We start from the raw sequence: 118845 nt of genomic DNA on the forward strand, positions 1-118845 counted from the left end.
AACTGCTACAGATGGCGTAAAATTATCTTTTCCCATCTAGTGTATGATCTCAGTTTAATGGCTACATTTGATAGGCACTTCATCTTAGTCAAGAAGCCCAGAAGCCTTTTGATAAATAGGCAGATCTATCATTCCATTTTGGAATAAACAACATCACACAAATTACAGAAGGGAAATAACGAAGAATAAGGGGAAAAAATTAATCAAAGGACACATTAAAACATAGTCAATCTATTTTGCACCAATTTCATTATCTTTCTCCATGCTTTTCTGTCCTTGGAAACCCTCTTTGTTTCCACCATGTCTGTACATCACCACTTCATTTTGGGTTTTCTCAGTTTTCTTCTTTCTCTCAGTTCAGCCACTCTTTCATCATGTATTAGTTTTCCAATTCAATATTCAGCCAAACCTCTACAATGTCTTTCTCTACAGTGCTTTTATTTTCATATTCAATTCCTATTCATCCAGGGTCTTCTCATTCCTAACCCCATCTCTTCTTAATAGCCACACCTCAAGGCCTCATTTTCATTGTGCTGAACCTATTTTTATCTTTCTTTTGATAATTTCAGCTCAACTTCCATAACAAGAAGTATAGATGGTCAATTTAATTACCACAGTTGAACCCAACATTTCCATTGCTAAGTGAGATGGTTGTTAAGTGGGTTTTGCCCCATTTTGTGACTTTTTTTACCATGGTTGTTAAGTGAATCACTGCAATTGTTAAGTTAGTAAATTGTTAAGTTAGTAAAGTAAATCTGGCTTCCACATTGATTTGGGGAAGTCAGGAGGGGGCAAAAGGTGACCCCAGGACACTGCAAATGTCATATGTATCTAAATTTTTGATCCCATGACCATGGGGATGCTGCAATGGTTGTAAGTGTGGAAAATGGTCATAAGTCACTTTTTTCAGTGTTCTTGTAACTTCCAAATGTTCATTAAACAAATGGTTGTTAGTTGAGGACTACCTGTATGCAGAAACATGTTCTTGCATGCAGATATTTTTTGCTTAAATTTTTTGTTTGTTAATTACATAGAACAATTCCTTCCATTTTCCCTGTCAATCACCATGACATTCGTCTTTGATATATTAATTTTCAAATCCATGCTCCTTCTTGCAACATACACTCTAATATTCACTTCAACTATTTGGATTCTCAGCCAACCACATGGCATCATCTGCATACAAAAGTACGTAACACTAATGTCCCTGAACAATAGCACCTTTAACATTACCATAGGCATTTCTTATACATTCATCCATATGCACATAAAATAATCAAAGGAACATCACCTATACTTGCCTGACTCCTTGCACAATGATAAACCAGTTGCTAAACATTTAATATACTCTCACACATGCTTTATGTCTATCATATATAATTCTTAATCACTCTCAGAAATGCAATGTCAACTCCATATTTGCTGTAACCATTACACAATTCAGGTTTTTTTACTTTAGCAGATGCTTCGTCAGTTAAACTAATGTGTGATACATTTACTTTCTCAGATTCATTTCTGCATAACCTCCTGAAAAGCCAAAATCTAGTCTGTATACCCTTTTGTCCATCAAAAAGGTACACTGCACTTTCTGTAGACCAGAGAGGGAAAATGGCCAAATAAGTTAACTCTATATTATTGTAAATCTGCATTAACCGAATCTTGCAACTCTAAAAGTACAACTCTCCCGCTGTGACTTTTACATTCTGAGCTTATTGCTCTTCCCACTAAGCGGCTCTAGCCTATGGTCCCTCTTATCTGACTCTTTTTCAATGGGTTAATTTAATTTTAATTAAAAATGAAAAAATAACAATTAATAAAAGATAAAAATAACAATTAAAAATAATGAATAAATTAAAAAAGAAAGCAAAAAACAAACTCAAAGGACAGACTTGATGAAGTATTAGATCTTTTTTGGCTGTCAGTTTTCTATGTTTCTATGGGTATCCCAAGGTTATTGCCATATATAATTTCCCAGTTTTGTTATTTGCTACTTCTTACCACATTCTTATTCTTAATAAAAGAAATACTAAACCATCCATATAGTCTTTCATTTGTGCAACTGGGGATGTTCAGTTTATCAACTGGGAATCTTCCGAGGTATTCTAGAAAACAGAACACAATCAAAAACTAAAAATTCTTTCTCACCTTTTATTTTACTGTAGAGAAGTAGTGATATCATGTCAAAATGTTAGTGGCCAAAATTGAAAGCAACTACTGGTTATAAATCAAGGATTACCTGTAATCATAATTTCCTGATAAGAAAGAGAAAATGTGGTGTGCAACCTTGTTTTGTGGTAGCTTCACATTCTGTAAAAAAAAAAAAAAAATCCTTGCCTGTTGATGAGATATTGTTGTTCAATAGTTCAATTGCTTCCAACTCTTTGTGACTCAACAAACATTGCTTTTGCAGGTTATGTGTCACAAACTGCTTCTCTGAGTTTGTGTAATCTCGTGTTTACGTCATCAGTAATATCAAATTATCTTCTGTCAGCTTCTTTTTATTACATTCAATTTTCCCGAAATTTTCCAAGAATTAGAATGAACTCTTTTTTTCTTTATCTGTCCAATGTATTTAGACATTAGTTAATTAGCAATGCTGCCTGATTTTACTTCATCTAGTTTTGAATCATGTGTTCTTTTTGCAGCCCACAATATTATTTTTAATTCCCCTAAGCCATCTGCATTTCAGTTTTTAAAATAGTTGTAATTTTATTAAAGATTACAAATACAATAAAAACTGATACAAACTAAAAAGTAGAAAAAGAAAAATAGAGGGTGCAGAAAAGAAAAAACAGAAAAGAAAAACATATTAGTAAAGAAAAATGAAATATGTAAAAATTGACTTTCCCCCTTCAGCACAAAAATAAACAATTTTAGTAATTTATCACCTTCTCTTAAAATACAACAAATGATTTCTTCTTCCCATATATCCTATCTCTTCTCTATAAACAAATCCATAAAGCCTCATCATTTTAGTCCTCATGTAAGCAAAAGTCCATTATGGGTTATCAGATATAAAATATCTATCTTTTATCTAACCTTGATAAAGTAATTTTATATACCTTCTTTTTTATTTCTAACAATCTAGATTAGGGGTGTCAAACTCGCATCATCACATTGTCATCACGTGACGTCTCATGACTTTTCCCCCTTTCACTAAAATGGGGATGGGCATGGCCAGCATGTGACGCATCTGGCCCGCAGGCCCGGAAGTTTGACACCCCTGATCTAGATCTTTAGTGCCTGATTTATTTTCATTTTTTCTGTACAAGTCTTTTTTGTAAGTCCAATATGAGAAAATTATCCAGGTTATCCAGGTTTGCTTTTTCTAAATCACTTTTTAATTAGGAAGGTACCAGCCAGTTTCTTTTTTATGTCCAATGTAGCATCTTTTTCCATATCATTCTTGTAGCTTGACATCTGTTTAAATCTACTTTCAAATCAGTCTTGATCTTGTCAGGCACAACTTGTTCCTCTTCCATAACATCTTTTTAACATCTTTTAAGCACAGTCTATTAAATAAAATAGATACTATTAAAATTAACTTTGGTGTCCCCTGTTCAAATATAGTCTGCAAAATGTCTAATGTTAGAATACTTTGTTTCATTCTATTATTGTAATTATGAGCCTGAGTGGCGTAGGAGGCTAATGCCTCCTAAGGCAGCATTTAACATCCAGCTGCCTGCAATTACTGTGAGTTCAATTCTCACCAGGCTCAAGGTCGACTCAGCCTTCCATCCTTTCTAAGGTGGGTAAATTGAGGACCCAGTTTGTGGGGGCAATAAGCTGACTTTGTATAAATATACAAAAGTATGAAGGCTATTGCTTAATGCATTGTAAGCCACCCTGAGTCTCTGGAGAAGGGCAGCATATAAATCAAATAAAATAAAAAAAAAATTCAAGATTATGAGTTCTTCTTATTTGTAATCGTTCTAGTTCCCCCTAGTGTCCAATTTTTAAAGTCTTTCTTTTTTTTTTATTCAAAACAAAAGCATTTTCTCATGGCAAGGATTCTTTATAATTAATTCTAAAACCTAATTCCAAATTTATTTGTACCTTTAGTCCATTTGTAATATTTCAAAACCAAAGTTTTTATCACACTTTTGTTGTTTATTCTCCAAACGTTTTTTAAAGTTGTTGTTAAAATTTCTTTCACCAAGGAAACTTGCCTGGTTTTGGGAAACTTGTTGATCCAAAGATTTGTAATAGCTGAAAAGCAATTAACAATGTATGGAAAGTTTTAAATCAAAATAAATTTTATTCCTTATACTGTTTCCAACTTCCCCTTAACCATTAACAGAATCTACAATTGACAGAGACTAGAAATAATGTTGCAAACAAAGGTAATATATTGTTGCAGAAGATTACTAAATTGCATCTCCATTAGATAATTGACAACTGAGCTGAAATGGATTAAATCAAGTAGAACAGCAAACAGGGAAGAATCTTTTACATAAACTTCCTTGAATGTCCAAATAGGTAAACCAGACTTAATCCACACATTAAGGAAGAATGGCTGTAATATACATAAAGTTAATTAAAATTTGTCTCTCTGCAAACTATAAGTCCACCAGAATACACATCACACAACTCTACACAGACTCAAACACCACACCCCTACCACTTTTTCTATAAATATGTCTGATTTCTGTACCTCATTTGTAGCTACCTTTCAGAGGGTGGATTCTGAGTCCTTTGTCCAGCACCAGGGAAATAAGAAGATTTGAGCAATTCAAATGTATCTCCAAAAGATTTACTGCAAGCTTAAGCTCTCTACAAGAATCTGAACTACTAATGGTCAAGGGAAATTAGTGGGAGTTAAGAATAGAAGGAATTTAGTGGGTTGGACTTAGACCACTTGTGAGCACAAAAGGACTGATGACCGATGACACATCTGACCCAGAGATGGGCATCATATAATGTAGCAACCGGTTCGCCTAGAACCGAAAATGTGAGCGCGCATAGTTCACAGTGGCATAGTTCAAAGGCACGGATTATTTTGGTTCAACTTTTTTTAATGGTTAAGCTTTCACAGCCAGATGTCACAACTGGGAGACACATAGCTTTGACAATGCATATCTTTGTCAATGTGATGTCTCTGTCTAGAACTGCCACCCAAGTAGCAGACATCTGTTTATTATATATATTAGCAACTCAATACAGACTTACAGACTATAGTCATCATTCTTTTTTTAAAAAAATTTTTTAAAAAAAGGAAACAGCCAAGTGAAAAGAAAAAAACCGGAAAGATACAATATCAGTCAAGTGAACAAAGAAATTGCAGAGTTAGTGCTCTGTTATGATCAATTAATAAGGGATTAACCATAAAAACAGAATATGTTGAATTTTTTTTTTAACCAAAAAAAGGGGGGATTTTAAATATCTTTTTAAATAGAATGTCAGTGCCTCCACATGTTATTGGATGGGCATCATATACATTTCATGTATAAATAATAAATACAATTTAAAGATGCATTTATCTTTAAATTATCGATATAGTCACCATTCTTGTAATGTCTTCCTAGCTGAAAGATTAAATCTGTACAATTTAATGCAAAATGTGAAAAACTGATGGTTGATCTAAAATATTTAAAAACTTCCCAATGTATATCACAAAGAAACAATTACATATAATACTTTTAAGTCTAAAAACTAGTAATCCTTTCCCTTGTGCAATTCAATAAAAATCAAATGTTTTAGGAATCAATAACTTGTTAGGTATTTAACAGAGACTAAAAAAATGTAAGAAATAGACTATATATTTGATATTCTCTTATAACAATTTTACTTTAACTGGTAGGTGATTCCTTATATGAGAAATTTATTACATAACATCTACATGATATTCCATTCCAAGACAGTTATGAAACTGAGTTCTCGCTGATATGAAAAAATATGAATCCCAGTCTGATCTATTTAATAAAATATTATAATTCAAGCAGTGGTGGAATTCAAATTTTTTTACTACCGGTTCTGTGGGTGTGGCTTGGTGGGCGTGGTGTGGCTTGATGGGGTGGCTTGGTGGGCGTGACAGGGGAAGGATACTGCAAAATCTCCATTCCCTCCCCACTCCTGGGAGAAGGATACTGCAAAATCTCCATTCCCACCCCACTCTGGGGCCAGCCAGAGGTGGTATTTGCCAGTTTGCCAAACTACTCAAAATTTTGGCTACCGGTTCTCTAGAACCTGTCAGAACCTGCTGACTTGCACCCCCAATTCAAAGCTTATTTGAAAAGAGTGAATTGTTTTCCAATAAGGCCAAATTAAATAGTTATGAGATCTGTGCCACATATCCTATCTTTAGAAACTAAGGAATAAGGTACCAGGAAATAATGCAAAAGAAAACAATTTCTAGGTGCAGAAGAAGATATATTAATATTGGAAAGGAGCACAATAATACAACTTTGGAATTTGAGAAAAAAAATTAAGAGAGTAGGAATTACAATATGAAGAGGGATCTAGAGTTATTCCACATTCATGATTGTTCTCTAATCTGTGCCTAATAAGTGTAAGAAACTTGATCTTGATACCTATTGGTGGGTGGAGTCTTTGTTCAAGAGCATCCAATATACTTCTATGGGAAGAGCATTAGAGAGAATGAGAAAAAAAAACAACATTCACCTTTAATAACCGGATACTATTAGCATGAAAAGCTCTCCAGGGGTTTACTTTTCTTACAAAGTCCTTAGCTTAATCTTTTCAATGGCTTCAGCAGCTGCTATTGTTTTGATTGTTTTTCAGCTTGGCAGGCTACTCTTAGAGCTATGCCTTATGGCTCATAATAACTTATAAAACCACAACATTATCATGCTTTATGCAAAAGATTAAACTAAAACACAGTTATATTGCAAAGCACAAACATATCCAAAGAGATTGCATCAGGTATTAAAAACAGTAACGGCCGATTAAATATATACAGACACCTATGAAGACACACACAAGCTGCACAATAGAAAAAGGGAAAATTAGTTCAGCATCAAGTGTTTAAATATTAATAATTAGCAACCCCAAATAAAAATGTTCAAAATCTCTTAAAAGACATTAATATAAGATCCTGCTTTCCAAGGAGTTCCATAAATGAAGGCTTGTCACTTAAAAGTCTCCCTGTTTATTTATTTTTATTTATTTATTTATTTTATTTACTTGTCAAATACATATAACAGATATAAGTATAAACATGATTATGAATACAGGATAAGGATACAAATAAGAGGGAACATTAGGACAGGGACAGTAGACCCATTGGTGCGCTTATGTACGCCCCTTACAGACCTCTTAGGAATGGGGTGAGGTCGACAGTAGACAGTCTAAGGTTAAAGTTATGGGGGTTTGGGGAAGTAACCATAGAGTCAGATAGCGCATTCCAGGCATTGTCCACTCTGTTGCTGAAGTTGTATTTTCTGCAATCACGTTTGGAGCGGTTTACCTTAAGTTTACCTTAAGGTACCTTAAGTACCTTAAGTTTAATCCTCCTCAAGGATAGGTCTGTAAGAAAATATCTTCTCTTTCTGCTGGAGAAGAACTAGGCAAATCGTTAAGGTTTAGGCTAAGAGGTCCTTTTCTCTAATCACTAGAAGCCAGAGGACTGAGCAGGAATGTGTTTTGCAACAGGCTAAAAATCAAAACAATTATGAAAGCTATTACTGAAAGACCCAAGGCAAAAATTAGACTAGCATGCTAACCATGTCCAGCAATGTAAGGTTAGAATTCAGGCAGCTGGTCATGGGATATGTTGCCTCGAATCCTGGGTCAGTGCCAAATTGCAAACTTTATCCTAGAGCTTAGAAACCTCTTTACAGCTGGTCTGCTTCTACCAGAATTTCTGAGAAGTTCCTTCAAAAAGCCTTGCTGGCACACACCATTCTACTTCTTAGCCTTCTGAATGATCGTCTGTCAATGCCCTGGAATCCAGGCAAATTTAAATGCAATAGATAATTCTTCAGATAATTTGGCCATACATGATTTTGAGCTTATAAGTTTTTTCAACCCAGAAAAAAACTGACAAGCCAACACAGCTTTTATAAAATAGGTATAATATATTCTGACAGCCTGGAGTAACAAACAATATGGATATTTTATTCTGTCTAAACAAGCATGCAAAGTGCACAATATTCAAAGTAGACTTATAAAATGGAATACAATAGTCTAGTTTCTAATATAACTAGAGGATAGGTGGTTTGGGCACTATCCCTAGATAATGGCTTTCTCTAAATATTCCGCCTTTCCTCACTAATGATTTAATGAACCACCAGTTCTAGCTTGTGGTTAAAAGAGTGACTGCTATTCCTTACATGGTCTGGAGCACAGGCACAGGTGTCAAATCACGTGGTGTCATGTTGCCATGTCACATTGTGACATTTCACAATGTTTTTCCCATTCACAGAGCTGAGATGGGCATGGCCTGCACGTAACCCATCTGGCTCGTGGGCCGTGAGTTTGACACCCCTGGTCTAGAGTCTTGATTGGGTCCATACCATCTTTCTAATCAAATACCTTGTCCTTATGTGCTGGGAACAATATTTTCAGGTAAACGTTTCTCCAATGGCAAGATTGGCATGCACCATCAGCCAGTGATCTAAAGAAGGGGGCATGATAATATCTTCCCACAGTTCACATCCTGCAGTAAGTTACCTGTCCTTTCTGAAAAAGGATGCTGACGCACTATGCATTTTTCACTCTTAGATGTTATGGACAAACGCATCACCTTAAGCAGGAAAACTTGTTCTTTTTCAGGACTTCTCCAGACTGCTTAAATCAAGGGCTGCGAACAATAACATGAAGTCAGCATCATGTAATCAGAAAGTTACCAAGTTGTTTTGAGATAGCAAACAAAGAAAGGACTGAGGTAAAATGGAAAATCAATCTAAGCAGAAGAAGGCTGCTTCATCCCACTATTGAAGCCATCTGAGCTTCTGCAGAAACCAACAAGAGACTTTTTTTTACTGAATTTGTTGTACATCTCCATTCCAGTTTATTTATTTATTTATTTTATTAAAATTTATGTGCCGCCCTTCTCCCAAAGGACTCAGGGTGGCTCACAACAGTAAAATCACAGTAAAACAGCAATAATAAATAAGATTAAAAGATTCAATTAAAATCCCACAATTAATTAAAACTCCCAAAACAGAATCAGACAATTTGCTTAAAAAGCCATGTCTTCAGGTCTTCGCAGAAGGAAGAGAGATCAGGGGCCGTCCGGAGCCCGGTGGGTAACTCGTTCCAGAGGGTCGGTGCAGCCACAGAGAATATCCTCAACCTGGGTACCGTCAGCCGACATTGTCTGGCCGACAGCACCCAGAGGAGGGCAGCCCTATGTGAGCGCACTGGGCGGTGGGAGGCCGGTAGGAGGTGATCCTGCAAGTACCCCGGGCCCATGCCAGTTAGCAGATTATCGCAGCCAGTGTGTCTTCTTATCTAGATTATTTTAGTTTCTTTGGTAAACAATAGAAATAAACACCTGTTTAAATTCCCATATTTTCCCTGTACTAGTAGGAACACAGAGGTAGAAGTACATGTCATTCATAAGCTGAAGAGAATTCAGCTAAAAGTTTTATATGGCTTTGATAGTAGTAGCAATGTGAGTGGTAGAATGTACCTATGGCAGCTAAAAGTCATCAGGTCATGGAACAAAGTAGTTATCACCTTCTTGGTTGCAGCCATGATTAGCCTTAGAAAGTCTTGCCAAGTACCATGGGCCTGAAGCTAATACATTACCCCTTGCATGGCAGCTACATTATGTATCTTATTTCAAATCATTTTTGGCTTCCATCAGCTCTTACAATTTTTCCAAAGATCATCACCTCCTACAGAGATTTCCTGACTCTCCTCTGTTATGACCCTATGGAGAGGCTCTCCTGAGAGGCGACAAGATATTTGCAGGAGATCACAACTGCTGAAATCATGACACTGGTCTGTTTTTGAAATATCAAGTACAACAGGGGACATTTCCTCTCCATAGCTTTCTCATTTTTAAAAAAGTAATAGGAGTCCTATTGTAGTAGGCCAGTCATAGCATAATTTTCTGTTTCGGGAGAAACTGAAACGTCTTTCACTGCCCTTCCCATTTATGTCCATAGAGAAGGAAAAATTATGAGTGAGTGAGCAACCTACCAATTTACACAATACCTTCTCCTCCTGGAGAAGGTTACCTTCTCCTCACTCTACCCAAGAAATCATCCCACATATATTTTATGTTTATTTTTTGAGAACTGAAAAGAGCTCTAGAGGACTTTGGATCTAAACTGCAAAAGATGGTTTGGAGTGAGGATGTAACACCAATCGGGAATTTGGAGGCACTTTATGGAGGCTGAATGCAAAATGCTACATAGGTCTAGGACAAAATAGTTCTGATCTTCATATGTCAACATTCACACATTAGAGGATAGAAGGAGAAGTATATTTTCATGAATGAATGTAAGCATCTTAAAATAAGTTCATTTTTAATGTAGGTTTGCCTCTAAGGACAGAGCACATTGAAAAGATGGGCCCAAGTTAATTTAGAGCCTTTTCCTGTCTAGAGTACTTTACAGGAAACTGGTCTTTGCTGTTACAAAATTGGTTACAGTATTTGGGCATTGTAGTAAAACATCCTGATCCTCCTTACTCTCCAATCCAGCTATCCAAATGTGTTGTCCATGTGGGTAGAGGACAAATAATTTGAGGTTGCTGACTAGCGCATGAATGCAGTTATGCAATGCATTATATATTTTACTAGATTGCAATATAGGCACTTTGAAATTGCACCACCACACACTTATCTGGAGTTCACATGACAGAATGAAACATAAGGTAACCACAAAAGTTACATTCATCACAAAGGAATGGTTCCCAAACAGTGTGTGGTGAACTTTTGGAGGGCCAGAGTCTTTGCAAGAGTTCTATGCACCAAATGAGCAGAAGAAAAAATAAAAATAAAAAACCCACTTACACAGCTTTTCCAGGGGCACAGTGGGATACTTCAGTTCCTCAGATGCAGTGGGAGAGAGAGAGAAATGCTGGGCTATCCTAAGAGGAAGCTTAGAAGGGACAGGATCAGTTATTTTGACTGATTCCTCCTTCCTTCCTCCTGCACCAACTGGGATTTCTCTCCTTCTCAATGTATACATGACTTTACCCAGGAGGGCCATGCTTCGTGGATTGTACTTGAATATGATTCCTGCAAAATGGATGCAGCTTCATCTCTAATCACGCACAAAGGGCTTCTCCCCCCCAAAAAAATGAAAATAGAAGGGTCTTGTGGGAGGAGTCATAACAAGAATATATTTGGCTGTTTCTTCTGAACAAGTGTGGTGTGAGGGGGGATAGGGAAAAGAATGGGAAAGGGAAAGTCATTGTCGCTGCCCTTTCAGATCTTTTAGCAGATTGCTAGTGGGATTTCTTTGTGTGAAAAAGACTAAACTTCTATGGCCTGAGTACATATTTGTGCATAAATTTAATATATTTCTACGATGGATGGATGCTGTTGTTGTGAATATTTAAAATACCAGTAGTCCTCAACTTAGGACCACAATGGAGCCCAAAATTTCTGTAGTTCAGTGAATTTTGCCCCATTTTATAATCTTTCTTGCCACAGTTGTTAAGTGAACCACTGCAGTTGTTAAGGTAGTAACACGGTTGTTAAGTGAATCTGGCTTTCCAGTTGACTTTGCATGTCAGAAGATCGCAAAAGATGATCACATGACCCACTGTCATAAATATGAGTCAGTTGCCAAGCATCTGGATTTTGATCACATGATCAAGGGGATACTGCAACAGTCATAAGTGTTAAAAACAGTCATGTCACTTTTTTCAGTGCCATTGTAACTTCAGTCACTAAATGAACTGTTCTAAGTCGAGGACTACCTGTTAGAAATAATTATTTCTGAAATCATAGCCTTTTTTGTCATGATGTTTTAATTCAGTCAGCAAAGGACAAGGTGAGAGTCCACAATCTTTTTGATGTTTTTAAGAAAACTTTTTTTAAAAAAATATTTGACAACTACTTGCCTGGTTAAAAGGTGACTGATTAGTGTTTTGCCTGAGTGCATCTTGCAAAGGTAGCCGTACCTTGTCTGTTTGAATGGCTGCCTTTTCTTTTTCCTTTGAAATGGGGCTTGGAAATAATTAATCAAAGAAGTCTATTGGAATGTTTGCAAGAATTGGACTGACTGTGTAACAAAATTGTGTGATTAGCTTATCTGGCTGTGAAAGGCACCAGATATTGTGGTGAATAATAACCTGACACAGCACAGGGAGCACTTTCTTAGCTGAGTTATGGAAATCTGCAGAAAGGTCAGGATATAAAGCTATGATTCATTCTCCACAAAGTGCAACTGAATTAAAAAAAAATATTCAAAATATTTCAAAATCTATTGTTGCACCCAAGAGAGACCAATGATGCTGAGAAGTACCAGGGGTGAAATGTAAAATTTGTTACTACCGGTTCTGTGGGTATGGCTTGGTGGGGGTGGTGGTAATGTGACTGGATGGGCGTGGCCAACTTTTTTAAAAAAAAAAACACTTTTCAAAGCATTTTTTCTAATACTTTGAAAACCCTCTGCCGATCAGGCAATTCAGCTGGGATCATCAGAGACTTTTCAAAGCATTTTTAAAACCACCTCTTCAGCCAAGAGGTTGCAGAAAAAAATGCTTTGAAAAGCCTCTGATGATCCCAGCTGAGCCGCACGATCATCAGAGGCTTTTTTTTTTACTTTTAAAAGCATTTTTTCGTCGGAAGAGGTTATAGAAAAAAAGCTTTGAAAAGTAAAAAAAAAAAGCCTCTGATGATTGTGCGGCTCAGCTGGGCATGGTGGGGGGGGGGCGCGCAGGGATTTTTGCTACCGGTTCTCCGAACCACCCGCCGCCATCGCTACCGGATCGGGGGATCCAGTCCGAACCGGGAGCATTTCACCCCTGAGAAGTACCTCATTCAAAATGTCAAGAGTAGGAGGGGGTAGTGAACGTGTGAAATCAGAAAACAGGAACATGCACCTTAACTGCACTATCCCTACCCATTGAGTACCATTCCCCCTACTAATGGTTGGACTTATGCTAAACTGTGACTTGTTTTTTTAACTACCCTTGGCTGGTTTAATTGCACTAAGCAATACACTATGAATGATATACTACGTGGCTAGGTTTATTTCACATGCTAAGCCAAACATAGACACTCCTCCTTGTGATTATCATGTGAACCAGTCCAATGGCTAATTTTTAGCCTATTACCGAGTATTAGGGCTAAGAGCTCTCCATCCTTTCCTGGAGTTTCTCTTCATATGCTAAGCTGCTAAAATGTAAATGAACATATTTATATAATTCTCTGTCTCTACATCTAGACCACAAGGAAAGCATCATTGCAGTGATGGTTTCTCACTGTCTATAAATACTTCAGACAAAGATTTTTCACTCACACTCATCGCCCCCACTTTAATCAATTGCAATAAGCACATCTGTTTGTTATCCCAGGATTCTGTCATTTCAGCAGACAGACATTTCCTTGTATTTCTTATATTGCTATACAGACTATAGAAATGCCAGTAAAAGGTGGAGTAAAAACTTTTTTGCAAGCAGTATAATACAGATCAGGTTGTAAGATGGCTTTATTGAAGAGAAAGTTCTGGAAATGCAAAGAAATCTGAAATAGAAAACGATTGACTTGAAAATTGTAGAAACTAAAACTGCCTTCCAGGTTTTGTGGAAATCTCTACCCTATCACTGCTTGATGATTGCTGTTTCAAGCACATATAGGTATATTTATTCTGTTAAATTTTGCTTATGTGTTTGCTAATGTCAATAACTTCAGCCAGCAAACCATGTTTTTTCCCAAAAGGTAGCTGAAATTGGTTATGCGATTACACAAGCCATATGTTGCCACCACTTTCAATAAAAAGAGACGGGTGAACACGATTTACTTTTTCTCTATGCATCAGAAGTGTTTCCTCATCCCTTGAGGAACATGATCTAAGTTGTCCGTGGAACAGAAAATAAACTCTAAACTGTAAAGCTTGGTGGATTTGTCAGAAATATTTGTGGTTTTTTAGATGATAGTGTCAGTTCTGTAAATGGCCAACACTTAGGTTCCAGATCAGTTTGTTCAATCTATTAAAACTAAAGGCAAGATGATGAAGAAAAAAAACTGTTCATAAAAACTAATCTGGAAAAAAGGGTAGGAATGAACAGTTCTGTGGAAGAACCTGGCTTACAAAGCACTTGAAACTACAAATGAGAACATTATTTGTGTAATTCATAACATCTTTCAATAATACTGGAGTGTGCCATCACGTGATTTACTACAGACAAATCACCATTACCCCACTCATGCTACAGATTTTACTGGGTTCTGTTCCTATTATCTTCTATTATGTTCAACTCTATTTTCAGGGTATAATACATTCATAGTTAACTATATTTTATAGAATTAGCCCAAATCCCTGGATTGATAAAATACTAAACTATGAATATCATTTAAGTGGCTAGTTTGGAGTTCAGTGTGCTGGGTGAGATTAGTTAAAGGGCTTATTCACATGTCCTTCCTCCTGACGTGAGGATTCTCAAAAATAGTGCCCAACCTGCCCCAACCTACTGTGAAAGCAGCCTCTGCACGTATTTTCTTCAACCATATGAAAATTAGTCTTTTCCCCTTGTGCCTGCAAGAGAGATGTTATGTAGACTGCCTGCAGCTCTTCATTTTCTTTTTCAGGAAAATCCCTTGTTACTTACTGTGCATTCCTTCTGATCACTGATTGCTATCCCCCACAGAGGTTTCACTCAGGGATGCTTGAATAACCACTGAAACTGTGGTAGTTTTTTTTTTCTTTTAACCCTAGTGACAAGAAGAATAATTTAACTCTTTGTCTTCTTTTTATTTCCCATCTGGTAGACATACCAAGGAGGTATTTGTCAAGTATTACAGAGTGTAAGATGACTTTAATGAAGATGTGCAGGAACTGTTACATAGACAAAATGGGATGAAGCATTTTGAAAGTCCAGAATGATGAGATAACATTCAGAAGTGGCTAAGGAAGACACCTCTCTAATTGACTGAACTATTAGAAAGAGGAAAAGTATAGGACAATCATATTTGAGATATTGTATTATTGTAGCTAGTCTTAATAACAATGTAGTTTTAGCCCACTTAAGGGGGTTGATTTTTTGGTCTGTTCTGCCTAATAGGTCTAACAAGTATGAGGAGGAGTGAATGGATGGAGACTCATACAAATGGTCCATCAAATGGAAACCACATGACCTCAAAGACATGGGTGAGTGGGCTAAAGGGAAATTCACCAACCAAAGGCCATTTTAACATTTGGCCAGCATCATTGCCAAAACCGAAGTATGGACTGAAATCTGTACAGCATTTTTTTAAAGCTGTTTTCATTTCCAGTCAATTTCTGAATAGAATAGAATACAATAGAATTCTTTATTGGCCAAGTGTGATTGGACACACAAGGAATTTGTCTTTGGTGCATACTCTCTCAGTGTACATAAAAGAAAAGATACATTCATCAAGAATCATAAGGTACAACTCTTAATGATAGACATAGGGAAACAGTCAATATAAATTGTAAGGATATCAGCAACGTTACAGTCATAAGTGGAAGGAAATGGGTGATAGGAATGATGAGAAGTTTAATAGTAATGCAGACTTAGTAACTAGTTAGACAGTGTTGAGGGAATTATTTCTTTAGCAGAGTGATGGCGTTCGGGAAAAAACTATTCTTGCGTCTAGTTGTTCTGATGTGCAGTGCTCTATAGCATCATTTTGAGGGTAGGAGTTGAAACAGTTTATGAAAGCCCTATATTGAAGAGTCCTAAGCATTAGTTTGTTTGTAGTATGAGTTAGCCACTCAAACTACTTCAAGTAGCAGAACAAGCCATTAATCAAAAGTCCCATAACAGTTAAATCATAGAGCAATCACCTGCATGATGTAAAGTGCTTTTGCGAGTTGCCCAAGTAGGCAGGCAGCACAGACTTTCAGTCTGGCTGAGAAAAATGTTGCCACAATGAAAATGCTAAATGTGTGGTTTCCATCTCCTTACAGGCAATGCTACAATTCAAAATGCCCTTTCAGGTTATCAGTTTATAAGTCCAGAAATATGTAGCTGTTTATTACACAGGCTGCAGCTTTGTCTAAATTAGGAACTTCTACTGCAACAGGAGGGTACAGTATATAATATTTCCCTAGCACACACATTATCATTCTTCCATTCTACACCACATTATGATCAAACATCAGTCTGGAAAAAATACCTGTGAGGGAACTGAAACTGTCCATTTCCAAATCTTACTTTAGAAACAAATCTCTTAAGTAATCATGGTAATCCACTTTTCTTTTTAACTCTTCATTGACAGAGAAGAATTTACTGGGTTTGGAAGGATTAATATGTTCATGCACTGTGAATCCTTGCAGTGCATTGACATGGTGTCCAAATCAAACTTAACTATTCTGGTTTGGTTACAATGTGGGCCTATCTAACTGCAGTATTTCTCTTGCATAGCAAAGAAGAAAGTAGTAAAAGACATGGGAGATGGTCACAGAAGTGATACTTTGTGGCTTGTATGTTCCTTTCTTTCTTTTAACCTGCATACAGTCTGTGACACTCTGAATATTTAGAGCAGAATAAATCTGCTCTACTTTCCAAAGGTGAAACGCCCCCTGTTGGATTCTCACACAGAGAAAGCTCATGGTCCTATGTGCAGTTTGGAGGCAAGCCCAGGGGTGAAATGCTCCCGGAGCGTATGCAAGGGGCATACAGGCTTTGTTCACAACTTCTGTATAATATGGGAATGGGAGAAAAACTGTTAATTAAAAACTAATTAATTATTTCTAACTTTATTTGACATTGCAATAAACATGCAAGAAGTCATCAGAACTAGAAATTTCCTTCTCTCTCAAAAGTTAGCTATTAGATTTTTATGATTTAGCATGAGGTGCAAAATCTTTCAATGGCTGAAAATTGCTTTCTATTTCCCACCTCATGTTGACCCTGAGAGAACTACAATTATTCCAGATAGAGATGATTTCCAATCATCTCTAGGACGGAAATGTCTAAGTAAACAACTATGATAAGGAAGAAGATACCAGTTAGTTGCAGGATTTGAAATAGTGGTTATCACATTTTAGTGACTTTGGAGATAGTCCTGTTTGCATGGGAGCTGACATTTACACTGATTAGGCACTAATAGCAAACCAAGGATGATATCCTAAAAAGCCTTATTGTACTTCCTACAAACCATTTTTAGTGTCATAATTTATTCCAGGCATTTCAAGCTCTCATAGTTATATGTCATGTCCAAGTCAGTAAAGATGTAGTGGATTCGTAGGATGTCTGTCAAGTATTTCTTACTCTGAGTGACTTCCTTTCCTTCTCCTTGCTAAGGCCCCTTCTTTCTTTCTGAAATGAGAGTGAAATTAACAAGATAGAGCCGCAATGTCTAAATAGTTAAATAGAGGTTTTCAATGAGCACAAAGGAACAGGAGAAAGGCTAAACGGGAACTGTGCAGATACAACTACTAATTTAAAAAATCCTGCTTCTCAGCCAAAAACAAAACAAAACAAACGTATCACCACCCATTTAAATTTACTTTTCAACAAGCATATTTTCTAGTAGTGTAATTTATAGGTAAAGATGTGGTATATTTTAATTAGGGAAGAAATCTTATAACTGGAGATGTGCCAGCTTGGGAAGGATGGAGAGGGAGATCAAACAGCTGGCTATGACAGCTGTTTGGGCTATTCCAGACAAATGCCTCTAATACCCTGCAGAAACAGCTAAAATTGATCAGAGTTGGGAGAAGACGGGAAGGAATAATTCACATGTAATCTTTCAGTGCCACAACCATGCTTTTGTGGACTATGGGACTTGTACATCAATATCAGAGGTGCAATGAGGAAACTTATTCATTAAAATGCTTACGTGGTGATCCATGTTATACAGTATGGCTCACTGCAAGATCAGTAAGAAGAGAAAAGAAAAAACAGCCATACTACGCATCATTGAGAAAACATACCTCCAAGGTTCTACCAGATTACAACATTTAAGAGAAGAGTCCCACACTATCACACTTTCACTATGTGGTGGGCAGAAAACCTCAGAGGGAGGCAGTCCTCATATTTATTTATTTATTTATTTATTTATTATTTATTTATTGGTTCGATTTATATGCCGCCCTTCTCCGGAGACTCAGGGCAGTTTACAGTGCGTTAAGCAATAGTCTTCATACCTTTGTATATATCTGCTTAGTAGGGTTTTCGGACCCCCCTAAGCGGTGTTCTTTTTTTATACAAAGTCAGCTTTCCATTCCTTATTTCCATTCCTTTCCATTCCCTCACTCGCAACTCGCAACATGGTAAATGCTATTGAAAGCCACTGACAGATAAAAGAGTGGCAGGATGGATGCACAATGCACATTCCCATCCCAAACCATCCACAGTTCTAATGTTGCTTCAGTACTGTAATCCAGTCTGAAATCTGACTGGGAAGAGATCAGATAATCTGCCTCTTGGTGGTGGTGGGTAGACCTCCAGGCCTGTTAATTATGTGCCTTTGTTTCCTGAAACCTGACTGAGAGTTGGGTTGGGGGTTGGGTGGAGAGAGGGTTTGGTGGATGAGTATTGATTTATTACACTGTGTATCCACTCATATTAAGCACACATGTGTGATCTGCTATATTCTTTCCAACAGCCCTGGAGAGACTGATACACTTCCTATTATTCTTGACTAAGCTCTATATTATTGTATGATTCCATCTAACAGCCTTTAAGAACCACCTATGTCCCCATAATTATTTAACAATATGCAGGATTTCTATCCTGCCCATTTAAGTAATTTTCTGATCTGCTGCTGAGGAAAAGTCAATGCTTGCTAAAGACAAAGTACGGTAAGTGTGCCTCCTCCTATCTTGCAGTGGGATTTAACGAATTCATGATAAAGATACTGCAATAAATCCTACTAAATGTCTACTGTGCCCCACGTTTATATCAACAATTTCACATAAAAAGCTAGAGGCTCCTTCACACAGTCTTCCTCCAATATCTGTCAGCAATGTTTTTCTGGATTCTACATAGGAGAAACAGGCCAGACTTTGTACAAAATCATCTTTAGTGGAAGACTTGATTATATAGATTGGGGGATTAGTGTGACTCTTGGATTTCAAACAGTTGAAGTTGCTTACCAGTTCTTAGTTCAGGAAACAAGAACTAACATGAGAATCTTTTACATATAACTTTCAATTGATAAAACTTGCTTCTGATTAAATAAAATGCGTGCTATGCATCTCATGACATTGCACTGAAATTCTTTTTCCTGATATTGTTTTCCAGTCAGGATGAATCCGAGGCAGAAATTATTACAACTGGATCATCAGCTCAACTCATCACAGAAATAATAACCGCTGGGGTCATGTGGATTAGACAATGGCAGGATCATTTCAGTGATGATAATAAAACTATTTACATGGAGATAACCTGATAGAGCAAACATACCTTGTCCCTGGAAGAAAGGATGGCTGGGATTGTACTAGTAATTAGAGAGAGAAAACATTTGCCCCACTTCCTTATCATTCCTGATCTTGAAGGTGTGACTACATGACTGTTTAATTAGGACAAATCAAACAACATCATAATTCAAGAGAAATACATTGGCATGTGCTACTTGCCTCTGCAAATAGCTGGCAGGTTTCATAGCTCATCTCAAGATAAACAAAGTCACGTTTGAACTCGTATAAAACAAAATCTACAAGGGGGCTCAGCTACAGGTGGTAGTGTTTTCAATATTCTTTCCTTAGACTGCAGTTGTTCATAATGATCTTAAGTGAATGAAGAAAGCAATACTTTTTTTTTTTTGCCTGCACAAATAAGCTGTGATCCTAAAGAAGATTGGGGTGATTCTTTTCTCTGGGCAGTTGACCGATAATCTGTCCCACATTGTTCTCAAAGCCTTCTAATCTTCCAGAGAATTTTTGTGGGTAGATGCAACTGATTGGAGCAGAGAGAGAGAGAGAGAGATTATATAAAATTTTATTTGTGTTGAATTGCCTTAGAAATGTTCATTTAATAAAGTTTATTTAATAATTAATATATAGGTGGTAAAGTTTTGCAATCAACAGTCTGATTCAATGACAATTTTTCTTATTTGTGTATAAAGACACAAATAGATTATTAAATTTCTAAACCAGTGGTTCTCAATCTGTGGGTCGCGACCCCTTTGGGGGTCGAATGACCCTTTCACAGGGGTCGCCTAAGACCATCGGAAAACACATATTTTCAATGGTCTTAGGAATAATTTTATGGTTGGGGGTCACCACAACATGAGAAACTGTATTAAAGGGTCACAGCATTAGGAAGGTTGAGAACCACTGTTCTAAGCAGCCACCCCTCAGATTAATAACAATCTGTTGGCAGCATGCATCTGGGTACTATTTCAGAATAGATTTAGAATTAAAATTGTGAAAATTTGTGTTGGGAAATAAAATTACAACCTGTATCAGATTAGTGGAGAGCATGAAAAACTGTGCGTCTTGGATTAAGTTTGTTTCTGTGAGGTTCAAGGGTGTTAACTAATACAACATATTCTATATTCTGAGCTATACTCTCCATATCTTTTTAAATCTGTATCTGTACCAATAGAAATGTGGTGTTATCTGTACCAATAGAAATGTGGTGTGAAAAAAAGGAAGTTGCATCAAAACCTGCTTGGGAACTTAATGGTTTATTTGTAACCTTATACAGAAATAAGAAATCTCACCTTTCTAGTATCCCCCTAAGCATGTTTACTTAAAATAATCTTTCCTAAACCAATGCCCTCCAGATGTCCTGGGGGCACGTCTATAGAACACAGCATAGGGCGGAGTAGATGGGATTGTAACTATGAAGCAAATTTGTGGAGATTTGGGAGGAGAGGTAAATGGGAGACCCAGGTTGATCACAGAGCCAGTCACTCTCTCTCAACTCAACTTATCTCACAGCTGCTGTTTGGAGGAGTAAGATTAGGGAAAACCCTCCCCTGCCTGTTTGAGCTCTCTGAGACAAAGCAGGATACAAATGCAATAAATGAATCTGGAAAAGTGCCATGATCTAAGACAATTGGAGTGAGGTTGGCACAGAATGACAGGAGGGACAATTGCAGGGGAAAGCTGGTTACATTTGGGAAAAATAAGGCAGAGTAGGAACTGGCATTCTCTGTTTTAAGAACAGTATTACCATTTGTTGTCTATCCACCTGTATTCTATTATCTTTACTGTTCCTTCCCTTGCTATATTTTCTATCTTTTTAAATCTGTATCTGTACCAGTAGAAATGTGGTGTTATGTACCCTCTTTCCCTCCACTGCAAGGGAAAAAAAACGAAAATTGCATAAAAAACTCAGTCTGCTCTCATTTCCGTATTGAGGAGGAATTTGTGAAGCTTACAATAGAGGATTCAAGGGGGAAACTGGAATAATCTTTATGCACATTTGAAAAATTCCACATTGAAATAAGCTCCTTATTAAACCTGGCTGTCCTGATTGATCTTAAAGGATAATAAGATCTTAGGAAGAAAGGCAATAGAAAAACATAGCAAGAGCTCTGGGGGATCCGTTTTGAGATTCGTTTTGTCAATTATTGTATTCAGGGCCGGATTTTCCTATAGGCTAACTAGGCTTCAGCCTAGGGCCTCAAGATCAAGAGGGGCCTACATTCAAATTGTTAGCAAAATTAAAATTACACTTTCACTATAGGTGAAAGGGCCTCATAAGTGGAATAGCCTAGGGCCTCTTTTCATCTAAATCCGGCCCTGATTGTATTCACATACTGGCTTCTGGCAAATTTAAAAGCAGAACATCTTTGCAATATTCTCTATTTGATCTTCAGGATTTGGTACTGACAGGCAAACCACCTCAGACATAACTATTATATTTTTTATCATGATTAGTGGTGGTTACTATTTTATCCTTCATGAACCCCCCTTTAAAACACAACAAATTGGTGTTCACCATTGCATCTTACAAATTATATGATTCACCGATGTACTAGACCAGTAATGGTGAATCTATGGCACGCGTGCTACCGGTGGCACGCAGAGCTCACTCTGCGGACACGCCAGCCATCACCCCAGCCCAGCTCCACCGTGCATGTGCGCGTGCTGGCCCGCTGGCCTTCAGGTCTCTGCTGCGCATGTGTGTGGGGCGGGGTGCATGTGGGGTACACGTGCACAAGAGGTGGGGTACATGCATCAGGGGGTACAGTTTGGTGCAGGAGGCTTTCCATGCCCAAAACAGGGTGTGGGGGGCCTCGTGTGTACCCCCGCGCTCCGTTTCAGCTTCCAGGTTGGTGTAGGAGGCTTTCCAGGCCCAAAATGGGGCACATGCACGGGGAGCGCTAACATTGCATTTTGGGGGTTCTGGCACATGTATGTGCATTCGTGCGCGCATGTGCACGCTTTGGGCACTCGGCACCAAAAAGGTTAACTATCACTGCACTAGACCAATGATGAACCTCTGACTGCATATAAAAAATGACATGCATATTTTGGGTGACACACCAGAACTGGTCAACTACTATTTAAAGCACACCCTATTCCCCCCCCAGTTTTTGAAGGCTATGTAGACTGTGTGAGAATTGGTATATTCTTGCATGCCCTCTGGAAATCACACAAGAGAGTTATGCTCTTGTGTAGCCTCTGGAGATTCCAAGCATTATGCTAAAATGGGGTGTGCTTTTGTGAGATTTTTGAAGGCTGTAGGCAATAGGATGTGTCTGGAGCCTCTAAAAATAATGTGAAAAGAGGATATGCCACAGAAGAGCGTTCTCCAAAGTTGCTTCAAGCATGAAGGCCTTGTATGATCTGGAGCTGCTTCAATTTATATATTTTTTAAAAATAAATGGATGTGTAAAGAATTGTTTCTCTCATCTGTAGTGGGGGGGGGGGGGAGAGACATGCCAGCAGAGGCAAGTTAGGCATTTTCTGAATTTTTGATACACTGAGCCCAAAAGATCTGGCATCACTGCACTAGACAGTAGAGAAGTCTTTATTTTTGTTTTGAAAAGGTCACTATTCAGCTTTATTGTGTATGACCCTAGCCTCTAATATTTTAGGCGTGTGTGTGTGTGTATGTGAATATTTCTCTTTTTGCATGGTGCATGATTTCATATATCATGTTCCACTCATATATTATTGGCATTGTTTTCTACAATAAAAAGTTCAAATCTTTTCTTTTTAGAGGAGTACAAACTTTCCCTTGATTTGTTTTTAGCTCTTCATGCAGCATCTTCCCCCAGGATCTTAGCTGGATCCTTAGCAGGATCTGTCATCAATATTTGAATTTGCACCTGCATAGGTGACACTGAAGCTCTGGGTCACTTACTGTGGCAAAATTAAAGACTTTAGAGCAGTGTTTGTTTTTTAAACCTGGGTAAATTATGCAAAATTGGGTAAATGTGTTTTTTTCCCCCTTTGGACACACAAACCGGTTACCCAATCACAACAGGGACATTTAAATAAGGACTTTCTGATAAGCGGGAAAACAGATTTTCTGATAAGCGGTCTGGAGTAATGAAAGAAAAGGTTTGGGAAACACTGACCTACAGAATGTTTTGGCTGACCTCTCAGTAAATCTGTTAATCATTTACACACAGAAACTTGCACTGCATTCCCCAAGAGAAGTCAATGTCAGTCTTTGCTCTGCTGCACTAGGAATTCTGTTTTCCTGATTTAATCAATAAGAGAAGTGGAGAATAATGCCAAGAGAAAAGGACTATCTTGGGGTGTGTGTGTGTGTGTGTGTGTATATGTATGTATATATGTATAGGTGTATATGTGTGTGTGTATCCACTGATAGATCAAGACCACCAAACAAGAAAAGTTTCATTATCTTAGACCATTGACTAAGCTGACACTGATGGGTAGCCTTTAAAAAGTGACATCATCATTCTTATGGTACAGTAGCCCTCAACCTACAATCATTCGTTTAACAACTATTTGAAACTATGGTGGTGCTGAAAAAAGTGCCTTAAGACTGCTCCTCACACTTATGACTATTGCAGGGCCCCTGTGATCAGAATTCAGGTGCTGGGCTATTTACAACAATGGAGGCATCCTGGGGTCACGTGATCACCCTTTATGACTTTCCCAAGTGGCTTTCGACGATCAAAGTCAAAGCAGGAAGCCATATTTGCTTAAGGGTCATGTGATTTTTTAAAAAACAACTGTGGCAAAAAAGGTAGTAAAATTGGGTGCAACTCACTGAATGACCATATCACTTAGCGATGAAAGTTCTGGCCTGTCGTGGTTGTAAAGTGAGGACTACCTGTAGAACATCTACAATAGTTGCCTTAAACATGTTTCCCTTTGAAGAAGGGATCATGCTTTGAATATTTCAGGAGATGTTTAGATATTTCTAAGGCATTAGAGTGGAGAAGATTCTTATTGGAATTAGGTAAAAGCAGACACTATACAATTCTAACTGATTTCTCGTGTCTAGACTAGAATCTAATAATTTAAGACAAGTGAAAAAGTCCTTCATTTGACTGATCCCCAGCAATGCTTTTGAGATTTTTCAAAATTATAGTGTTTTTCCTTTCTCTTACCACACTAATTTGAGACAAACTGGCAATGTAGAAAAAAGGACAGAAAAAAAAAATCCTTAAAATTCTTGTATGTTATGGTGTGAAGTTAAAAAGAAGCCCTACATGGACCCACATTCCAGAAAATGGCTTTCAAAGAAAATGAACTAAGAGTCTTCTGTTTTTCTAGGAAAATGAGAAATGTTTTGTGTTTCGGGGAAGAAGAACAAGGTACCTATCTCACTTATTCATCTTCTTTCACAAGAGCACTTGGATTAAGAGGAACATTAGTTATTGGCAAAGTTCTTTTTTAAATTCAAATGTAATTAAATAAAATTAATTTGTATTTTTTATTTGGATTCATCATTTTTTTAAAAAGATCCATTATTCGGATCTTGCTAGGTTGTATTACTTGGGATAATCTCAGCCACTTTCTGGAACCAGTAAGAGTTTCGATATGACTTAATCCAGGGAAGACAGGATTCCATTGGTTAGATAAATGGCTATCCAAAATGAGCGTGTCAGCCTATTCTGGAGGGAGTTTCCATTCTGTTTAAGGAGATCTGCAATTTAGAAATACTCCTAAAATTGGCATTGCTCCTGAACTGAAATAGGTAGCAGTTTTTGCTTAAGCTCAACAGAGTGCAACAGAGGTTTTGAGACAATGGCCTTGCCAAAGTTATACATCTTAATTATATCAAAGTATGACTATTATATTACGCACTGCTTCTGAAAAATGCCTGAGAACTTGATCCAGAATACAGTAAGCAATTTACAGTATTGATTAGAATGGCAATTAAGCTTTAGTAAATACTTTACATAAATGTGAATGTTGAGTCTGCTTCTATGATCATGGATTTCCATTTTGTGATTATAAGTATCTTACCTCTTTAATTAGCTCTCAAAATGTGTCTAGATTCAGTTCAAAGCTACCTTTAAACTTTCAGATATTGGGATGTGAATTCTTGAAAGACTGCACAGATACCATCCTTTCCCATGTATGTCTTAGGAAAGGACCCCTGCACCTGAATCTACTTTGATCTAAGATGTGTGGATAGGCATAAAGATCTGGGACTTCTTGTATCTATCAAAAATGGTCTTTTATGGTCCATCTTTCCTTAAACTCTCAGAGCAGAGAGAGATACAGATATTTTATTATATTAGGCCTCCATGTATGAAGTTTTACACAACTTCTAATATAGCTTGTTTATTTAACTGAAAATGGCACATAGGATATTAACTGTGTAGCATTTTTTGCAACCAAATTAGCAAATTATTTACATGAAATTAGTTGGTTGTATCTCTATTGTCAGGAGGCAGTTCAATTTTTTGTTAGATGTGCTATCCACTAACATACTTTATCAAAGACATTAAAGTTCCTTGCTAAATAAAACACGTGTTGTCTCATGTACTTATCATAATTACAGGCCACTCAGGTTCTTTTATTGCTGTTCCTTTTGTTAAGAATTTGTTTCTACCCAGGAACAAAAAAGCAAAAAACAAACAAACAAACAGATACATGTGGCCCAAAATAGCCTTCTTTAAATCGGGGCCCACCAGTTATCTTGGAACTTCACTCTTAAAATTTCTAATTAGCATGGCTAGTGAAGAGTAACTCTGGGAATTGTAGTCATAATATATCTGGAGGGCATGAGATTCAAAAGATTTCTCTATTCAGCTTACATTGGTATGGATTCTTTCACTGTCTGCAATTGTTTTGTCAATTTAAATATTCTAGGGCAATTGGAGATTGCCAAGTATATAAGCACTCTAAATTAGTTGATAAGATCCAAATGCCCTTCATTATGTATTTTTTTCTTCTGTTCAATTGTCTGATTCTCAGACACAGACTGCCTGGACATGTCACTGCAGTTTTCTTGGCTAGGTTTTTCTCAGGTGGTTTGCCCTCGCTTCCTTTCAAAAGATCCATCCATCCCCAAGGCAGGATTAGAACTGTCTTCCAATTTCTAGTCTGATGCCTTAATCACTAATCTAAACTGGCTCTTGTTTATTATGCCGAATGTACATTTTGCTCCTCTAAGTTTTAAATAAAAGCTGATACAGTAGTTGCTTCATACAAAACAACTACCGTAATTCTAAGGGGCAAAATTCAAGCTTGGTATCAAGGAAAGCTTATATAAACTCAAATGTGGAAAAACAAGAAACTGGAAAGGCTGGTTTTATACATTTTTTTTGCCTCGACAGCGCTGGAAAAACAGACTATCAATTCCATGTTAATATACAGAACTGCCTGCTTCCTGGATTGCCCTTTAGAGTTTCAAGTCTATGACATCTGGAATAAAATTAAAGCATCTGGAAAAACGTGTCCTTGGCTACATACAAACCTCAAATTCTCATTGAAAATGTAAAATGCCTGGAAATAAATTCCTCATAACAGTGTAGCTGTTGAGGATGCTTGTCTTGTGAACAGGGTGGGTCAATAGAACCTAGCTAGGAAAGTGGGGAGAGGAAGGAGTGGCACGGGCATGTTAGTCTGTCTTTGCTTATACATGCAACACGGGGCAATATGATTCAGTTAAAACTATGTTTCATCTGCATGTATGCACAAGCAAGCAAATGAGACCCTGACAATTTCATTACCTCCCTGCTTAAATAGTTAAAACTGGCATTGGGAATTATTCTGCCTCTGAATATGGAGGCTTCAGATGGTCTCAGTGCCAAGATGTCTTGCTAAGCTTACCTCCATTCATCCATTTTTCTAAATCCCCTTTAAAAGCTTCCAAATCAAATGCTGACCCTTCTGTGATACTGTATTGGGTATAATAAACTCGGGCAGTGGACTGAACTATTTCATGCAACAGGGGTGAGCAGGAAGAACCACAGTACGTGGTGGTTGATTTTTTTGGTTAAATCCCGACAATCTGTTTTCGGTCAACCGAAAGCAGGAAAATAAATACAATTTCAGGTTGAAAAACTGAAGGATTCAAGGCGTTGGTCCCCACGCCATTCAATCTTTAGGTACCACCCCCGTTCCCCGGATCAATAGGATTTAGATTGGCTCCAGCCTAACAAAATGGTAATTAGTTGCTGCAGCCAAACCGAACGGTCTTTACCGCATCTTTCAGCCGCAAATTCCGCTTATACCCTTAATCGCCCCTTAAATCTTCGATGGGTTGCCCCGAGTTATAAAAGTCACAGGAGAAATGAAAACCTTCCCCATGACGGGCGCTGGATTCATTGCTAGGATTGCTTTTAAATTCTCCCTCAGCATTTCTTTCAGAAAGCGCCCCAAAGCGCTTTGACCATCTCGGTGGCCTTTCCCATCCCCACAGCATCTTTGTTGGCAAAAACGGGAGCGCGTCGGAGCCAGAGGAAGAAGGGTAATTCTACTCCCGTTTTCCAAAGCCACGCTTCCCCACAAACGCCGGGCGCGAAGCCAAACTCGAGCTACCCGCGTCGGCCACGGAAATGAGCAAAGGTCCGGGTTGGGTTGGGGGTACACTCCGAGGGATAACTCGTCTTTCTTCTGGGGGGGGGTGTCATTCACGCCCGCCTGCCCGCCCGCTTGCTAACATGGTGGAGGTGTGCATACGAAAAGAGCGAGCACGCGCGCGCTTGCTCCAGCCCGGGCTGCGGTTCCTTTGTGTGTGTGTCTCTCTGTCTCCAGCAGGAGGATTGCCGTAGCCGTCTCCAGCCTATATAAACCAGGAAGGGGGAGGGAAGAAGAGAGGGAAATCCCGGTCTCGTTTCTCGTCCTCTCCCTCCCTCCCTCCCCACCGCCGGGAGAGCGCTGGCACAAACGCTCAATGGACTTCCAAGCGCTCCCCCCTCCCTCCCTGTTGTTCCCCCCTCCAGCCTGCTTGGTGCAAGGCGCGCACGCGCCCCACCCACCCCGGGCTGCGGCTTCAAATCCACCCAACCCACATAGACCCAGCGCCTTCGTTTGCCTCGGGCAATTACCTGTCTGGAAACTCCTCCCCACGCCTTGATTGACGGTCTCGATCACGTGGCAGCGGAGGGGAGGGGGCGGGAAAAACTGGGACGACTGGGCGGGCGTTCGCACCTGGAGCTGGAGGGGAGGGAAAGAAAAAAGAAGAAGAAGAAAAAAAACCGGACGGGGATGCGCTCGGCTGGGGCCACCGCCGCCAGCTTAGTCTCCGTTGCTGTCGCCCTAGCCGCCTCCTCCTCCGCCGCCTCCTCCGCCACACCAGGCCGTGTCCACTTCTGTTTCCCGGTGGTGGGGCCATGGTTGCCGCTGCCCCTGCAGCTGCCGCGGCCATGAGGAAGAGCTTCCTGGTGCCCGAGATCAAGCCTTTGGATCAGTATGATTTCCCTCGGGCGCGGAGCGCTGCCAGCTTGGCCTGGGTGCTCGCCAAAGCCTACGGCGGTGCAGGTACGGCCGGTGGCATGCGGGGGGGGGTGCTGGTGTGGTATTGGCCGATGCCCTCTGTTTTCTTTTTCCTAGAGAAGGCGGTGAGGGAGAGGGGATTATAGACTCTATTGTGACCAGATCTTTTTTTTTTCTTTCTTTCTCTGTCTTTCTCTCTGGCAGCTTATTGACTTCGGGTTTTTCGTTTTTTCCCCCCTTCATTTGAGCCGCAGTTTCTTTCTCCCTCTGCTTGGCGGTGGCTGGGAGAATGGATATGTCAGCCTCGCCCTCCTCTTTCCCGGCTTCAGGGATGCCCCACCTGGCCGCATCTGTTCAGGGGTGCGATGGCAATTGGCTTTGGCAATGTTCCTTCCACCCTCACCCACCCACCCATCCCACCTCCCTTTCGGCGCTAACAATGAGCTCAGCTGGCTTGCGCCTTCTCAACCAGATAGTGGTCCGGGTGGGGCTGGCGGAGCCTGCAGTTGGGGTCGCCTTGCACCTAGGAGGATTACTTCCTATCTTCTCACCAAACAGGTGTTTGCTTTTCCCAGACTGATGGGGGAGAGGTCTGGGAGACGGGGATAGTAAGAGGCACGTGAGGGGGCCGTGGTGGCACTGGGTGGGGGTATTTTGCCATGTCTACCGCAGCTCCTGTCCTACACTGCCCTATGTAAATATTAAATCCTCCCTCTTTCTCTTCTCAGTCGCTCCAGTGCCTTATACTGTAGCTTTGTGTTGGCTTTTGTTACAGCCTAATCTTCTGCAGGACTAGCAGGCTGCTAGGTGAAGATCAAAGGCTTAGCAACACTCGCTTGGCTGAGCACCCCAAGGACCACGTTCTCCGAGCCTGATGGTATCATGGCTGCCCCACCCTAGTTGGTGGCACTGACAGATCCTTGAACAGGAAGGCAATGTTGGTGTTTACCTTTGTTCGGCAATGGAAAATTCTTTGAGGAAAATGATGCTACCAGCTTCGGCTATATTGCTTCAGCCCCCCCCCCGTTCATTAGCTTTTATGAGCGAAAAGGACGTAATGAGTGCTTGATCCTTTGCCTAGTGCCTTGGCGGGGTGTCTAAACAAGTGCAATGGAAAGGCCACTGCCTCTTAGCATGGTCCTCTTCGGTCCTCTGGCAGTGCCAGGCGGCAGACTTTGCACCCAGGCAACCCCTTGGGCTCTAGCTGCGGTTCCCTTTGTCTCTGCTGGGCCTGGAATTAATGTTCTGTGAGGATTTGCAAATTGGCTGTGCACAATGAAGGGGAAAGGAGGGGTAGCGGAAAATCCCTAGTGGGATTAACATCCTTGCTGTTCCTCCAGGAAAGTGGGCGTCATGGGCACTTCTTTCCAGTTCTTGATAACCTAGATTTTGCTTCCCTCTCATGTTGTCATCCTTTCATCCTCTTGATTGCCCAAAACAAAAACCCACCACCCCAAAGAGGTGAGCCCTTGGACATTGGATTCCTACCCATCAATCTCTCCTGAAGACCCATTTCACAGCTCTCACAGTGCGATTGCAGAAAGTGATAGTGGGCTCATTTGAACCATAAATGGCATGTGAAATACTGTTTAATTTTGAGGATTGTCAAACTTAACGTATAAAATATATGATGTGCTTTCTGTCGCCAGTGAATTGCCAATCAGGGTACTTACTGGCAGTGGACAGACCTTCCTCCCGATGTCTCTGTATGTATTTGTGTTTGTGTTTGTGTGTATGTGAATGAGGGGCATTCCTGAGGCTGTTGACCTAGAAATAGCATAATAGGGTTTGAGTCCTGCTGGGATTCAGGCCAGCCTGGGAGCAGGAAAATGGCTTGTGAGTTAATTAATAATTTTTCTCCTCTTGGTCCAGGGCTTTTGTGCCCAGAAGCTGTTCTCTCCTCAACTCCTGGAATCATGACCTCCTCTGAGTGAGATGCAACAACTATTCCATGGAGCAACAAGAAGAAAAGAGTAGAGTAATTGTAACACTTTTTGAAATTCCATGTCTGTGTGTCTGTGAATATCCTCACAAGGGTGGAATTGGGAGACCAGTTTTCATCTTTGGAATTAGTCTATATATTTGGTCAAACCCAAGTGAAACAGGTTCCCCTTGTCCCTACCCTTCCTTGTCAACTTGATGACACACCAACAGCACACTGTGATGGAAGTGAGACTTGTCATTTGCCTTGGACTGAGGCCAGAATAATCAGAGGTGCTAAGCCAGTGCTGGGTTCAGAGTTCAGTGAAAAGTGGAAAATGTGTTTCCTGGGATTGGCAGAAACTTAAAGCACTGTCCAGTCTGGGAGTCAAGTTCTTCTGAGTGCAACCGCTCATTGTCTTATAACCCCAAAATAAACATGGCACAGTTACCAGCTGTTCCAGAAATTGGCTGCTGGTGAGAGTCATCAATAGTTCAAAGCAGGGTATTTGTGGGCTATATACAATTGAAGGTGCAGTGAAATAAAACAAAATTTAACATCCTTTTTTAACATATGTAAGTATTAGCAAGTAATTTTGTCAGATACCTTGCAGTCTAACCTAATGCATGTTATATCCTCAGAAATATTTTTGCCTGCACTTTTTCTCATCTATATGTAAAAGTAATCTGGAGTGATTATTTATACTGATGATTCAAGAAATGGGCCCAGATTCTCCCCAGGAATGTCTCCATCTCTGGCACAATCTGTGGATACAAATGTAATCATTCTTATGGGTTAGACCTACTTGATTTACCCATCCTGGGACTGATGCTTTCCCTGTAAACTAGCTATACCCTGACAGGTTTCCTGGCTAAGACTGCTGTTGTATAAATGCGAAAGTTGGCTATAATTATGTAAATTAAGGTAGCATGCTGAGATTAATTTCTTGGACAAATTTCAGCCCTTGTATGTTAGATCACAGCTTTCAATACCTTTGAAGGATTTTGGCAAAGGGATGGGCAGGAATGGGAGAAGACGTGGGTGGAAGTGACCGGATCAAAAATGATCAGCAGAAATTGACCCAAAATTTCAGTGGTTTGTGTGGCTGACTAATTGGATGGGATTGAGTTTTGCAACTCTGTTACCACAATTTTGGTATTGTCATGCTCTGGATAAACCAGATAGACTGAACCTTAGCACTTTAATCCAATCCAATATGACAAACATATTCTTCACTGGACCAGCTATTTCTTGATAATATAGGACTATAAAATACTATTATGGTTTAATTTGTTAACTTGAGAAATGGAATGCAAAGAGAAAAATTAACTCCACCTAGCTTTTATCCAGTCCATCTCCAAACTATCAAGTAGTTTTGCAGTTGAGCAAAATTGCCCTATTTAAAGTGTATGCTTGCAAATGAGATGTGCAAGAAACCTAATATGAAGCTGGTAGGAAAAAAACAGAAAGACAGTTGGTCTGTATATAAACATGTATATGATTATCCATTTCAGCCAATGTCATTTTTATTTAAATTAACTAGACCTCTTTTTACTCCTTGTTCTCTGTAGTGGAATTCTGTTTACAGTAACATCACACTGCTGATTCATTACACTGATGTAAAAAATTGTTAAGGTATTTATTAGTGTACTCAGTTTTTTTTTAAAAAATGTAAAGAAACATGAGTACAGATCCAACTTAATTATATGCTGTAACTGTATGCCTTGGGCTGCAATATAGATTCTCATCAAAAGGCACATGGAGATGGTCTAAACAAATATGTTGTCCTCTAAATATGCTGGGACCACAATCCCCAAATTTCTCAGCTATCATGGTATTGAATTATCTCCACCTCAGTGCTTATTAGGTCAGAATCACTTGCCATGCAAACTTTTATGATACCAGCTCCCAGTTTTTAAGTAACAATTTAGTCTTTATTGCTCACAATTTACATATTATATTTTATTTTATGGAACCCTTAAAATGTCTGTTGGAATTCTATAGAAGTTTTCCATGGAGCCTGCTTGCTAAATTGTAATATTCATTTAGTCTTGAAAAATGATGTCAATTCTGTTTTCTTTTTCATGCTTAAAGGTTTTGTTAGTAAATATTTGCTTTGAGTATTTCAACAGTAGAAATTAAACTAGTTTTCTGAGGTCTGTGTCTTTTTTGATAAATACAGCAACAACTGCTGCCTTTTTCTTGTCTGCTGTATATTTTAAAGATTTCTCCAAAAAGACAGTTAGTGGCTTTAGTTTTTCCTTGATTCTCTAACATTTGGGAGTATAGTTGATTAGGAGCTAGGTTCTTTTAACCATATGCCCACCTTTCCTGCATAGCTGTTTGATCAATTTATTGAACATCTGAGGTTTATTATGAGGAAACTGCACTGAGAAAATCCATACTGAAAAGCTATTGTTCTTATTCCCTTTCGACACTATATGGTTCCCCTTGTCGAATATTCTCACATCGAATCAAGTCCTTGATCGATCTTTTGGTGAATTTGCCTTGTTATGCCAAGACTGGACATTATGCATTGAATTCTCAGGAAAGTGCTTGCCATGGTAGCTTGATTGAACTCTTGCCTTGTCTCTTCTTGGTATTTTTCCAAACTCTTCCTGGTTTTTTTAACTAGGCCATGGATGCTTGGAGCTTATATCCTCCTTTATTATTATTATTATCTTAATTATATTCTCATGTAGGATCCCATGAGACACTGTTAGAGGCACTGAACCTCTCCTACCAAAGTTGGTGATCAGTTTTCTATAAGAAAGGTCTCTTTTAGACTATAGGGATGCATATCACTCCTTAATTATTGTAGTAGTGACTGCATGGCTGATGTAGTAATGATTCCTGCAGCAGTTTTGAGAAGGCTGCTGACTTGCACTGTGATTTGGAGGTCTTTAGAGGGTTGCATTTGTCATCGTGGATTCAGAAGCTGAACAATATTTTATTAGCTTAAAAAGTACTTGGCTTAAAACTGAGATTGTGGGCACATACACAAACATATAGGCATATATATCTTTTCACAAAGAGGTTACAGCTTTTTGGTTGTAGAACCTGCCTTTAGGTTCATTCTGCCTCAGAGGCTTTCCTTTCTTATTGCCTTACTTGCCTCTTGCTGACTTAACTGTATATTGAACTTGAATGGCTGAATTTTCTGTGTAAGCCCTTTCTCTTGCTTCTGCAAGATAAGATTAGTTTGTTTTCTTCGTAGCGACTGAAAGATTTTAGAGTTTTCTTTCAAAAAAGTGGTCCACTGTGTCAAATTGCTCAGTGTGGAACTGGCAATGGGCATAATAATGTTTTTGCAGTATGATAACCTTCATAGTAATACCACTATTAATAAAGGAAACCTTGGAACAGAATAGAAAATACTCCTTGATAATCAATTAAAGCAGAAAATTATTACTGGAAAATGAAACGAGGGCTTCTGAGGTTGTATAAAAATTTCAAATTCATGTTATTCTGACTTTATAGGAGTTCTAGCTTTGGAAAAGGGTTCTGATCTCAAAACTATTTTACGCTCAAATTAATGCTTGAAAATGTTTTGTATACTTTCCAACTTCAGTGTTTTTAAAAATGAAATAATATGGATCTATGAGTGATGAAGATTTTAGTGGCCATTTGGCATCATGGCTGCATGATAGCTCTGCACTTATAATGATGATTACTGGGATACATAAATAGGAGGATGCTGTTACCCTCATCTCCTGCTTCTAGGCATATGGTAATTTATTGTGCAAAAATCTGGTGCTGCTCTGTATAGACCTTTAATCTCATTCAGCAAAACTCTGCCTTATGAAACAGAGTATGTATGACTAACCAGATCTCTGTGACGTGGATACTGTCTTACATTTGGCACATCTTTGAGGTCCATTAAATTTGTCTTTATAAACTTCTGCTTGCCTCTCATCCTTGACTGTAGCCCTAAATGGTGACCTTAGCATTCCAAGGGGGAGGAATAGGCAACTGTGGCTAAATTGCTTGTTTTTCTCTGTGATCTGGTTGCTTTGCTAAAATTCCAACATGTGATTTTACAAAACAGCTTCCTGGCTTGAGTTAAACTCCTGTGCCTTGGGAATATAGTTCAATATATTTGTGGCACAGTTTAGGATATTTGGTCTCATTATCTATCTGTCTCTCGGCAGGCCTGGGATCCTAATATAAAAACTGTCTATGAAATTGACCTTCTGGTCTCAACAGGAGTAACTCTGATTCTCAGATGCCTTGGGGACAAAGGCTGTTTGCTATTTTAAATACTGTAGTTTCTTCCTGTTCTTCTGTTCCATTGACCATCAGTCTTTGTATGCCTAGTACAGTACTTCCCTCCCTGATTCACTCACAGCCCTGCAAACTGCCAGAATTCCTGGACAGTGTGCTAGTTGTGGAGTCTGGGAGATGTAGTCCAAAACATCTGGAAAACACCCAAATGCGGGAAGTTACAGTCCAATACATCTTGAAAACATCTGACTAGGGATGGCAAAGTTTTTTGAAACTTTGGTTTCAATAACCAAGAATCTTCTTTTTCTTGTAATTAAATTGTTCTGGTCATATTTACAAGGGCAGTGGGCTCTGACTGTAAAAATGAATACATAAATAAATTACCAGCAGGCTGTGCTGATAGATATATTTTTGAGTATTTTCTCATATTAAAAACCAGCAACATCTCCCACCCCCTCCAAATATTCAGATAACAAGTTCTAGGCTACATCCTCACTCACTCTGCTATAACTTAGTTTTTTACTTGCAGGCATGTCTGCGTCTGCGCGTGCATATATGTATAAAAGTATGTGTCTATATCATACATATGTAATAGCTGGAGTTATTTCCTCCTGAAGATGATAGTTGAATGGAAGGTCCTAAGTGAGATTTAGATAAGGTAGAACATTCTTTGCTGCATACAATGAATTTTTGCAACCCAATCTAGTAGCCTTATCCAAGTTATAGTAAAGGAAGGGACAGACCAAAATCTACCTGCAGTTCTGTGCATGCAAAATGAGCAGCTGTTGAAGTTGTAGAAGCCCCTTGTGCACTTTCCTGCTTACTAGCAGTCTAGATCACTGGTTTTCTGCTGTTAATGGCTGTGATGAGAAACTAGCCATTTCCAGGAGGAATTTTCTAATTTCTCTGAGTGATCCTACCCAAGATTGATGATTTCTGTTGCCATTGGCAACCTCAGGACTGAAAAGGTTTCCCATCTCCTGCTGTTGCAGTGAAATTGTATGTGTTTAGAAGGGAGGAGGATTTAACTCTTTGCCCTTGCTGTGTTCATATTAGAACAAAGTCCTTTTTTCCCCTTGCCATGGCCTCATCAGCTATGCAGGTCTACATCTCATGATGAAAGTCATATCTAGTGGCACCCGAGTGCTTGATCATGACCACACGGCCATAGAAGTGCTGTATGGATAGAACTTGGAGTGTTGATCATATGTCCATTTTTTTCAGTGTTGCCATAACTTTTGAGTTTTGTTGAACAAATGGACATAAGCTGAGGACTACATGTACTGAAGAGATCAATGTACAGGAGAAAAGTTGTTTTCTGCCTTCTGATTGGACGTCTGCAAAGTCAGGACTTACAGCCATGAGTTGTTAAACAAGCCAGGGTGGATAAAAATCAATGATTTTTTTAAAAAAATCAAATCGGATTTTTTTTATTTAAATCTGATTTTTTTTGATTTAAATCAGATTTTTTTATTTAAATCAGAATTTTTTTATTTTTATTGAACTTATTTTAATAAAAAACTTTTGGGGTAAAAATCTATCGTAAGATAGTTTTCTATTTAAGATACATAAATAATTTAGTTTATTCAGCATGAAATGGAGCTTAGTTATGTAGCACAAGGCTGTATATTCTGCAACACTGGGACTATCGGTGAGTCAACAGCGGGTCAAAAGAGTAGCAGAGATGACAGTTGCTCTTTAAAAATTATGATTTAAATTGAGTCGATTTAAATCAAGTCTTTTTACTAGTGATTTAAATCATGATTTAAATCGACTCGATTTAAATCAAATCCACCCTGAAGCAAGCCATAGTGGCTTGGCTCTCACACTAAAACAAAATGGTTGGGTTTATAATCAGCTGAGCAAAAAGAAAACTGACTGATGTTTGTCTGTGAACCAGGCCATTAAGCATACCTACGATGCTGTGATATACTTGGCATTATGACTAATCTTCCACTGGTTCAATGTTAGGGCAAAGGTAATTCTAAGAAACATTTGCTTTGGAACTTAGCCATTTAAAAATGGTCTTAATTCCCAATCTTTGCTGTTTGCACCACACCTTCTGAATCAGCCAAGTGACCAATTGCAAAATTGTCACCCTTATGACAATCTGGGATCCATCTTGAATGTTAATGGGTTTTACAGAAACTGAAACCTACTCAATAAATTGAGTACCTGCTCTATCAATGGCAGCTGTACTTCAACTCCCAGGATGTGAATCACGTTAGGACTTCCTGGCTTGAAGGAAATGGGTGTCTTTGTGTTAGTGCAACAACAAGTGGGGCTTGGTTTATGAGTTCAAGACTTGGCAGCAGTATCCTAAAAGCTTTCTTGATGGACATGCCTAAATAAATAGCCTTTACTGCTTAAAGGTTTGTGAATTTCAGATGCAGAGAGGATAATAGTTTTCTTAAGGAGAAATCTACTTGACCAGATTTAAGCTTTACAAGATTTTCACAAAATTTGTCCTGGGAAATGATTGACCCATAAGCAGATGTGTAATCAATTATCTGTCAATTTAATTTTTGCCCTGTGGGGGGCTTCATCTGATAAAGTTCTTAGTATGGAAAGTGTGAGTCCATTTTGTCCTTGGCCTCTCTTATGCTGTATGAAAGCATTACTTTATTTACTTGTATTTTTCAAGGTGAGGTTCCCTTCTAAACTGAAGCTGGACTCAAGAAAATATAGCAACAATATAGGAACTGTTGATTTACTGAAGTATATTTGATGGGGGATTTATGCCTTCTGCCCCAAGCAAACTCTTCCTAATATTGGATGCCCTGCAGCCTTGGAGAGGGTGCAGTGGGCTCCTTGCTAGGGTAGGTCTGCTCCATCAGCTAGAAGGAGCTGGGCTTTTAGCCAAGTTTGCAGTGGTGGCTGTGATCAGGTGATGCTGAATCAGCTGGTGAAGCTGTTCCACCTGTTCTCCTTCCCTGCTCTCTTAACTCAGAGATGTCCCGTCCCTCCCAGCCAGTTTTACTGGCAGGAGCTGACACGTAGATCCTGATCCTGCATCTCGTGGCCTCTTGAGGAAGTAGCCAACAGAGCATGTGAATGTCAGCTCGAGCAGTTTTTTTTCACAGAGTAATAAATTATTATTTGCTTTCTGATACTCGGTTAAGAGTATCAGAGACTCTGGGGAATGAAATTTCACTATTCCCAAAAGAAGGAAAAAAGAATCCATGAGCCTGTTTTCTGATCTACTCTCTGGCTTATTTGCAAAACCACACCTTTTGCAAATTAAACAGGTGAAACTAAAGGTGAAATTTGAAGTTCTGACTCTTTCTTCACTTGTACTTAGAAACCGGATACAGTATTCCTAAACATTTTTATTTCATTGTAGCTATAGCTCTGTAACCTTTCTTCATCTAGGGTGGCTTCATGGGATGGTTGCAAAAAATCTTACCAGGTATATAATCAGATGTTGTAGGTGATACTACAACAATGGTAGTTTCTAATTATTTATTATTTGATGGGATGGTGTTTGTATGTCAACCTCATTTGTGTGAGACTGGTTTTTTGAAGTTCATTTTTTCCTCTCCGCTCTCCCATTTAATATTGATCATATAGTCCTAAGAGTAGATTGCCTAAGTAATTATCTGGCCATTCTTTGCTGCTGCTGCTCTGTTTCTGCTTTATTTTCTTCTTGCTATATGGAAATCATTCTAAATAAAAATGATAAGCTGTTGCAGATAGAGCTTCTGCAAGGAAGATGAAGACGGGAAACTTCCAGCTCCAAATCTCAGATGTTGTCAAGCCATCTGTATCTAGAAATATTGGGCCAACATTCACACATGTATCTTTGTGTGTGCTAGAAGCCTTGTTGTGCCTGAACAAATGGACATTAATCTTTTCCTTGCTGTATCCATCCCGTAAAATACATTGATTAGTGAGTTTTTGGTTATCGGTCTAGGAACTGAATGATTTATTCTTTTCCCTGTCACTCAGAGAACTGCGAGGTTCATCCCTCTTAATAAGAGAGTTAGGAAAAGCAGTACTTTTCCTTCTTTCTATGTTGCTGTTGATCTCTTTATGGTTTTGTAATGGAGAAAAAAGTTTTGTGATGTGAGGCAAGTTCTCCTTATTAATGGACAGGAACCCAACCCTTGTCTTTCTCTATCAAGATCTGATGTACTCCTGGACATAGTAAAGGAATAAAAGTATGCCAGGGATGGAATCTAGCTTCATATCACTGTGCTGGTACTGATCTAAAACCACAATAAACTGAAATTAGATTTTAAAAAAAACCAAAAACCTCATAGTATATTTAAGAATACTGAAAGTGAGTCTAGAAGCATATTTCAAAAATGTGCATTGTACAGTACATGAACACATACATTTGAAAAGTACTACTATTCACTGAGTAGATGCTTTGGTCTCATTTATTGGGCTGAGAATGCTAAGGTGCAGCACTGAGCAAAATTGTAACTTTCTGTCAGATTCCAATTCACTCCAGGCTCAGAAGAGCAGAGAAACCAACTTCTATTAAAAAAAACCCTCATTGGGCTTTACAATTGGAAGGCTATACAGTTTCCTCTTCTTCATTCGCAGTTAGGCCAGAAAGAGCCTTCTGCAGAATTACCTTGCTCTAACTATCTGTAACCCAGGAGACAAATCAGTGGAGACAGTGGAAGATAAAGTAGACACTGAAAGGCCTATAGCAACACACCTCACAGCTCTTCCTCTTCTCTGATGCCGATTACTTGTCACTGTATATGAAACCTAAACTCCAGTGAAGGTGCAAATTATATTATTTCCCTCCTTTATTCATATAGCAAGCTTCCCTTTGATCCCTTACAGATGTATCCCATCTATCATTCTCATCAGCCCATTCTCATTTCACCAGGGGAAAGATGGAAATTGCAGCCCAAGATATCTGGAGGCCCTCAGAAAGTAAAAATAAAAATAAAAATAGGAAGTTAGATGGAGAGCTGATAATCTGTCCTGGCAACCTGTTGTGTTTCGGAGGGATTTGAACCTGCTTATGCTGTGCCCAGATCCAATGTTCTCATCTCTGATTGCAGCTCACTGAACTGGGCCTACAGCAGGGGCCAAAGCTAATGGAGCATTCAAGGCAATTAGACATGGGTGCCACATTTATAGGGAGATATCTTCAGCGTGACCGCTTGCTTCTCTTTTACAGAACACATCCCTGCTGAACTGCGTGAGCCCTTTTATACAGACCAATATGAACAGGAGCATATGAAGCCTCCTCTCATCCGCCTGCTGCTATCTTCTGATGTCTACTGCCGTGCCTGGTGCCAGGTCTTGCCTTCAGGCCCTGACGGCGTCCATCCCCCAAAGGATAATGCTGCCTTGCTGCAACTTTTGGCCCACCGTGGCTTGGTGCCCACCTTTCAAGACAAGCCTGTTAAAGAAGCTGATCTGCATCACAAACCAATCAAGCTGGTAAGTCTGGAGAGAAGGAGGTGGCTATGCTCCCAGAGGCAACTTTGATCTGGTATTGCAGGATAGGAGACTTCAAATTGTGCAGTGGGATGAATGAACTAGTGGTTCTCCAAATCTCTAGCTGAAGCAGATAGTAGAGATCTGAAGCGTGGTAGTAACAACTCAGAATTCCTTGAAGGGTTAATTCTGCTAATTTACTCAGATCTCTTGGGTTGTCTAGGGACAGGAGCTCAGAAATCTGGATTAGCTTGCTTTTATTTTGCTTAGTTCTGTCTCTCCTCTGTCCACTGCTACATTATCATAAAGAAAGAAGCTAAGTACTTTTTATTAAGTAAGTACTTCAAATTTGGAATAGGGTTGGCCGATACAGGTGAGACATAATCTCTGGACATTTAAGCCTCATTCTGTGATATTGATGAGAATGCCTCCCAAATGGAGCTTCTGCAAAAGGAGCCCTAGTCATGCATGCAGTGGATCTTGGAGCAGATGGTTTTGTGTAAGGACCCCTCCCAAAGGGGTGATGCTCTGATAGATGCTCTGCAGATGTGTAGAACTACAACTTCCATCAGTTGCAGCCAGTAACTGGAAGGCACAAGCTCAAGAAACGGATGGAGAAAAAAAAGTTTTAAATGAACTGTTCCTCTTCCTATAAGTATGAAACCTCCCAGTGGCATCCTAAAGTCGCTAAGGATGCCAGGCTAGACCCCAAATCACCTTATAGTTCCCCCCATCTCTGCTGAATATCAGGAGTGTCCTATGTGGTGTCTCAGCTTCAAGGTGGGGCCTTTGCATGCTTAGATCTCAGCCACCCGTGGGAACCCCTTCCCTCCTCTTTTTCTGGGTGGGGAACATGAAGGTGTGGCTAGAGCCACCACAGAAAAAATTCTTTTTTCCCCAGGGCTTAAAGTACTTGTTGGGGTTGAGGATCTAGTTCCAGCTTCCTGCAGCCACCATATTTCAAAGGCTGATATACCTAAGGACTAAGATGGATGGTGAAAATCCACAGTTTTGATGGTTGGAGTTGATAGATGTGTACATCCTCATGTACAAAAGATAAACCAAACACCTCTGTTTAATAAGAACATATATGAGAATTCAGGTTTTGTTTAATGTGGGCAGCATTCTAGCAATTCCCACAAGTTTGTTTTTTAACAAAATAAAAGGACGTAGATATGTCGAAGACAACAGCAGTGGAAGGCATCTATAAAAGTTACAAAATGTTCAGGACTTGATTCTGAAAAAGCTGGAAGCCTTGTAGATTGCTAAAATTGTCTTCTTTGACCTGATCATTGATGACAAAGTATCACCAAAAAAATGACTTCTCTCTCCCCAATACTTTGCTTTGGATTTGATTCTGAATAAATGCTGTGGAAAGCAAAAGCAAGTCAATACAATACAAATTGTTACTCATTAATGCAGCTGTGTCTTTTTTCAGGATTATGAGGCTTGTGTGCCCTGCAATTCTGGAATCTTTTTCAAAGATGGAATGTCAAAGCTGTAGGTCAGCAGCTCTTTGAAGGGAATCACATTGGCTCATTGCTGGCAAAATGTGTCATAAAAGATGCCACTTGAGAGTTGAAAATGACCATTATTCTACTCCCCTGGCCTGTGTGACACCATTTTCATGCATTTATCCTGTCTTACCATGTAGTCAGACCTCTAGAGTTTGGCTTGGGCTAGGTTTTGTGCCTTTTTCTTGCCGGGAGAAGAGAGACCCAACATTTGGGGCAAAGAAGTAACTGGGGAGCAGCCTTTTACAGTGCGTGTTATCTTACATCCAATCTCTTAAGGTTTGTTAAAAACAGCTTTGCCATGAAGAAAAAGAGAACTTGTTTTCAGGTTTTCCTTCAGGCTTAAGGTGCTCCTTTTCTGCTTTCTTCCTCTTTCCGATTAACTCTCTCCCAGGGTTTATTAATTACCTGGTGAATTTATTTTTTGCTGCTGAAGTTCTTTTTGCTGTAGTGTTTAATATCTTAGGAAAGTCTGAATGTGGCATAAATTTTGAGATTCAAAATTTCAAATGTAATCCTTTCCTTATTTTTGCTTACTGAGGAGGAACCAGCTGCAACTTCAGGGCCAAATAATTTTACAACAGCCCTCAAAGCAATATCAGAAGTTGTTTTTGAACTGTAATTTTTATTGTGATACAAGAGAGATGCTATGAAATTTTTTTCCTCCTTGCCTTACCTACTTTGTTCTGGTTCTACTCCCATTTTAGAGTGTTGTCATTAGCATACAGCTCAAAGTTCAAGTGCCTTTTTTTTTTGGCTCAGAAAATATTACAAAGTTCTGGCTTCTAAGATCTAGTTGCTGCCAGGCATCCACTGAATCCACATGCTCTAGTGGATTAAAACATAAAACCCAAATGCCTTTCTAATCCAACCAGAGGCCCCTGAAATCTATAAGCTAGGCAGGAATGGATAATATTCTCTGCTTATTTTCTGAGGAACCAATAGCCCATTGCAATACTGGAGGTAATGTATTGCCCTCATGAATAATAATTGTGAATTGCCCCATTTTTCATTAATTTATCAAATTAATCACTAATCAAGTCCTCCCCTTGTGTTAGTGAATGGTGTCATCATATGTAGGAGCCAGTTAGACCCATCCAGTCTTTGACTCACAATTTTCTCTTGCACATTCTTATAAATGAAAGTTCCCACTATATAAATTGGGTCTTGCATCTGTTTAAAAGCCCTGGGCAAAAGAAACAAGTCCAATTCTATGAGAACTGGGTTTAATCAGTAGGCAAGGAATGTTCTGCTCTCAAACAGTTTGGTTCCAAGACTTAGCATCCAACTGGATGTTTTATGGGCCTTTAATCAACAGAGATCTTCCTTGGTACCACCCTCTTACTCCTAGTGAACTTGTCTTGATAGGATTTATTTTGCTTAAATTCCCAGATTGGGGATGAGACTGTGGTCTGAAACAGAGATAATAGTGAAGAAATATGTACTGGATTTCATTGTACAGATCTACGATCCTCAGAGAGAGGAGATGTATAAAAGTTGTTTTGAGAAAATATTTACACAATACTCATCTGGCTGGTTTCACATATGTAAAATTTAAATCTTTGTTACATACCATGGATAAGAAACACATCATCTGCCTTATGATGTCCTTCCTCTTCTTCTTACCCCAGTTCTCTTTTTCCCATCAGCCTTTTCTTCCTCACCTTTCCCAACATCTCTGACTCTTTCCTTGACATTTTCTCACTCCCTAAAGAAGTTATTCAAGGGTTAACAGGCCATATTTTCCATTTTCATTTTCCATTTCCTTTTTCACTACACAGTATAAATCAATATTCATATTGCATAATCAGAATCTATCAGGGGTGGGTTAACTTTACTACCGGTTGTCAGTGGGAGCGTGTGCGCAGATCACCCATGATGATGTCATGGTGGGTGGGCGGAGCCTCCCGCCGGTTTTACTACTTTCTATACCGGAACGAACCGGGAGCAACCCACCACTGATGTATATGTGTATATGTATATGTATATGTATATGTGTAAGCACTTGTTCAGAGTCCCCCTTGTTAGGGAGAGCTTACTCATTTGATCCTTGGTTTTCATCCTAGGCCTTGGGTTATGGGATGAAGTCACACCAGCTACAAATATTTGCTCTTTGAACAAAACTGTCTTCAACAAAACTATTCAAAGATGCACACAATCAGGAGAATAAAATAATAAATTGCTTCCCACTTTTAAGACTATTCTGTTTCCTATTTTTTAGAAAGGTTTTCTTGGAAAATTGGATTTGCAGAGGGAAGAATAAAGCCTAGTTTTTCCCTAAATACAGAAAGCTTTTTTGGTGGGAATCAAAAGATTTGGTATGAGCAAGAAAAGCTTTGTTATCTTATTCTGTTGCTACATTAAGCTAATCTATCGTATGAACATGGGGTGAACCAGGATCCTGCTATTTTCTTCTTCTTATCATATTGCAACTGTAGAAACTTCTCCAGTAAGTGCTAGATGTAGGCGTTGCTGTAGGTATAGATTCATTTTCTGCCTCTCCTAAAAGTAAATGCAGTTGAGTCTCTAGCTTTCCTTTTTAAGTCAACATTGAAGGGTGGCTGAGAAATTAGCTCACTTCAGATTTTAATTTAAGATTACCTAATTCACACTTTCTGAATTCGCTCTGTGAATTGGAAATGTAATTGTAGTTGATAATTGTCTTATTTTAAATTTCATAACAGAATTCAAATTTAAAATTCATGCCCATTTTTTTTTAAATTGCCAACTTGATGCAGTAATGGGGAACAAATAAACTTTGGAAAACTGAAGCTAAGAGAAATTGAACAAGTAGGAATCACTGTAACCAATTAAATTCTTTGAGTAAATGCTTTATGTGGACAAGTTTCCATTTGTTGATGCTTTGCTACTAGGTTTACAGGCAGCAAACTTGTTTTGTCCTTTACATTGTGTAGATATTGTAGTGGATGTTTTAATGACAGGAGCTGTAATATTGGAGAAATATTGAACTCGTTTACTCTAGAGTGGCAGCGAGCAGCAAAATAAAAATCTGGGATTTATCCCACAAGTGATTACCAGTCTTTCATTTTTTCTCCCTTAGTAGAATGCCTTTGGCAATTGGGTTATTTGGTTATTATGTTCTCAGTGAGGGTTTGAAGAGTTGTTACTTCTGGATCAGCAGTTCTTGGCTCTGATGTTTTGTTAAGCAGTGTTGAGAGACTTTGTCTCAAGATTCTGGAGGATTGGCAGATGGCATGTCTAATGGTTTTACCCAGGTTTTTTTCTTAACAGTATTAACATCTTAAAATGGCCAACCTAGCTATAGGTAGAGATGGGATTAAGGTGGAAATTAACTTCTTCAAATCAAACAGAAAGGATTGTGTTGGTGCTGTACTTTTGCCTATTTGGTCCTTTGCAATTTGTGCCTGATGTGTTAGTCATATTTGATTAACTTTCCAAGCATTTTTCAAGTTCCTTATGTCAGATTTAGTTTTTATTTATGGAAAATTCTATTCAGATAGTTTTGGGTGATTTGCTTAAACCATATGACTTTGAGATGAACAATTTGATAAAAGATTATTTTTCAAGTATATCGGATGTGCCAGGTAGCGTATGGCAAAGATTGGGGTTTCAACCTTTATTGTTGGAAAGTACAGTATGTTGGAAGAGTGAGAGAGTCTGGTTTGGATCTGCTGTATGTTGACATTCTCTTGGTTTAACATTTTTATGGTTGTAAGCAGGGTGTTTTGAAAAAGAAATAAGGATCAGAAATGTGAATGTGTTGTTGAATTATAGTCTGAAAATGTAGAACCTATTGAGTGATAAGCATTTGAAGGCTATTCCTGCTCCAGATTTACATTCAGTTGAGCTATGGAAGACCAGCGTGGTAATGAGTGATGAAGCTTGCTTCTATCTACCCCATCATTGGTAAAGGTCAGATAGTTCTCTCTTCTTTTTGTTATTTCATACTCTGGAAGATAGTGCCAGATGTGTGTGTATGTGACTCCCATTTGCGGGGTATGGATGCCATTATGAGTACTGTAGTTTTTCTGATTACATTTTTCTCTGTTTTTTTTTTCCTGCTTGACTTGTAGGGGGCACACCTGGCATTAATTGACTCTCTGATGACAGCATTTGCATTAGAAGCCACCAGCTCATTAAGTGTTGCATTGGGCATTGAGCCAGCAGCTGTCTCCTGGGACCAGAAACTGCTACGCTGGATAGATATGGTATTAAATGTTCATTCATTTACATTCTCTCTCTTTTATCTGCATCCAAGGAGCTTTTGCATGGGGATATCCCATTTTCTGCACACACTAATTTATGTGACAGCAGCCAGAACAAATTTAAGATCTGCCTCCTTAGCCCAAGTACATGCTACTGATGACATGTAAAATTCAGTGCTGAGTTAAATGTGGTTGGATTACTTAGATCAACTTCCCGATCTAATTCTGTTCTTGATTTGTGAGATTAGAATTATTATCCCCCACTCCCCCTTTCCTCAGCCCAGCCTGGAAGTTGAAGAAGGCTCAGGTTGTGAAGGTTAAGAGCAGGGCAAGGAATAGTGGCAGAAGACTGCACTTCACCTCAAGAGTATAGGAAAGGAAAAAAAATACAATAAAGCTAATCCTTGATTTACGACCACAATGAAGCTCAAAATTTCTGTTGTTACGTGAAACATTTGTTAAGTGAGTTTTGCTCCATTTTTCGACTTTTCTGACCGCAGTTGTTAAATGAATCATTGCAATTGATAAGTTAGTAACCCGGTTGCTAAGTGAACTTAGTTTCCCCATTGACTTCGGTTGTCAGAAGGTCGCAAAAGGTGATCACGTGAATCTGAGACACAGCAACGGTCATAAATATGAATCAGTTCCGAGCACCTGAATTTTGATCACATCATGATAGGGATGCTGCAAAGGTCGTAACTAGCTGCAAACGGTCATAAGTCACAATTTTCAGTCATAACTTTGAACAGTCACTAAATGAACTGTCGTAAGTCGAGGACTGCCTGTACAAAATTACTCTTAGACTATGTCCTCATGAGAAAGGTGATGAAAAAAAAAAAGTGGATGAAACCCACAAGGGTCCATGGTTTAGGACGAGAAAAAGGAGAAAAGGGGATGAGGAGGGAAAGAAGCCACACCTGGCCCGTCGTTTGTGTTGCATGTTTGCAAATGATTCCTTGTTGCCGCCCTGCAGATAATTTGCAAGATACAACAGACTGCGGAACAGGAATCCTCTCAGCGTTCAGCTCCTGGAACTGATGGCCAGACTCCAGCATCCTGTAGTGGTCCCAAGGTGTGGATGCTTTGCTGCTATGGTTGCCCTCCTGAGAGAAGCAGGGGAGGGGTGGTGAGAGTGGCGTTCAGATTCTGGTTTAACTTGGGGTGGCAGCAATAAGGGGCACTGCTGCGTTCATCATCGAAAGAGCTTTCCCCACACTGGCTTTGTTATGTTTACAAGCTGTCCCTTCACCATTGCCTTAGAGGATAGAGTTTGCTTCCTTCCACCCTCCCTCCTCTTGGGAGGAGGGTCTCTCTCTCTCACCCGCCCACTTGTAAAGCCAAAGCCACTCTGATTGGGGCTAACTTCCTGTCTTGCCCTTTGGGTGGCCCGCTTGACTGCCAGCAAATGCTGACCATTTATTTTCCCCCCCAAGCTGTTCAGTGGGGCTGGCTGGCTCTGCTGGACTGAACTATTGAGCAATGGGGAGTAGATGAGGGTCAATCCTGTTTCCATTCCTGGTGGGCTCAGTGCCCCCGTCCCAGCTCAACGGCCTCTTTGGTTGCCTGTGCTGAATACAGTCGAGTTGTGGTATGTGACCGAGCTGTCTTTTTCTGCATCTCTCTCCTCTTCTCCCTCTGGCCTCTCTCCTTCCTCTGCTTCAGTGTCCCACCAGGTGGTACTGGAAACTGGTTCCTGTAAGTGGGTGGCTTTATTTATTATCTCCCTGCTGCCTTGGCTCCTGTGCTGCATGCCAGGGGGACCCAGAGCAAAGGATGCTGGGGGTTTAGGACCCTGGGACAGAGGTCCCTGTGTAGTTCCTTATCTAGAGCTTCCCTTGGAGAAGATTTTGGGTGACTTCGTCGGTCTGTTTCGACAGGCACCAATCTCCTAAACTGAGACATGATGGGGGTAGAGGGGATGCCTGTTGGTAGGGAGTCAGAGAGTTCCCATAGGAGACTCCAGCTGCTGGGATGCTGGTATATCCCAGCATCCTTTGTTCTCTAACCCTCCTCCTTCCATTCACAATCTGTACCTGCTTTGGTCTCTCTTAGCTCCCTGTGTCCTCCTCTGGGGGCCCTGGAAGAACAGGTTATCCGTTGCATATCATATAGGTGGATTCATATGTGCCTTCATTTTCTGCCTTGATTACACAGCCTTCTTGGGGTTACATGTGTTTGGGTGGGGAGTCTAATGCACTGGTTTCAGAAATCAACAGAAAGGCCACTTGTTATTTATGGGGAGGGGTTAAGAGACAGCCAGAGCAGGGCAGTTCAATGCTTGGAGCTGCCAGTAGGAACCGCATGCTAGTTACCTGGCATGTTTTTATCCTTTTTCCCCATTTGTGTTGCCTTCTGCCCCCTCCTCCCCTTCGCTTGCTGCCCTGCTGTACGTGGTGCAGCTAAATAAAGGCTTAGAGCAGTTTTTCTAATTTGAAAACTTTAAAGATGTGTGGACTTCAATTCCCAGAATTCCCCAGGCAGCAATTCTGGGGGTTGAAGTCCACACATTTTAAAGTTGCTAAGTTTGAAAAACAATAGAGGGCACTCTTCCCCAGGTCTGTTGAGATCCAGTGTGTTGGTTATTTAGGAGGTGGGGTAATCCAGAAGGCATAGGGGTTCTCAGGATTTCAAGTGCATGCCGGGAAGCATTCCTCTAGTTCAAGCCTAAGTTAAATACTGGTGGCCCCCTCCCCACCTCAGGGTCTCCCTCCCCCAGCCTTGCAAGGCAGCAACCCTTCCCTTCTTCTCCCTCCTGGTGGGTGCATTGATCAGGCTCTCTTTTTTCTTTGCTGTTGCATCCAGCATGCCATCGCTTTTTGTTTGAAGGAGTCGGGGAATAAGCCTCCTGTGGTAATGTATCCATCGGCGTGCTCACCTGCCCGCCCACCTGCACCACTTTGCCATCCACTTGGGTTGCTGTTCTTGAACTTCTGGCTGTTCCTGCTGCAATGGGTCTGCCCTTTCCCCCCATGCCTCCCCCAACCTGCTTGGGTTTCTCAAGAGGCAAGCTTTCCCTTGCACCCTCCTACCATTTTTTTCAGCTGCTTTTATCTACTGCCAGACCAACCCCCAGCTTCCTTTGTTGGCTGCAGATGTTCATGGCACCATGGCTGTTGGCCTTATGTCCTCGTTGGGACTGAGGACTGTAATGATCTTGCATCTCTTTAGGAATTTAGAAATTTGGGAATTTTGGGGGTGCATTTTCATTGTCCGTGAGATGCCTTATTACTCAAGACTATTCCTGTATTCTCTGCAGAATTATAAGATACAATCAAATTTTAGGACGACCACCTACAGGTGTATATTTTCATCAGTTTAATCTCTGCATACTCTAGCTCCCACCCTACACCTGCACTATGACCCTTTTTGTCCTTGGTAGCCAGATGAGATGTCTCTAGTTTCTCCCCATCTTCTTTCCTGGAGGAGATATCTAGAAAACAGGCTAGAAGAAGGATTTCCTTTCTGAATTCTGAATTCCTTGATTCTGTGGGTTATGGAGAGCAGGAGGTTGTTCTCCAAAGCTTGCTGAGTCTGGTCAGTTCTTAGATGCCACCCAGGAGTTTCTGTTGATCCTCCCTCCAGCTCATTTCAGCAGGAATGGAGGTGTCCCATTTGCTTCCTTTTATTTCTCCTCCTCTTTGCTGGCCTGCTAAGTATCTGTGTCTGTCTGTCTGTGTCCCTCCTTCCCTCCCTCCTTCCTTCTTTCCCTCCTTGCCATGTGTACTCTTGATGTGTGGCCTGCCCTGCTCTGTGTGTGTCTCTGCTGGGAGTGTTGCCTTTGTCGTCTTGTGGGCTGTGTCCTGGGGTTGAGGACAAGCATATACAGAGTGGCAAAGGATAGTTTATAATTTTCTAAGCGGGTGGTGATGATGCAGGAACTGACAACTGGATCTTCCGCCTTTCCCTTATCGCCAAGGCCAATCTTTCCAGTTGGACTTGGTGGTGTTACAGTCCACCCTGTCCCAGCCTAGAAGTCACTCTGATGGTTAGCCACGCTACCTGGGAATTTGGGGAGTTTTAGTGTTATGCAGATATAGGGGCATCTGCTTGCAAAAGGCTGATCTAGCCTGTGGGGAAAAGCCTAGGATCTGGCCTCCCTTGGACAAAATAGTGGGAAAGGATTCTTGTTCTTTAGGATCATTCAGAAGTGTTCCTGAAATGACCTTCCTTTTTTCCCCAGTAATGGCTGAGTCCTCCTTCTGCTTTCCGTCTCTGTTGCCTTTCGAGGGGCTCCTGCAAAGTTCTTGCTTGCCTATCCCTCCCTGCTTTTATATCATGTCTCCTTCCCTGCATGTAGTTTGCTCTTGGCATCCAGAGGAGGGGAATATTGTATTTGGGGGAGGGGGCTTGATTTCAGTTGGTCCTTTACCCACTGGGAGCTCTCCCTGGTAGTGTTTGTGAAGGCTGCTGCATGACACCAGAGGAGCTTCGAATATTGGGCATGGAGACGGGAGGGCATTGTTCCAGCTTCTCTGGCACATGGAGCTTAACCCCACTATCATGGCTTTGAATTCTCCTTGCGGTTTTTTTTTTGTCCTGCTCAGATCCGCTATCGGAAGGATAAAGCATTGCCCAAACAGACACCGTGTTTCCCTGCCATCACAGGAATAAAGGACCTGGCCAGCGGAGGGGCCATTGCTGCCACAATCCACTACTATTGCCCGCAGCTCATACGCCTTGAAGGTGAGTGACTGAGTGGAAGGATGGGGCATCCCTTCAGAATCACTATGAATGGTCCTCGTTCCTTTTGCTACTAATCTCCTTGTCTGCTTCCTGGTAGATGTGTGCTTGAAGGAGACAATGTCGGTGGCGGACAGCTTGTATAACCTGCAGCTTATCCAGGGCTTTTCTTCAGATTATTTGGGTGGTTCCTGTTTCCTCTCACTGGAGGACCTGCTCTACATGCCACCACTGCTAAGGGTGAGTGCTGGGACTGGCTGGAGAACAGTAGGCTCTGCTACTTGAGAGGCAAAAGGGTGCAGGAAGGAATCTGTCTAATTGAAGAAAGAGGAGCAAATGGCTGCCCTGGCACAGGGGGGAAGTCTAGCCCCACATCCAGAAAAATTCCTCCTGTGGAGCAAGTAGGGATTATTGTTTTGTGCCGGCACTCAGCCTGTCTTGCCCTAATAAATCTTGGCTGATGTATCAAGCCACATTAACTAAAAGCTGATAGTGCAGAAACAGTGAGGCCCTTTTAAGGTAGAGGCGGGAGTGGTGCTGGAAGGAAAAAAGAGATTTGGGTGTGAAGATGGAATTGTTACCCGATTTGCTTGTCGCCTTCTGAGAATGGCTGTGCCGCTATAGGGCAGAGACTCCAAGGCTTCCTTCCTGCTCAAATTCAAGCCAAGGGAGAAAAAAGTGAGCCTTGACTCACTTCCTGCTTTGCTTCCCCAGGTCAATGTCGGAGTATTCCTGGCTGAATTGTTTCTGTGCTTTGAGGTAGTAAAGCCAGATTTTGTGTGTCCAAAGGAACTGCCAAGAGTTCAAGGTAAGAAGATAGTATGTCCATTCACCACAATTCCTGGGATTTATATAAAAAAAAATATCTTCATGAGAGAACCGTTTGTCTCTTCATAACTACCAGGCCTTTGCTGTCTTGTAATGTAGAAGCTGCTATCATGCAGGGCAGGTTATGCAAAATGAGATGGTAGGCGGGCATATTAAGTTAATGTGTCTCTGAATATGAGGAAGTGGATATTGAAAAAAAGAAAAAAAGGTAAAGGCCATTGGAAGATGAAGGAGGATGTGCAGACATCTTAGCTGTAACCAGCTTAATTTTCACTTGCATATTTTCATATTTCTTGCAGCTCTACAACTAATGCAGCTCCTTTAAAAAAAACAAAATATTCAGACTCTCAAGTTTTAGGGGTGGGGGTGGGGGCAGGGAATCAATCACAGATTGTATATTTTTTCTTAGGGTTCTAAACCTGAAAATAATCTGTTAGGCTGTTTTTTAACAGAAAGGCCAAAGCATAGCATAAGTATCCCAAACATCCCAGAGCAGTTTCATCTAATTTATTAAACTAAAAGAATTAGCATTTTCCTTCATACAGTTGTATTATAGATTATTCTGGGTATCTTTCCCCCAGAAGTTTGCATTGATTACTTCATCCTTATTAACATCCAGGTTCTTCCAATTTTTTAGAATTTAGGGGCAAGAGATTTGGAGCTTGTATATCACAAACACTTCTGTCTCTTTTCTCATGAACATAGGATTTTTCTCATTTATTTGGTATACCGCATGGGGAACCCCTATCTAACCGGAGCAATCTGTGGTATATAGCCAACCAGTGTATAGGGTACATGCACATCCCCACAGCTATATAATTGGCATTTGATAGGGGACTATCACTGTTACTCCTTTTGCCAAATCCACATTCCAGCTAGAGCAACAGCAAAGTCTACTGTGATCTGGCATGGCTCCATTCTGGAACAATGGCCTTCTTTCTGAGCTGAGACCAGAGCAGGCTTCTTTCCTGCATCTGGGTACAGGTGGCTGATATTTCCTCCCTCTTCTGACCTTCTACCAGTGCAATTGTCAGTTTGAATTCTTTGCTTTTCCCCTTCCCTGCTCTTGTAGTAAAACTGCTGAATTCTTTCAGATTCCCCAGGCCTGAATGATGCCTCAACACCCAATAGTGGGAAGAACAGGTGAGTGAGTCCTTGTTATTTCCACCTGCAGTCACCCTTTTGTTATGTGTGTCCTGTCTCCCCTGTGCTGGGAGCAGGTGGCTAGGATTCTGTGTATCAGGAAGCAACATTGAGAATTTCTTAATGGATTGAGAATGGACAGAGAATGGATTGTATCCCAGGAGTAGATCCTTTGATTCAACCATTTCAAATGACATTACATGGAAAGGTAGAGAGGATGCAAAGTGTGTATATACTTGGTTTGTCCCCAGACCCCCCCATTGCATTAAACCAGTGCAATGGTTGTTGCTCTATCACCAGTCTAATCCAAATGCTGTGTTAGACTCTGGGAACGTGCATTGCATATTACAAATGGTGCTTGTGAGTTCCTGAGGTTAAATTTATAACAGATTTTTAATTAAAAGGACTAAAATGGCTAATATCTGACTGGAGTTCCAAATCTTGCCAGATTTTGGCCCTTTCATTTTTCTTTATTTTAGTACTGTGCTAAGGACTCCGTGCACTATTGGTCCCTGGATCACCTGTTGAAATCTTTAATAAAGACAATCTTCCTTTTGTAATCCGTCCAAGTACCTTTTGAGTTGTGGCTATTTCAGAGCCTGATTTGTTACTTCAGAAGTGGCACCAATCCAGTGTTCCAAAACTTGACTTTCCTGTTGATAATTTGATGGTGTCCCCCCGGGCCTTTTTACGTGCTAGAAGTCTCTTCAAGTAAACTTGGATCTGGAAGGAGTTATTCCTGCTCTTAGGGTGGGGAGAACTCACTGTGTGTTATTGTGTCTTGATGCCGCCTCATGTTTCAAGCTGTAGAACCTGCCTTTGCTCCAGGGGAAAAAACTGAGTCTGGGCTGTTCTGAAGTAAGAGTAAAGTGCTACTTGTTCTCACAAGATCTAACTCTTGATCAGGAGAGCCTCCTTGATATGCCTGGATTGAGTTGCATGCTTGGAGGAAAGATTCTTGGCCAACGCTGCAATTCCCAAATTGCTTCAGGCTGATAATTTTTTTTTTTGAAGGACAGAGAAAAGCTTTGATCTTATTTACATCTCTGGCACAGCTCTCCTCTCATTTGCAAGTTATGGGAATGCCTGTAGGCATCAAATTAGAATAACTTGTTTCTGCAAGTCAATGAATACATATTCACTTTATCTACCAAATGAATGAACTGATTGACTCTTCATTTTATATAGACATATGTCATATTTATATACATGTATGTGTGCATAGTAATTTTAGGATTGTATAATTCCTTCTTGGGTTTTTTCATCCCTCCTGCTTTCTCACCTTCTCCCGTCCCAGGTGTTTAAGTAGCTCTAAGTATCCAGCTGCCGCCACAATTTGCTGTTTCTCTAGTAACTATAAATATCTGTGGGCAGGGGGGATAGAACTATTTTAGAGAGATTCGTTGCTTATTGGTGCAAATCCTGGCTGTTAGTCCTATAATAATCAGGCTATTGTTCTGTCTTCCTGTGTGCAACATCCAGAAACGTTATCCTTCTTTTGATCCAATCTTTGCTTCTTGCTCTTGTTTTGTAGTAGCTCCCCTGTATTCAGCTTGCGCCACCCACTGCTGCCTGGAGGACAGGCACAGTCACCGCTCTGTGGCTCCTTAGGTAAGATCTGGCTCCTTCTGTTCTTCGTCTTGCGGTTCCAAGTAACTTTCATGTAGATATAGAAAAAGAAAAATTTTGTTGGAAGTGCATGGTATCAAGCCAGGCATATGTGGCTTTTGAAAATCTTAAAAGGTTATCTCGATCTTGGCTTCCAGCATTTCTCAATGATCAGGTTGGTTTTGAATGCTCAGGGCTGGGTAGCTTTCCAGTTGTTCTGGGCTGTGGCTACACACAGGTCAGGGAAAATAAGAGGCACAGCAAGCTTGTTGGTTTAGTTGTGTGATAAGGACGTACTCCGCCAGGTATTTTCAATTATCTAAAGCAATTGTGGGCTATTCCTTTGAACACTTTCCCACTGAGTTCAGCGACACTTCTAAACCTACATGTTTAAGATTGCACTGTATGCAAACCAACAGCCTTGGATTTTAATGAAATTCTAACCTCAAATAATAATAATAATAATCAAGGAGATTAAAATGACCAAAGATTGGCCAATCTTAGCACAATTGTGAAAGGTACGTCTGCTAAAGTAGAATATTGTTGCAGTTTCTACATGTTGCTTGTTTCTCCTTACACTGATCTAATCGAGGAAATAACTGTCTTCCCAGTAATAATCCTCCTGAAATGCTTGCCATTCTTTTTCTAAAGCAGGCCTTGAATCCCGCTACTAGAGAAAACCATTGTGTGATCTCCTTGGAGTTGTGCTTTGTTCTGACTTTCTGCTTTTGTGCACGTAGGTTCCCTGCATCATTCCACATCCATGTCCCAAGTAGAAGGCTTTGGTAAATCATGGAGCAAGAAGCAGCTCAGGTGAGAGGTGGGAGGAGGAACCATGGATCATTTGCTGACACTCCTGAAAAATTAGGAAGAGCTACCAGGAAGAATGCAGAACTGGTGGTTAGGCAGCCCAGGGGATTTTAACAACGAGCAGTTTGTACAGTGGGATGGCAAAAGTTAGGTGAGGCAAGGAGGGAAAGAATAATAACAGTAAGGAAATTACACAGAGATTAAGATGAAGTGAGCTGGAATAATAGGAAGGACCTAAAAGGCTAAATTACTAAAATGAACCCAGTAATGCAGGTTTCTTAGCAACATATGGAAGTGGTTTCCATTTTTCCAGCCTAGCCTAAAGTCTTGGCATTCCCTGATGGTCTCCCTTCCATGTACTAAGTAGGAGTAATACCAAGGACATTAATTTGCCTTAAGCAAAGTTTGAGCCAAAAGGCAAAACATAATTGAATAATTGACAGTGGGGTATCTGTTTACATTTTTAAAATGGTATTTTAACGACTCATAATAGATTAAGATTAATTTGGCTCAGTCACCAATAGAGTTTTCTGCAAACTTGTAATTTTGAATATATTGGCATTCTGACAACATCCAGAATTCCCAGCAGCATCTCTGTGACTATCTCAACACATCTGGAAGTGCTAGTTCAGGGAAGGTGCAGGAGGACATTTTGTCCAAATTGGAGCAGAAACCAGAAGTGTTGTTTACATGGTAGTTGTGTTGATCAACCCAAACAACATTAAGATACATGGACTCCAACTCCCAGAATTTCCCAGCCAGCAATCCGCTAAGGTTGAGAAACAGTGTGGTAAATACTGAACATGTTCAGAAAAATAAATAATAATTCTTGCTTAGACCATTGAAAGAATAGAGATGGCAAAGGCCATGCCGGTAAAGAATTATGGACATTGAACTCCAAAATGGTTAGAAATGAGTTTGAACAAAGCCAATCTAATTAATGTGTTTTTAGTTGTTCCAGTTGTAACAATAATTGCTTTTGTTGTTTTTAAGAAACAAAAATGATTTTGACTTTTATTAAGGTGGAAATAATTTTTAAATTTTTTAAAAATGCAAATTTAATTATTAAAATAATGGATTTCCTGTTTTCCCATTTTCAAAAGTATGCTTAAGGTTGGTTTGTATCTGTTTAAACTTTCTACCAATCATCAACAGTTAAACAGTTCAATTAATTAAAAGTAACACAAAGCAGGATGGCAAATGATTAAATGTGAAAAATATCTGCCTTCCACTGCTCAATGAAAGCTAAATAAAATATTCTGCATAATTTGTTCTGCTTAAGAGAGTAAACAAAACATTGTGTAGGTTACTGAAATTTCTACCTGTGTCTGATATCAGGGCACCTTTCCTCTACAACAGTGGGTCTCAACCTTCCTAATGCTGCGACCCTTTAATACAGTTCCTCATGTTGTGGTGACCCCCAACCATAACATTATTCCTAAGACCATTGAAAATATGTGTTTTTGGATGGTCTTAGGCAACCCCTGTGAAAGGGTCGTTCGACCCTCAAAGGGGTCCAGACCCACAGGTTGAGAACCACTCCTCTACAACCTCATCTCTGTGGTGATTTTTAAGCTCATTAAGAACCACCTTCAGAGTTCCAGATCCTTTTCCTTAAGTCCAGGAACTTTCAAACTATAACCTGGAATTCTCAGGAGGTATGAGGAATACTAAATATTTAGGTTAAGAGTCATGTAGGATGTCGTAGCTATAGGTTTGGATATAGAATTGTGAAAAAGAAACTATACAATGCTGAGGTAGAAATTGAAGTTGGACTTTCTCAGCCAATCCTTTCTGACCTTTAATATTCTTTCCTTTTTTCCTCTTTTTTCTAGCCATCCCTTGTCACAGGCAGTCTCATTCAGCATCCCTTTTGGCCTGGACAGTGATGTGGATATTGTGATGGGGAACCCGGTGGGTATCCTTCGTTCTGTCAGTTCTGACAGCCTGGCACCGACCCTCTATTCCTCTTTGCCTCGCTCCCCACACCCATGGCCTACTGAGGCTGCTGAGGCCCCCAATGGATTAGTAATGCCATCACTCCATGGGGCTGGACACAAAAGTCAAGAAGGACCGGCTCTAGAGAACGGCCTAAATGATGCCTACCCTGACTTGCCCACCATCGAGGAAGCACTGCAGATCATCCACAGCAGTGAACGCCTGGTCCCTGAGGGAGCCCCCGATGGCTTTTATTTGCATTCACCAGAGCCTCCTAAAACGTCTGTGCTGGAAAAGACTCCCCTGCCCACTGTTTACCGCTGCCATAACGGGCCCCCCAATGGTGCAGAACCCGTGCAAGAAGGTAGCCTGGACTCTGATGCTGAGGAGCCCTTGAGGCTTGCAGGAGGCCCAGACGATTCCACCTCAGGCGTGAGTTCCCTGAGTTCACAGCCAGAGAGCACGGCCTCCTCCGCCTCTGGTGTGCGCATGACCAGCTTTGCAGAACGCAAGAAGAAACTGGCAGCTACCGACAGCAAGTCCAGCGGGATCAGCTCTGAAGGCTCAGAGGCTGGTCAGGTGCCATCAGAAGAAAGCCCTGCCCAAAGCCCTGCCCTTAGCTCAGAAATGAGCCAGTTGAGTGCCCGGTTGGAGGAGAAGCGTCGGGCCATTGAGGCACAGAAGAAACGCATAGAAGCTATATTTACCCGGCACCGTCAGCGCTTGGGCAAAAGTGCTTTCTTACAACTACAGAAAGCTCCTGACTCTCAGTCTGAGGATAGTCGACTTGCCCTGGAAGAGCGGCTTGCTCAGCTAGAGGCCGAGGAAGAAGCTGGAAGCCCACGTACCCGTTTGGATAGTAAACAGGTTACTTTCTCTCCTGATATCACCAAAGGGGGAGCGCTTGATGAGAATCTGGGTGATTACAACCGGGCAGTGGCCAAACTGAACACAGCTTTGAGCTCACTGCAGTTGGACATGCAGCGCCTAAGTGAGCAACAGCAACGCCTCATGCAGGAGAAAAAGCCTAGTGCACAAGCCTGGGTGATCCCAGCCCCAAGGACTGGCCGTGAGGGGGCTCCTCCCCGCTCTTCACTGGAACTGTCCTCCCCTTCTCCTTCCCCTTCCCGCAAATCTCGCTCACCCCAGCCCACACCCAAGAAGTCTCCGGCCCCTGTGCCTCCCAAGAGTCCCAAGCACACCCGACCAGTTGAGCTAAAGCTGCCACCTCTCACACGAGTCCTGACGCCTCCTCACAATGTGGACACCCTTCCACACCTCCGCAAATTCTCCCCAAGTCAGGTTACTGTGCAGACCCGTTCCTCCATCCATTTTGCTGAGGAGGTGCTGCCTGTGCCAGAGGTGGAAGCCCCGAATAATCTGCGGCCGGTGGCCTCTGTTCCTCCACAAGGAGGCAATGCTCGTGTTTCAGGTGATGGCACCAGTGATGTCTCCTCACCCAGTGATCGACACAGTAGCCTGATTGAAATCCCTCTGTCTAGCTTAAAAGGAGAGGATGATGAAGATGTGGATGGGGATGACTCCCTGGAGGAATCAATTGCTGAGACTTTGGATTCTGAGCCCCGTTCAGGTCTGGGCTTCTTTTTTAAGGTGAGAATTTAACTCGTGGCTACTAACAATTCTTACCTACCTGACAGAGCTTTCTGCTTTCTGTAAAAGAGCCTCTGGGGGAAGGGAAGGAAGTTGGCTAGGGCTTCTGCTTAGATACCAGCAGTTCTGAGATGAATTTAGATAATCTGGATACACTTTTTTTCAAAACTAGTTGGCTGAACATAAAAGGAGCAGGAGGAATATCAGATTCTGTCAAGGGAAGTGTGTCCCAAAATGCCACCTGGTAGGCACAAGCTTATTAGGTGGGAATTGTCAGACAAAGGATTTAAACTGTGTGTGAAGACGTGCAAGTAATTATTGAGAAATAATAGGACATGAGAAAAATGTTTTCAGAGGATTTTTTCTGTGCTGCCACTGGCCAGCCTAAATCCCACCGGTAGCAACAGCTTCAGTAGCTGTTCTCTAGTAATCAATACACATTTCTGTGGCATCTAGAATTGAAACCATTTGTATACCTCATGTTATGAATGCTGGAGATTAAAGATCTTGAAGTGCAGGTCATGTGTGTGCTAATTTTGTTGCAACTGAATCCTGTTTACTGACTTCTATTTGCACGACCACTTTCAAAACATGATAGTAAGCCTGCGGCCCCTGACATAACCCTAGAGGTAGCACCCAGTCTCATCGGTTTAAAATACAATTTGGTTGAAGTCTGCTACAAGCAGAACACGAAACCAGCATGAGTAGCCAGAATGGAAGTGCTCAAGTCCTCCAAGATGAGTGGGAGATGATTGTCAGAATCTTCAATCTGAGGGAGGAGAGGATAAGAGTGAACTAACTCTTTTGGAAGTCAAAACTGATGCTGATCCATTAGGGTTACTCAGCTGACATGTTTTTTTCCCCACACAGGATGAGGATAAGGCCGAAGAAGAAATGGCACAGAAGCGAGCCAGTTTCTTAGAGAGACAGCAGCGGCGAAGTGAGGAGGCAAAGCGCAGAAAACAGTGGCAGGAGATGGAGAAGGAACAGAAGAAAGAGGAAGCCAAGTAAGATGGGATGAGCCATCATATTGTTGTGTCTATACTTGCCACTATGACCAGTGGCATGGGAGCTGCTTTGGCGTAATGAGGTATCACCTGTCATATGCATGTGACTATTAGAACCAAGCAAATGGTGCCAATTTACACATATCTTTTCTCTCCAGCCAATTTCAGCAGGGTGGGAGAGAGTCATACAATTGAATAGTTAGATGGATTGATCCCATTGATTAATATCCCCTGTGGATTTCTGGCTATTTTTTTCCTCAGAGTTCAAGCAGATGAGCGGGGCCGAGTAGAGGAAGAAGTTGGGCCAAGGCGTGGCGACTTCACTCGCCAAGAGTACCAGAGGCGTCATCAACTCAAACTGATGGAAGATCTAGATAAAGTGCTGCGTCAGAAGCCCACAACCGTTCGTGCCCTAAAGAAGGGACGGCCTAAAACAGTCTTTTGCGATGATTCTGCCCTTGCCCGCAGCCCTGTCAAAGGACTCCTTGGTAAGAGTTATGACAAGAGGGAGGAAGGGGAAAAACAATCCAGCAAAACCAGGGAAAAATGTGTAAGAGGCTGTGGTTTCTCCAGAGAATTGAGACTAACTCAGATTAATTGAGACTGACTCTGGGGTGTGAGGAGGGGCTTTTAAAGGCTGTGATTATGTTGCTGTATCATGATGTCATCATCTGCCTGTATGCCTATCCCTTAGTCCCTGGGATGATAATGAATTATCACAGGTGATGGTCTTAGTTACCTGAGCTGGCTAGGTTAATCTCTTGTGAAGCTTTAGGGATTTCCAGATGATTGTTGCTGGTTAAGGTTCAGGCGAAAACCCTTAGAATAATTACAGTTCTGGATTTCATTACTTTCACCAAACTGTTTTCATTGACACCTGATCTTACTAACCCAATTTGGTACATTCTGGAGTTTCTTTAACTGCGGCATAGATAGCTGGTGGTCTTAGACGTGGGATTAATATAATTTCTAAACATAGATTGTCAGACAATTTTCAACACGTGCATCAACCCTCTGGAAAAGTAGTTTGGGAAAGGGAAGTGGTTCTTTTAAAAATCAGTTTGATAGTACTTGGCTGGCTCCATTCTCTATTTTAGAATCATGTCTTGCCTTTATGGTATCAGCTACAGTGGTGTCTTTATTTCTGAATGTAGCGCTGGATATTATTTTAAAATTCTCGATGACTTAGATCAGAGGGCCTGTGGGATTTTCTAATAGGGTGAAATTGTGCCATCCTTTAAGATGAGATTTTTTACCCAGGTCTGCCATTATCACAAATGATTTTTTTTTTAAAGAGACACTATGAAGCAGTCAGTTGGGCTCTGGTGACAATAGAGGATATTTCTCTTTTAAAGCAAGCATTTGATTCTTTAGCTGCTTAATTGGATGTGATTGTTAATTTTGACTTAATACCTTTGGAAGTTGCTTCATTGATTCCCCACCCCCACCCCAGTAACAAAAATCAGGGTCTGCCGAACTCTCAAAATAAATGAATGAGCTTCTTTCTTAGCGTTATAAATGAGAGGCTACTATGCCAGTTCATATTGGTATCCATTTTTCTTAGGCTCCAAGCTCAGCAAAGTCTACTCTCAGTCTACTCTCTCTCTTTCGACCGTGGCCAATGATCCGGGAAATTCCCTCTTCGTCAAGAGAGCTTCACGGTGAGTAGGCATTGCTTTTCTATATTGCTGGCAAGTGGATGAGGAAGGTTTAGACCTGGAGCCATATCCAAGGAAATGCATCTGTGTACAAATGATTGAAGTTCTCTTAAATCCAGGATTAAATATATTGATCTGTTTCCCAGAGCTGCATCACCTTCTGGGCCAATGTCTCCCAGTCGGTTGCTGCCAAATCAGAACCGGGAACGTGACTGGGAAAATGCATCGACTGCCTCCTCACCAGCTTCCATTCCAGAATATACTGGTAAATCATATTCTGTTGTTCCACAGATCATAACTTTCCTCTCCTGGCATGGCAGAGGGTGGTTGGCCAGACCCTCCCCATTTCCAAGTGTCTCGTCTTGAAGTGGCTATGCGTAAGGCCCTTCCGGTTCCATCTTTCACTGCAAAGCATTTATGAATGCTTCTCTTTTGGTCTGCTTTCCTTCAGATGGGGAGAAATGTAACCTATCTTCTAGGCTAACCTCATTGTATTTCTGCAGGGCCCAAGCTATACAAGGAGCCCAGTGCCAAGTCCAATAAATACATCATCCATAATGCATTGTCTCACTGCTGCCTCGCTGGCAAGGTCAATGAACCCCAGAAAATCCGTATCTTGGAGGTAAGTCGAGACATGGTGAATATGAGTCATGGAAAAGATAGTCCTTCTTTCTTGAAATGGGCACAGCATGCAGATGTTGGTATCAAATCTAAGAATAATTGCCTTTAAAAATTGGGACAATTGTAGCTGCAGCTCTACATCAATAGCTTTGGAGCTACAGGTAGTCCTCGGTAGTCCACTCACTCAGCAACTGTTTGGTTACCACAGCACTGAACATCTGTTTCTCAAAGTTCTGGCCATTTCAGCATCTCCATGGTGTAATGATCACAATCTGGACGCTTGGCAATTGGCTTGCACTTATGACAATTGCAGAGTCTTATAATCACGACTGCTATTTGCAACTTTCTCTGCCAACTTCCCTCAAATAAAAGAAATGGGAAAGCTGGCTGGGAAGGTCATAAGTTGCTCTTAAGTCGCCCCACCTTGCAGCAACTATCACAAACCTCATTGAGGCACACCAGTTCCTTGTGTACCCTCCTCTGCCTGGAAGCAGCCATCACAGGCCTTGTACTTGAGCCTCACCGGCCCCTCATGCGCCCTCCCCTCCTCAAGAGCAGCCACTTTAGGCCTTGCCCCTTGTGTAACACACTAGTCCCTCACTTGGCAACAACCACTTACCTGCCTGTCAGCCTGCTTCCAAACTTCCTGGGACTTCCGATTTCCTGCTGGCTTACCCATTGACTTGGTTGTTGGAAGCTATGAGGGGGTTGTAAGGAGGTTCTTGCTTAACCCGTGAACCTCGCTTAACAATGGCAATAGAAGCTGCTAGGATTGCCATTGCTAAGAAATGCAGATACATGTCATGCTTTATGATTGCATCACTTAGCAACTGAAATTCTGCATCCAATTATGTTTAACTGGGGAAATACAAATATATCTGTATGTATATTTGTATTGGCTTAATTTAGTAGGTTGGGTGCTTCTTCATAAGCAGATTTTCCTTCTGGTGTCCTTAAGTATATAATAGCCATATCTGAATTATTGAGATGTACTATCATGGTATGGGTAGGCAATTTGATCTCTAGAGATTTTGGACTATGCTTCCCATACTCTTTGGCTATTGATCATGCTGACAGTATGAAACATCTGAAGAGCTCCCAAGATTTAAGATTTACTGCAGTAACAGAATAAACAGAAAGCCCTAACTGCATTCTTTAGTTGTGATGAAAGGGAGAAGTATTAGCAACTCAATCATTAAGAAATGTAAATGGATGAGCTTTACTGTTGAAAAGTTGTGGAGTCCTTTTAATGGGTACAAGATGTTAATACTATAAAACAAGGTCAGTCTTTTCCCTTTGTGGGAAGAAGTAAATAATAGAGCATTTAGTATTGCTCTTCCAATTTGATTTGATGAGTATCCATAATTTAGAATGGTACCCTCTGGTTCTTCAGCAGTTTTTTAGGAATTAGTAATAGCAATAGATTTATGTGCCACTTCACAGTGCTTTATAGCCCTCTTTAAGCAGTTTCAAGAATCAGCATATTTCCCCAACAGTTTGGGTCCTCATCTTACCAACCTCAGAAGGATGGAAGGCTGAGTCAATCCTGAGTCGGTCAGAATTGAACTGATGAGCAGAGTTAGCCTGCAATACTGCAGTGTAACCATTGTGCCACTACGGCTATTGTTTTGTGTTATATACTTTGGCCTTATCTAATCTTTTGATTATGTTTCTTTTCTCTCAATTTTAGGAAATTGAAAAAAGCAAAGCAAACCACTTCCTCATTCTCTTCCGTGATTCAAGTTGCCAGTTCCGGGCGCTCTACACCCTGTCTGGGGAAACAGATGAATTGACACGTTTAGCAGGCTACGGGCCCCGCACCATTACCTTGCCCATGATTGAAGGCATCTACAAGTATAGCTCTGATCGCAAGCGTTTCACTCAGATTCCCAGTAAGACCATGTCCATGAGTGTGGATGCCTTCACTATCCAGGGCCATCTCTGGCAGACCAAGAAGCCAGGCACCCCCAAGAAGCCAAGCACACCAAAAGAGCTGTGACCTGAAGAACCTGGCGTTATTCCTACTCTCTGCCTAAGACACCTAATGACTGGCCATCTGTGACGGATGGCTTGAGTTGACGAGGCTGTTAGGCATTGGTCTGAGACTCTAGTCCTGGGCCAGCACTATCTCTGGCTGGATCAGAGTTATCTGGGAAATTCTTCTGGTGCCTGCTTTGAAGATGAGACTACTATTGGCTGCTTTGGGTTGTGGGGAGGTATGGTGTTGCAAGACTAGGTTCTGAGTAACCCGTAAGCTAAAGTCTCAAAGAGTTGCCATAGTAACACTGCCCTAAATAAGGGTTTGCTTCTTGCCTCTAACCACTACCTGAATGTTAATGTGCAGCCAGAAGGAAGAGTCTATTTTTCAGACTCCTGTTTGCCTGGAAGATTCTATGTTGGTTTTTTCATTTCTTGGGTCTCCCTGTTTATACTTATACATACTATACATATATATATATAATATATATATGAGCTATTTAATGATTTTTCAATTATTTGTATATAAAAAAGAACAAATTTGCAACAGCGGGTAGGGTGAATTTGTATATGAAGTTGGCATGGTGGAGGTAGTGCAGAGCAAGGTGTGTATGTATGTATGTGTGTTCATTCCTTTTTCCACCTCCCTTTTTGTCTACTCCCTTATTTACAAGGGCTATTGGGTGTACAGCTGAGAAAGAGCTGTTAACGTGATCTCTTTTCAGCAGCTGCTATCATTTACATGTTGAGAAGCTGGTGGCTGCTACAGTCATAGAGCAGGTCTCTGTGTACCCCGAGTTGAACTGCCAAAAGAAAACTCCAACCACTTTAGGGAGGAGTGTGGTCCATCTTCCTTTTTCTCTCTTTCCTCCTTCCTTTCTCCAAACCCTGTTTACCTGCTTCCAAGGCTATGAGGCTGGGTATGCAGTCCTCCCAAGAGATAAAGGAGCCTGGGCGCAGAATCTTAAGTGGCCCTTGATTATTTGAGCCTCATTTGCCATCCAATCTTTATGCCTCAGATAGAAGTTGCTTGCAAAGCAGAGTAGGAGGAAGATGAGGGAGCCAGTCCCATTCAGCTTGGATGCTTCACTCTGATCCTGTCTTGTTCAACCTTATTCTGGTCTCTTGTGGCTGACTGAGCGTCATGTAGGTGTCGGGGGTATAGGGCAGGGTTGAGTTGATGTAAAAAGTGGGTTGGGATTTTTGTCCTTCCCACTTAATAAAGTAACTTAAATGAGCTCTTTACTGGTCGTTACTCAGTGAATGTTTGAATCTTGAAGCCTATGCCACTGATAAGCAGGCGAGGCGTCTTTGCTTCAGTGCAAGACTAGTGGATACTAAAATTGAGCGCCATACAGTTCTAAAAGGCACTCATTCATTCTTATTTTCCATAATATATGGTAGAATCGTTTAGAATGAATACTATCCCTTGATTATTTAAAGTAAAAAATACAGGCATACAGTGAGGCTGCTGAAATTTACACAAGTGGAGGAAAAATGCAGATGTTTGCGTTCAACAAGGAGCAAGCTCAAGATGGGATTAACTCCTATTGTCTTCCATTTTAAGAAACTCCTGCCAGTATTTTAGTGGAATTGAAAGTTATTCCATATTCTATGGATTTATCCACTTTTTCCTACTTGTTCAAAGGCATTTAAAGCCATAAGGGGAACATACTCTTCAGTTTTCTAATGTCAAAGCTGATATATAATTAGCTACAATTTGTTCCTGGGAAATAAATATCAAAATGAGATGGAGAGAAGGCTTAACTTCTATTTTGCCTGTGCCTGACCATACTGGCTGGGAATTCGGGTGGTGGTGGTGTGTGTTCCAGCACCTTGAAGACTCCAAATTAAAGAATTCCGGTTTAAGGAAAGCTATCATTTAAGAAAATCTGTAGCCTTGGTTTGGTATTGCAAAAAAATATATATATATATATGTTTAAATCTGCAGTTCTTAACGTTTATAAAAATATAGGAACATTCATTTTAAAAGTTCATTTCTATGAATGAAGGCTAATTTTACACAGTAAACAATTATTTCAGCTTGGAGCATGATAAACATTAAGCTCCCCACTCCCCTTGTTTCCATAATTGCCTTGTTTGTAATTTTAAGATTTCAGCCCAGGCAATAATAAAGCTTTTAGTGATAATGAAGTTGGTTAAGAATAGATATTACCATATTTCCAGAAAAACAAGCCTGAGTTTAAGAAAACTCCCCATGAAGAAATAAGTGTCTGCATTCATTACCATCCTTTCCGCAAATCTTCCATTTTAAATGTAAATTATTTGGGAGAAACGTTTCCCTTCCTGTTGGTTAAATACAATACAACTATCAACAGTATTTTATAAATCGCTTCTTTCTCTATTATGTTGAGTTGCCAAGAAGAACAGCAGCTTAGAAGATCACAAAGAAAAGGCTTTACATGGCACACTAGTTAACCAGGAAGGTGTTGTCTGTACTCCAGCTTAAAATAGTTCATTAATAACAAATAGCTCAGTCATCTTTAAGGCCACCAAACACAGCAGAGGGGACGGTCTTCTGTTCCAGCTGCACCTCTGTAAAAGAAGAATTAGAATGGTTAGTATGAAGGCTACTCACCAAAGTCAACAGCCATAGCACCAGAAGAATGCTGCTGTGTTACCATCCTTCCTCTTACCATCAGGCTCATTGTCTTCACTCTCATCGCTGTCATCCAAATCGATGTCTATCTCATCAGGATTGGCCCGCTTGGAAAGTTCAGCCAATTCACTGCGGGAAGCATCACTCCTGAAAAGAAGCAAGGGGAGAAGAGTGAACTTGACAGCATGCTTTCCAATCGCGACTGTCCTGTACTTACCCTTCCCTAATAAAACAGGCTGCCTATCCTTTTGCCCTGGCTTTATGTTTTCAAAACCATATTGAAAAGTTTGACATTTGTACATCTAAAGCAGATATAGCCATACTCTCGTATAAATTTTCTAATATGGCAAGAGTGAATTCATTCGTTGGTTGAGTGGGGATGATGAACCAGCCGTATAATTTGTGGGGTCTTGTGTCAGGACAGGCAATCTGATGTCCTTTGACTGAAACTTTCACAAGTCCCAATAAACCCAATTAAAAATTCTGGGAGGATGGGAATTTTAATTTAAACATTTTCGAAGCACCCAGTTATCTGCCTGGAAGAACCAGCTTCACATCTCTGTTTACCTATGGTGATTACAACTTGCCTTTTGGAAAGTTATTCTCTCAGTCTAGGCCAGGGGTGTCAAACTCAATTTCATTGAGGGCCGCATCAAGGCTGTGGTTGACCTGGGGGATCAGCTGGGCATGGCCAACTGGGTGGGCATGGCCAGCTTGACACCACTCCCCAAACTGCTGGCATGTTTCCTCTTCACACTGGGTAGACCAGGTTGAAGCCTGATCTTTCCTGTTCGCACTGGGTAGACCAGGACAGCCCTGGGGGCCGGATCCAACCACATCATGGGTCAGATGCGGCCTGCGGGCCTTGAGTTTGGCACCCCGGGTCTAGGCTATCTTGGTACAGTTACTGAGCTAAGGAGGAAGATAACTTTATCTTCCAAAATAGTTTCTAAGTATGAACGTGGACAGAGTTTACCAGAGACCAAGAAAGAGAAGAAACCAAACTGGAAATTGCCATGAAGAAAACAAAGAAAGAAAGATAAAAATCTCAGGAACTTAACAAAAGCTTCAGACAACTGTTAGAAAAGACAAGAAGCAATATTATAGCAACATTTATAAGGACATTGAGGATGTAAACACATTGAAGATGGAAAACCAAGGAAATATTCAAAATATCTCTGAACTCAGAATAAGATCCCAATCTCAAATTGGTATGCTAAAGGAACTCCATGGACAGATAGTAACTGATTTAAAGGAGATCAAAAGAAGATGGAAGGAGTACTATACTGAAACATTACACAGAAGAGGTGGTCAGCATCCATATACCCTAGAAGATATTCCCTACTTACAAGAACCTCTACGACTAGAAGCTAATTATTGTCAAATTGGAAGATTACAGAAACTGATGGAGCACCTACAGAAATACAACATGCAACAGAAGAAGAATCAGTAAAAGTTCCAATCGAGCAAATACAGAGAATAATATGCGGATCAAGAGATTGGAAGAGGATGATTTACATTCCAATTCCCAAAAAAAAAGGATTTGATAGAATGTGCAAATTATCACAGAATACCCTTCATTATACTTGCTAGCAAAATAATGCTTAGGATCATATAAAGTGAATTAGAGTTGGGAAAAAGTAATTTAGAATTAACTTTAGAAAAGATTGAATAATAGGGACATTACAGCTGATGCAAGCTGGATAATTGGGAAAACCAAAGAATACACCCAAAGAATCAGTACTGGTAGTCCTTGCTTACTAACTGCCTCATTTACTGACTATTAGAAGTTATGACTGTGACCTTTTATATTTATAATCATGTCCCACAGCCACGTGATTGCCACTCAGATGCTTTGCAATCAGCACACATTCACAACTGTCACAGCATCTCACAGCAACATGATTATTGTTTGTGTGCTTGCAACAAGCGGTTAATGGAGATGCAGAAGTGGAATCACAAGTTGTGGCCATGTGATGCCTCACTTAAGTCCAATTCTCCTGCCATGTCTTTTACAGCCTGAAAAATAAAGAGGGCCCATTCTGAGACTCTTGCCCAGCTCATCATCATCCAGCTGCAGGCTATGATGTCTCTTATTTGATCATTCCCGAGGCAGCATCTCTTTACTCCATCATCCAAGAACTTTCTCACATACTGTTACATTATTTGAAGATGGACCACTCTGGAAAAAGCTGTAATACTGGGAAAGGTGGAAGGAAAGAGACCAGCAGCAAACTGGATGGACTCGGTTAACACTGGCATTGGGTGTACTGATGGAAGACCTGAAGCACCCGGTTAGGGACAGCATCATAGAGAAAATCTTATATGTGTGGTCACTAAATGTTGACATCATCTCGATGACACACAATCACATAGGTAGTCAATGAAATCAGACAGCCAAATAGTACTTTCTTTGCTGGGTTCCCAATGTGTCATAAGTCATTCAGACCACACTGTACAAAAAGTACCAAAACACTAGATGCAAAGCAGGCTGTCCTTGACAATATTTCAGTGTCATTTTTCCCTAGAAAAATGCATTTGATAGCTTGAAAGCTGAAATAGCCGTATGGTAGAAATTTGTGCTAGTTTCTCAAGGCAACTCCACAGTCCTGTTCTCATTCTAGACATGTTAGCAGCTAGAGCACTATCTATTCAACTGTTTCTTCCTGATGCTTGATGGGTTAAAATAATATACATTGTCTTGAGTTCCTGAACACAAATCAAAGAATTGGTCACATTTTTCCCATCATGTTTTTTTGATGATGTTATGAATCCAAATAGCCTTCCCAGGGGGAAAAAGATAAACAAGTCGTCTGCTTATAGAACCCTCACCTGACAAACAAGATCTTCTCCTTAGCTCGAGGCTGATCTCTTTCTGCTTCGGCTGCCAGGTGTTCTGCTCGCTGCTCTAAGAGCTTCATGTCATCCATGCCACTCTGTCCTGGTGCTAAGTCAGACACTGAAAGAAGATAATGTTAAAGAGGAGGGATGAGCAGGAGGAACAGGGAAGGGTTAGAAGAGAACAGGGGACGTAGCTCATCTCCGCCTAAAAGAAGGCAAGAAGTACCTGTGCCTGTGGCATTGCTGTAAACCTTTAGCATCTGAGAAGCCATGAAGTTAACTTGAGTGTTGTAAGTAGCCTGTACACTTCGCTTAATGCGCAGCATTTCTCGGATAGTGTCTTCGTTCCCATGCCGAATCTCAAATTCTTTCCATGTCTGCCAGAAGTTGGCCGTAGTCTAGGAAAGGAAACCAAAAAGATGTGTGTTTTGAGGACCGTTGAGAAAGAGACGGTGGCAAAATTGAACAGAGAATTGATTCAAAGTTTGCTGTTTCCTCTGAGCTTTCTGATTATTAAAAAAAGGAAAGATGTAATGAGGTTAAGAGGACAAAGGTAAATTATTATTGCACTCTCTATCTTCTGCATCAGGAATGGGCAGTCATAAACAACAGAGACATATCCATTGCGTAAGCAAAACAAACGAACACACACCTTTATTTATCCATCAATGATTGCAGATGGAAACATCCATCCTTAGTTTTTCCAAAACTGCATATAAGATTGTCATGTCATAATACATATACAGTGGTACCCTAGTACTCAACTTTGAAACTCATCAATTTTGGTACTCAATGCATTTTGACGTGAAAAAATTTGTCCCGGTACTCATCATTTGTTTGGTACTCAACGCACAAGCTAGAACTTGTTGGTGTTGGCTGCCTTGTGACTCACTATATTATTCCTTATGGGAAAAATTTGTTTGGTACTCAAACAAATTGGTACCTCTTGGCACCAATTAACGATGAGTACCAAGGTACCACTTAATTTTGAACTGAGCAGGAAGTGATCATCTTTGCTCTTTTGGCAAAATAAGGAGCTTCTTTCTTCCTCCTCCCAACTAAATATTGCCACATGCAGACAGTACGCTAGTTCTCTAGTACACAGAAAAAGACACTTACTCGGGGGTCACACATCTGTGAACAATAGGAATAGATTGCCCGAGCTCGGTCTATTTCACCCAATTTGCATTCCATATCAGCAAAGCGCAGACACATGTCCCGAGCGTGTTCATCTGATAGCACCTGAAAAAAGTATGGATATTTAAATGTACCCTGCCCTTCAATACTTCAGCTTCTAGGGTGGTATGAAGTAATAATCTAGAGCTAAGTACGTATATCATTTAAGGATTATGATTACCCAGAGGGCTTTCAGAATATTTTAGCAATTGGAATATCTGAACTGATCTAGGAGCTTTGTTCCAGGAAAACAAAACCAATTTGAACAATGTGAAAAAGTCTGTGGATACATGGATGCCACACCCAAAGAGATAAATACAGATGCAACTAGAAAATGATGAGAGGTAGCTGGATTTAGTGAGAAGAATTCTTCTGGGCATCAGACAACTGACTCTGCAGAAAAGGATTAACTTTTCTTTAGGTGAAAAAAAACAAAACCCAACAAACCTTTTCTGTTCTTTATGGAGGAACCTCTCTGCAGGCAAAGGAACTGGCTTTATTCATAGGGGATCTTACATTCTATGATCTATAAAGTCTTTGAAACCAAACTCCATTCTATCAGCAAAAACATAATCGTCAACTGTCAGGTTAACTTTCTTCCCCAACTGCAAACTCTTCGCTCTTTGTGCTGGTGAGTCTGTTGTCCATTGGCCAGAAGAACATCTGAACATAGTCTCCAAAGTTAAGGTGGCAGGAGTAGTATTCCCTAAGGTGGGCCTACAAGTGTTATAATACTTTCTCCAATCAATCAAAAGTCTCATCTGAGAAAGCTTCTGGAAATCTGCTTGAGACAAGTTATATGTGCCAATGCAATACAATCTTAGTCAGCACCTTAATCGAGGAGCCATAGACCCGCTTAACTTGTGCTCCTGGTTTGGATACATAAAGAGACCGCTGGGTGTTTGGTTTAATTGAATCCCAAGTATCCTGCAAATATTTAACTTGCTGAATATTTTGCTAGTGTTGGATGTATTTGGGATACAATTGGGCAACACAATCACTTAGGAATAAAGTTACCATGCCGATGTGGGAAAATGCACAAACCTTGCAACAATGTCTACAGCTCCTCCACTTTCCTGGCTGACGTACAGTAGCTACCAAGAACATTGCCTTCTAAGCTAATATTTTAGCTGGAATCTAAATAATAGGTCTGAACTAAGAATACTTACTCTAAATCAACTGTAGTTCAAGAGATTCACTGAGTATCTTCCCCTCATTAAGGGCTTGCATATTCCTGGTTACCTATTCCAGTTTTAGGATCTTTATCACTTTTGTCTAGTAATACTGTGCATACTTTAAATGTGAAATCTAGCTGTGCTCTAGAGTTCCTCTTCCTCCTCCTACTATTCCACAAAGACCTGCATGTCTGATGGGGCCTGTGACATTCTCCCTGCAGAATCTGTAGGATGAGCAAAGTCACAAAATAAGTGAAACGATGCATCTGACTTTTATGGAGGCTGCTGCCTGGGTCCTGGTGCTTCTTGAACCTATTTTTTTTTTCTATGCTTTTTTGACTCATATGATAGTGGCTTTCTTTTACTTTCCTCCTGCAGTATGAGGTGGGAGAAAAGAGACAAAGATGTTGCAGGCCAGATGGAAGAAGAAATTTGTGAGGAAGCAGATGCCAGAGCAAGACCCGAGAGAGACAAAAGATTCCTCTCTTGTTTTGCCAGGAAACTCTTCTCCTTTAATTGTTAAATGACTATGCCCATAGATATTACATGTTGCCCACTTTCTTGGCTGGAACTAGCAAGTTCTGCATCTTTCTTGGTGCCTGGCTTCCGTCATGAGCTATAGTGTTCTCCTTCAGGTCCCTTTCTTGCTTTAGTGGGAGAATGAAAACTATCTGGGCACCGGGTCTCTCTCTTTTATACCCAAAGTGGCAGGTGCAAAAGGAGCTGAGCATTCCCATATTTGAGTCTCTATGTCCTCCTGACAGACTACTTCATATAGTGGCTTCCCTTTGTACCCCTGCTGTTATGTGAACGGATCGAAATGCTATAGGCAGTCTATCAATCTATCGCAACACCCCCCTTTTCCTCTTCTGGAATTGCTTTGAAATTCTTCTTTTGGACTGATCGGGAGAGGGCTGGATGCTATGCTGTACTCTGGCTTCACTGTCACTCTTCTGTTGTCACAAAGTACAACGAAGCTGCTAGTGCTGTATGGAGGCTGGTGCAGACAGTAGGGATTAACATGGTTGATTTTAGTCTTAGAGGCATCTCAGCTGTTCTGGAAATTCACACTCCAGTCCTTGAGCAACTGACCATGAGGTGGGATAGAGGCTTTCACCATTGTTTGACTTCTTGATGGCTGGCTTCTTTCTTTTGCTTTTTTAATTTTTCTTTTCTTGTCAGTCAGCTCCAGAAGGACTGCAGGACTGTTTGATAAGACCTAGTCAAAAATAAAAGTAATCTTCTCCAAAGGAGCAGGCAATTCTTCCTGGCCTTTCTGATCAACTCGACAAAAATCATTCCTTTCCTATAGGTTTGATTTGATAACTATGACCTCAGGATCCCTAGATTTATATAGGAGGAAGCAACCCAAGATGCACATGATCTAATAAGTGACCCACATTTTTAATTGTGGTTGGCCAGTTAGAATAGATTAAGCCGTATCATTCTATGAAGGAAGCTGAATCATATTGGTTAGGATGGAAAAACCAATAGATGCAATTTAGAGAGAATAAACTAACCTCAATTGCCTTCTCATAGATGCTACGTGTGTGGGTGACGCCATAAATTTCAGCTGCTCTCTTGATGTAGATGTTGTACATATCATGCTGCTCTGAAGGCAGCACAGCCTGAGTAGCTCGCTCATATACTGCCATGGCATGGCGGGCCAGCCCATATTCCTCCTCCAGCCTGGCATATAACAGATAGATGGCTGCAAAAGGAAAGAAAATTAGAGCCAGATTTCATCTCCCTTCAATTTCAGGTCAACGTTTTTCATATCCAGACTTATTAGCATGCTTGTTATCAAAAAGCACTCAAATAAGTCCTTGTTGAGAATTTGCCCACTCTGATTCATCTTGCTCTCCTCCACTAAATGATGAAGAAATGAAGAGAAGCTCTATGTCTATGGAGATTCTCAGCCATCCAGGTCATGCTTGTCCCAATGTTGCTTTTTCAAAAGGCAACTGGCCTTTTTTATGCTTTTGCTTGAAGACGTTTCGCGTGTCATCCAAGAAGCTTCTTCAGTTCTGAAGAACTGAACTAAAGAAACTTCTTGGATGAGAACAGGAATGTTTTCAAGCAAAAACAAAGTCCAGTTGCCTTTTGAAAAAGCAACACTGGGAAGAGAAGTTCTCTTTACCCAATTTCCAATGAGAAAGGCATTTTTGAGTCCTCAAGTTCCTTCTCAGGCCAATAAAACAAGTCCATTGATAGGGATTATTGGATAGGCTAGGAGGTTTGCTACAATCAACTGTTGTCCAGAAGACATGTCCCATCCAACCTTTCTTCTACTCAAAACCTGACTGAATAGGAAGAGTTTGTGACTCAACTTCTTGCTAGAGAGACATTTCATACATACTTTTTGCAAATTTCTGGGGACAGCCATCCAGGGCCTGCTCAAAAAGATCCCGAGCACGCTCCAACTTCTTGCCACCATAACGGTCAATGAATTTGGTTAGATAGGTGTTCCAGATATCATAAACATTTGGCCACTTAAACAAGGAGATGCCTCTCTCATATGCCTGTCAAATTGAACACAAAGTACAAACCAAACATTCAGACTGCTTTGCAGAAGGCTCTGCACTATTCCCCACTCACTTAAATACCATATGGGACTGTCATGCTTTGACTATACTGATTCACATTTTAAGGAATAATTTTCTTCCTGCAAATTGCTAACCAACCAAAAACTACTTTAATCGGAGATCCTAGGAGCCTTCTGTTGTATTGGAGTGCTAATTCTACCTTAGTTATGTTTCTGTTTAACATTTTCCAATTAAACAAAAAAACTGATAGCCATCCCAGAAGAAAGCAAACAAACTTTTTCGATAATTATAAACAATAGCTAAGAAATATTATATATGAAATGAAATTTGGATAAAATGTTTAAGCACTTGTTTTTTTTCTGTTAGAGGTAAGAATATCTGTCATATAATGTGAGTTTGAAAATTTTGAGAGCATGAAATGATTTTCACTGATTGAAATACTGTTTGAAAGTGTTTGGAAGGTTGTTTTTTAAGTTGTTTTTGTTTAAAAAATAAAAAAACTTTTTGGAAAAAAAAAGCAAACAATAGCTAAGAACAGCAAAGATGCATGGCAATTATGGTGCAAAATATTTACTCTGTTCCTGTAGCTGTCCCAACACCTTAGCTATAGTTTGCTCTGAAACACAGACCATCTCAACGTGGAATATATTGGCTAGTTTGTTCAGTTTTGAGAGAGAAAGATTATATACAGTAATTATCCTTTGCAACATACTGTACATAACAAGATCTTAGTGTATTGCAGCTGGTTTGGCCCTCTCTTCTGTACTACCATCTGTAACATGCAGTGCTCCAGGTTCAATGACTTCTACATTGATACAGGCCCAGATGGTAGAAGGAAGCATTGATGAAACCAACTCACCTTGAAGCTCTCTTCAAAATATTTGTGCTCCTCCAGGAACAGACCATAGTTAATGATGATTTGTGGGGTGGCAATGCGAAGATCCAAAATGCGATCGTATACAGCCTTAGTAGACTAGGAATGGCAAAGCAAAAAAAAGCTTCAATACTAGGCTGGACCAGAACCCCAATCACAGGCACAGATTCTTATTACTCACTTCCCAACTATGTCCAAATTGAGATGAAACACTTAAATTTGAGACTGAATGCCTTTTGTAGAGTAACTTGCTGGCTCCTACCCCCCACGCTGGTCAAATCAGGTGCTGTCACACTCCCTATCAGTAACACGATAGAAGTTAAATGAATAGAAATACAGCAATGCACTTATAGGCTATTATTACCATTCTTCTTTAGCTACTTAGGGGAAGGAACAGATGGTTTGTGCCAATAATTCCATTCTGGCCCTGCTGCTTCAAAAGATTATTTCCAAGCCAAACTCATGAAATAAGAGGGAAATTGCTCGGATTCCTTAAAGAGGAAGAGCAAAAGAGAGACTATCTTTTATTTTGGATGACTTCCTACTCACTTGCAAATTAAAAAGGGTAAGAAATACCTTGATTTGATTCTAAGGGGGGAATAATATTTTTAAAGCATTTTATCTGTGCTTGGTTACAGGACTTTGTCCAATCTCATAAATCTCAAAAGAGAGAAAAAAAGGGGGGAAGTTTCTTTTAGATGCCAAGCTTAGTCTAACAAATCTCTGCCTGGCAAAATGGCCCATCGTAAAAATTGCCAGGAGAAATGCCAGCCGGGATAGGTAAGAATGGAAGCGAACCAAGACCACTTACTTTGAAAGTGCCGAGACTTTCTTCCAAATCAGCCAGCATGGACCAAACCTTGAGGGACTTATATACACGGTTCTGCACAGGCTCTGTGGAATCAAAATATTCGGCTTTCTTAGCTGGGATAGCTGTAGCTTTCTGGAAGGAGAAAAAATGATGATAAGAACAGAGGAAGTAGAACCCCTGAAGCAAGCAGGTTAAGAACTGGGCTCACATACAGTACTGTATATACACATATTTGAGACTACGTAGCTTTGTTGCATGCAAAGGGAATCCTGACTTCCTTCAGCCTTGCTTAACTAATGCCCTCTTATTGTGGAGTAAAAAGAATCTTTGTCAGCTTCCCAACGATCAGATTCTTGGCCCACAATATCCAGGAAGATATAAAGACGATCTGTTCAAACCTAATCATTTGGAAAACTATTACAATCAAGCAAGTTTGATTATAAGACTCCAAAATGCACTCTTCTTGTTTGCTTTGCTTCTTCTCACCCTCAGGATACGCAGGGCTTGATCGTAGTTCTCATGCCGCAGCTCCATCTCACCATACTCGCACCAGACACTGGCCAGTTCATCCACCTGCTTAAAGTTCACCTTAGTGGCCTTTTCAAAAATTGTTCTGGCCTGGTATAAGACAGGGAGAAAAAAAAAATCAGAGGAAAAGCTAGGAGAGAAAAAAAAGAAAACTCACCATGTCTTCTCTTTGGGTTCTAGTCTGTAATGCAGCTTAAACCCCACCCCTCCCCAAATTGCTTTGTGCATCACCAAGGACTGGGGCCCATCTCAGAAACCCTACAACCTTCAAGTACTCATTTGGAATGTTTTTATACGTTGATTGTGAAAACCCCAGAATTTAACTCTTCAGACAGTAGCTAGGAAAGAGAAGCAGGAAATAGGCTAGGGCAGTGCTTGCTTCTGTCCAGTGCATCACTCACATCTTCTATCTGTCCATTGGTCTCGTAGAACTTGGCAAAAGAAACCCACAAAGTATGTGTCTTTCCAGTGGCTTTAAATGGGTCAACAGTCTGCACTGCTTCCGTGTATGTGTTGATGATCTGGAAGGAGTAAAAAGTAAGTCAGAAAGGAGAGTCATGATTGGAATGTTCCTTTCTTGCTTGCTTCATGCTTGGGTGAAATACTGTGAAACATAAAACTGAGCAAGTGAGAAGAAAAGGCTCTTTGTGTTAACTCAGCCTCATTAAGAGACAGAATTTTTTTAAAGCTACTTTGAGATGCAAGTACATGAAAAGAAGCCCCGATATATCCTATTTTCACAGACAGACCTAACTTCCAAGGGGTCTCAAACTGGGTGGCTGACTGGTTCAAGTTAACTGCTTGAAAAGTATTTCCATCAGCTCCAGTTCCAGAATGTTACTGTCATCGAACATAAAATCCAGTATTTAATAAATGGGAACGGTGTTGTAGGCTACTGGCTTGAGAACATGACACTCTAGCCATTCAGAGATGAACGTTCTCCTACCTCCCAAGGTTTGCCTTCATATAGCTTCACCCTCTTGTGCCACTCATGGACGTTGTGAGGATTCTGGCGCAGGAGGACACTGTTGAGAAGCAGAGGCCGCCGTGTGATCAGCTGCTCAAAGCGTGCCAGACGCAGTTCCAGATCTACATCATCTATTTTCCAAACAGAAAAATAGCAGAAATGAAATTATACTATAGGACCACAGTTCTTTTCTATTTAGCTACACAGTTCTCCAAAGGCATGGGAAGAATAAGAAAAGTAAGAGTTGTGTAGTCTATAACTAATGTATGGGATAGATAAAAAGAGAGAAGCCGTTTTCTATTAACATTAAGGTATTATCTGTACTAAAACACAGGGAAACATCCAGCATCATGTAAAGATCCAGGATAGAGATGGACAGAATGTGGCCATCTACAAGTTGGAGAACTCCAACTTCCATCAGCTCTAGCCAGCGTAGCCAATAGTGAAGGATGGTGAAATGAAGGAGGATTGTAAGACCAAACAATCTGGGAAGTCCTGATTGGTGAAAGTCGGAAAGCTTTAGAAGACTCAAAAACTGTGTTACTTGCTCCCCTCAATCCAGTTTAAAGAGAAGGAGTAACATTTGCTTTCTTCTGGCTAAGCTGCTCTTACCATCCTCCTCACGTCCCATTTCAGAGTTGGTCTCCATCTTAGCAGCAATCATGCTCTCCTCAAATTGGGCGTAGCTGTCAAATACTTGAGTGAAATCCCGTACCGTCATCACTGTCTGAATAGCTTCTTCATACACATCACGAGCCTAAGACAGAGACAATAGTCACCGAAGCTGCTCCAGAACACAGCTTGTTTGGCCTCTCTTCTTCAGCCACCCAGTGGTTTGCACCTCTCTTCAAAAGGGATTGGTTTTATAAAAGCACAGTCCATCTCTCAGGATGCAATCCATCCTTAGGAAAACCAGGTTCTCATTTATGTGGGACAGCCCAGTCAGTCAAAAGGCAGCGAACTGGAATGAACATGGTCTAACAGGGAGGAAATCTTCCTCTAGAACTGTTGCAGTTACTGCTAAGAAATTACACCTATGTCAGCTCAAAGTGATGGCTGACAGCTAGGCTTAAACCTACTCGAAAAGCAAACTTCAGGCAACAGAAAATTGTGCCCATAATTTGATTTTCCCATCAAATCCAAAGTCCAATAACTAAGTATTTTTGGTTCATATCTGAAAAAGAATGAAGTTTCAAGCTCATCCAACACAGCCAAAGATAAGAAATCTCCAGCTTCCTCTAGCTGTTTTCTTTGCCCATGTGCTAGCAAACAAAGGTTTCTTAAAATCTATCTGGCATTCCCTAAAGGCTACCCTGCAGTTATACAGAGAGCACTAATATTTTTTTTTATCTATGAAAAGTGTACTACAGAAGCTAACACAGAATTCAAAGAGTCCCTGAGACTATTTTCCTGCCACTGCCTCTGAGAAACTCATGATCCTGAAGTCCCATGAGAAGGACAAACTTAATAATATTGGCTTAATCTACCCTTTGGACCTGAAACAGGCTAGTGATCTGATGGCATGGGTTTGGTTCTCCAGATTTTCTATTCCAAGGATACTGCCCTTTTTTTCCCCTCTGCGTGGGCAAAGAAAAATTATTCTGAAATGAAGCCCAGAAGTTGTATAGGGCCCACAATTTGCCTCTTCTTCTGTTTTCAACCTCCTAAAACTAGCAAAGGCTGACAAGATTCTAAAAATGGAATAGAAGTCACATGTACACATAAACAATGGATACTTATTTATATCTTATCTTTATTATTTCTATAACTATCCCAAAGTAGTGAACGCACACACACTACGCCTTCCTCCTTCTATTTTCTCCACAACAATCCAGTGAGGTGAGCTGAGCTGAGCTGAAAAAGAATGACTGGCCCAAAGTCACCTAGCTGGCTTTCATTCCTAAGGCGGGACTCAAATTCACAGTCTCCTGGCTTCTAGCCTGATGCCCTAACCTTTAGACAAACTGGTTCTCATATGCCTTCCTCTGAACTCCCTAACAGTAACTCTTTGTAACACTGTTACTGCCCTCCTCTGAAGAGGTAGGTAACAATTTTATGTTTCTTAACTAGTAAGCAGGAAACATTATTTGTTTCCCAGCTAATTTTCAAGGGCTGCAAAATAGCAATAGCACTTAAGACTTATATACCACTTTATAGTGTTTTACAGCACTCTCTAAGTAGTCAGCATATTGCCTCCAATGATCTGAGTCCTCATTTACCGACCTCGGAAGGATGGAAGACTGAGTGATGCACAGCTGAAAGGCTGATAGTGATACACAATTGATTTTTTTTCAAATCTTTGGTAAGAGTTTAAAAAAAATATTAAGACTTAACAAAAGTTCCCAGGGCCTTACAAATTGACCTGCAGAATGCTGGATCCACTTCTAATCTAGCCTATGATTTTCTCAATTTAGTAGGGTTAAATCAGGGGTACAAACACTCTACCCAATCTATGCTTTGGAAAATTTCTTCCTGGGGTGGGATTTTAGCTGTATCGTCATATCATGCAGACTGCTAGATTCAGTGCCTACCTTCTCAAAATGGCCACTGCGGATGTAGTAATCTGCCAAAGAACACCACAGCTTGCCCAACTGGTCTGTGAAACGAGTCAGGCCACCTCGGATGATGGCCCCCACATTGAGTGACTTCACCTTGTCTGGATTTTGAGAGATGAGATCACAGAGCTCGTGCCACAACTACAAAAGAAGCCCAAAATGCCAAACAATAAGAGGCAATAGAGAACCCAGAAAAGCTTCTGAGAGGCATAGAAAAAGCATGCAGGCTTAGACCAAGGAGATTTAATATGTAACTCTGGATGGTAGAAATGATTGTCTGCTACAGAAACCCACCTGATAATTGGATTTTCCCTCCTTGGAAACAAAACGCTCATCATTCACCACAGCTCCAAGACGAACAGCGGCTTCATCCAGACGGTCAATGGAGCGCAGATACTCAATATATTCCTCTGCATTCTCAGGGCTCAGCTGCAAAGTAAGAGAAACCATACCTATAAACCTCATATCAAGGGCTCAGAGCACATAGCCATTAAGAGAATTTAGGATTCTCTGCTGATGGAAATGCTATTCTGAAGACTAGTCGAGTACAAGAACCAGTCTGCATTCATTAGCCTATGTTAGATGAATATATTAGACTGTTTGGTTTATGATGATTTTGCTTGGGAGAGAACATCGAGGAACAATTAAGCTGTACTTGTCAATATTATGTAACTGTTTGAAAACACAAAGGAGAGCAAAACTCAGGAATCCTGAACCTAAACTACTTCTGATTATTAATACATTTAATTATAACACTATTTCAAAAGTAAAAAAACCCAATCCCTTGATTTTCAGGTTCATGTGCCAACTATATCTCCTTTTTTTTCCTGTGAATGATGTGAGAGGTTCTATTTGTCCACAAATCCTATGCCTTAGGAAAATGAGACTGCTAACAACCAGGCTAAGACTACAGTATTGCCTTAGATGCCTTAGCTCAGAAACTTTAACTAATCTTTTGAGGTCTTTAACCCAGTTTTATCTTTAACTTGCAAATGGGATCAGGTATATTCCATTATTCCCCAACTCTGGCAACTTACAGATGTGTGGACTTTATCTCTTGAAATTCTTAGCAATGGTCATGATGGTCGTGAAATGATAGTCTATATATCTAGAAGTTGTTTCCGAGTCACATACCAAAGAAAAAGGACAAAGATTCTATATTTTAACAGTTGTATACAAGGAGGAATGATAGAATATTAGTTTGGTGTCCATATGTGGACACCCAAAAAAATAAAATAAAAATGACCAGGCATAAGAACTCGGTATTCCCTGATTGACTGCCATTTTTTAGAGTATGCAACTGCTTCAGAGCGAAACATTGTAATAAAATATATATTACAGGTAGCTCAGGATTTACTACAATTGGGACCAGAATTTCTATTGCTAAACTAGGTGGTTGTTAAATGAGTTGTGCCCAATTTTATGACTTTTTGCCATGGTCATAAAGCAAATCATTGCAGTAATTAAGTGAATCATGCGGTTATTAAGTGAATCTGGCTCCGCCCCCTCCCTTGACTTTACTTGTCAGAAGCCAGCTGGGAATGACACAAATGGCAGTCACATGATCTTGAGATGCTCTAAAGGTCATAAATGCATGTTGGTTGCCAAGTGCCTGAATTTTGATCATGTGACTGTGGGGATGCTGCAACAGTTGTGAGAGGACCAATTGTGACTTTTTTCAGTGCTGTTATAATTTTAAGTGGTCGCTAAGTGAATGGGTTTTAAGCCAAGGAATGTCAACATTGAACCGCTTTGCTTCTTTCAAACCTCAACTCTTTTCAACTTGCCAATGAACTGGGGGAGGCAGGGGAGGGAAGGGGCAAATAGATTGCTGAGAATGTGTGCATGGACCATGAGAGCCTGGCAACCATCAAGGTCACCATTGCAGGTGCTTAAGAAAGAGATGGACTGTTCCCATAACAAAAGGATGTCTCATAATTGGACAATCTTGACAAGGAGTACCTATAATGGGAATGGGAAGACACCCTCACCTTTAGGTACCTACGGTAGACCCGTACAGCTGTCTCAGGTAATGGATAGAGTCGCACAAACTTCAGGTAAAGTGGCCATATACGATGGTGCTGTGTGATGGGCAGAGCTCTGAGCGCCCGGTCAAATGTCCTGCGGGTACGGGTGATGCGACATTGGTCCATGAGAAACTGGCAGTAATCTAGCCATATCCGAGGCATCTGTAGGAAATATAAGATACCAGAAATAAAATAATCCCTTCGTTAAATCAGACAAAAGTCCATATTGTCCAGCAATCTGATTCAAAGATGGTGGCATAAGTGGTTTGTCTTCTGAGTCAAGTTATATATACACGACCACCCTTGAATAAAAAAGGTCCACTTATAACTTCATGTAACTTCATATAATTTAAATAAATGTACATGTTTTAATTAAGAACATAGCCACTCTCCTGATGGATTGGACCTCTGGCTCATCTAGTCCAGCTGTCTGTTTTCACAGTGGCCAACCAATTGCACAAGGAAGCCCACTAGTCTTCAGAAGCAGTCACATTGCTAGCAAAGCTAATAGGCAATGATCACCATGACTTTCATAAATTTTTTGAAGTCAGTCAAGCTAGTAGCCAGTAACACATCTTGAGGTAGTGAATTACACATTGTTTTAAAAATCAGAATTTTTTTCTGCCCTGATTCTTCCAAGATTCAATTTCATTAGATGTGATCTCTGGTTCTAGTAACTCGGGAAGGAGAAAATAGCTTCTCCTTGTTCACTTTGTTCTCACCATGCATAATTTTTACACCTCAACCATGTTTCCTCTTATTCACCTGTTTTCTTAGCCACCAAAATCTCAATGTTGTAACCTTTCTTCGTAGGAAAGTTGCTCAAGCACCCCTTAAACATCTTATAGATAGTCCTTGACTTACAGCAACAACTGAGCCTAGAATTTTGGCTGTAAGTAATTGCAATTGTGTATATATATATATTTCTTTTTAGTATTTGGCATTCTCAAATTGCCCCCTTCTCTTGATTTATGGGAGATGTTTTTCCACCCCATTATACTGCTTCAGTCCTCCCTTTTTGGTTTTGCAAGTCAAAGAGGCACAAGAAGTAGCCAGAGCTCTCTTCAGATCCCTCACCTGTGAATATGTATTGCTTATATCATATGTTACTTATGCATTAAACTCTCATCTTTCTGAGAAGTATAAATTTGAGTACATCCTTTTCTTGGGTGAATGCAGGTCTGACTCAATACTCTTCAGTCCCTCTAGCATGTGCTATCTAATAAGCACTGCAGTAAGACTTGATTATGGGCTTTTTCCATAGTAAGTTGAGTCATTACGTGACTGGACTCAACTTTTTGACCATTTTTACGATGGCCACTAAGTGTACACCATGGTTGTTAAACGTATCATGTGGTGTAAGTCTGAATCCAGCTTATCCGATTGGGGTATTGAAAAAAATTATATTGCAAAACGCAATCGTATGACCATAGATACTGCAACCGGCCATAAATGCAAGCCAGTTCCCAAGCAACCAAAATGTGATCATATAACCACAAGAGTGGTGTAGCAGTCATAACTCTGAGGACAGGTTGCAAGTAGGTAACTTTTTTTCGAGCCTGTCCTAACTTCAAAGAGTTGTTAAGCGATGGGTCATAAGTCAAGGACTACCTATAATCACCTTCCTTTCCAATCAGAAAACTAATTAGCAAGTGTTTCAAACTGAGCCGACTTGAGTTTAAGCCATATGTTTTTCCCATCCATGTCTTCCTGCTCCTCTTGGGCTCTACCAAATCCTTTAAGTTTGTAGGCTAACACTGTACCTTATGCATGAAGACCAAGGCACGCTCATGGCAGTTGTTCACTTCTTCATAGCAGGAATCTGTTACACATTTGCTCTTCACTTGTTTCCGCCTCTGCTTAAGGTAGTTGTACCAGAGCTTGTAGCTGCAAGACACAACAAAAGAGACCATCAACATCATAATAAGGAATTTTGATCTTTTCCAACTCTGACTGGCAGCAAATTTTGAACTGCAATCTTCACACTTTGTTGGGAAGTTTTAGAGCAGCAAGGTGACCTAGCTATACAAAGTATTACCAATCTCTTTCAGCAAAGACAAACTTAGACACCCCCCCCCCCAAAAAAAGGGGGAGGCAGAAGGGGCATCCGAGTTATTGACTTTGAAAAATCAGTGGCTTCTATGAAAAACTGGGTGTTAAAAAAATAATTTTAGTATTTTCAAAAATGTAATTTTCAAAACAATCATAATGAATGAAAGATAACTATACCTTCCTGGCAATTCTTTAAGAGCTCTCTCATAGATCAGATTCAAGGTATGTTTGGGAGCATTTTGCTTGAAGTCAATATAGCGGATCCAGCACTTGACAGAGAATGGGTTGCGTAAGATCTCTTCTTCATACTGGAGGTCTTCCTCCTCCTGTACAGGGAGGTAGCATGGGTTGGGATAAAAAGCACCACTTTCTTTCACTGAACATCCCTACAACTTCAATATCTCAACAATATTATTTTCAGGTTATTTCCACAGGATAGATGATAGCATTATGTAGTAATAACACATATGTGGGGGACCAAGAAAATCTAATCACTTCATAGAATAGAATAGAATAGAATAGAATAGAATAGAATAGAATAGAATAGAATAGAATAGAATAGAATAGAATAGAATAGAATAGAATAGAATTCTTTATTGGCCAAGTGTGATTGGACACACAAGAAATTTGTCTTTGGTGCATATGCTCTCAGTGTACATAAAAAGACAAGATACATTTGTCAAGAATCATAAGGTACAACACTTAATGATAATCATAGGGTGCAAATAAGCAATCAAATCATACTAGGAAGCAATCAATACCACTATAAATCATAAGGATACAAGCAACAAAGTTACTGCCATGCAGTCATAAGTGGGAGGAGATGGGTGATAGGAACTATGAGAAGACTAATAGTAATGTAGCCTTAGTGAATAGTTTGACAGTGTTGAGGGAATTATTTGTTTAGCAGAGTGATGGTGTTCGGGAAAAAACTGTTCTTGTGTCTAGTTGTCTTGGTGTGCAGTGCTCTATAGCTTTGTTTTGAGGGTAGGAGTTGAAACAATTTATGTCCAGGATGCGAGGGGTCTGTAAATATTTTGACAGCCCTCTTTTTGACTTTTTGCAGTATACAGGTCCTCAATGGAAGGCAGGTTGGTAGTAATTGTTTTTTCTGCAGTTCTAATTATCCACTGAAGTCTGTGTCTGTCTTGTTGGGTTGCAGAACCAAACCAGACAGTTATAGAGGTGCAGATGATAGACTCAATAATTCCTCTGTAATCTCAGTGTCATTAAATAGCTACTGGCACATCTCTGTAATGCTCCTATTGTCCCTATCCACACCACTAGTTATATGGAAATAGGTTAATAAAAATAATAATTTTATAAGAGTATGTTACTAAATGTTGATATAAAAATTGTAACAGACTTGGAAATGCTATTATTTTAATTGCAATATTATCGTCTATGATGTTATGGTCTTTCCTGCCCACCTCACAAAGGCGCAGAGAAATTGCAGCTATACTTATCTTAAAATGTGCTTTCAAAAGCAATATAGCATTATGTGATTTTCATCCTTTAATCACATACTGTTAGAAGGAAGTTGGTTATGCAAGCCATTTTAGGGTGCCTATATAATTCCCAAATCTTCTCTTAAAAGATAAAATGCAGACAGTAGTTTCAGACAGCCAGGCATTCCTGTCTGATCTTTATGGATTGGGAGTCACAGTTGATAATTAAAAGGCATCCGTTTTTCCCCACGAGCAAAAATCCCCATGATATATTGACGATGTTGCAAAAGCGATCCACTGCAACTACACTGTTTTTTTTTTTGTTCACGGTCGGGTGTGATTGTCTAAGTATATGCTTAGACCAATATACTTACACTTAAAAAGACGTCTAAGTCTATTTATCCATTTATCATCACCACCACCACCACCATCCTTCCCATCTTCTTCACTCCCCCCCCCCTTATTGGTATCAATATGATTATGATGATTATGATTACTCTGTTGCTTGGCAGCTTTTGCACCGGAGGCAAAATTCCTCCGATCACACTTGGCCAATAAAGTACAGTATTCTATTCTATTCCTCCATTGGGGGGAAAAAAAAATCTCCAAGCGAGCCTCCCCTTCCGAGCGGCTCTACTGAGAAAAAGCCTCGCCACGTAAACATCGATGGAAGCCCATCTTCCCGACCCAGGGACCCAACCTCTTCCCCAGCCCCGACTCACGAAGAAAAGCTCCCGCTTTCCTGACACCGTCTCCGACTCCGGCATCGCGGCCTTTCCCTGTCGAGGCCAAATACGGCGCGCAAAGATGACGTCTCTCCTCCCTTGCGTTCGAAATTCAACGTCGAATCAGTCCCTCGTCTCAGTCTCGCATTGGGCTGGCCTCCCATTGGCCATCGGAGAGAGAGGGGGGCGGGGTTTTTTTTCCCGTTCAACGGGCATCATGATATCCAGGAACCAGCTTGAGATTTTACGGGTCTGTAATGCGATGGCGGCGGGAAGGGAAGGGAGGGGAGGGAAGGGGGGGGGCTTTATTAAAGGGATCGATCGGGTGGAAGCCTGTCGGCAAGGCCTCCCGTCTTTTGGCGGCCAGCTAGATCCCGGGGCGGCTTCCTACGTTCCGCTTTGGGGGAAGGGTCAAGGTCGGCGACATAGTGGAGACTTAAGACTTTAGAATAACTTTTATTGTCACTTTGAGTGTTCACTGGTTGGCATACAGTAAAATGAAATTTCGTTGCATACAGCTCTCAAAGTGTCACCACCTCCAATATACACTACATAAACATGACTAAATAAATAATGCATATGCCCAAATACATTGGCATCAGTGGTGAAATGTAAAATTGGTTACTACCGATTCTGTGGGCGTGGCTTGGTGGAGGTAATATGACTGAGTGGGCGTGGCCAACTTTTTAATTTTTTTTTTTTTACTTTTAAAAGCATTTTTTCTACAACCTCTTTGGCTGAAGAGGTTGTAGAAAAAATGCTTTTAAAAGCCTCTGACGATCCCAGCTGACTTGCCTGATTGGCAGAGGCTTTTTTTCCTTTTAAAAACATTTTTTCTATAACCTATTATGCTGAAGAGGTTGTAGAAAAAATGCTTTTAAAAGCCTCTGATGATCCCAGCTGAGTCGCAGGATCATCAGAGACTTTTTAAAAAAAACTTAAAAGCATTTTTTCGGCCAAAGAGGTTGTAGAAAAAATGCTTAAAAAAAAAAAGCCTCGATGATTGTGTGGCTCAGCTGGGTAATGGGGGGGGGCAGGGATTTTTGCTACCGGTTCTCCAAACCACCTGCCTCCATCGCTACCGGATGGGGCGATCCAGTCCGAACCGGGAGCATTTCACCCCTGATTGGCATCCTTCAGTCTCAAAAGACTATGGTATCGTGCTCTGGAAAGAGGTCCGAAAACAGCATCTAGTGCGACTAAAAAGGCCAATTTGAGAATGGCAATCTCTTCCACAGTGAGGGCAGATACATTCTGTCCCCTGCCCAGCCCCCAGATTTCTCTGATTCTGGGACTGCCTCTTTGCCCTCAGCCTGCCGGACAAGTGTCTCTTCAAATTGGAGAAGGCCATGCTGCGTCTTTAGCCTCCAAGCTGAACGATCGGAGGGTTTCCCAGTTGTTAATGTCTATTCCCAGGGCCTTTAGGTCCCTCTTGCAGATATCCTTATATGGCAGCTGTGGTCTCCCTCTGAGGCGCTTTCTCTGCACTAATTCTCCATACAGGAGATCTTTCGGAATCCGACCATCAGCCATTCTCATGAAATGCCCCAGCCAGGGTAGACATCGCTGTTTCAATAGTGAATACATGCTAGAAATTCCAGCTTGTTCCAAGACTGCGCTATTTGGAACTTTATCCTGCCAGGTGATGCCAAGAATTCGTCAGAGACAGCACATATGAAAGGTGTTCAACTTTCTCTCCTGCCGTGCGTAAAGGGTCCAAGATATATACCCAAATACATACATACATTAAAAAATAATGCATATACCCACATATAAGAATTCAGGAATTCTTCCTTTTGACAGGAAAATACGTGTTTCAGTGCGTGAACTCTAAGCTGCACTTGTTAATAGGCTTTGCGGGGAAACAACACCTCCTCCTCTCGCTCCCCTTCCCGCAAGAACTCCTTGAGGCTTAAACTTTGAGGCACTCTTTGTTACCCGGAGATCAGAAACTTGGAGCTATTGAGGAAAAGGGTACAGTCATCGGCTTATGAGGACACAATTGAGTCCAATTTTTTCTTTCTGAACAAAACAATTGTCAAGTAAATTTTGCTCCATTTTACCACCTTTGTTGCCCATAGCCGTTAAGTGAATCACCACAGTTGTTAAATTAGTGATGTGGTTGTTAAATGAATCTGGCTTCCCCATTGACTTCGCTTGTCAGAAGGTTGCAAAAGGGGATCGTGTTATCCTGGGACACTGCAAGTGTCATAAATATTAATCAGTTGCCAAGCATCTGAATTTTGATCATGTGACTATGCTGCAGTGTTCGTAAGTGTGAAAAAAGATCATAAGTCCCTTTTTCCAGTGCCGTTGTAAGTGTGAACCGTCACTAAATGAACTGCTGTAAGTCAAGGACTACCTGTATTGGGTGGAATTGGCTGCCTTCTCTTCCCCTGCAGTGATGTTTGTCAACCTTGGCAGTTTGAAGATGGGTAACTTCAACTCATGGTGGCTGAGGAATTCTGGAAGTTGAAGTCCACATATTTTCAAGCTGCCAAGATTGAGAAACTTTGCCCTACAACAGTGGTTCTGAAAGGATGGTCTGGGACCCTTTCAGGGGATCTGCAAGGTCAAAACTATTTTCATAATAATACCAAGATTATTATACTAAGATTATTTTCACTGTTTAATTTCACTTTGCAACTAACCTTTAAAACATGTTGAGTTTTAGTATGGGGTCAAAGCAGAATTTCCTGAAAAGGCTGCTAAAATACTGTGCTTCTTCCTTTCCCAACCAAGATCTGTGTGAGGCTGAATTTTTTTTATTTATTCCATCCAAAACAACAGATGACAGCAGATTGAATGCAGAAATAAATAGGAGAATTCAGCAGTCTTCTATTAAGCCAGCCATTAAAAAGATTTGAGAATACTAAAACAATGTTACTCTTCTTACTATTTTGTTTTGTTTTGGAAAATGTAATTATTTTTATAAAATAATTTATATAAATATAAAATATTTATATTAAGATGAAAATAGCTTTATTTGCAAATAGTTTCATTTAGGATTAACAATACATAAATTATAGAGAGACGGGCAATTAAGAAATATAAATAAATAAAAATATTATCAAAATGTTCACTATTTTAATTTCTAATATAGTAAATATTGAAAGATACAACCAGTGGTGGGTTGCTACCGGTTTGCCCCAGATCGGGTGAACCTGTAGCGGTGGCAGTGGGAGGCTCCGCCCACCCGCCTGGACTTCTCTGCGCATGTGCACCCACGAGCAAACCGGTAGTGACGGTATTTGAAACTCACTACTGGATACAATCCATGTTAACAGTTCTTTGGCATATTCAATAATTTTTAAAAATGTAAAGCGATCCTGAGACAGAAAATTCTGAGAACTGCTGTCATAGAGACTAGTACAGCTCTGGATATCACCAATGCCAGTTTCTTTTTTTACCGTCTGATGCTAAAAAAAAAATTAGTCTGAAAAGAAGTACAGACCCTTTTTCTTTTAACCATTTTGTAATGTCTGCCTTTTAACTAAGGAGGTAAGAAAAAAATATCCAATATAAGTCCTGTAAAATAATTTATTTTCTATGATTCAACCAATGGCAATTGGTTGGGGAGAAACAGACTCAGGCTCAACCCATCCAAGACCGAGTGGCTGTGGTTTCTGGCGTCCCGATATAGTCAGTTGGTGCCATCACTGACTATTGGGGGGCGAGTCATTGACCCCCACGGAGAGGGCTTGCAACTGGGGTGTTCTCCTGGATTCACGGCTGTCTTTAGAAGAGCATTTGACAGCTGTGACCGGGAGGACTTTCTATCAGGTTCGCCTGATTCGCCAGTTGCGTCCCTTTCTGGATCGGGACTCCTTACGCACGGTCACTCATGCCCTCGTCACTTCCCGCCTGGACTACTGTAATGTTCTCTACATGGGGCTCCCCTTGAGGAGCACCCGGAGGCTCTAACTGGTTCAGAGTGCGGCCGCATGAGTGGTTATGGGAGCAACGTGGCGTTCCCATGTAACACCTCTCCTGCGTGAGCTGCACTGGCTCCCGATGGTCTTCCGGGTGCACTTCAAGGTTTTGGTTACCACCTTTAGAGCACTCCATGGCTTAGTACCTGGGTACTTACAGGACCGCCTTCTGCCACCAGTAGCCTCTCACCGGCCAGTATGCTCACATAGAGAGGGGCTCAGGGTGCCGTCGGTCAAACAGTGTCGACTGGCGGCCCCCAGGGGGAGAGCCTTCTCTGTGGGGGCACCTGCCATCTGGAATGAGCTCCCCCCGGAGATACGGAGGATCCCGGATTTACGCACCTTCCGCCATGCCCTCAAGACCTTTTTATTTCAGCAGGCTGGCCTGGCCTAACTTCCTTTTTAAATTGTAAATTGTAAATTTGTTTTAAAACATTAGGGGTGTTTTAATTTGTTTTGGGCCAAATTATTTAATGGGTTTTTATATTGTCTTTTAAATTTTGTAGTTTGTGTGTTTTATCTTTTTGGCTGTTCACCGCCCTGAGTCCTTCGGGAGTAGGGTGGTATATAAATCCAATAAAATAAAATAAAATAAAATAAATTTGTGTTTTTTTCTTTCTTTTCCAGATGATGCTGTATCTGACTTTCCCAGTTGCTATATTCTGGGCAGCAAATCAGACAGAATTTTTTGAAAAATATGGAATTGCAGTAAGTCTTCTGTAATTAGATGAGAAAAATTTGGGCTAATATATTTATTTCCAAAGTTTTCCTGATGTTCATCTTCAAAACAAAGGGGAATCAGTCTGGTATCAATACCTGGAAAGATTCTGGAAAATATAAGCAACAAATCTGTGAACACCTAGAGCAGGGGTCCCCAACACCCAGTCTGTGGCCTGATACTGAGCCCTGACCCAATGGAAACAGGGCCATGCAAATGGCAGGCGAACTCGCAAAGTTGCATTTATGCAAGCAGTGTGGACGCGAAACCATCCAAAGTCATGGTTTTGTCAAAAACAAATCATGCCAGAGAAATCTTATTGTATTCTTCGACAAAGTGACAAAATTAGCGGACCAGCATTTACTTGGATTTCAATAAGGCATTTAATAAAGTTGACCACAACCTACTACTTGATAAAATAGAAAAATTTGGTTAAACTGCATCACCACCAGATGGATTTGTAACTCAGACCGCACTCAATGTGTAGTCCTTAATGGAACTTTATCTACATGGAGGAAAATATGCAGTGGGGTACCTCAAGGCTGTCTTAGGCCCAGTACTCTTCAATATCTTCATCAATTACTTAGATGAGGGAATAGAAGGGGAACTCATCAAGTTTGCAGATGACACCAAGCTTCCAGGAATATGGGGAAGATGGGGTCAAAATACAGAAGATCTTGACAGATTTGAACACTGGGCCCTATCTAACAAAATGAAATTCAATGTAGAGAAAAGTAAGGCTTTATATTTAGCAAGAAAAACCAAATGCTCAAGTATAGAATATGAGGTATTTGGCTCAACAGTAATAACTGTGAGAGGGATCTTAAATATGAGCCAGCAGTATGCTGCAGCTGCCAAAAAAGCCAACACATTCCTAGGCTGCATTAATAGAGGGATAGAATCAAGATCATGTGAAGTGTTAATACCACTTTATAATGCCTTGGTAAGACCATACTTGGACTAGTTTTGGTTGCCACAATATAAAAAAAGATGTTGAGACTCCTGAAAGAGTGCTGAGAACAACAAAGATGATGAGGGGACTGAAAGCTAAAACATGAAGAACAGAAATTGCAGGTTGCAAGAATTGGACATGCCTAGTTTAATAAGAAGGACTAGGGGTGACATGATAGCAGTGTTCCAGTATCTAAAGGCCTGCCACAAAGAAGAGGGGGTCAACAGATTCTCCAAAGCATCTGAAGGTATGACAAGAAGCAATGGAGGGAAACTAATCAAGGAGAGAACCAACCTAGAACCTAGGAGAAATTTCCTGACTATTAGAACAATTAATCAGCGGAACAACTTGCCTCCAGAAGTTGTGGATGCTCCAACGCTGAAGGTTTTTAAGAAGAGATTAGACCACCATTTGTCTGAGAGGGTATAGGGTTTCCTGCTTGAGCAGGGGGTTGGACTAGAAAACCTCCAAGATCCCTTTCAACTCTATTATTCTGTTATTCTGCATTTTTTCTATTTTGATTTAAACTGAACAAGGATTTGCTCAAGCACTGGCTGAACTCAATGGTCTATCATACTAAAATAAAATAAATTCACAACAGTGACAAATAGGAGAACATTCAGTAGAACATAGTAGTGCATCTTCCCCCCCTAAATGATGCACTTTGATTCCAGTTTCCATTCAACTATTTCTTTTAAGCACAGCATTTTACTTGCTGATCTCCTTTCCATTTCTTCTTGCTGGCATTTTACATTCTGTCATATCACTTCTGACACTAATTGTTTTCTTGCTACATTTTCTACAGAGCAAGATCTTTCAACCTCTAACTGAAGAGCAGGTAAATCTGTTGCTGCAATAAATGTTATTATTATACACTTTGGAAGGGAGAAAAATCTATGGTGAAAATTGCATTTCTGTCTTCTCCAGAGAAAAGATCTAGAAGCCTTTAGAAAAAGACTGCGGGAGAGGAATGAGAAGAAACAGCTGGAGGAGGCTAAAAAATAATGGAGTGGTATTCTCCCTTTAATTCCAAAATATTTTGGGCAATGAAATGAAGGGGTTTGTATTCCACAATAAATTCTGTATTTTGTATATATGTAATTCTGAATTGTATTCTTCTGTACATATCTAAGACATTTTGGGGATAAGAATGAGAAAATTTTGATTTTGTTTCTTCAGTTGTGATCGGTCACTTGCAATGTATAATCCTTAAAATTAATCACTGACTGTCTCATGTGAATCACCTTGACTAAAGCAGCATACAGTAAGATTATATTACACAGCACAAGTGTGTATAGTACTTTATTTGCATCTCCCAGACTGAAGTTCAGATTGTGATGTTTTCTTAAGTATCTTTGAATCAGAAGTGCAGCACCGCTTTAAGAATTAGTCAACTAATAGGAGCAAAATAACTCTAAAGGGGAACTGGGTTGGGGAACAGTGGTGTATGGGATTAGTAGTGTATCGTCTTTTTCCAATAACTGCTGAACAAGGTTAGTCTTCATTTGAAAAACTGGAAAGAAAGAAACAATAGGCGGAGAACCTAAAGTTTAGTTTAGTTTAGTTTACTTTATTGTCATTGCATCTCGTACAACAAAATTAAATGCCATCTTCAGTGTACATTATAACTATAACAATAAAACACAAACACACATCCTTCACATTCTATACAAGTGAATTGAAAAAACCGATATTGCATTAATATTGCACTATACAGTAAAATTCAATATAGTTACTGCTCTGGGATAGAAGCTGTTTTTCAGCCTATTTGTCCTTGTTTTTATTATCCTGTACCATCTGCCAGATGGTAATATTTCAAACAAAGGGTGCCCAGAATGAGATGGATCTTTAAGAATGTTTTGAACTTTCTTAAGGCAGCGGGAGCTATAAAGCTTTTCCAAAGAGGGGAGAGGGCAACCAGTGATTCTCTGGGCAATGATTTTAACCCTCTGGAGCGCTGTCCTATCTGCCACTGTGCAATTGGCAAACCATACACAGGTGCAGTAAGTTAAAATACTCTCTATGGTGCAGTGGTAGAAGGTCACTAGCAGTTTTTCATTCAGTTGTTTCCTGAGCAGTCTCAGGTAATATAATCTCTGCTGGGCCCTTTTGACCAGTGCTGCAATGTGAGTATCCCAGGTCAGGTCTTCTTTTATGATAACACCCAGAAAATTAAAACTGGCCACTTGCTCCACTTGGTCTCCATTGATAAGCAAGGGCTGGATGTCTGATCTATTCCTTGTATAGTCCACAATAAGCTCATTGGTCTTATTGGTGTTAAGGACCAAGTTATTGTTTCCACACCACGAAAGCAAACAGTCTACCTTATCTCGATAGGCAGACTCATCCCCCCCCGGAGATGAGTCCCACCACTGTTGTATCATCTGCAAATTTAGTAATAGTATTACTAGTGTGAATGGGAATGCAGTCATGCACATAAAGAGTATAGAGAAAGGGACTCAACACGCAACCCTGTGGTGTACCAGTGTTAAGAATAAGGGCTGAAAAGATATGATTACCTAATCTGGCCCTCTCAGAGCGCCCAGACAGGAAATCCATAATCCAAAGGCAGATTGAATAAGGAAGTCCAAGATCCATAAGTTTAGACACTAGTCTATGTGAAAGTATTGTGTTAAATGCAGAGCTAAAATCTACAAAAAGCATCCTCACATAGTCCTCTCCCCCATTCCAAATGAGTTGGAGCAGTGTGAAGAGCGATGGCTATAGCATCCTCTGTAGATCTATTTCTTCTGTGTGCAAAGTGGTGTTTACTAAATGTATGCAGAAGACCAGAAATGTGCTGGCAGACCAATTTCTCGGAACACTTCATGATGATAGGAGTGAGTGCTACTGGTCTGTGATCGTTGAGGTTATGGATAGGGAACATCTTTGGAACAATGGTGGAGGCCTTCAAACAAGATGGAATAGTGTACTGGGATAAAGACCGATTGAAGATTCTGGTAAAGACTCCAGCCAACTGATCAGTACAGTCGTTAAGCACTCGGCCAGAGATACTGTCAGGACCCTAGAAAGGCTGTGGACCTTTCTAGGGTCCACAGCCCTCAGAATGCTCCTCACCTCCTGTTCCTCCACAATAAGGTGGGGGCTACAATGGTGGCTGTACTTTGCAAGGTGCATTTAGTCCAGAGGTGGGTTTCAGCAGGTTCTGACCAATTCTGGAGAACCAGTAGCGGAAATTTTGAGTAGTTCGGAGAACCGGTAGTAAAAATTCTGACTGCCCCCTCCCCCATCTATTCTCTGCTTCCCGAGTCCCAGCTGATCAGGAGGAAATGGGGATTTTGCAGTAACCTTCCCCTGGAGTGGGGAGGGAATGGAGATTTCCCCTTGCCACGCCCACCAAGCCACGCCCACCAAGCCACACCGACAGAACCGGTAGTAAATTTTTTTGAAACCCACCACTGATTTAGTCTTTTGTGCCCACTAATGCCCTTGCAGATAGCAATAGCAATACCACTTAAACTTATATACTACTTCACAGTGCTTTCCAGCCCTCTCTAAGCAGTTTACAGAGTCAGTGTATTTCCCCCCAACGATCTGGGTCCTCATTTTACCGACTTCAGAAGGATGGAAGGCTGAGTCAACCTTGAGCCGGTCAGGATCAAACTCCTGGCAAGCTGGCAGAGCTACCCTGCAATCCTGCATTTTAACTACTGTGCCACCAGGGCTCTTCTATAAATACCCAGAGAAGGATAATATGGGTAAGTGTCCTTAATGTGCTATTCTTTCAATAGCCTTTCTGCTTCTTTTCCATCAAATGAGAACAGGTGTCACTACCCCATCTAGTACAGGGAATTTAAATCAGGAATTCAAGAGGGCTTACTGGGATCAATTTATTTGTTTTCTAGGCTATGACATGAAACTGAACCATGAATAATGTTAGAGGTGTCATTTTCTTTTTGATGGAATTTGGGTCCAATGATCTAGTCCAGCAGCGAGAGCTTTGTCTCTTGAGGGAGAAAGTGGGATTTGGAACTCTTTATCTTACGTATTCTTCACTATTTCCTGAGCTGCAAACAAAATTAGTAGCAATGTTATCCACATTTTTGCTTTGCTTATACATATGGGTAGCAAGAAACAGCTATCTTCTTCAAGCCACCAGCAGTGTTGTCTTGTAGTGGCATGCCCATCCTGCTACTAGGAGGTCTGCTAAGGAAATCAACAAGGAGGGAATGGTTGGACATGTTTATTAGAATCACAGCATGTACAGTAAATGTGCAGGGCTGATACAGCAGTGAGGGGATGATCTTGAGTGAGAGGCACCGTGCATGCTTGGTGGCATCACATTGGTGTCTCTCTGTTGCTTTCCCAAGCAGGGCTGGAGAGGATCTCATTTCTGCAAGAAGAAAATAGGCAGAGGATGATAATGCAGTAAAAGTCAGGAGAATTTTCCTCTCCATAGAGTGGCCTGACTAGGCAGAAGCAGACACACAAGTATAGGCATACACAGATAGAACCAAATGGGACCAAAATTTTGAGAGGCTATGACTACCTTCAATCCTTTCCAATGGTGAAATCCGAGTTTTTTTACTACCGGTTCTGTGGGTGTGGCTTGGTGGGCGTGGTGTGGCTTGGTGGGCGTGGCAGGGGAAGGATACTGCAAAATCTTCATTCCCACCCCACTCTGGGGCCAGCCAGAGGTGGTATTTGCCGGTTCTCCGAACTACTCAAAATTTCCATTACCGGTTCTTCAGAACCAGTCAGAACCTGCTGGATTTCACCCCTGATCCTTTCATATTGATAGATAATGCACAGTTCTCACTAGAGACATTTGCAGCAAGCACACTGTAACCTTATGACAAATACACTGGGATTTTTTTCCCTTAAGAAATTTACTAACATAATTTTGTCTTTGCTCAAGGCACAACTGTCTGTCCTATTCCCTTCTGGTTGCTTGACTTATTGAGATCAGACTGTTGGTGCCCATGAGAAAACAAGCTGCTTGATAATGTGAGGGAAAAAAAAATAGTAGTTTGGTCCAAATAGGTGCTAATGAGGTGGTAACTCTATTTGGCCAGCCCTTGAAGCCAGGGAGCCAGGGTTGCCAAGGAAGGCTTTCGAAAATAGGTTTTCTATACTATGGGACAGGCAGGAAGCACTCATGAGTCTTAATGCATAGATATAAGGATGGTGCCAGGAGGAAAGATTCAGATTGGTTGGGCACTGGAGGACTTTTTAGGTCAAGCCAAACATGTACAAAAAAGACTGTCTGCATTTGACCTAAAATGCAACCAGATTCCGAATGCGTAATATCACAAAGGTAGAGAACAACTTTGAAATGATTCTGGCAGGAAACCCATCCACAGAGTCTCCAAAAATTGCAAGATGGGATATGTAGTTATGATCAAAGCCCTGCTCCTTTTTACACGTGTGCAAAATGCACATGTGGAAACATGATAGCTCCATAGACGAAATTGCTGTTTCTTATGCTATTATTGTCTTGAAAAATATATTAAGTTTCTCTCGTGTTTGTTAAATGATGGTGGAATAAGGGGAAAGAGCGTCTCCGTTTCTTTTGTCCTGCAAAGGTGTGTGCTTGTTGTTGTTATCAAGGTTTCAGATTTTATATATTTTCCATTATATGATCCATCCTGAGAATTTTAGAGAGTTAGGGAACTCATTTAAAAAAAAAAAAAGCAAAAGAGATGCCGCTGTATTTATATTTCCTTTGCCTGTTTCCAGACTTAGTAAGAAAAGGTTTCTGAGAACAGGGTGTGTGGCCTAACCCGTTTGATTGATTTACCAACCCTGCTTCTTTACTGTCTGGGCAGGTTTTAATGGCCACCTTGCCCCTGTTCACATCTATTTCTGAAGAGACTTACTTTGGTGGCCCCGGAGCCTGATAGGCTGCTGGTGTTACTGTTCTGAAAACCAGGAAGGTAGTTGAAGCTGACCCTTTGATCGTCCATTCGTCGACTCTGTGTATGAGCCAGCATTTCCATGAAGTTGTCCATCTCGGGGGGTGGGCTGGGGCTGTCCTCTGCAGGCCCAAAAAATAGAAGTAGCTATCAATGGACAGCATAATGAAGGACAGCAAGAGTAGCATTCTTTTTCATTGTTTTAGATGTGACTATTCTGCAGTATGTCAAACATTGCTGTTTGTCCATTTAGGATCTTTGCTTCTTAGCATTTGATGGATGTGAGAGCTCCTAGCTAACTTTGGCTGATTTTAAAACCACAAAGCAAGGTTGAATGAAAACTACCATGAAAATAATCATCGTGTCTCAGAAGAAGACAATGATAAACTACTTCTGGATCTGAGGGATATTGGCGATTTAAAAATGTGAAAAATAATAAAGAAATAAATAAAGAAAAGAAAAGTAAGCAAACAAACAAATAAAATGCCACGCATGGACATATCTATACAATCACTGAAAGTCAATGAACCTTTATTTAGTGACTAAAATGCCCAAGCAATATTGGAAATGGCTTGACAAACAGAGCCAGTAGTTAGGGGATCTCAAGTGCACTCTAGAAACAGGTTCAGGGTAAATGGGCTATCAGAATGTTATTCTGGAATGGAAGAAGGCTTTCTCATACTACTTTATGTGAGTTTTGTGAGAATTTAGCCTCCAAGAACACTTTCCCAAGTCCCAAGACATCTGTTTTGTAAATACTGAAAGTAGACCCAACAGAAGATGTGGATCTCTCTTTAGCAGGATCAAAAGTTTAGCTTGGTCTTGGGAAGATCATTCACTGCAGTAATAACTCCTGGATTTACTCAACCTTCTTATTTAGCTTAGAGAACTCACTCTTTTCAGGATCTGAGCCACTCTTGCCATGTACAATTTGAATGTTACAGCGTTGCTCATCCATACGTCCTCCCTGCACATGAGTCAGCAGATTGAAGAAGCCTTCTTGTTCCGGTGACCCTGACTGTAACAGAATAAGAATAAGAATAATCAGTTGGTTCCAACTTTACCTGTCTTAATCTTTCCACTGGCCAGTCTTTGTCTTCAACCTTGGGAGCAAAGCTATGTAGCTTTCTAACATTGCTCACTTGAAGGATTCAGCTAGGAATATATGACAATCAGACATTTACTGACTTGTCGACTTTTTGATATGATATTGAACTACAAAGGCCAATAATAGAGTTATGTGGCCCTCTCCTCTGTGTATTTCTTCCTTTGCCTTTTCAAACTTAATGAATCACGAGTGAACATGAGTTCTAAAGAGCCGTGGTGGTGCAGTGGTTAGAATGCAGTATTGCAGGCTATTTCTGCTGCCTGCCGGCTGCCTGCAATTTGGCAGTTCAAATCTCATCAGGCTCAAGGTTGACTCAGCCTTCCATCCTTCCGAGGTGGGTAAAATGAGGTGGGTAAAATGAGATTGTTGGGGGCAATATGCTGACTCTGTAAACTGCTTAGAGAGGGCTGTAAAGCACTGTGAAGCGGTATATCAGTCTAAGTAATATGCTATGCTTAAAGCACTATTTGTGCCATCTAGGATAGATGTGCGAATGAAAAGATTGCTAGCATTTATTCAGAAGGAATCTGGCAGCACCTTTTCTGTCTAACAACTTTTACTAAAAGGTATGAGTTTTTGTGAGCTTTGGACTTTGCATATATACACAGCATTTGGTTATCCAAAGCACATGCTATTAGACCACTGGCCTCATAAATGGGTCTAGATTATAACTCTCAATAACCTGATCAGCAGGGCTAATGGTAAGGAGAACTTTTAGTACAGCTAGATGGCTGCAAGTTCTCTACTGCTGGCCGAAATCCTTGCAATAGCTTTGCAAGTGTGGCAAATTTCATTATTCCTATGATACAAATCAAGGTTGCTTGTCTACAAAAGGTGAGAAAGTGGCTCACTCTTCTATTTTATTGATTCTTTCTGTTCCTTATGTTAGTAATGTATTAAGTACCATAAACCTTTGGCTGAATAAGCCTCCTTTCAGCAGACTCTGAATGCAATGGACAAACTTTCCATCAGAATACTTTCCTGAGTAACAATCAGGTCAGATGCATCTGAAGTAGTTGAAATTTATATTAGTTTTTGTTAACATCATTTGTGTAAATTATGCAGATGGGATAGGTTATTGCAAGTGACATATTTTGCATCATTTCCTTAATAACTTCATTACTGAAATTATGCAGATTGCACAGATGACATACTTTCTGATTCTATTGAGATTTGGAAGTAAAACAGAAGCCCTTCCTCCATGCAGTCCTTATATGGAGGTTTTACCCAAAAGTAGATTATAGATGATGACTCATCTCTTAATCATATACCCTTTGCAAAATGTAGCATCAGAAAAAGGACACACAGCTCTTTACAAAACACAGCATCAGGACTGTTCATTTTTAAAACCTTAGGTTCAGAAAAAGGGGGAAAAAAGCAAAGGGTGTTTTTATTTGCTCATTAAGTGAGCTTTAAGCTTTATGTTTGTTGTTCAATGTCTGGAGGCAAAGCAAAATAACTGGGATCAACTTAATGCTATTGTCATCCCCTGGACAATAACTAAAGCAGATGGAGCGTGATCTCCTATGGAGGAAGGGGTCTTTATATAAGGCAGACCCATCATTCATTGAGTTGCCAGTGGGAGGGGGACAAGCTTAGAATGAATGATCTTCTGAAAAATGGCAAAAGTTCCTACTTGACTGCCCTTTTGACTTACAACAGCTGGAAAGCAAATGGGAGAGACACATGGCAAGAAACTTTGTCAGAACCAGAGTAACAAACATGTCTGAAAATACTAGAGCAAGGGAAGTAGATACACTGCCTTTAGAATAGAAATATAGAGCATATTATCGCATGTGGTGGACGTGTCCAGCAGCCAAAAAATATTGGAGGAGGATAAGAAAGTGGCTGGAGGAAATAATTAAATAACAAATAGAGTTAAAGCCGGAGTTATTTTTACTAGGCATATTAACAGGGAATTAGAACAAACAAATCCAATATCTAATGCTGCATGTAATAATAGCGGCCAGAATTGTCTATGCGCAAAATTGGAAAAATGAAAATATACCTTCTGAGGAAGCTGTAATAAAGAAAGTGTTAGAGTGTGCCGAGATGGATAAGTTGACAATGGAAATAAAAGATAGACGAGAAACTGATTATTATTTGAGTTGGAATGTATGGTACGACTGGTTAGATAGTAGATGTAAAGATTAGGAAATTAGCAAGGAAAGATGATTAATGAACTAGTAAGCAGAATTAAGTACAAATATAAAGATAGATGAAGAATATGTAAGATATTATAGTTTGATAAGATGTGATAAAATGGAAAACATACATTATAAATTGTAAAATGTAAAAAATAGTGAGAGTAATAAATACACATTTTATGAATACTAGCATATTATATATAAAATACATCTGATATATATACATACATACACACACACACACGTATACATATACATATATACATATATATACATATACATATACATACATACATATGTGTGTGTGTGTGTCTGTGTGTGTGTGTGTGTGTTTTTCCTCTAGCCAGGTTTTTCCTACGTAACCAAGGTTTTTCTGCAGCCCTAGCTCAGTGGAATCACATCCACTCAATTCTGGGATTTTTTCTTTCTGGCAGCCAGTAAGTTCTTGCTGCCAGGTGAGAGACTTATATAGACCTATTTCTGGCTCGTTAGCCATCATCAGTAAGCCACACCCACATCTCATGTATCCTCCCTGTAAAGGTACAATATCTATTATTGTATATATTTGTTTTCTGAGGTTTAACCAAAGACCTATGTGTGTGTGTGTGTGTGTGTGTATGTATATCAGATGTATACTGATACCAAAGTGTTGTAAAGATGAAAACTGTGATATAAAATCAAGAAAACCATTTAATAAAAATTTATTACAAAAAAAAGAATATTTTCTTTTGGAATCAGTAATGTTTCTATAATATTTGTTTTCATAATAATAATAATAATAATAATAATAATAATAATAATAATAATAATAATAATAATAATAATAATAATTTTATTTCTATACCGCCCTTCTCCCGAAGGACTCAGGGCCATTGCTCATTGACCATTGCTTTACTAATAAATAATAGGCTTGAGGTGGTTTGTTTAGCCTCTGTACAGTAAACCCAGAAGAAAGATTAATTTGGGATCCAGATTATGTGAATTTAACAACTGTATCTAGGTAAGAAGAAACAGTAATTCTTAATTTGGAAAGTTTGAAGGATGATGTACCTGCTTACCTCCTCCTTGCAAAACTGCAACCATGAATTAGTTCCAAAAACTATTAAATACCATTTAATACTGTTAATTGTTTGATGTTTTGTTGATTTAGGTTAGAAAACTATCCCATTATATAGTGTCCGACTGAAGGTTCTTACCTGTCTTTGCAAATGATGCTGATTTTTGAAAAACAATGGTCAATTATCCTTTACCGTAAGTTGTTTCTTATCCTTCCTCATATCTTACCCAAAATTATGAGAAAGTCTGTGCATCAGCACTGGCAGAACCCCAATTGCATAATCAAATCTGCCTTATTGGAAAAGATCCATGAGATGTTAAAATCAGAGCAAACCTACATACAAATTCTCATGAATTTTAGCCATTCAAAATAACACAAGACAACTCCCCATAAAAATAGGTGTCTTTCTCCACAAACACTCTATGTTAGGATCTGAATCTGACTTGCAGGGGATGGGGAGGGGGCAAATCTACACATATGGACATATATGAATTTGATTTTTGATCAAGTGAGTTAAAGCATGGGTGAGATAGTAACCCCTTAATGGCTTCCACTAATTATGTACTTCTAAGCGTTTAGAAACAAGGTAGCTGCTGCACTTACATTTAGATTTCCCCCTGCAATTAATAAGACTACAGGTAGTCCTTGATATACAACCACGACTGGGACATGAATTTCTGTTGCTAAGCAAGGGGTTGTTAAGTGAGTTGCACCCAATTTTATGACCTTTTTTGGCATGGATGTTAAGTGAATCTGACTTCCCTCGTTGACTTCTTGTTGGAAGCTGGCTAGGAAGATCACAATGGCAATCACATAACCCTGGAATGCTGCCACTGTTGTAGAATACATGCTAAGTGCCCAAAGTTTGATCATGTGATCCTAGGGATGTTGCAATGGTTAAAAAGTGTGAGGACAGGTTGTAAGTCATTTTTTCAGGTCTGTTGTAACTTCAACCAGTCACTAAAAAAACGGTGGTAAGTTGAGGTCACAGCATACAAGTGAATACAAATGATGAAAGTAAATAAATAAATAAAAATCCTTCTTACCTACCCTGATCAAGCACATCAAGGCATATCTTCATGTCAGTCAAATCATGGTCTGGTTTTCCTCTTTGTTTCGGGGGCACCATTCTCATTTAGAGTATGAACTTTGGGATGTCTGTGGATAAACCCTTCATTTGAATGAGGAAGAAGTAGGAAGGGTCACCAATGCGATTCCTTCCTGTTCCTGCATCTATTTTGCAGCTTTATAGAATTTCAGGATCACTCCCTATCATAATAAGCAATCTCTGGCCCTTCCTGAGTTTCTTGCTGCAAGCAACTGGTGCCAGAGCTGTGCTTGGAAACAATGGTTGATGTGATTTTTAAGTAACCTGTCGAGATGATTGATTTCTATGAAGAAACTAATTATAGAAGAAATTAAAATGGATTCTACTGGTTTTGAGTAATTTAATAACACCAGCATTTATTTTTACCCTTCGACTAGCCCTTACAGAAAAGAAATTTAAAATAATTCCTAACCTTTTTTTGTCTAGGGATTATGGAGTGTATTCGCCTAACATAAGTGAGCTGCATAGTTCACAGTCACTTACCATTTATCTTAATAGCCCATCCATGTTTCATCTACCAAAGGCTTTTTCTGAGAACTTAAGTTTTTATAGGAAGTTAGATTGCATATTTACAGATTGATGGAGTTTGGTTTTTGTATTTTTTAAATTTTCCATTTAACCACGAAAAATTCCTGAGGCTGAGGTCCGAGGTCACTTACCTCTCCTAAATGATAACTCCCCCTTTTTTAATTATAAGGGATAATTTAGGGATTCATGGAACTACCGTCTTATCTGAATGATAAAACCATAAGTTTTCTGTAACTAAAACAGCTGCTGAAAGTATGGATTAAAATAATGCATAGTAACTATGAATTAAAAGATGTGTTATCAAGTACAACTTGTTTCATAGTTCAGATAAATACATATTATCAGTTACATTGGAGTGATTTCCAGATCATTTTTCTATAGACATTTTGAAACTGATTAATGAGTTCTAATCCAGCCTTAGGCACAAATCCAACTGACTTTGAGTCAATCATTTTCTTTCAACCCAAGGAAAGAGGCAATGGCAAACCACTTCTGAAAAACCTTGCCAAGAAAGCTGAAGGGACTTGTCCAGGAAGTCTCCAAGAATAGAATAGGAAAAATGAAAGAAAAGTGTATGTGGAGGTGGGGGGGTGGGGGGGTGGGATGGGGGTTGAGGGGAAATTGAAACAGAACTTCCAAAGAGACAACAGGAGGGAGAAAATGCCCCATTTTTAAAAAACAACAATCCCTTTTAAAAAATACTCTGCTGTTTCAAACAACAAATGCTTTGAAACTGGGCACATTTGCAGACTTAAAGTAGTCTTAATGTTGTTTTTAGGGAAACAAGAAACACAAAACAACAGGAATCTACAACTCAAGAGTTGCTACCATGTTTCCCCGAAAATAAGACCCTGTCTTATATTTTTTTGAACCCTGAAATAAGCGCTTGGCCTTATTGCCATGCGCTCAAAAGCCCGATTGGGCTTATTATCAGGGGATGTCTTATTTTGGGGGAAACAGGGTAGTTCTAAATACTTCATCTTTTCAGCACTTGCTATTTCTATTGCTCAGCAAAAAAAGTCCTGAGAAGAAGTACACTGTCAGCCTAACAAGCAGACCAGATGAGACGCATGACAAGATGAGCCAATTCTAAAATTCTAAAGGTGACATTAACAGGATCTTGCAAATATGAAAATACAAATCTCCTGCTGTCTCTTTTTACCACCTGATAAGTTTAGAGTTGATCCTTTTTAAGTTTCTTTCTCTGCCCATTATTCAGCTATGGGCTCCTCTCCACATTTTATCTGATTGTTTCCCCTCTTCTCTCAAGTTCATTCCCACATATCATTACACACACACCTGGAACTATCAGCTCTAGCTTTATTGTACGTTGCAAGTGTGGAAGTACATCACTACTCCTTTTGCCTTTACCATCCAAGGAACTAGGAAGGGGCCCTGCTGAGGTGTTTGCCACATTACCATTCCTTTCGTGGATTCAGCTATTTCTTATCGGACCTTTGTCTAGCTTGTGGCTTTTCCTCCTGTCTTCCAAGTCATTTCCACATACCATTACATTTCTTAAAAACTTTTTAAATCTTTTTTTAAATTTAATTTTGTTTCTTTTTTTTAAAAGGGAGGGAAAGAAAAGAGAGAGGGAGAAGAAGAATTGTTGTAAAACAAGGGAGATGAAATGGTAGAAGAGCAACCCCGAATACACTTAAATTGTTTAGGATGAAGATTGTATTAGTATGAAAGCTAAAAGAAAATATGTATGTTAGATAAGAAACTGTACATTTAAGATACGTTTATGAGGGAAAAAAATTAAAAACTTTTGCAAAAAAACCCATTTCTTAAAATTAAGAGCTATATGCCTTACATTGGCATAAAATAACCCAATACAAAGTGCTTGGTAGGGGCCTCTGAGCTACAAGTGTGTTTTGGAAAAAAAGTATAACTGCTCTATTTCACACATAGTTAACCCTATCCCAGGAACTATAAAAACTAGTCCAGAATATTGAGGTAGAAGGTAGAACTCTAAAAATTGCTGAAAGAAAGTGAGTGAGTAAATGAATGAATGGATGAGGCCATGAGGGCTATATACAATCCCTTCTATTTCTGATTTCCAGCTAGTGGGAAATTCTAAAAGTACTGAGTAGGTGTGCTCCTACAAGCATAAGGAAATGACTGCCCAAGATATATTTGTCATGTTTATGTAGTGAATATTGGAGGTGGCTACCCTTTGAGAGCTGTATGCATTGAAATTTCATTTTAATATATGCCGATTAGTGCACATTTAAAGTGACAGTAAAGTTATTCTATTCTATTCTGTTCTGTTCTGTTCTGTTCCTGTTCCTGTTCCTGTTCCGTTCTTCTGTTCTGTTCTGTTCTGTTCTGTGCTGTTCTGTGCTGTGCTGTGCTGTGCTGTGCTGTTCCTGTTCCCGTTTCGTTATTCTACTCTACTCTACTCTACTCTACTCTACTCTACTCTACTCTACTCTACTCTACTCTACTCTACTCTACTCTACTCTATTCTGATGTCAATAAGGAAGGTGGTAGAATATATTTCCTGCCATTGGGGTATTTTGTAGTCATCTGTAGGCATAATAGACCTGAACAGCATAGGCTGATCACCTTTACTCAGCACCGCCTGAAACACTTCAGAAGGGAGGCGAGACAATAAAGGAAGACATTGCTAGAATTGTTTTCACACTGAGAGTGAATTCAGCAGTTCCAGATTACATCTTGGAGACAAAATAATTTGCTTGAAATAGAATAGCAAATCGTATTTCCTTTCCCACCCTAAATCAAGCGACCTGACATACAAGGTCCCATTACTTTTGGTCCCTGGAAAGAAAATCCCATAGGTATTTTGCCTGATAGCATGAATACAGCAAACAGGTGGTAAACCAGTTCTGTTTACCATCACTATTCCCATAGGAAATTCAGAGATCTAGATCTGTTCGCCATCTAACACAGATTCCTGTGGAAGTATACTAGGTGCTTCCAGGGGAGAACTAGCAGACTGAAGACAGTTTTGCTTTTTATGGCAATGATGATTGTGGCGGAACAAGGAGCCGGTGAACAGCCTGGCACCTCAAAATTCCTCTCCTATTGGGACCATCCACCTTCGTTCTATGTAAAGGCTCCCCGCAAAAAACAGTGGTCTCCAGCAAGCTTTAAAGCTCTGAGAGCTGAGGGAAAGACAGCCTTTACTCAAGTATGATTTGGATACTGGGTTCACCCATTTCCTCTCTTATCACTTTAGGAAATGGCTTGCTAACTGCTTTTTGCATATTAAGAACCTTCAGGATGACAAGTTTCATCACACCACATAATTTTCCTTCAACCCTAAGCAAAAGAAGTTTCATGTAAACTTAAATTTCCCCCCTGTAAAATAAACAGCAAAAGGGTGATTAGACAATTGATTTTGGATTTCTAAATGGGGTCAGATGGATTGGTAATAAACTTTTGAAATTAATTATAAGAATCCTTTCTGTGAGTTGTTTAAAATCCTATTAAAAATGTATGGAGATTTTGAACTTCATCTTCCTGTGGGAAAATTTTGTAGATTAGAGAAAAACATGATTAAAGGAGACATTGAAGGCTGGACACTAGCAGCAACCAGAAAGAATGAAAGATTATAATGAAAGAAGAGGCTCACTAACACAGAATGGAAAAAAGTAATTCAATTTTGGAAGAATTTGAGGCTATTTCAGAACAATGCACTCAGAAATTTCTCTTTACATGGTCTACTACTATAAACATGGACTTAAAAGAGGAGATGGGAGAGGATACAACTCAGCATCATGTTTTAGATTTGAATTTAAATATGACAAATTACAAGAGTGATATGGAAAAAGGTGTTACACTGGATTTACAAATAAAATTGGCTGATATCTTAATAACTAAAAGAACATACAAATAATAAATCAGAAGAGTGAGTTGGATAACTTTATTATCCTGGATTTACAAAAGAGTTGTGTTACACTGTTGAAGGAGTTCTGAAGGTGGAGGACTGAAAAGTACTGGTAATTAGCTTTGGGAACACTATTTAGACGCTCCAAGATTTTTAAAAGCAAAAAGAAGGATTATAAAGTTGGCAGCATTAATGGGTTTTTCTTAACTAGGACTGAATGATGAAACTTTAAAGATTTGTTTATAGACATAAAATATGGAAAGAAGAGATCTTTTATTGAAATGTTAGAAAAGGTGACAAATTACTGGAATTGTTTATACTTGCTGTGATGAAGGAAAAAGTCATTTCTTTATATAAAAAAAATTAAAAAGAAACAAGAAAATAAATCCAGTTGCCGTGACTCAGTTTCTAGACAACTGTACCTAGATGACTGAGAATCTTCATCAACATATTGCCACACATTTTGGGGAGGAGGAGGAAACCTTGCGGAAGGAGTTGGTACATTGCAATGACTCCCTGCCTTACTAACTTGCTTTGACTGGGGAAGCTGCTTGGATGAACAGCAAAACATCTTATGCCAAGAAGAAAATAAATCCAGTTCTCTCAATTTTCAGACAAGTCTACCTGGATGACAGAGAATTTTCATCAATTTCTTTATATAGTTTTTTTCTTTATATTTTTCCCTTTCTTCCTTTTCTCTACACTTTTTAATTTTTTTTTACTTTTTCTTAATTTGCATTAATTTTCTATCTTTGTATTTTTAAACTTTAATTTAAAAAATATTATAGGAAGTGTGCTAAGTGCAGATCAATATATTCTGATCACTTCGTTCTCTTTTCTCTTTTCACAATGTTGATATTTTATTCATAATGAAAATCTGCCATCTGCTCTTAAGAAACAGCTCAATTAAGGTTACTGTGTTGTTTGCTGGGCAAAAACCTGAGCCTGCTTCTAGGCAGATATTACTGAGAAGATATTAAATATATTACTGATTTGTTCAGTGCTGTGAAGAATCATAGGCAATCAGTGTATATGATTCAGAGTCATATATTGTGGACAGCACATTGTACTTCAAGAGGTGGAGTTAATTGTGTCACAGAGGTTGATCATTTGGTGAGCAAATGTAAAAGTTATTTGCATATATGTCCACCAGATTTTCCTCCCTAGCATTGTTTAAGTCACTTAAATCAACACTTACCCAGCATTACAGTTGGGAAAGACACCTTAGAACTGCATATGGATGTGAGCTCCACTTGAATATCATTAGAAGCTTGATGTATATTTATCGCAGAAAAAGTGTTGTTCCTTAGGAACTGAAGAGGGCAGAAGGAGTGAAGCAACCATGGTTTGGGCAGTTAAAGTTTCTTCTGTTCCTTCCCTGTCCGGATTTGACCTTGATTAAATGATGAAAATATAGGAAACTGGAAAAGTCCCAGATCACCCAATTAATGTAGCTTTCTCTACGACCAAGTACACACATGGAAGGGTGTGCCCATGGCTCTGTCCTAGGCCCTGGGTCTTTCAACATTTTCATCAATGATGTGGATGATGGTGTTGAGAGAACTCTTATGAAATTTGCAGATACCACAATGTTGGAAGGGGTAGTCAACGCCTTAGAAGAAAGAGAGAAGAGTCAAAAAGATCTAGACAGGCATGAACAATGAATTGAAATGAACAGACTGGAATTGAACAAGGACAAATGTGACATTCTGCATCCGAGGAGGAAAAGTGCAAAACACAAGTACATAAGTATGGGAAAGAGCTGATTTTTGGGTGAGTTGGAGAGACATTGCATTGCTTGGAACTGAAAAAAACCCAGTAATCATTCCCCTTTGTCTTCCGTGATACTTCTTGAAAAATTGCTCTCCTGCAGAGCAGTTAAAAGTTTTTGGGACCAGCGAAAGCTCTTAGGCAACCTAGTTGGAATAGGAAGGGATCTGTGAGGGATGCATGTATATATTCTATAAGCGGCTTTCTGCTGAGAAAGCAACATTTGGATACCTGCACTGAAAAGGCCAAAAATGGCTCCTTCCAATTTTGTGAGTTTGTGTATGAATGTTTGGTGGCCTTATTTTGGAGTGGAAACTGTGAAAAATATGCGGAAAAATATGACACATTTAGAAATCATTATTCTAAATTAAAATAAAGATAATAGGCACTTTCCAAATTTTCCTGAAAAGAAATATGACACATTTAGAAATATTGAAGTTAAAATGGAGATACTATGTACTTTCCATCTGTGAGGAGCAGAGAAAACAGATAATTTGGGTTGTCTGTTTTCCTCTCCAAATGCTTCCAGTTGATGATAACCTTCTTTTCTCCCTTGAAATTTAAATCAAGGTTGTGATTGGATAGCAGACTCTCCAGGAAGAGACATAACCACCCTCATTAACTGCAGAAATCACATTCTGGTATTTTTCATTTATGCTTCCTTCACAGTTACTTCCTGAATTTGTTTTCACACCCTTTTAATTTAAAATGCTGTGATTGAAAGGACAGTCTCTGAGAAAAGTCTAGAGTATGTAGGTGCAATCAGTATTCCCAGAAGAAATCTATCTGCATGGATGACATAAACAGACTATTAGCTATGGAAGAGTAATAGTGGTGATGTAGACATACATATTGAAAGAGGATCCTGAAAACCAGTACTCTATTTGCAGGGAATGCTGCTGAACAGGGCGGGAATTCTGGAGGCAACCCGGAATGCAGAGTGGGGAAGAAGGGTCAAAAAAGCAACAGTTGAGAATCAGCTCAACTGGAGATATCCCAGGACTTCCAGACCGAGATGCTCATGATGCATCTTTCTCCCCCCCAAAAAACCATTTCTGCCCTTATCTGAATCCTGCTCTTTTGCATTCTGTTCATGGCCTTGATATGTGACACTTGTTTTCCCTCAAAGCTCAATCCCAACACTGACCAGTCTCTGGTCCCAGAGCAATGTGAGAACTGGACAGACTCAAATCCTTGTGCAAGCGACAACCTTACCCTGCTTGGTGGATCGGATGCTGGTGTGGTTGCTGCCTCTGGAGCGGGATCTGACATGGAGTCTGGTTCTTTTTTGTCCTCCTCTTCAGCTTTGGCTTCTACCGTTGTCATTGTGAGGTACCCTTCTTGCAAATACTGTTCAAAATGGGCTCCTTCCCTACAAATGAAGCTCTTTTGTTCTGGCGTTGATTGTGTGGGATGTTTCAGCACATGGACTTTGCCTACCCTCTGGCTGCCCTGATCCTGCTTTAGTGATTTATACAGAGTGGCAGCACTAAGCCCCCTCCTTGGCTCTAGGCCACACCCCCAGAACGATCCCACTCTCTATGCAGGATCAAAATTCATATTTAATAAACACAGGCATCCAATCTGCTCTGTCCATCAGGTCCCGATAATCTGCATAAAGATTATCCTGAATAATTGTAATACTCTTTATTAGGGACTGTGGATCTATGTGCAGGAGGATGCATATCTCTGTGCATAGTTGTGTCATACTACAAAGGAGTACTCTAGATTTGCAACACTTGCAAATCTTATTTTGTCTTGGTCCTGTCCTGATCCCAAGAGAATCTGAAAGGATTCCTTGGTTGGAGATCCAATACATTTGGTTTCCAAGTGAGAAAATTCCATTGCCCTGGTTTTGGGTGCTGCTCGTTTGGCGAGCAGCTGTGAGATCCTGGCCCTCAAGCTGACTCACAATTTTTGGCTGTACCACCTGGTGCCAAGCTTTATGATTCCATAATAAAGAGCTATGTTTGTAAAGCAAAGATAAAATTGTCAACTTCCCTAAAGTGTAAAAAGTCTTTGCCAAAAAGTCTATTATTGTTTTGATAATATTTGGCCTGGTATGTTAACAAATCTTTGGCACAATCATAGCAGGAAGAAAGTAATTGGTCTGGATTAGTTGGGTGGCAATCGAACAGACTCCTGTTCTCACTTGGTACCATAATTGCTTATCAGTAATCTGAACATGAGCAGGTCACTTCCTTCTTCCCAAGCTCACCCACCTTCTCTCTTTCTCCTACGCAGATCTATTATACATTAATTAAATTAAAGTAAAGTAAATATTTGCTGGAAATACAGTAGGCCAGCAACACTGATGTTGCTCTGTCAGATTTACAGTCAGAGCATCTTCTGAAACACAACCAGCCTTGTCTTTGGCAGCAAGATCATTTGATACTTCCTGCCTTTCCTTACGGGTGGTGGGTGGGATGGATATGGGAATAAATAAATCTAGAGATTTGTAGAAACAGCCCTGTACTTTGTCAGGTATTTGCAGACCAAAAACCAGCATCAGGGAGAAAAAAACCAGCAAAGCAGGTGAACTACATGTCCATTGGGTAAAGTAACTAAATGTTGATTTTAAATTTGTCTTGTGTGACAATTAGTATTAGTAATATGATAGTGAGAAGGGAAGCAGCAACTGTCTTCCATGATCTTTAAGGTATTTGTGATTATGAGAATTAGGGAAGATCTATAGCTCAAAAAAGTGTCCTCTAGATCAGTGGTCCCCAACCTTTTTATCGCCGCGGCCCGCTGAGCGCGCGCAGGGGTGGGGGCACGGCCCAGGAGCTTTTGCGCACGGCCCATTGCGCACGGCCCAGGAGCCTTTGCGCTGCAGCGTTCATGTCCCCCGGCCGCTGCGCGGCCCGGTGCCAGGTACTCCACGGCCCGGCACCGGTCCGCGGACCGGGGGTTGGGGACCACTGCTCTAGATACATTCTAGTCCAGACTGAAGTGGTCTATGGTGGGGGAAAAAAGGCAAGGACAGAGGAATAGAACAACTAAATCTTTCTGCTGCTGTTGTGTGAAGAAGTACTGGTGAATATCAAAAGTGGACCTTGCTTAATTGGTTGGCTCTGGAGGTCAGCGAGTGGCAGTTAACCTTGAGGGCAGGGAGACACCAGAAGATTAATACAGCTTTGCAAGCTCAGTATTGGGACCTGTTACTGCCTCTAAATTAAAGTGGAGACATATTGCAACAAAGGCAACATGCCCAGCTAATCCTGGCAGCAAAGCCCAAGACAGGTTTCCATAACTGGGATGGGAAGCAGGGGGGTTAACCCTAATAGCAAACCTGTTCAGGGAGAGTGAGCAGGATTAGGTTCCAGTGTGATCCCAGGCAAATTTAGATGGAAAGCCCAGAAGCATCTGGGGAGGTGCACCATTCACTTACACTTTCAGAGAACGGTCCCTTGGGGGTCCTGGTGCTGGCATAGCGGATGCTGCTGTCATAGTCTCCAAGAAAGGAACTGGGAAGAGCCTGATAGGGGCGGCCAGGCATGGAGAGGGCCCTGAATGAATATAGGAAGAACTTCTGTGGACGCTTTGCATTTCCAAAGCTGCTTTTCTTCTTCATCACCTAAGGAAAGGAAAGCCGATGTGGAGGAGTGGTTAGAGCACCGGAGCCAGAATGAGGAAGACTCAGGCTCAGGTCCCTGCCCAGCTAGAACTCTCATGGGAAAATTTTGAACCACTCCCTATATTTAACCAAATCTACCTTGTAGGCCTGTGGGAGGCAAAATCGGAGGTAGTGTTCTGGCAGAGAAATGCAAAGGAGAAAGAAAGAAAGGAGAAGAAAATAATGGAAGGAGGAAGGAGAGAAGGAAGCAAGGGAACTGTGAAAATAGAGTTGGGGATACCTTCTTTCCTTACCTCTCCCCTTGACAACCTATCTACTTCCTTCTCCAGTTAAAGACATCTTCCTCTTCCAAATTGTCATGAGATGCCATTTTATGGTTCTGCCATTGTGACCACTATTGATAAAGAACGGGCTTTTAAATATTGCTCTTGCTTTCTGCTCCCTGGTAAAGCACTTGCCAAAGTTGGTAGCCAAATCTCAGAATATAATCCAAGTGGAGTGACTCTGGAGTCGCTTCTTCTGTGAAAAGCTTTCTACTAGATCGGACATGGCCTCACCTGATGGCAGACGATCTGGCCCTGAAGTGACGGCCTCAAAAAAAGCATGTTTGAGTAGTGACAGACCAGAATTAAGAATACAGCTCTGCCCTTCCACACTTCTTTCTAAAGCCAATCTCCTTTTCCTGGATATTGTTTCAGGGATGAGCCCAAAGCATATGATAAGTCTGGGTCATCCCTGGGAAACTGCAACATATACATCTGCCCCTCCAAGACTAACAGGTTTGTTGTGCAGCATGGGCAACGTTGTGCACAACCCTTTCCTCCCTTTCAGTATCTGCCACCGATGGCGGATAAGTCATTGTGCCAACCAAAAGGACCCATCAAATTTAGCCCTTCTCCTTAAGGCAAGCACAGAAGCTCCCATTGCAGGTCCCCAATCAATACGATCTGCTCCCTTACCTGAGATGCTCCTGACATCCACTTCCTGCAGAGAAGCCTTCTGAAACTCTTTCTTTCTGCTCTCTTGTATGTGCTCTAACTCCTTTCTTCTACACTAGCAAAAAACCAGGGCCCTTGGAGTTTTGTGGGCCTTGGAGCCTTGTTAGCACAAGCTAGTTTTGCCCTTTCCCAACACAAGTTTCTATGACTCCTGACTTCCTTGGGGAGAGGCGGTAAGAAAGAGAGACAATTGCCATTAGATTATTCTATGAAAAGCAGCAGAGTAAGTGCTCAATCATCTTTGCTTCTTTTTCTTTTTTGGGGGGGGGAGGGGTTCATCAGAAGTAAGCTATCAGAAGGATTTAAAATGCCCCAATTGTTATCCTCTGCATCAAAGAAAAACTCAGTCTAAAAAGACTGGCTTTGCCTTGAGGGGAGCAAAGTGTGAGTGCATTGTAACACTGGGGGCCCACTTGGTTTGGCATTAGAGGAGTTCATCTGAAGAGGTTGTGAAAAAGTGTGAGAAGAGAGAATGGAAAACCAAAACCAGATTAACACATGCTCAGATATTTGCTTTAAAAAAAAATGCATCTGCTACTATAAACATACATTCAACAGTGTCCTAGTGTTCATGATCGGCTTGCTTGTAATATTTCTTAAATTTTATACAGGTTTGCATGCTTGTGTCCATAACCACTTTGCAGAATGACGGAACAGAGGGAGGCGTCTTCATAGAGAATTCAACAGGGGAATCAGATGGGTCCACAGATGCCTGACTGCTTACCCCATCCTTGTTGGCTTCCTTGGGACAGGAACGGTGGCCCTCTGCTTTCAACATTCCTCTTGTTGGCATGTGATGTTCCCAAGAAGTTGTCCTTCCTTCTCTTGGCACCAAGCAGCACTTGGACCTTTTCACTGGTTTCTTACTGATAATGAAAACCTTGACCAAACGGGCAGGCATGACTCTAGAGTCAGCTGCTTTCCTGCAAGGTCCATGCAGAAGGTTCCTTCACCCAGAAACAATGCCCAGGCATACAGAAGACTGCTTCAGAAGAGCAAAGCAAATGGACAGTTGCCCTTAAAAGTGATTCTGAGGAAAATGAGGGCTGCTTCTTCTTCTTCTGTCTTCACATGCTTTAATTACTGGGGCTTTAGGGAAATTGCCACACTTGTAGGTGTTAATACTATTCCATTTGGTGAATCAGTTTTATGGTAGCCCCTTTTGTAAGTTCTAAGTTAAAGTGGAAATTTTGAGTGCCAGGGAATGTCTCACAAACAGTTCGTGCATATGTTAAAAGGGGACTTCTGAACAAACAGTGCTTTATGCTACCAATATACTGTACTGTGCAGCATTTCACCTTTTCTTAGTGAATGGCTTTTCTGTGAGATTTTAATACTTCCACAGAGGCATCCCTCTCTGTTCCAAGTACAGCAGATTAGCCTAAAAACTCTAGGGCTGAATGCTCTAATTCAGATAATTCCTAGCAATTCAACTCACATCTTCCACAAAGTACGTTCAACTTTGAAGTGATGTGCAATGCCTCAGGTTACTTCCATTTAAAAAATGGTATCGGCAGCTGGCTATTTTACTGCAGTGCAACCCCAACGTTTTGATTCATTTAACAATTTAATAAAATAAATTGCAGCAGTTTTGTTCTTCTGAGAGAAGCAAGAGGACCAATAGTTGAAGTGTCCCCAAATAATGAGATCCATTCAATGTTCTTCAGACATTTGGCTTGAACCAAATGGTGTCCAGGTAGGAAAATACAGAGGGTGGAACTATCCAATGGCTGGTTACCACTTACGATTGTCACCTATTGCTCTGATACCTGAGGGAATAGGTATGCCATGCTAGTTGCTGGGCTTGTGATTGGGAGGTTTCTCAAGGGAACTGGTTGGTCACAACAGAGAACAGGAGGCTGAACTATACAGCTCTATGATCTGATTTTACAGAGTTGCTTTTATGATTAAAAATATCCATTATTAGCGAGCAATGCTAAAATAGTTTTATCCAAAGTATTTTCAGGAAATGCCTAGAGGTATAATGACCAACCTTATTTCAAATGAATGTGTGCGTAATGCCTAATTACATATGAAATGTTTATAGACTTTGTTCAAGACATCAGGAGTGGGAGCAGACATACTCCTTGTTCCCAATCTACTTCATTCCTTTGTATTCTATGTAGATGCAGAAATCAGGTGTGCATCTTAGAAAAAGGACCAACCTATGGAAATCCTATTTGCCAGTAAATGGCACTAACCAGCTATTCTTGGCTGCAGCTTCTCATCAAGTTTTCTGCAATGTAAATAGAACATCTCAGTATGTTGTGCTCAAGCTCTGAGATCCAGCTTCCGTAATTCCCATGATGGCTGGGGCATATGGGAATCGAGATCCAAAACCAGCAGAGGCCAATAGATTGGGGAAGCATGTCACTAATGAAACTGACTCAGATGCCTGCGTTATAGGTCTGTCCTGCAGATAAACTCTTTTGCATTTACCATCTCTGTAGGTACATACTTACTAAAACAGAGTATGTTGAGATTATTTTATTATTTTTGTGTTTGGCGTTCAGGAACTGTATGCTCTGAATGCAAAGGAAGGTATCTCTCATTAATTCAGACACATAGGCCAAGGGTAATACACTGAGTAAAATCTAGGAAGGAGGTTAAGAACTAATTTCCTCCCATTTAATGCAGACTCAGCGTGCAGTCCTTTTAAAGTAGCAGAAAGTTTCCTTTCTGTAATAGAAACAACTCTAAAACATTCACAACTGAAGACTATAAAGTCCTTTGAGCCTATTTGTCAAAAAGCACCCTGCCTATAAGTGCTGTGTTCAACTGACATTTTCTGGCCTCCTCTCGTTTCAGCCACTGCAATATTAATTTAAAAGGGGGAGATCAAACAAGGCTTAGATCACCTGCTATAGCCTATTTAAAGGTATTTTAAAAAGTGGCACACAGGAAGAGGATTCCCCCCCCCCCAATATGCTGCTTCCTACGTGTAAAAAAAAAAAGAAAAAGAAGCGTATTACTCATTGGATCTCAACTTTTCTCTGGCACCAGTTAACAGGCTTAGAATAGATTGGTTCAAGTAGGGTTGCTGGAGCTTGTCCAGTAATTAGGAAATGAGGTTTAAAAGCTCAATTCATCCCGTAAACAGATGGGATATGGATTGCTTGCTAAATTTACAATAGCACTAGGAGCTAATTGCATAACTCAAAAAGGTCTTCCAGCTACTCTATGCTTGTACCTGTGGCAGGTTTCAAGAAGCATAGCAAAGGGCTGCAGAACCTCCCTACTACTACAAGACGGTGAAATTCACCAGTGTTTTTCTGCCAGTTTTTCATTTGGAAGAGAATGTATTTTAGAGATGTTTTCAAAGGAGAAGAATATTTCAGAAAAGGATTTGAGGAAAGTATTTTGTTACTTATTTAGGGACAAAGTGGGGAAGAATATTGTGTCAATGTTTCTTGGTGCTAGAATCTTCCCACTAGCTGTCTGGTCTCCCTTGGTTAACTACCTTCCTCCTACTGGACTTTTCCACAGCAACACTAAAATTACTAGCAAAGGGAGTTCAGCTCTTGAAAAGTTGTTTGACACTTTTTTTTTCTTTGCAAAATGTCAGAGAAATTGCCCACTACATTTGGAACTGTGTGCTCAGTTCTACTGTATAGGTTTTTCCCTCCAGTGAAGGATGAAATGATGGGAGGAAATGGAACCAAATTAAAATAGAAAGGCATTGCTCCAAAAATATACTGCAAAATTGTGCGTGATTCATCATTGAAGCTTTTTTTCAACAAATGACTCCCATTTCCTGCAGAACAAAGTCTTGGGGGGGAATTGCCATCAGCCCAAACTATCCTACCGATAATCAGGTTATGAAAATAGTTGTCTTTCATGCCCTAGAGCAGAGTTTGTCAAATTGTGTCACATGGAACCTAAATGAGGTTCTGTGAGAGACTAAGAACTAAAAGAAAAGAGGAAAAAAAGTTCACTTTAAATGCAACCATTCTTCATAACTAGAACTTCTCCTCTTGCTCTGGGGTCCTTAGAATTTTCTTTTAAACCGGTTCTGTGGCCTGAAAAGTTTGAAAATCCCAGCTATAGACAGCATTCCTCTCTGGCATTGTATATAATTTGTGGCTTATACAGGCAATCATGGAAACATTTACCTTCATCTACAAAAGATGCTGTAAGCACACAAACGAAAATCTATAAAATTGCTCAAAGGACTTAAACGAGCTCGTTGAGAAACAAATATTTTCTTTGCTTTTGACAATCATTTTCTTTTACCAAGCCAGAAGGGGAAAGTATATCTGGCTCTTGCACTAGAAACTTTTGGCAATGTAGCTACAGAAATCATTCTAAAGCCATCTTATACCGCAGCTCCTTCCTTGCTGCTTTCCTAGGCAGAAAGACATCTAGATGGAGACTGTCAAAGAAGTATTTAGCACCTATTTGTCTCTCTGTCTGTCTCTCTCACACACACATCCCCCTCTTCCGATCCACTGCCCAGCTCAAGACAGCTGCTTTACAGTAATTATCCAAATGGATAGTAATTGCAATTAATTCCCAAGCAGGAGTCAGTACTTAAAGCTTTACACAGGGCAGATTGTGCGGGGGTGTTCAAAAAAGATCTGCAACAGGATCATATAAAAATGACTTATAGGATACTGAGATCTCAACCATTATACAAGAGTTTGCCAGGTGGAAATACATAAAAGCTGTATTATGTACTTCTGAATCTAGAAAAAATGAAGCCTAGCCACAACACATAGGAAAAATAGCAGAATCCAACTAGCATGAATGGGAAATTGACTCACACACTAAGTCAGACAATAGCTTCTAACAGTTAATGCATCAGCCACATTGTAGCCCATCCCAGGTCATTAATGTTGCCACATAACGATGGATGTGTTTGGAATATTTAGTATTCATGCATATACAGTATGTATTAGGGATGACTGTGCT

At 40.4% G+C, this 118845-nt stretch overlaps 4 protein-coding genes across 11 annotated transcripts; 2 read left to right on the top strand and 2 right to left on the bottom strand.

The window, feature by feature from the left end:
• The first annotated feature begins 28262 nt into the window (after window positions 1–28262).
• Window positions 28263–65200, top strand: CAMSAP3 (calmodulin regulated spectrin associated protein family member 3). 7 transcript variants are annotated; one of them, XM_034407520.3, is made up of 19 exons: window positions 28263–28874; window positions 40118–40383; window positions 45950–46084; window positions 47055–47153; window positions 47744–47776; window positions 48884–48931; window positions 50626–50764; window positions 50862–51001; window positions 51476–51569; window positions 52684–52732; window positions 54267–54343; window positions 55081–55153; window positions 56986–58699; window positions 59570–59706; window positions 59968–60194; window positions 61271–61367; window positions 61511–61629; window positions 61868–61986; window positions 63676–64136. In XM_034407520.3, exons 1-19 carry the CDS (start codon window positions 28727–28729, stop codon window positions 63982–63984), a joined length of 4023 nt encoding a protein of 1340 aa, XP_034263411.1. In that variant the 5' UTR covers window positions 28263–28726; the 3' UTR covers window positions 63985–64136. The 7 variants fall into 7 exon arrangements, with proteins under 7 accessions (XP_034263411.1, XP_034263417.1, XP_034263424.1 ...); XM_034407526.3 differs by having other exon boundaries at window positions 54270–54343; XM_087883620.1 differs by lacking the exon at window positions 28263–28874 and adding an exon at window positions 30702–30807.
• Window positions 65201–66303: 1103 nt separating this feature from the next.
• On the bottom strand, window positions 66304–86415 carry XAB2 (XPA binding protein 2). Its single transcript, XM_034407548.3, has 19 exons — window positions 86305–86415; window positions 84312–84460; window positions 83846–83969; window positions 82047–82244; window positions 80350–80484; window positions 80032–80196; window positions 78113–78257; window positions 77480–77631; window positions 76935–77054; window positions 76492–76623; window positions 76006–76137; window positions 75180–75293; window positions 74134–74296; window positions 73295–73485; window positions 70543–70665; window positions 69650–69821; window positions 69415–69541; window positions 66620–66729; window positions 66304–66518 (listed from the first exon to the last, which is right to left on the bottom strand). Exons 1-19 carry the CDS (start codon window positions 86347–86349, stop codon window positions 66457–66459), a joined length of 2559 nt encoding a protein of 852 aa, XP_034263439.2. The 5' UTR covers window positions 86350–86415; the 3' UTR covers window positions 66304–66456.
• Window positions 86416–86442: 27 nt separating this feature from the next.
• PET100 (PET100 cytochrome c oxidase chaperone) lies at window positions 86443–93010 on the top strand. The gene is made up of 4 exons (XM_034407558.3): window positions 86443–86557; window positions 90867–90947; window positions 92715–92747; window positions 92837–93010. Exons 1-4 carry the CDS (start codon window positions 86525–86527, stop codon window positions 92912–92914), a joined length of 225 nt encoding a protein of 74 aa, XP_034263449.1. The 5' UTR covers window positions 86443–86524; the 3' UTR covers window positions 92915–93010.
• A 3088-nt stretch (window positions 93011–96098) lies between these two features.
• On the bottom strand, window positions 96099–114855 carry PCP2 (Purkinje cell protein 2). Of its 2 annotated transcripts, none has more exons than XM_034407495.3 (5): window positions 114659–114855; window positions 112751–112936; window positions 98680–98803; window positions 97750–97907; window positions 96099–96263 (listed from the first exon to the last, which is right to left on the bottom strand). In XM_034407495.3, exons 1-5 carry the CDS (start codon window positions 114833–114835, stop codon window positions 96258–96260), a joined length of 651 nt encoding a protein of 216 aa, XP_034263386.1. In that variant the 5' UTR covers window positions 114836–114855; the 3' UTR covers window positions 96099–96257. The 2 variants fall into 2 exon arrangements, with proteins under 2 accessions (XP_034263386.1, XP_034263393.1); XM_034407502.3 differs by lacking the exon at window positions 114659–114855 and adding an exon at window positions 113896–113999.
• Window positions 114856–118845: the final 3990 nt, after the last annotated feature.

The sequence above is a fragment of the Pantherophis guttatus genome, chromosome 2 (genome assembly GCF_059756535.1).
Source record: "Pantherophis guttatus breed Tessera chromosome 2, ASM5975653v1, whole genome shotgun sequence".
Lineage (NCBI taxonomy): Eukaryota > Metazoa > Chordata > Lepidosauria > Squamata > Colubridae > Pantherophis > Pantherophis guttatus.

Bases quoted from the DNA above. Each gene is read 5' to 3' on its own strand.
- PCP2 (XM_034407495.3), bottom strand. From the start codon at position 114,835: ATGCCTGCCCGTTTGGTCAAGGTTTTCATTATCAGTAAGAAACCAGTG. The intron at 112,937-114,658 runs GTAAGCAGTCAG...TCCTTTCCTTAG, and splicing joins AGGAAGCCAACAAGGATGGG to GTGATGAAGAAGAAAAGCAG. The intron at 98,804-112,750 runs GTAAGTGAATGG...ATTCTGTTACAG, and splicing joins AGGGACCGTTCTCTGAAAGT to TCAGGGTCACCGGAACAAGA.
- PET100 (XM_034407558.3), top strand. From the start codon at position 86,525: ATGATATCCAGGAACCAGCTTGAGATTTTACGG. The intron at 86,558-90,866 runs GTCTGTAATGCG...TTTCTTTTCCAG, and splicing joins ACCAGCTTGAGATTTTACGG to ATGATGCTGTATCTGACTTT. The intron at 92,748-92,836 runs GTAAATCTGTTG...TGTCTTCTCCAG, and splicing joins AACCTCTAACTGAAGAGCAG to AGAAAAGATCTAGAAGCCTT.
- XAB2 (XM_034407548.3), bottom strand. From the start codon at position 86,349: ATGCCGGAGTCGGAGACGGTGTCAGGAAAGCGGGAGCTTTTCTTC. The intron at 82,245-83,845 runs GTACAGTGTTAG...TATTTCCTACAG, and splicing joins CCTTGGTCTTCATGCATAAG to ATGCCTCGGATATGGCTAGA. The intron at 76,138-76,491 runs GTGAGAAGAAGC...TTCTCCTTCCAG, and splicing joins AAGCCCTGCGTATCCTGAGG to AAAGCTACAGCTATCCCAGC.
- CAMSAP3 (XM_034407520.3), top strand. From the start codon at position 28,727: ATGGTTGCCGCTGCCCCTGCAGCTGCCGCGGCCATGAGGAAGAGCTTC. The intron at 54,344-55,080 runs GTAAGATCTGGC...TTGTGCACGTAG, and splicing joins ACCGCTCTGTGGCTCCTTAG to GTTCCCTGCATCATTCCACA. The intron at 60,195-61,270 runs GTAAGAGTTATG...CATTTTTCTTAG, and splicing joins CCCTGTCAAAGGACTCCTTG to GCTCCAAGCTCAGCAAAGTC.